Below are 144,179 nucleotides of genomic sequence, written 5' to 3'. Positions count from 1 at the left end.
TAAAAGCAAGAAAATTACCACAACCAACTACTGAATCACTCTTAACCAAATAGACTGCAAAATACATTAAAAAAAATCCTACTCCAGAAGACAAAGAGGAGGTCACATCAAGGTGATAGGTGGGGCAATTATGCAATATAAGCAACCCCATACCTGCCAGGTGGGGAGCAAACAGACTGGAATGTAATAGTATCACAGAGAATCACCTGTGGGAGTAAGAGTTCAGAGCCCTACATCAAGTTCCCATGCCTGGGGACCTGGCATTGGAAGAAGGAGTCCCCAGGGTATTTAGCATTGAAGGCCAGTGGGCTTACATGCAGGAGATCCACAGGACTGGGGGAAATGATGACCCCATCCTTGAAAGGCACACACAGGGTTTAATGAGCACTGGGTCCCGGGGCAAAGCAGAGATTCCATAGGAATCTGGGCCATACTTCACTGAAGTTCTTGGAGGATCTCCTGGGAAAACAGGGGGTGACTATGACTCATTATGGGGAAGAACACTGGAGGGAAAATTCTCTGGAATAATCATCAGTGTGTGTTCCTCTAGAGGTGGCCATTTTGGAAAAATATGGCCCCACCCATCATATCCGAAAAGCCTGAGGCCATACAATAATCCAGGTGGGAACACAGCTCCACCCATCAGCAAACAGGCTGACTAAAGCCCTTCCCCCCAGACACACAGTTGCCTCAAATCTCACCCAGAAAAAACCCCACCCACCAGAGGGATGAGAATCAGCTCCCCCTACCAGTAGGCAGGCACCAGTCCCTCCCATCAGCAAGCTTATATCAAGCCCCTGTACCAACTTTAGTCACCAAGGGGCGAGGCAGACATCACAAGCAAGTGAGACTACTAACTCTATTGTCTGCAAAAAGGACACATACCAAAAGTCTACACAAATTGAAAAGGCAGAGAATTAAGACTGAGATAAGGGAGAAAGAAGAAACCATAGAAAAAAAGCTAACTAATCTGGAGATTATCAAGCTACATGAAAAAGACTTTATACTGATGATAATGAAGATGATTCAAGACTTTGGAAATGAACTTGAGGCAAAGAATGAGAAATTACAAGAAACACTGAACAAACAAATATAAGATTTAAGGATTGGGCAAGAAGAGATGAAAAATACATTAATGGAAATAAAACATTCATTAGAAGAAACAAAAGCAGAATACAGGAGGCAGAAGAACAAATGAGGTGGAACACAGACTAGCAGACATCACTGATATGTCAGAAAGATAGAAAAGAAATGAAGTCTAAGAGAACTCTTGAGATAATGTTTAACACACCAACATCCATATTATAGGGGTGCCAGAAGAAGAAGAGAGAGATAAAGGGACAGAAAAAATATTTGAAGTGATAATAGCTGAAAAAGTATCTAACATGGGGAAAGAAATCACTCATTCAAATCCAGGAAGCACAAGTACCATATAAAATAAACCCAAGGATGAACACCCCAAGACTGACTAAAATTAAAGACAAAGAGAAAATATTGCAAGAAGCTAGGGAAAAGAAACAAATTACATACAAGGAAACCCTGATATGGTAATTGGCAAACTCTTCAGCAGAAACTCTACAGGCCAGAAGGGAGTGGCATGAAATATTTAAAGTGATGACAGGAAAATACCTTTAACCAAGATTATTTTACCCAACAAGGCTCTCATTCAGACTTGATGGAGAAATAAAAATCTTTACAGATAAACAAAAACTAAGAGAATTCAGCACCATTAAACCAGCTTTACCACAAATACTAAAGGAACTTCACTAATTGGAAAAGAAAAGGCCACAACTAGAAACGAAAATACTACAAATGACAAGGCTCACCAGAAAAGGTATACATATAGTAAAGGTAAGAAATCATCTACACACAAATATGTTACAAAAATCAGAAACTGTGAGAAGAGAGTACAAATGCAGGACACTGGAGATGCGCTTGCAATTAGGAAACCAACAACTTAAAACAATCTTATATATAGAGTCCTACATCAAAATTTCAGGGTAACTGCAAACCAAAATCTACAATAGATACATACACAAAAAAGAAAAAACAACTCAAATACAGCACTAAAGATAGTCATCAAACCACAAGAGAAAAAGGGAAGAAAAAAGACCAACAAAAACAAATCCAAGACAGTTAATAAAATGGCAATGAGAACATACATGTAAACAATTGCCTTAAATGTAAATGGACTAAATGTCCCAACCAAAAAACATAGACTGGCTGAATGGATGCAAAAATAAGACCCATATATATGCTGTCTTCAAGATACCCACTTCAGTTCTAGGGACACATACAAATTGAAAATGAGAGGATGGCAGAAAATATTCCATACATACAAACAGGAATCAAAAGAAAGCTGGAATAACAATACTTACATCAGAAAAAATTTACCTTAAAATAAAGAATATTATACAAAGAAGGATATTATGAAATGATCAAATGATCATTCCAAGAAGAAGATATAAAAAAATGATCATTCCAAGAAGAAGGTATAAAAATTGTAAATATATCATAAGATCACCTCAATATATAAGGCAACTGCGAATAACCTTAAAATGAGAAATTGACAATAACCCAATAATAGTGGGGAAATTTAACACCCCGCTTGCAGTTATGGACAGATCATCCAGACAGAAAATCAACAAGGAAACACTGGCCCTAAATGATGCATTATACCAGATGGAATTAATAGACATTTATAAAACATTCCACCCAAAACAGCAGAATATACATTCTTCTCATGTGCACATGGAACATTCTCTAGGATTGATCACATTCTGGGCCACAAATCAAGCTTCAGTATCTAAGAAAACTGAAATCATATCAAGCATCTTTTCCAAGGACAGCACTATAGGATTGGCAATGAACAAAAAAAAAAAAAACTACAAAAAAACACAAACACATGGTTACTAAACAAGATGCTACTAAGCAACCAATGGATCACTGAAGAAATCAAAGAGGAAACTTAAAAAATACCTAGAAGCAAACAAAAACAAACACAAAAAAAATCCAAAACCTATGGGAAGCAGCAAGAGCAGTTGTAAGAAGGAAGTTTATAGCAATACAAGTCTACCCCAGGAAACAAGAAAAAGCTCAAATAAACAACTTAACTTTACATCTAAAGCAACTAGAGAGAGAAGAACAGACAAGACTTAAAGTTAGCAGAAGGAAAGAAATCATAAAGATCAGAGCAGAAATAAATTAAATAGAAACAAAGAAAACCATAGAAAATATAAATGAAACTAAATCCTGGTTCTTTGAAAAGATCAACAAAATTGATAAACTCTTAGCCAGACTCATCAAGAAAAAAAGAGAGAGAGGACTCAAATCAATAAAATTAGAAATGAAAAAGGAGAAGTTACAACAGATATCACAGAAATACAAAGGATAATAGACTACTACAAGCAACTATATTGCAATAAAATGGACAACCTAGAGGAAATTGACAAATTCTTAGAAAAGTACGATCTTCCAAGACTAAACAAAGACAAAATAGAAAAGATGCATGGACCAATCACAAGCACTGAAATTGAAACTGTGATTTAAAAACTTCCAACAAACAAAAGTCTGGGACTAGATGGCTTCACAGGCAAATTCTATCCAACATTTAGAGAAGAGCTAATACGTATGTTTCTGAAACTATTCCAAAAAATTGCAGAGGAAGGAACACTCTCAAAGTCATTTTATGAGGCCACCATCACGCCGATACCAAAACCAAACAAAGATACCACAAAATAAAAGAAAATTACAGGCCAATAACACTGATGCAAAAATCCTTAACAAAATACTAGCAAACTGAATCCAATGACACATTACTAGGATTGTGCATCATGATCAAGGGGAACTTATTCCAGTGATGCAAGGATTCTTCAATACCCACAAATCAATCAGGTGATACTCCACCCTAACAAGCTTAAGAATAAAAACCATATGACCCTTTCAAGAAATGCAGAAAAAGATTTTGACAAAATCCAACATGCATTTCTGATTAAAAAAAACCTTCAGAAAGTGGTCATAGAGGGAAGATACCTCAACATAATGAAGGCCATATCATTATGGCCACAGCTAACATCATTCTCAATAGTGAAAAGTTGAAAGAATTTCCACTGAGTTCAGGAACACGACAAGGATGTCCACTCTCACCACTACTGTTCAACATAGTTTTGGAAGTCCTAGCCATGGAAATCAGAGACGTAAAATAAATAAAATGTATTCAAATTAGAAAAGAAGAAGTAAAACTATCATTGTTTGCAGATGACATGATATTATATCTAGAAAACCCTAAAGATGCTACCAGAAAACTGTTAGATCTCATCAATGAATTTGGCAGAGTTGCAGGATACAAAATTAATATACAGAAATCAACTGTATTTCTATTAATAATAACAAAAATCAGAAAGAGAAATTAGGGATACAATCCCATTTACCATCACATCAAAAAGAATGAAATACTTGGGAATAAACCTACCTAAAGAGACAATAGACCTGTACTCTGACAAGTATAAGACACTGATGAAAAGAATCAAAGATGACACAAACAGATGGAAAAATATAGCATGCTCTTGGATTGGAAGAAATAATATTACTGAAATGACTATACTACACAATGCAATTCCTATCAAATTACCAAGGACATTTTTCACAGAACAGGAACAAATTTTTTTTGTCTTTTTAGGTCCACACCCATGACATATGGAGGTTCCCAGGCTAGGGGTCAAATGGGAGCTGTAGTTGCTGGCCTATGCCACAGCCACAGTGACAGATCCGAGCCATGTCTGCTAGCTACACCACAGCTCCTGGCAATGCCGGATCCTTAATCCACTGAGCAAAGCCAGGGATTGAACCCACAACCTCATGGTTCCTACTCTGATTCATTTCTGCTGCGCCATGATGGGAACTCTGAACAAAATATTTTAAAATTTTTATGGAAGCACAGAAGACCCAGAACAACCAAATCTATCCTGAGAAAGGAAAATGAAGTGGAAGAATCAGGCTCCTTGACTTCAGACTATACCACAAAGATACAGTCATCAAAACCATATAGTACTGACACAAAAACAGAAAAATAGTTCAGGGGAACAGGATAGAGAGCCCAGAATTAATCCCACTCACCTACAATAAATGAATCTATGACAAAGGAGGCAAGAATATATAATGGAGAAAAGACAGTCCCTTCAATAAACAGTGCTGGGAAAGCTGGAAGCTACATGTAAAAGAATGAAAGTAGAACACTTCTTAACACTGTACACAAAAATAAACTCAAAATGGACTAAAGACCTAAATATAAGACTGGATACTATAAAACTCCTAGAGGAAAACATTGGCTGAACACTCTCCAACATAAACAATAGCAATATTTTCTCAGATCCACCACCTAAGAGTAATGACAATAAAAACAAAAATAAACAAATGGGACCTAATTTAACTTAAAGTTTCTGCACAGCAAAGGAAATCCTAAACAAAATGAAAAGACAGCCCAGAGAATTAGAGAAAAATGAAGTGACTGACAAGCAATTAATCTCCAAAATGTATTAACATTTCCTGCAGCTCAATTCTAAAAAAACAGAAACAAATCATCAAAAAATGGACAGAAGATCTAAACAATTTTCCAAAGTATACATACAGATGGCCAAAAACACATGAAGAAAATGTTCAGCATCACTAATTATTAGAGAAATGCACATCAAAACTACTATGAGGTACCACATTACACCAGCCAGAATGGCCATCATCGAAAAGTCTATAAACACTAAATGCTGGAGAGGGTGTGGAGAAAAGGCACCTTATTACACTGTTAGTGGGAATGTAAATTGGTGCAACCACTGTGGGAAACAGTATGGAGATTCCTCAGAAAACTAAAAATAAAATTACCATTTGACCCAGCAATCCTACTCCTGAGCATCTATGACTCAAAAAGATACATGTACTCCAATGTTCATTGCAGCAGTACATACCATAGCCAAGGCATGGAAACAACCTAAATGCCCATTGACAGAGGAGAGGATAAAGAAGATGTGGTACATATTCATAATGGAATATCACTCAACTATTAAAAGGAACAAAATACCAGCATTTTTAGCAACATGGATGGACCTAGAAATTATCATGCTAAGTGAGGTTAGTTAGACAGTGAGACACCAATATCATATGCTATCACTTACATGTGGCATCTAAAAAAAAAAGATACAGAGTTCCCATCATGGCTCAGTGATTAACAATCTGACTAGGAACCATGAGGTTGCAGGTTCGATCCCTGGCCTTCCTCAGTGGGCTAAGGATCAGGCGTTGCTGTGTGCTGTGGTGTAGGTTGCAGACGCACCTTGGATCCCACGTTGCTGTGGCTGTGGTGTAGGCCGGTGGCTACAGCTCTGATTCGACCCCTAGCCTTGGGAGCGGCCTTAGAAATGGCAAAAAAAAAAAAAAAAAAAGATACAACGAACTTCTTTGCAGAAGAGATACTGACTCAAGGACTTTGGAATACTGTTTTCCAAAGGAGACAGTTTGGGGGGTTGGGTAATGGGCTTGGGTTTGGGGATGAAAATGCTACAAAATTGGGTTGCGATGATCATTGTACAACTATCAAATGTAACACAACTCATTGAGCTAAAAAAAAATAAAAGCCCATTAATCTGAGAGACAACTCAAGTGATCGTTCACACTTGGTTGGTTTATAGTCTTTTGCATGTGTAAACAATGTTGCCAAATGGAAAGTTGCCTAAATTTATATTCTAACAAGTTTTATTGATGCAAAGGAGTAAGTGATGGTTCCTAATTCCTCTCCACAGGGTTTGGGCTTTTGAACTTTCAAAACTACTGTAGCAAACGTATTTTAACACTAGATTATATAGGATAATATTTTAGGCTTTCTTATAAACTAGATCTCTGTCCTCTTAACTATCATTCCTTTTTTTTTTTTTTTTGAATGATTTAAGTATCCTCCAAGTGTTTAAAGGAGATTTTTCCCCTTTGTCTGTGAACTATTACTTCATGTATTTGGCTCATTTATCTATTTTTGTTTTATTTTGATTTTCTGATAATTAAATAGTGGTTATTAATAAAGGCAAATAGTACTTACCTGATCTATCATGTTTTGTCATCTTTATCAATACATTTTATCTTTACTTTTATAGCAAGTTTGTTTGTACTCATTAGAATTATTTCTGTGTGTTTTTGTCAGTTTTTGTGTTCTGTATTTCCTGAAGTTTCCTCTGCTATCCCAATACCAGTGTTTTTTAAAAGTCCAATTTGTGTGCTATTCTTATTATATGATACATTTTCATTTCTCTTAGAGTTTGTCAAATTTGTGTGCTATTCATATTATATGATACATTTTCATTTCTCTTAGAGTTTGTCAAATTTGTGTGCTATTCATATTATATGATACATTTTCATTTCTCTTAGAGTTTTTTTTTTCAGTGTTGTGTTTTATGGCATCAGAAGATTTTTCTATTTGTGACTGATACTATTTTTTCCACTGTTTTAGGACACTTTCCCAGCATAGCTACTCTTGGATGAGCACCTGCAGGGGCTCAGCCCTGGTTGGGCTCTCACTCCCTTGCTGTGCTTTGTCACATCTTGCCCCCATGTGAAGACTCTCTCACCACTCGCTCCTCACTTGCTTTTCACCCTCTCTGCCACATGGCTCCAAATACTCTGTAATTACCTTCATATTCATTCTCTGTTAGCACATTACTGTAGAAGTTCCCTCTCTTGGAACTATTTTCTCTTCTAATGATAAACACTTTGAAATCACTTTTTACTAAATAACAGGGAAAAAATCCTACTTCTTGACATGAGGAAGTGGCTGGAAGCCAAAAAGGTTCTTAAACAATCTCAATGTTGTAAATAATTGTCTTTTCCAAAATTGAAGCCCAGGAGACACAGACTATGCTCCTGGCATCTTTCCCACTCTCTCATTTGGGAAATTCAAGTATTTCATTTTATTCCACATAAAGTTTGGTACTATTCCCACCTAAAATTTCATTCATCCTGGAAATGAAATGAGGAAAGATAATATGATGCTGAGTTGGAAAGAAGAGTATTTCCTCTATTAATATTAACAATGATTCCAAAATTAATTTTTAATCTAGGTATAATAATCCAACAGCTGGCTCTCGGATTTCATTTGTGCCCATATAGAAACCAATAATACAATAAAATATAAGCTTTATAAATTAAAATAGTATTTGTCATCAGGACATATACAACTACTACATGTGCAGAACCCTGAGTACTCATTAAGGAATCTATTATAGATGTGTGTGTGTGTGTGTGTGTGTGTGTACATATATATATATATATATGTGTGTGTGTGTGTGTGTGTGTGTGTATTCTTTCTCTCATACCATCTTCCATCAAGTTCCATGCCAAGAGATTGGATATAACTTCCTGTGATGTGCAGTAGAACCTCACAGATCTTAATGTGGGTGCCCCCTTTCACATTTCACCTGGGCATCTCTTGGCTCACCACTTGCTCCAGCCTGTTTTCAACTCTCTGTCCTGGTGGGATTGGATACTGTCCACCAAGTTTAGTATAGCTTTTATGTAATGAGTGCAGCCCTCCCTGAATGGATTGAATGGAATTATTATCACCTGCTAGTTGTATGAATTCATGCAATTTATACATTCTTCCAGGATGACAGTTCTCCCAGCTAAAAGTGAGCCAACTACTGTTCCAACATTCTGACTGTCCTGTGACTTAAATAATTTAGTGTACATAAAACGACTTCTCCCAGCTCTGGCATTTATATGAAGTCAATATATGTGTTAGTTACTATTATTACAATGAAATAAACTAAGTTTTATTTTTCTAGATTTTAATCAAATACCACACAACATGAAATACTGCTCTGAAATTAGCTTTTCTTTGTATCATGTGATTACTTTGGGAATGGAGTGTGATTTAAAGCAATGGTTAAGGGAGTTCCCATCGTGGCTCAGTGGTTAAAGAAACTGACTGGTATCCATGAGGATATGGGTTCCAATCCCTGGCCTTGCTCAGTGGGTTAAGGATCTGGCATTGCTTCAAGCTGGGGCATAGGTCGCAGACATGGCTTGGATCCTATGTTGCTATAGCTATAATGATTGTGGCATAGGCAAGTGGCTACAGCTCCAATTCAACCCCTAGCCTGGGAATTTCCATATGCAATGGGTGCAGCCCTAAAAAAAGACAAAGACATAAATAAATGAATTAATAAATAAATTAATAAAGCAATGGTTAAGTATATGAAAATCCCAAACAAATCAACTTTCAAGTTGCAAATTCTCCATGAATGTTCTGACAGTATTGGTTGTTGTAATATTATCTTTACTCTGTGTAATCCAACACTTATGCTATGCATCACCATTCAGGTGTTAGTGTTGCAATTTGCCTGGTTGATTTTTTTTCACCTTTATTGGACATTAAGTTATCTGAGAGGTAAAGACTGTGACTGTTTTCCTTCCTGGGATCAAAATTACAGTACTCTTAGTACAGTGCTGCGTATTTGATGCTGCAATGAACTAAAGCAGTAGACAGTATTTAAGTGAAATCAGACATTTTATGTTTTCAGTTAAAATCATCATTTGGCACTCTTTGTTTTATTTAATTGTTCCCATTCATCTCTCACTCTGCCTAGAGCATGTCCTCTTCAGTCTCTCCGTGGAACAGAATGCAAAGCACATTTTATATCCTGGACATGAACATGTTCTGAGCAACATGAACCCACTGAGCAAGGCCAATCCCTGGCCTTGCTCAGTGGGTTAAGGATCTGGCATTGTAGACCACCCAAAATTGACACACATCCAATTCACTTTATTGTGAGCATTCCTTTTAGAGCCAATGTTCTATGAAACTGAGATCCTACAATTCCCTGAATATGTTTTCCTTATATTCTCCTCTATAGTAGATTCCTTAGTGGGTATTCAGGGTTCTGCACATGTAGTAGTTGTGTATGTCCTGATGACAAACACTATTTTAATCTATAGAGCTTATATTTTATTGTATTATTGATTTCTACATGGGCACAAGTGAAATCCTAGAGATAGCTGTTGGATTATTATACCTAGATTAAAAATTAATTTTGGAATCATTGTTAATATTAATAGAGGAAATACTCTTCTTTCCAACTCAGCATCATATTATCTTTCCTCAATTGTGGGGAGCCAAGAAGATACAAGGAGCCGAGGAAGGGAGCTTGCCTGAATGGTGAAATTCTGAGGGCATGCTCCTAATCAGAATAAGGGGCCTGCCAGAACTGTGCAGTTCTGAGGGCAAGCTCCTAATCAGGAAAAAGGACCTGTCTGAACGCTGCAATTCCGAGGGCAGGTTCCTAATCAGAATAAGGGGCCTGCCTGAACAGTGCAATTCTGAGGGCAAGCTCCTAATCAGGAAAAGGGGCCTGTGTGAACGGTACAATTTCGAGGGAAGGTTCCTGAACAAGGGGATGCCTGCCTGCACGGTGCAATTCTGAGAACAGGCCCCAGAAGACAATAAGGCTTGCCCACTGACATAGGTGGAAAACTAAATTTCCCAGAAAATAATTTCCATTTTGTGTTGCTGAGTGGGGATTGTTCCATGGATGACTTAGTCTTTTCTGTTATTCACTTGTTATTCAGTTTTCCTCAGTTTTTCCTGATTATTTACTTATTTTTATTTCCCATTCTTATTTTCCTGTGGTGATTTGTGATTTAGCAAAATTACAACAATAATATAATAAAAATCTCACCCTGAAGGACTTTTCCCTATTCATATCCAAACTAATTAAAACATAGTGTTTATCTACTAACCAGTTATACAGTAAACTTTAGAGTTAGGATTTTAATGAGGTTCATAGAAGTTAGACATATATTATTCTTGATCAAAAGAAACCCAGCTGTGAGTTTTTTCCTTGATTTTAGAAACTTTTAGCAGTAGCTAGCTAAGTTGATTTGTATTTTCTCACACTGTCTCTCTGACAAGGACACTTTGAAGAGAGACACTAGTCTGAAGACAGGAATTTTTTTGTCTGTAACTTCTTCAGCTTATGGGAATTGGCTGGCCATGAGATGGTTTGTGCTGGGTCTCCTCTTTCCCACATGATATAATGCACCTGTTTGTCCTTTATGAATTCTACTCATTAAATTTAGTTAAGTTGAAGATTTTAAAATGTGATGTATCACTACTAACCATGTGATCAAAAAAAAAAAAAAAACCTAATAGCTAACCAATGTACTTTTAACACTATGATGCAATCTGTAGTGAAAAACTGTCTATATAATCAATCACTTAACCAATAAAATTTGAGCAGTCCAGCGCCCTGAAAGAAGGGACAAAGAGGCTGTCTCCATTGCAATAGCTGACGCTCATCCCTCTCCTTCAGGAAAAGTGTATACTCCCTGGCAGCTGGAGCTGGCCTCCGGCACTCAATTCATTTCCAGGATGAATGAAATTTTAGATGTTTAACACCCTGATACACAGTCTGAGAAATAAGACTGTCTTAATGGCTTTGAGAAAATTGTTACCTAAATGTTTAATATCTCCACTCTGATTTGAACACATTTTCAGTTTTCCTATTTAATTCTGATATTGTATAATCATAAATTATTGTTTAGTTTATTTCCCTAACTTATTATAGACTCATTATCTCTATTCCTTCCTGAACTTATCATTTTATGCTGGAGTTTAAGATATTCAAGGTTATACCCACAGAGCTGTCCTGTCAATAAGAAACAACATATTCATGCAACCTAATATTCAGTCCTCAGATTTACTGGAAAGTTTATGAAAAATATAGTATATTTTATCTACGAATGGGTTTCATATACTTTTTTCCCCTAATACCATAATGAAGGCTTTTGACAACCACTTATGTAACTATCGTTTACTTTTTTTTTCTCTTCACAATGGTATTAATAGCAAATGTATTAAGCCTTTAGAGAACATTTATTAAATGTCTATGCGCTGATATTTTTAGACATTTGAACTTTCATCAAATTCAACTGGACTCTTTGTGATTTAGGGAACACCTAAGGAATAATTAAAATGAGAAAATCCCTATAATGATAATTAAAAGTTTTAAATGTAAGAACATATTTTGTACTCTATGCTTCTCTCTGCATGGCAGTCTGAATTTCTCTTTGTAGACATGCTTTGCATATATATGACTGAATCATGACTAGGGATATCTTGATTTTTTTTTGCCTTATCCTTTACTGATGAAACCTATATAAATGCATCTTTGCATTTCAGAGGTCTGATGAGATTGAACTATTTTTCCCCTATAAGGATTCACCAATTCTCTAAGATGTCTTGAGGTTTTCAACATTTTTGGGTGGAGTATATAATTGAAATTAAAAGAGAAATGCATAGATATTTAGAGCATTATTTTGCCAAGTCTTCCTGGTTGAAAACAATGATGCCTGAGAAGAGAGAATAATTACACTAAATAGTTACTACCCCAAAACAAAAGTATTATATTTCTTCAGATATTTCCCATTGATTATGAACAATCCATTGGATCCATTTTTTCAGTCAAACTGGATTGGAAAATGATGCAAACTCTAACATTTCCTTCCTTTTATTTTAGATATGTTTTTAAATCTTTACCTCTAACATGTGTGTTTAAAAATATTTTTCACATAACCAAAACTTCTCCACCAGCTAGTTTTCTTGTTGAAGAGGGTATCATGACATCAGCAAAGATGTTTAAAAATATAGCCCTAAATCAAGGCAGTTGTTTCAGGAGAGAGAATATTCAGATGACAATTGTGGCTAAAACATAGTATCCCTCTAGCAGAATAATGGAAGAAAGGTATGAAAGTTGGTCTTTTAACCATTTTGAAGTTCCTTGTTTCAGTTTTTTAGTGCCCATAACAAATTACATCCAAAGTTTGTAGCTGAGAACAATTTTACATTGTTGTATGATATACATTGTGAGCGATGGAAGCAGCCACCAGCTGTATGACTTCTCAGTTACACGTAGCATTTTCTGCGTTCACTAAGAGTCATTCGGATTGTCACTGGTCTGATTGGTAATGTCTACAATAGTTTTGTATTACTTTACGATGTGCTTACAGTGATGGATTTCAGAGAAGAAAATTACAGTTCTTATATAACTAACACACTCATGGAAAATGTTAAATAATTAGATAAACAAAGTAATAAAATAGTTTAGCATAAAATTATAAAAATAAATCATATAGAATTAAGTGATTTGTATTGCACTGGTAATGTTAGAACTTTCTTTTGGGTAAAGAGAAGTTAAAGAACATTTCATTCCAGAATGTCACTAAATTACTTTCATTTAGCTCATGGATAGGATTCTCTCATAGAATATAGGATCTTACCTATTATCAAGTAAGGAGTGATCATTAAATGCAAACCATTCAGAAAGGATTAAAAGAGGAAAGGAAGGGTCCCTATATTCAATATTCCATATAGTGGATAGCACATATAGGTGACAATAAGAAGAGACATGTATTATAACGTGGGGTGATAAAAATAATTTAGTGAAAAAAAGTTGAAATATATCTTTCTGCAATTAGGACCAAGAAAAGGATGCTCTTTCACAGTTTCATGCAACATTTCACTGTTGATACTAGAGAAAAATGATATACCTTAGACTTGGAACGTCAATTTAATGTAATTTTTTATTTTTATTTTATTTATTTATTTATTTTTATATTTTTTGCTTTCTAGGACTGCACCCACAGCATATGGAGGTTCCCAGGCTAGGGGCCAAATTGAAGGTACAGTGGCTGGCCTACACCAGACCCACAGCAATGCCAGATCCGAGCCACATCTGTGACCTACACCACAGCTCACAGCAATGCTGGATCCTTAACCCACTGAGCGAGGCCAGGGATTGAACCCACAATCTCATGGTTCCTAGTTGGATTTATTTCCACTATGCCATGACAGAAACTCCTAATGTAATTTTTGATAGAGGATATATAATGTATAGAGAGAAAAGATTTCAAAATCTATGATACAATTATTTGAATTAATAATGAATTCAACATGAATGCTGGATACAGAGTCAATACATAAAATTATTTTACATGTAAAAGTAGCAAAAATAAGGTTGAGATTAAAATGACTTTGTAAATTAGATCAGATATATCAAATACTTGAGAGTAATGAATAAAAAACCTGTAGGAAGTCTATTCAATCAACTATAAAACAGTTTGAAGGAAATTTAGGATAAGGGTAGGTGGATTGCTATAACATGTTCATATATTTGAAACTTCAGTATTAAAATTAATTGATTTTTCCCAATACAAATCACAAGTTTAACATGGAATAAAGTCCCACCTGTGTGTATGTGAGGGAGGATCTTTTTGTGTGTAACTTAACAAGGTGATGGTAATATTGTTGTGGAAAATACAACGGTCAATAATAACTAAAGTGTTCTTTTGTTTTTCTGACTATGGAAGTTCCTAGGCCAGGGATCAAACCCATACCATAGCAGTAAACTGAGCCATGGCAGGGATAATGCTGGTTCTTAACCTGCTAAGCTACAAGGGAATTCCTAAAACACTTGACAAGAGCAAATGAAAGAACTTTCTCTCCCAGAATCAAGACATTCTATTTTGATGCAGAAATCCGTTTTTGTCGTCGTTATTGTTGTCTTTTTAGGGCTACCCCTGGGGCATATGTAAGTTCCCAGGCTAGGGGGCTAATTGGAGCTATAGCTACTGACCTCTACACCACAGCTCTGGCAATGCCAGATCCTTAACCACTGAGTGAGGCCAGGGATCAAACTCACATCCTCACAGATACTAGTCAGGTTTGTTATGGCTGAGCCATGATGACAACTCTGATTTTTTTTTAATTGCAGTGTAGTTGATTTACAATATTATATCAGCAATTTTACAGATTATACTCAGAAGTTATTTCAAGATAAGGGATATAAGTTCCTGTGCTATGCAAAATACCCTTATTGCTTATCTATTTTATATGTAGTAGTTTGCATTCTTTAAAATTCAAGAAAATTAAAATAACCACTGGAACATAATAGAGATCCCTACACTTGCCCAACATAAATTGGTACACCTTATTAGAAAATGTGGCACTGCATAATTGTGGAGAAAAGATGATCTTCAATAACTAACACTATGAAAAGTAGATGCAAATATGCCAAGAAAATGAAATGTTACCCTTACCTCATGTCATTTATGAAAAAAAATTATTTTTAGTTTGTAAACCTAAGAAATGAAACATGGTAAATCTTTTAAAGGATGATATAGATTTTCTTCAAAATATTGTTCGGAAAATATTTTTAAATTAAAAACATAGCACAAAGATCCATAATTTTTTTTGTCTTTTTGCAATTTCTTGGGCCGCTCCCATGGCATATGGAGGTTCCCAGGCTAGGGGATTAATCGGAGCTGTAGCCGCCAGCCTACACCAGGGCCACAGCAATGTGGGATCTGAGCTGAGTCTGCAACCTACACCACAGCTCACGGCAATGCCGGATCCTTAACCCACTGAGCAAGGCCAGGGATCGAACCTATAACCTCATGGTTCCTAGTCTGATTTGTTAACCACTGAGCCACAAAGGGAACTCTAAAAGGTCCATAATTTGAACTGTATTGAGTAACACATGATCTTCACGCATTAAGTCATTCAGCACAGAAGTGCTCCAAATTAAAAACAAAATTCAAAAAAAAAATGTACAAGTGAGTTGAACAAGGACTTTATAAAAAAATAATGATGGGAATTACTGTTGTGGCTCAGTGGGTTAAGGACCCAGTGTTACCTCTGTGAGGATGCAGGTTCAATCCCTGACCTTTCTCAGTGGGTTCAGGATACTGCATTGCCATAAGCTGCAGCATAGGTGACAGATGCTTCTTGGATCCAGTGCTGCTGTGGCTATGGCTTAGGCTCCAGCTGCAGCTACAATTCCACCCCTAGCCCAGGACCTTCCATATGCTGTCAATGCAGCTGTAAAATATAAAGAAAAAAATTGCAACAGCTAAAAACAACAGAGAATAACTCATCTGTAACTAAAAAAATGCAAATGATGTTCATGAAAAATGACATCCATGACTTTAAAAAAAACTGAGTCATGATACACCCATCAAAATGACAAAACTTGAATAGACTGATCTTAGAGTATATAAAAGATGGACCCCTGGATCTCTCATTGAACATTCTTAATACTCCAATTAGAAATTAGCCTTCCTTCACCCAGAGAATCTTATTCACAGGTATGTATTTGGCAGAATTGCATGCACCTCTGTGCCAGGGGACACCTACCAAAATGTTCCTGTATGCATCATACAGGATGGCAAACCTTTATCAAATCTAAATGGAAAAATAGTTGTGTTAATTTCGCATATAGGAAAAGAGGAGAATGATCAAAAAAAAAAAAAACACCATTATATGCAAGATAAAAGAGACATATGGTTGAGCATAATGGGCCCTAACCATACTTCATATTTCTTTTAGATCAAGTTAGAAGACAATGTATTTGGATACCTATTGATTTCAGGACTCTTACTGGAAAGAAAAATGGATAGGACCTCTGAATGTCTACTTTCTAATGATTCGCATGGCTGTCCATTCATAAGTGTTTTCTGTAGAGCTGAGTATTTGAATCAAACAAACGTGTGACTGGGAAATACGAAAAGAAATATATCAAAATGTTCACACGTGAGAGAATTTTTCTTGTTTTATTTTCCCCTCTATTTTCTAAATTTTCTTTAATGAATACATCATGTCTATAATGCAAACCTAATGTTCTTTACTCTTCTGAGGTCATGCTTCTGAAATCAAATCAGTCATATCAATCACCCTTTTCCTTGAAACAGGCAATCATTTGATCACACGCACACACACACAAAAAACCATGATCAAACCCTGATGAATTGTTTTGGACATATGAACAAAACCTTATATAAATGAAATACTTAAAAATAATCTGCATAGGAGTTCCCATTGTGGTGCAGTGGTTAATGAATCCAACTAGGAACCACGAGGTTGCGGGTTCGATCCCTGCCCTTGCTCAATGGGTTAAGGATCTGGCTTTGCCATGAGCTGTGGTGAAGGTCACAGATGTGGCTCAGATCCCGAGTTGCTATGGCTCTGGTGTAGGCCAGTGGCTACAGCTCCGATTCGACCCCTAGCCTGGGAACCTCCATATGCCATGGGAGCGGCCCTAGAAAAGGCAAAAAGACAGAATAATAATAGTAATAATCTGCATATAATTTTCAATATTTAAAACTGATAAAGAAATAACTTCCATTTCTAGTTGTGATGTTCAGGGTCACAGTCAGTCCATCTCCATGCCAAAACTATTAGACAAATTAGAATAAATTACAGAACTCCTATTTTGGAGGTGTCATGACGTGGAAGAAAAAAACATAGGTGACAATATCAAGTATATATTCATTCAAGCCACAAGTGATCATTCACACTGGGATATAAACAAGGCTGCCAAGTGCAAAACTACATAAACTGGTACATATGCAAGTTTTATGGGTTCAAGAAGTAAGTGATGGTGCCCAATTACTCTCCAAAGGATGTGGGCACTTGAATTCTCACAAGGGTACATAGTGTGTTTTCCCAAGAGACTGCAATGCCTTCCTAATAACCTTTATCTCTGTACTCTTTAAAGTTTCATTCCTTTACAATACAAAAAAAAAAAGCTTTTAAAAAAGAACTTATTTACAAAACAGAAACAGATTCACAGATTACAAAATCAAATTTATGGTTACCAAAGGGGAAACATGGGGAGGGGGATAAAAGGCATTGGAGATTAACATATACACACACTATTTATATACAAAATATACAATTAACAAGGACCTACTGTAGAGCACAGGGAGACTACTCAATATTTTGTAATACCTATATGGGGAAATTGAAAAAGAATAGATACATTGTATGTATAAGTGAATCACTTGGTTGTACACCTGAAATGAACACAATATTGTAAGTCAACTATACTCCAATATATTTTTTAAATTCATTCCTTTTACTTGAAAGTAACTGAGGATTCCCCCACGTATAATGGATGATTTTTCTTCCTTTTCTGTGAGCACTTATTCATCTGTTTGGCCCATTTTTCTATTTTTTTTTAAATTCTGATTTAACCAATATTCAATAGTAGTTATTCATAAAGGCAAATAGAACTTTGTTAGATATTAAATTTTTGTCACCTTTATAAATATATTTTATATTACTTTGGTGCAAGTTTGTTCCTCCCAAATAGAATTACTAATTTTTACGTAGGTTTTTTTTTTTCAAATTTTGTGTCCTGCTTTCTAATCTTAAGCCAAGGCTAGATAAATTTTCTTTGCTTCGAATTTACAAAAATTTATACTTTGAACTCTTTTATTATTAAATTTTGTAAAATATGTAAACATGTGTCATTAAACATGTTTCCATCATAGTCTGAGGTATTAATAAAAATCTATTTTCTTCTCAAAGGTTTCCCAGCTTTGTCAGTAAAGTTTTTTAATGTCCATATTTTGCCAATTTTGTATGCTATTTTTATTGTAGATAAATTTTCATTTGTATTAGAATAATTTTACTTGATATTTTATGTTATGGCATTAGAAGATTTTCTACTCGAGCATAATACCACACTCTGCTGATACAAGGTTTTAGGACATCTTCCCGGCATAGCTGCTTCTTTGATGAGCATTTCCTTTGCTGTGCTCTGTCACCTCCCGTCCCCATGTGAAGCCTCTCTCACCTCCTACTCCTCACTTAGCTTCCACAATCTCTACCACGTGGCTCCAGATAGTTTACAATTAACTTTCCTAGTCACTCTGTTTTATCACATTTCTAGAAGGGTTATGTATACTGGTGATGTTTTCTTTTTTTCTTTTTTTTTTGGTCTTTTTATCTTTTGAGGGCCACTCCCACAGCATATGGAGGTTCCCAAGCTAGGGGTCAAATGTGAGCTGTAGCTGCCAGCCTATGCCACAGTCACAGCAATGCCAGATCCTTAACCCACTGAGGGAAGCCATGGATCGAACCTGAAACCTCATGGTTCCTAGTCAGATTTGTTTCCGCTGTGCCATGACAGGAACTCCATATTTTCTCTTTGTAATCATAAACCTTTAGAGTCAGTATTTACTAAATAATAGAAAGGAAATCCTATTTTTGATAGGAGGAACTGGGCCCAAGCCAAGATTCTTAAATAATCTAAATGTTGGAAATAATTGTCTTTACTAGAATTGAAGCCTGGAAGACATGGACTGTTTTCCTGACAGTCTTCTACTACCTGAGCTGGGAAATTCAATTATTTTATTTTGTGCCACATGAAGTTTTTGGTATTATTTCCACTTCAAACCGCATTCACACTTGGAAATTAAATTGAAGAAAGATGATAAAATGCTGCATTAAAAAGAAGAATCTTTCTCTGTTAATGTTTACATTGATTCCAAATTTAATTTTTAAACTAGGTATAATAATCCAACAGCTACTTTTCATGGTGCTTTGGTGTCCATGAAGAAATCAATAAAATATAAGCGTTATAAGTTAAAATAATTGTTTTTATCAGAACTTATAACTACTACATGTGCAGAGCATTGAATATTGATTATGAAATCTGTTATAGAGACAATATAAGAAAAACATGTTCAGGAATTTGTGATAGGATCTCAGTTGATAGACTAGAGCCTGTAGAAGGAGTGTTTATAATAGAGCATGAACTGAATGTGCCTCGGTTTTAAATGGTCTCCAATTATGCTGCTCAGCACCCTATTCATGTCCAAGAAATAAAATTTACTGTGAACCCTATTCCATGGAGAGGCTGAAGAGGAAGTGGTCTGGGCAGAGGGAGAGCTCTTGGGGAAAAATGAAATATAACAAAATATAAAGCACTAAAGATGATTTTAATTGGAAATGGTAAGTGTCTGGTCAAAGAGACCTCATGGGGTAGAGAAAGTATTTATTAAGGAGCCATTTATTTTTGGAAAGAACAGAATATTTAAGTGAAATGTCTTTGATTAAACATGTGGTTTCAGTCAAAGTAATATAAATATTTAAACCCTCGAAAATAATCATCTCAGTGAAAATGGTAAATATGAACTATTTTAAACTCATAAGCCTTAGTTCATTATTTTTAATTTAAAAATAAATATTTACCATGTAATAGCAAAAGTGTCACCTTAAAATATATTCTACATGTTTCTTATTCAGTTAAACATAACTTATATTTAAATAATTATCTTAATGAAAAATACTAAATTGTTTTGAAAACGAATACCTCAGATAATTTTATAAATATGAGAAATAAGTTAGATAAAATTGATTTTAAGATAAGACTTGGTAACAAGTATTTTTTAACAAATTTTATACTTCATGATATTTTAAAAAGAGATTTACATCAAACCAGTTAATCATTTACAATTTGGGGGGAATCCAAGGAACATTTATTTTAAAGGAAAACATACATTTTAATTTAAAATGTATAAAATAATGTTTTAATCTCAAAATTATTTTTAATCATATATAACTTGCTAATTAATCCTAAATATACAGGCATAACTAAGGTAGGTAGAGAAGCTTAGTTAATATGACCAATATTAAACCGATTTAAAATCTTATCACATATTCCCTTAAACACTGTATTTTTCCAGGGAATAGAGACATGGGTTTAAACACAACAACATTAGAATATTGTTTTATTTTACTTGATTAAAAAAACATATAAACATTTACAAGAAAAGAGAATAATATACTTTTGTGGGTTCACAGAAAGTAATTATTTGCTTTTTCTATTTTGTTTCCTAATGAGCATAATATACATAAATCTTGTGTTTTATATTATCTGTTGATAAATTAAGTATGAAAAGTTGGACTCATCTGATTAGAAATTATATTTTATTTATCACTGGAAGTGGTTATATTCAGGTAAGAAGAGTGAGATTACTGAAATTAAATTCTACTGATCTTCAAAGTGATACATAAAATTGCTTATTTTTTGTTCTCACCTGTATTAATTATTTTCTCCCTTTTATGAGCAATGATTTCATTTATTTTTTTTTAATTTTTTTGTTTCTTTTAGGGCTTCACTGGGGCATATGAAAATTCCCTGTCTGGGGGTCGAATTGGAGCTGCAGGTATACAGCACAACCACAGCAATGCAAGATCCAAGCTGCTTCTGCAACCTACACCTCAGGTCATGGCAACCAGGATCCTGAGCTCACTGAATGAGGCCAGGGATTGAACCCCCATTCTCATGGCTGCTAGTTGGGTTTATTACCACTGAGCCACAGCAGGAACTACAAATATTTCATTTAAATAATGTCTACTGCTTTAGTTCATTTCAGTATCTAATACTGAGCACCATATTAAGTGTACTGTAATTTTCTTGGATCTGTATTGGATCCAAGTAGAAAAATGGTAACAGCCCTTTCCACGCACGTAATTTAGTGTCTCTTAAAGAAAAGGCGAATGAAAGGAATTGATGAAATTGCAATACTAAGATCTAAATAGTGATGCATACTATAGATGTTAGATTCTGCAAAGTAAAGATGATAGCACAAAAAAACTATACTGACAGAAAATTCATGGAGAATTTACAGCTTGAAAGGTGAATTGCTTAGGGATTTTATAATATTTGATAACTGCTTTAAATCTTACTCCATTCCCATAATCTTCATGCGATACAAAAAAGTTAATTTTAGGTAATGCTTTCAGGTTGTGTAGAAGGCTGAGTAAAATTCAGAAAATAAAATCTTAGTTTTTATTTATAATAACTAGCACACATAGATCTTTATAAATGCCAGAGCTTCTTCAAGGTGTTGTACATGAATTAATTGTCTGAAGTCTCATAACTATCCTGAATGTTGGAACAGAAGCTGGGTCACTTAGCTGAGAGCACTGTGGTCCTGGGAGATTGTATAACCTGCATGAGCCCACAGAATTAGCAGGCAGTGAGGAAATAATGCAATTTGGTCATCTGGGAAAAGTGCACTCCTTACTGGTAATGCTGTATCCATGCTAAATTTGGTGGACACTGTCCAATCCCACCAGGACAGAGAACTGAAAGTGTCTGGGGCAAGTGGTGAGCCAAGAGATGCTTAGGTGAAATATGGATGAGGGCACCCACATTAAGATCTGTGCAAGTGTGGGATGAGCCCTGAGCAGGACTGAGAACCTGGGAAGCTTTGCTTTTTAAGATCCTGGTTCTCTTGCTCTAGATCTGACCCAGATGAAAGGTGAGACTGCAAAAAAGTGATTATCAACAGGTGGCCTGATGATTTGTGTTAAATACAGGTTTGCTAGTTATGGGCTATAACAAACAAAAACATAATATAATAATCATAATAATTATACTATATGTCCTAAGTAATAAATAATCAATCTATTTAAATTTGAAAGGTCATAATTTTATCAGCATTATCTCATTTGATTTTCACAAATGAGGAAGCAAAATGTAGAAAAATTTTAAAACTACTTAATATCACCTGAATAAAAAATCAAGGATATGGGATTTAAAACTAAAAAAATTAAAAGGCACTAGTTTGCAATCACAAAGCTATGTAAAATTGGTCAAATTATTCACTTTTAGTGAGTCTCAATATCCTTGTCTCTAAAGAAAGGTGAGTTTAGGGAATTTTATTTTATTTTTCTGAAGTCAGCTCTGTCAGAAGATAATCTAAATAAATTGGTGGAATTTCTTCTTTTGGCCTTAGCTGATGTTCAGCCATTTCCAGTGGTTGCTATTTGGATTGTTTTTCATCATCTATATCATTATCTTCATTGGCAATAGCACCATATTTCTAATAACAAAATGACCCTGACCTCTAGAAAGCCACATTTTTTTCCTTGTCAATTTTTCTATCTTAGAAATCCGCTATATATGAATTACGTTCCACACAGTGCTCATGACACTTGGAGGTCGAATAATTTTTTTTTAGTTTAGTCATGTAAATCTTTGAACCTCAGTTTCTTTATCTACAATATAATGTGAGGACATTCACACAATTCAAGATTATTTTAAAATAAGAAAATATTATTAACACAATAGTTGTTAAAATGCTTAGTTAAAATCGTCTTTGCTTTGCCAAATATTATTGAATGCTAAAATATGTTAATCACCTGTCTTGCTTAAATACTCATATTGTCCAAGTATATTCCAATATATGGGAAAGTTGAGGCTCTGTACATCCAACTACCTACAGTAACAATATATTTGATCCCATACACTCCAGCTAAAATATATATTCTCTGCTTTTGGTATTTTAAACAAATGCCTATTAGCCATAAATAATTCATAATTTCAGTTTTGATTTCCTTCTGTAAAATATTAAAATTTAGTAATAATAAAATTTCCGTTAGTAAAATAATAAAATTTAGTAATAATAAAATTTCCTTTAGTAAAATAATAAAATTTAGTCAAAAATAATTCATCTCACATAGCAAGAAACTGGATAATAGATTTACTAGGCAGAGTTTCAGAAATCACATCAGTGCAATTCTTTCAAATATGTCATGGTTAATTGAACAGTCAAATAGGTTAGAAAAACATTTTTCAAGCATCTGCTGCATGTTTGGATAAAAGGTAATAACAGGTCTTGCATTATAATGCCTAATGACAGTGATGTTTATTTTGACAGATAAACGCAAACAGAATGGTTTCAAATAAAGTGTATGCACATATAGTAAGAGTTACAGCTGCACCATAAGAAAGGGAAGAAATGCCATGTACACTAAAACCATCCATGGAAGAGTTGAGAAATTATCAAAAACTACCATTTCAAAATTTGGCGGTGCTCAACCACTGAAAAAATGTGATACAAATGTTTCTGCCTCAGAACACCATGTGCTAACATGAATAGTAAAATGGACTAATTTTTCTGTGTCCCAAAAAGAAGAAAAATAAAAATGTAGCATTCTCAAACATCACTTTCATCTGATGTCGAGCCTAGTGTTAGATATTAAATATGTATATACATTTAGAATTTAACATGTGTTCTCCACTGGATCTCAATTGTGGTCTTTGAGATCAGGATATAAAATGCAGTGAAATAGTTGAAGATAGAGTCATATGTGCAGATTCCCCAAAATCCTCTAAGTTTTTAGAATTAGAAAAAAGATCTACAAAGGTTAAGGTCTAATTGCACTGCTTTCACAGATGGACCACCAAAAAGACCTCGTGGATGTAAATCTCACTTCAATAATGGAATTTGTTCTTCTTGGGTTCTCTGATATTCCCAATCTCCAAATGTTTCTTTTTGTGACATTTTTCTTTGTTTATGTGATAACTCTGCTGGGAAATGGCATCATCATTGTCATAATCGGGACTGACAAAGCTCTCCAGACACCTATGTATTTTTTCCTCAGTAATTTTTCCTTCTTGGAAATCTGTTATGTATCGGTCACTCTCCCCAGAATGCTCGTAAACCTTTGGACTCAGAAAAGACACATTTCTCTGTTTGCCTGTGCCACACAAATGAGTTTTGTTTTCACGTTTGGAAACATAGAGTGCCTCCTTCTTACAGTGATGGCCTATGACCACTATGTGGCCATTTGTGACCCTTTGCACTATCCTCTAGTCATGAACCACAAGGCCTGTGTCCAGCTGGTGGCTGCCTGCTGGATCACTAGTGCTCTGATTGAGATAGGGCAGACATGCCAGATTTTCTCTCTGCCCTTTTGTAGATCCAACAAAATCAACCACTTCTTCTGTGACATCCCCCCAATATTCAAGCTGGCCTGTGGAGACACTTTTCTGAATGAGATGCTGCTCTTCACAATTGCTGTGGTGTTTATTATGATCCCTTTTCTGTTGATACTTGGGTCCTACAGTCAGATCGCCTCCACCATCCTGAAGTTGCCATCAGCAAAAGGAAAAGCAAAGGCCTTCTCCACTTGCTCTTCACATGTCATGGTTGTGACTTTATTCTTTGGAACTGCAGTCATTGCATACTTACAACCTAAATCCAAAAATTCATCCAGAATGGACAAGTTTCTCTCTCTTTTCTACACTCTTGTCACCCCAATGTTTAACCCCCTGATATACAGTCTGAGAAATAAGGATGTCTTGATGACCTTGAGGAAATTGGTACCTTAATGTTTATTTCATTGCCTGCTTGATTTCAACTCAATTTTTGTTTTCTTATTTCATTCTGCTATTGTATAATCACAAAATAATGTTCAGTTTTCTTTTCACGCTTTACTATGATTTATTATCTTTACTTATTCCTGAGCTTAATGTTTTGTGATGAATTTTATGATATCAGGATTTTATCCACAGGGTGTCTTGCTGATAAGAAACTATGTATTTGGAAATCTTGTATTCAGTTCACAAATTTATTGGTAATTGGAATCTTTTTTATGAGAAAATTTATATTTTTACATAGGAATTGATGTCATATACCTCTTCCTATACCACAATGAATTCTAATACTTCCCTTCTTATATAACTGTCATTCACTTTTTTCTTTTAATGATTTTTAGATAATAAAATGATAAGCCTTTGGAGAACATTTGTTAAATATCTATGTGCTTATAATTTTAGACATTTTTACCTTTCAAAAAACTCAATTTATTTCTTTATGATTTATAGCACATCTAAGTAAAGATTAAAAATAGAAAGTCTGCATAAGAATCCTTAAAATGTGGTGGTGTGATAATACAATTCTTACCCTCCACTTATCTCTGAATTCGTCTTTGTAGACTTACTTTGTCTGCTTGGCTAAATAATGCTTCCGGCATCTCAATAATTTGTTACTTTAATTTTTACTAATGCAAAAAATATGAAAGCATGTTTGCATCTAGTGATATATTATGTATGGGATTGAACTATTTTGCCCCCATATAGATTCACCCATTGTCCAAGTTTTCATGATTTATTTTTTATTCTTCTGGTAGAGTATATAATTGAAATTATATAGAATCATTAAAGAACAAAAACAAAAAAGTTACCATTAAAAAATAAGAGTCCCTGTATTTCTTTAGATGTTTCCAGTTGATATACAGGCAATCCTTTGGACCCATTTTCAGTCAAACTGGTTTGGAAATGATGCAATCTGCGTAAGGTTTTTTATTTTAATTTTTCTTTAAAATCTGTCTTTCCTTTAAAGTAATATGCGTTTAAATGATTTATTTTTTTCACAAAGCCATAATTTATCCACCATTTAGTTCTTTTGTTCAAGTAGGTGTCATGGCATCAAGAAAGGTGTCTAAAAAACACATGCAAAAATTAAGGTAATCATTCGAAAGGAGATAATGTTCAGATGACAGTGACAGATGACAATTGTGTTAATAACATATTACCCATCTTGAAGAAGAATAGAAGTAAAGTTTCAAAAGTTGGCTTTGTAACAATTTGGAAGTGTCCTATTTCAGTTTTCTAGCACTACTTAACAAATTACCTCCAAAGTTTGTGGCTTAGAACAATACCATTTCATTGTATCTCATAGATATCCAGGAATTGAGGCAGGGATCAGCTGCATGGTTATTTTGTCCAATGTAGCATTGAATGTGGTCACTAAGGAGTATTCATAAGGTAACAGGTTTGGTTTTAATGTCTAAAATAGCATCGGCCTACTATATCATGTGGTTATAATGATGCATTACAGAGAATAAAAAACCTGGTTCTTATATAATTTGCATATTCATGGAGAATAAACCATTGAATAACTAGATAAATTAATAAACTTTATTGCTAAAATTTAATTTAGCATAAAATTATAAAATGTCATCTACAGTACTGTGATTCACAGTAAATTTGCAATATTAAAATGGTGTTCAACCTAGTTTGGGGAGTAACAGATTAAAGAACATTTTCCATCAAGAGTGATACTGAAGTATCTTTCTTTATCACACCTATAGGGTTGATAAATATAATTAAGTTAAAAATTTTGAAAGGTCTTTCTGCAATTTGGACCAAGAAAGTGATTTTCTCTGTTATAGTATTTATTCAACATTTTACTAGAGATTAGCCTACACAGAGAAAAAAATATAAAGATGATCAATGGAAAAGTAGATATTAACCTAATTATTGGAAGATGTTACTAATGTACATGTGGAAAATATTATTGGACTAATAAATGAATTCTGGATGCAGAGCCAACAAACAAAATCAATTTATTTCCATATAAAAGAAGCAAAAATAAGAGGACATTAAGAATATTATTTAAGGAGTTCCCATCATGGTTCAGTGATTAACAAATCCAACCAGGATCCATGAGGTTGTGGGTTCAGTCCATGACCTTGCTCAGTGGGTTAAGGATCCATTGTGGCCATGAGCTCTGGTGTAGGTCACAGACACGGCTTGGATCTGGTGTCGCTGTGGCTGTGGTGTAGGCAGGCAGCTAAAACTCCGATTAAACCCCTAGCCTGGGAACCTCCATATGCCAAGGGTTTGGCCCTAGAAAAGGCAGAAAGACAAAACAATAAAAAAGAAAGAATACTATTTAAATAGGAATATATCAAAATCTTAAAAGTAATGATAATTTAAAAAAACTGCAGGAATTCCACAGTGAATCAGAAAATAATCTGAGAGAAATTTAAGATAAAGAAGTAAATGGATCCTATAACACGTTCATGTACTAGAAAACTCAATATTGAAAAGCTGTCAGTTTTCCCCAATACAAATCAACTCAGTTAAATAGAAATTCAATAGCATAGAATAAAATTCCATCAGTGTGTGGAAGGGTGAGGTGGAGGGTGGGAAAGTGTATATTTGTAATTTAGGCTGATTCCAAAACTATCGTGAAAACAAATACAGTAATTACAGCCAAGGCACACTTGAAGAACAGTAAATTGACAGAACCTACTTTATTGGACAACATTCCTTAGTATAATAGTGTGGAATTCAAACATTGAGATATAACTCAACAATTGACAAGCACAGGAGTGATATATAGTAGAGAGCACAACACATACCCAACACATGCACACACTTGCATATGTAAAAGGGAATGCTGCCAAAAAAAATGTAGAAAAGGTGATCCTTTCACAAACTGTACTAATTTAATTAGAATCAAGTGGGTATTTAAATAAAAGAGAGAACTTGACCTATAATCATATCATTTCTGAAAAAAAAAGGATTACAGAATTCCAGAATTCCACTTTGTAAATCTGATATGAATACAACATATGTAAGCTTTAGATAATAAGATATGTTATCTTCATGACATTGGTATGAAAAAATATTGCACAGATTATTAACCGTAAGGAGAAACAGTGATTGCTCAAATTGCATTAATTAGGTCATGTTCATCATAAAGGAAATCATTCAGAGTGAAAATTTTCAACAGAAAGGAGTTAGATGCATCATTAATAAGTGTTCCAGATCAAAACTCAGAAAACTCAGATGGAAAGTTGACAAGAAACTACAGAATTATAATCCAAATGGCCAGAAAACAAAAGAAAATAACTCATTAGTAGCCAGGAAAATTTAAATAATAACCAAATGAAATTCATCATGTATCTATCTGCACAATAAAAATTCAAATGGACTAACTATAGAAAGTATGTGAAACGTGAAGCTGTAGGAACACTCCTATGAGGCTGGCACATGAATTGGTGTCCAAATTAAAAAACAACGTACATTCATCACAAAAATGTTGCTCCTAGATATGCATCCAGCAGGATTGCATTCACCTGTGTGTTAGGGGATACTATCAAGAATGTTTATCTTAGTGTTATTCAGAATACTAACTACTTGTCCTACTAGTATGGAAAAATGATTCTGATTATTTTATACTAAGGAAAAGCAGAGAGTGATCAAATGGAACAAAACACAATTACAAAAAACATGAATGAAACATATTGTTGAGCATAAGCTGTCATTAATATTATTTATGCCTCTTTAGAAAACCTTAAAAGACATTATTTAAGGATACCTGCTCATTTAATGACTTATTGGCAAGATGAATGTATGGGGGCATCTGTAACCTCCATATTTTTCCATAGCTGACTTGTGTAGTGGTTACAAAGGTGTTTGCTTCATAATGTTATATGTATCTGACAATTCATACATTTTTTTGTAGGGCATAGGATTTAAATAAAACAAAAATATGCCTAGAATAAATGGAAGAAAATACAAAAAGTGTTTGCACATGAGAGATAGTTTTATTTTAGTTTTCTATATATACCTACTTTTTAATGAACACATCATGCTTATAATGAAAATAAATCTAATACTCTTTTAGATTTTTAATGTGATGCTTCCATTTCATGCTACCAGTTAAATAAATTTTCCTTTTCCTTAAAATAAATACTCACCAACTGAAAAAACATGATCCAGCACTGGTGATGCTATTCTATAATTTTAGATAAATAAATGAATCAGTCTTAAATGGAAATACTTGAAAAGAAGCCATGTATAATTTCCAACATTCAAAACAAATAATGAAATAAGTTCTATTTCTGATTGTGATCGCAGCAAACCACTCTTCCTAATGAAACTGCTAGATACATTTGGATAAATTATAAAACTCTTATTTGGAGGGCATCATATAGCTTTAGAAGAAAAAAGAATAGATGACAATATCAAAATGTCTCATTAATCAGACAGAGATAGCTCATGGGATCATTTATGCTTGGTTGGCTTACAGTCTTTTGCAAGTAAAATCAATGCTGACAAATGCAAAATTTATAAATTTTATAAACTCAGGGGTACAAATTTTATTGATTCAGGGGTATTGCTCAATGCCCCTTCCTTGCCACTTGGCCTGTGGATTTGCACTCTCCCTGTCAGTGTGCAAATGTGTTTTCCCAGGAGACTACAAAGAGATTGTCAGATATATTAACAACTGAGCTTATACGGTTTAAATTTTATTCTTTTTTCATGAGTGAGTTAAGTAACTTCCCATATGTTTAAAAGATTATTTCCTTCCCTTTTCATCTGTTTGTTCCATTTTTCTAATTTTCTTTTTCTTTCTCCCTTCCTTCCTTGCTTGCTTGCTTGCTTGCTTGTTTTTAGCACATGGAAGGCTAGGGGTTGAATCAGAGCTGCAGCTGCCATCCTACACCACAGCAACAGCAATGCCAGATCCAAGCTGTGTCTGCAAACTACACCACAGTTCACAGCAACCCCAGATCCTTAACACACTGAGCAAGGCGAGATTGAACCTGCGTCCTCATGGATTCTAGTCATCTTCGTTCCCCTGAGCCATGATGGGAACTTCCTATTTTTCTGATTTTGTTTGGACCCTTCCTTGATATATTAAAACAAGTTATTCATAATGAAAAATAGCAAAATATCTGTTTTACAACTTCATCAGTGCTAGTTTATCTTTGGTTTGTATTTTTTTCCATGAGGTAGAATTGCTAACTTTCATGTAGTCATTTTCTTCTTTTTTTGCCTTTTTTACTTTTTAATTAAAGTATCACTGATTTACAATGCTGTACCAATTTTTGTTGTACAGCAAAGTGACCCAGTCAAAAATATATATTGTAGTCAATTTTTTTTTCAATTCTTGTGTCTTGCATTTTAATTTTGAGCCAAAGTTAAACTTCCCTCGCTTCACCAACAAATGTTCAAATTATACAATATTCAGTTTAGAATGCTTTTCATTATTTCACTTTGTACTATATTTAAGTCTGGGCATCATTTAAAGTTTTCCTATTATAGTATGAAGTAAAATATTAATAAAAAAATCTATAATTTTCCTCAAAGTCTACCATGCTGTGCCAGTAACACTAATTTAAGTTTCTAATTTGCAGGTTTGTTATGCCATCTTGGTATTGGATGATGAATTCTCATTTCCATTTGAATGCTTTTTACCTGAATTTTCTTCTCTTAACCCCAAGGTAAAAATTCTAGGGAGCAAGGATATCATAATGACACTGAAAATTGTTATATAAATAATTTACTTTATTAAAAATGGAGTTATGTTTACAGAGATTGATTTCTGATATTTTGGTATTGAAATTTCAGCAGACAGTCAGTTGTTATCAATTATGCATCTAGTGTGTACAATGATAATTATTTTCAAATTAAATATTACTCATATTTTTAAGAAACATCTATCTCCCTTTATATGTTATCAATATATAGATATTAATATGTGTCAGTAAACAGTAAAACATTCTATATGTAGTTCTTTAACTTCACTGTGCAATGTCTGTTCTCAGTAAAATCTTTGACAAGGGATGACATCATTAATTGTAAAATAGACTCTACTATTTTTCATGTTGGAAGCTGTATCATTCCTTTCCACGTAGTTGTGACTACCATTTTTAAAAAAATCATTTTGTGAAAGGTTTTATTTTATTTTATTTTGGTTTATTGTATTTGGAGGGCTGCACCCATAGCTGTGGCATGTGGAGGTTCCCAAGCTCAGAATTGAATCAGAGTTATAGCTGCCAGCCTACACCACAGCCACAGCAACATGGGATCCAAGCCACATCTGTGATAACTAAGCAATGCCAGATCATTAACCCGCTGAGTGGGGCCAAGGATTGAACATGCATCCTCATGGATAATAGTTAGGTTCATTACCACTGAGCCACGATGGGAACTCTATGTTGCAAGAGGTTTTAAAGAAAAAGCATGCATTCACTTTTGGCCTAGAGATAACTCTCTGGAGAAAACATTTCTTAGAGAAAGAGCATCTTTCAGTGGTATACTAATACACTAGTGAATGTTAGGCACAATTTATGTATATTTTTAATTAAATGTTTCCATAATACTAAAATCATAGGGCATAATTAATCTAATATTACTATTAAAGCATTTGCATATAATCAGAAGAGCATGGAGAAAAGTTACAAGACAATTTGCAAGATTTAAAAATATAATACATACAATTTCTTCCTGGAGACTTTTAGAAGGGATTGGTAAATTTGTCATTTTATAACTGTCATATCTATAAATAATTGTATAATTTAAAATTAACAACTGCTATTAATATGTGTCATGTAACTACATCACATATACATATTGATTATATATACTCATTTATATAATTATAATATATATTTTAATATATTATATTTAAAGCTAAGCATCTGGTATAAAAACTAGGGATATCAAACACAAACCTGTGCTCCACACACATGCACATACACAGGTTGAAAATCATGAATGTGAATATAATCAATGATGTCATTGTGGATATCTCAGAGTAAATTTTTCCATTTTCTTTTTTCTTGTTTAACAGAAATTTTGCTGTTGAATACTATGAGACTGTGTTTTCTTTCTTCTTTGTTTTTCTTTTTAAGTCTGTACCCATGGCATACAGAAGTTTCCAGGCTAAAGGTCAAATTGGAGCTGTAGCTGCCAGCCTAGCAACAGCCACAGCAATGGGGAGCCCAGCCATTTCTGTGAACTACACCACAGCTCATGGCAATGCAGGGTGCTTGAGCCAGTGAGCGAGGCCAGGGATCGAACCTGCATCCTCATGAATATTAGCTGGGTTCATTACCACACCAGGAACTCCAGAAAATTACAAATATAAATATAATCAATGATGCCATTGTGGAGAGCTCAGAGTAAAATTTTCCATTTGTTCTTTATTTAAAAGAAATTTTACTGTTGAATACTATGAACCTGTGTTTTCTGGGTAATCAAAAAAAAAAAGCAAACAATAAATCTGTATTTATTGTGGTTAAGGAAAATAATGAAAGTTGCTTGTGCTGTTTCCCTGTTCACAGTGACTAAAGAACTTTTTCATTTTTGATATTGCATGCTTATCTAATAGATACTTCTTATATGCAAGCAACAGATCTCTAAGGAACCATAATATATCACCAGCTCTTTTTTTTTTTTTTTGGCTTTTTGCCATTTCTGGGCCGCTCCCACAGCATATGCAGGTTCCCAGGCTAGGGGTCTAATCGGAGCTGTAGCTGCCAGCCTACACCAGAACCACAGCAGTGTGGGATCCGAGCCGTGTCTGGGACCTACACCACAGCTCACCGCAATGCAGGATTAACCCACTGAGCAAGGACAGGGATCGAACCTGCAACCTCATTGTTCCTACCTAGTTGGATTCGTTAACCACTGTGCAACGATGGGAACTCCTGTCACCAGCTCTTATGGTTAAAAAAGAATGTGCTGGAGAGACAAATGGCAGAAGAGTAGGAGGACACGCTCGCCCTCTCCCACAAACACAACAACAACAAAAAAACACAACTACAGGATAAATGACTCTCACAGAACAGCAGCCAATCTCTGGCAGAAGAACCCAAACTCCAATAACGGCAAGAATTCCGTGATATTACTAGGTAAAACAAGAGAAAAGAGGAGAGGGAGAGAAGGTGAATCCGAGCTGGACAGGCACTCCTGAAAGGGAACTGCGGAGGAGAAAGGGATCCTGCACCCTGGAAAGTCACCTACTCGGGGGAAAGATCAAACGAACTGGAGGAATCTCCAGATGCAGAGAAGAGTGTAGCAGTAAGTCAGAGTTCTGAAAAGCAGATCGAGAACCAAACGGATCATCTGAACTGTGGGCACAGTCACCAAAAATTGAGACGCCTGGGTGGGGGCTGGGCTCTGAGACCTCGGTTCTGGAGGTTAGTCCTTGGAAAAGGCCTGGGAAGGGGGGCGGGGGCGTGGTGGAGCAGAGACTGCTTGGGAGGTCTAGAAAACAGTCTGTCAAGTTTGACGGGGCAGAGACTGCCTGGGAGACCAGAAAGCAAAGCTGTCACAGGGGAAGGGAGCAATACTCTAGGGACAGGGAAGCAGAAATCCACATAAGGGGGAACCTGGGAGAAGAGCCTGGTCTGTGCCCGTGCTGGGGAGGGGAGAGAAGAAGGGGTGGGTCCCCATAGAATACCCCCCACACCACAGCAAGCTTACTGGCCCCCTCGCTATCAGAAAGCTGTGCTTCCCAGTGCATCCCCTCCCCCCATCCCTGCCACCCCCTACACACTCTCCAGACCTGGGGCTGCCTGCCATCTGGGAGGGCTGGCCTCAAAAATTGCCAGAAGCCTACCACTGCAGGAGCTGTCCCTGCACTGGCCTGCTTGCCCTTTGGAGGGGCTACACCCCCGCAGAGCAGCACAAAACACCGCCAGCCCCCAAGAAAAGGCCTGCAGCCCAGAAAAGCTAGAACAAGCTTGGCCAGGCCATGAAAAGATTTGCCTAATTCGCGGACAGTCTTTCTGCATTGGGCTGCCTTGGGGAAGAGCCACTTGCGTTTGCAACAGCCCAGTTAGACAACCCAGCTCTAAGGGTTGCTGCACTCTTGCGGCACAGATGCACAGGACTGCCAGCTCCATGCAGTACCTCTTGCAGCCCAGAAAAGTTACAACAAGCCTGGCTGGGCCCTGAAAAGATCTGCCTAATTCTCAGACAGTCCTTCTGAGTCAGGCTGCCTTGGGGAAGAGCCTCTTGGGTTCACAGCAGCCCAGCTAGCTGCCCCAGCTAGCTGCCCCAGCTAGCTGCCCCAGCTCTTGGGGGGTGCCGCACTCTCATGGAACAGGTGCAAAGGACTGTCAGCTCCAGGCACGTCCCCCGAAACCCCAGAAAAGCTACAACAAGCCTGGCCGGGCTGTGAAAAGATCTGCCTAATTCTCAGACAGTCTTTCCAAGTTGGCCTGACCTGGGAAAGAGACTCTTGGGTTCACAGCAGCCCACCTAGCCGCCCCAGCTCTCAGGGAGTGCCACACTCTCACAGAACAGCTGCACAGGAATGCCAGATCCTGGCAGGACCCACTGCAGCCCAGAAAAGCTACAACAAGCCTGGCTGGGAGATGAAAAGTTCTGCCTGATTCTCGGACAGTCCTTCTGAGTCAAGCTGCCCTGGGGAAGAGCCTCTTGGGTTAGCAGTGGCCCAGATACGTACTCCAGCCCTCAGGGGGAGGGCACACCTGAGGAACACATGCCCAGCATGCCAACCCCCTGAAAGAATCCCACAGCCTATAAAAACCACAGAAAGCTCTGCCTGACTGAGTGAAATCTGCTATCATCATGGTGTGGACCTCCCAGTCCTGTCTGCCCTCAGGAAGTCCTCCTTTGCTTCAAAGAGACACTGTTAGTCCCATCAACACTCCAGAAAAGCCACACTGCCTCAAAAAGATTGACCAACAACGCCAGCCCTCAGGAAACATTCCATGGCAGTAACAAGGCAAACACTGCCTGGTCACAGAGAGTACAACTCCACCAGGAAAAAGAAAACAACAAACAAGATGAAGAAGCTGAGAAGCCACACCCACTCAAACCAACAGGAGAACTGACCTAAAACAGTCAACAATGAAACAGATCTCTGCAGTCTGACAGAACTGGAGTTTAAAAGAGAAAGAGTGAAAATACTGAAGGAATTAAGAGAAGATATGAGCAGTAATGCAGACGCCCTCAGAAAGGAACTAGAAAATATAAGGTAGACCAAAGAAAAACTAGAAAATTCATTTGCAGAGATACAAACAGAACTGCCAGCAGCAAGAACCAGAATGAATAATGCAGAAGAACGAATCAGTGATACAGAAGATGGAATAATGGAAATCACCCAATCAGGTCAGCAGATAGAAAACCAAATCAAAAAACAGGAAAGCAATATAAGAGACCTACGGGATAATATAAAGCAGGCCAATCTACATATAATTGGAATTCCAGAAGAAGTAGAAAAAGATAAGGGAATGGAAAATATATTTGAAGAAATTATCACTGGAAAGTTCCCAAATCTAAAGGATCCTGAGTTCAAGATACAGGAAGCACAGAGGGACCCAAACAAATTGAATCCAAATAGACCCACACCAAAACACATTATATAAAAATGGCAAAAGTTAGTGATAAAGAGAGGATCCTAAAGGCAGCAAGAGAAAAGCAGAATGTTACCTAAAAGGGAACCCCCAGAAGGTTATCAGCAGATTTCTCTACAGAAACACTACAGGACAAGAGGGAATGGCAAGATATAATTAAACTGCTAAAAGGAAAAAAATATGCAACCTAGAATACTCTATCCAGCAAGAATATTATTTAAAATAGAGGGGGAACTATTTTTTTTCCAACAAAAAAAAACCTAAAAGAATACAGCAAAACAAAACCCAGGCTAAAAGAAATACTGAAAGGGCTTCTCTAAACCAAAAAGAAATGAAGGAAGGAAAGGGAAGAAAAAGAAAAAAAAAAGAAGAGGAAGAAATAGGATTGAGGAAACCACAATCAGAGAGCAGTCACTCAAATAAGCCAGCATACAGATTTAATCATTAAAATGTTTCAAACAAAATAAAATTAAAAATAAAAAAGAGTCATCAAAATCATAAAATGTGGGCAAGGGATGTTAGGAAATAAGTACACTCTTTTTGTTTGCTTGTTAGTATGTTTCTCTTCTTAATTCTAAGATAGTAACGAAGTGTTTCAACCTATAGGACCGTCAGGCTAAACACACAATTATAGGAAGGGGTTAGCATACTTAAAAAACAGGGCAAACATAAGCCAAAACCAAACAATGTATTCACAAAAAATGAAAAAAAAAATTCAAGCAGATAATAAAGGGAGAACATCCAACCAAAAAAAAAAAAAAAAAAAAAAAAAAAAGAAAGGAAGAATGGAGAACCATAGAATCAACTGGACACAAAGTTCAAAATAACAATAAATAATCATCTATCAATTATCACCTTAAATATCAATGGATTGAATGCCCCAATCAAAAGACACAGAGAGGCTGAGTGGATAAAAAGGCAAAAACCGTCAATATGCTGCCTTCAAGAATCTCACCTTAGGACAAAGGATACATATAGATTGAAAGTGAAAGGGTGGGGAAAAGTATTTCATGCCAATAAACATGACAGAAAATCAGGAGTTGCAACACTCATATCAGACAAAATAGACTTTAAATAAAAGACATAAAGAATGACAAAGAAGGACACTATTTAATGATGAAGGGATCCATCCAAGGAGAGGATGTTACTATCATCAACACATATGCCCCAAATACAGGAGCACCCAGATACATACAACATATATTAACAGACATAAAAGGAGATATTGATGAGAATACAATCATAGTAGGAGACCTTAATACCCCCTCACATCAATGGACAGATCCTCTAGACAAAAAACCAATAAAGCAACAGATATCCTAAAGGAAGCAATAGAAAAGTTACACTTAATTAATATCTTCAGGACACTACATCGAAAAAAATCAGAATACATATTCTTCTCAAGAGCACATAGAACATTCTCAAGAATCAACCACATATTGGGACACAAAAGTAACCTCAACAAATTTAGGAGCATAGAAGTTATCTCAAGTATCTTCTCTGACCACAATGCCATGAAATTAGAAATCAACCATGGGAAAAGCAAAGAGAAAAAACCTACTACATGGAGACTAAACAACATGCTACTAAAAAACCAATGGGTCAATGAGGAAATCAAGAAGGAAATTAAAAAATACCTTGAAACAAATGATAAGACACAACCTCTCAAAATCTATGGGATGCTGCAAAAGCAGTGCTCAGAGGGAAATTTATAGCAATACAGGCCTTTCTCAAAGAGGAAGAAAGATCCCAAATTGACAACGTAACCCTCCGCCTAAACGAATTAGAAAAAAAAAAGAACAAAAAAGACCTAAAGTCAGCAGAAGGGAGGAAATTATAAAGATCAATGAATAAATCAATAAAATAGAGATTCAAAAAACAATAGAGAAAATTGATAAAACCAAGAGCTAGTTCTTTGAAAAGGTGAACAAAATTGACAAACTGCTGGCCAGACTCACTAAGAAGCAGAGAGAAAGAACTCAAATTACCAAAATTAGAAATGAAAATGGAGAAATCACAACGGATACAGCAGAAATACAAAAACCATAAGAGAATACGATGAACAACTATACGGCAACAAGTTTGACAATGTGGAAGAAATGGACAATTTTCTAGAATCTTACACCCTGCCAAAACTGAATCAAGAAGAAACAGACCAACTGAACAGACCCATCACTAGAAATGAAATTGAAGAGGTCATAAAATCACTCCCTACAAATAAAAGTCCAGGACCAGATGGTTTCACAGGCGAATTCAATCAAACATATAAAGAGGAACTGGTGCCCATCCTCCTTAAACTCTTTCAAAAGTTTGAAGAAGAAGGAGTACTCCCAAAGACATTCTATGAGGCCACCATCACCCTCATTCCAAAACCAGACAGAGATACCACCAAAAAAGAAAACTATCGCCCAATATCATTGATGAATATAGATGCAACAATTCTCAACAAAATCTTAGCCAACCGAATCCAACAACATATCAAAAAAATCATACACCATGACCAGGTAGGGTTCATCCCAGGTTCACAAGGATGGTTCAACACACACAAATCAATCAGCATCATACACCACATTAACAAAAGAAAAGTCAAAAATCATATGATCATCTCAATAGACACAGAAAAAGCATTTGACAAAGTCCAACATCCATTCATGATCAAGACCCTCGCCAAACTGGGTATAGAGGGAACATTCCTGAATACAGTCAAAGCCATTTATGACAAACCCACAGCAAATATAATACTCAATGGAGAAAAACTGAAAGCCTTCTCACTCAAATCTGGAACAAGACAGGGATGCCCACTCTCACCACTGCTCTTCAACATCGTTTTGGAAGTCCTAGCCACAGCAATTAGACAAACCAAAGAAATCAAAGGCATCCATATAGGAAGAGAAGAGATCAAACTGTTACTGTATGCAGATGACATGATACTATACCTAGAAAACCCTAAGGACTCAACCCCAAAACTCCTTGAACTGATTAATAAATTCAGCAAAGTAGCAGGATATAAGATTAACATTCAGAAGTCAGTTGCATTTCTGTATACCAGCAATGAAACATTAGAAAAGGAATACAAAAATATGATACCTTTTAAAATTGCACCTCACAAAATCAAATACCTCGGAATACACATGACCAAAGAGGTAAAAGACCTATATGCTGAGCAGTATAAAACTTTAATCAAAGAAATCAAAGAAGATGGAAATAATTGGAAAGATATTCCATGTTCCTGGATTGGAAAAATCAATATTGTAAAAATGGCCAAACTACCCAAAGCAATCCACAGATTCAATGCAATCCCTGTCAAATTACCCAGGACATTTTTCACAGAACTAGAACAAACAGTCCAAACATTTATATGGAACAACAAAAGACCCAGCATCGCCAAAGCAATCCTGAGAAACAAATCCAAGCAGGAGGCATAAATCGCCCAGACTTCAAGAAATACTACAAAGCCACAGTCATCAAAACAGTGTGGTACTGGTATCAAAACAGACAGACAGACCAATGGAACAGAATAGAAAACCCAGAAATAAACCCTGAAACCTATGGTCAATTAATCTTTGACAAGGGAGGCAAGAACATAAAATGGGAAAAAGAAAGTCTATTTAGCAAGCATTGCTGGGAAACCTGGACAGCTGCATGCTAAGCAATGAAACTAGAACACTCCCTCACACCATGCACAAAATAACTCCAAATGGCTGAAAGACTTAAATATATACGACAGGACACCATCAAACTCCTAGAAGAAAACATAGGCAAAACACTCTGACATCAACATCATGAACATTTTCTCAGGTCAGTCTCCCAAAGCAATAGAAATTAGAGCAAAAATAAACCCATGGGACCTCATCAAACTGAAAAGCTTTTGCACAGCAAAGGAAACCAAAAAGACAACTTTCAGAATGGGAGAAAATAGTTTCAAATGATGCGACTGACAAGGGCTTAATCTCTAGAATGTATAAGCAACATATACAACCCAACAGCAAAAAAAGTCAATCCATCAATTGAAAAATGGGCAAAAGACCTGAATAGACATTTCTCCAAGGAAGATATACAAATGGCCAGCACGCATGAGAAAATGCTCAACATCTGATCATAAGAGAAATGCAAATCAAAACAACGATGACATACCTCCTCTCACCAGTCAGAATGGCCATCATTAATAAATCCACAAATAACAAGTGCTGAAGGGGCTGTGGAGAAAAGGGAACCCTCCTGCACTGTTGGTGGGAATGTAAACTGGTATAGACACTATGGAGAACAGTTTGAAGATACCTTAGAATTCTATACATAGAACTTCCACATGACCCTGCAATCCCACTCTTGGGCATCTATCCGGACAAAACTCTACTTAAAAGAGACACATGCACCTGCAATTTCATTGCAGCACTATTCACAATAGCCAGGACATGGAAACAACCCAAATGTCCATCGATAGATGATTGGATTCGGAGGAGGTGGTATATATACACAATGGAATACTACTCAGCCATAAAAAAACAACATAATGCCATTTGCAGCAACATGGATGGAACTAGTGAATCTTATACTGAGTGAAATGAGTCAGGAAGACAAAGACAAATACTATATGATATCACTTATAACTAGAATCTAATATCCAGCAAAAATGAACATCTCCACAGAAAAGAAAATCATGGACTTAGAGAATAGACTTGTGGCTGTCTGATGGGGGGGAGTGGGAGGGATCGGGAGCTTGGGGTTATCAGAGACAACTTAGAATAGATTTACAAGGAGATCCTGCTGAATAGCATTGAGGACTATCTCTGGATACTCATGTTGCAACAGAACAAAGGGTGGGGAAAATTTGTAAATGTAATGTATACATGTAAGGATAACTTGATCCCCTTGCTGTACAGTGGGAAAATAATATAAAAAAAAGAAAAGAAAACCACTCACTGCATTTAAATTTTATTTTTTCCATTAAAATAATTTATGCTCATATTAAAAAAAAAGAATGTGCTAATTCATTGCTCAGAGATTTCTCAGAGATTTGCTCACAATCACAGGAATACCCCTAATTTCAATGCAGTAGAGAAGTGCATGACGACTTTCTACTTGGAAAAAAGAGAGTAAGAATGTGTATTATCCACCCTGATGACAAAATGAGTAGATAATATATTCTAGCCAAGAGCAAAGCAAAGAATGAATGAATTTCCAATAATTTTAGTTAATAACCCCATCAGAAATGTCTTTTCAAAGTAATAGAAAAAATAGAAATGATTGGATAGCAACGATGAATAGACAAAAGTAATATACCAACAAGGATGGTTGCATAAAATTTTTCTGCCGATATTATTGAACACAGGCCAGCCATCTGTGTGAGATGCAGAGAAAATTGCAGTGGGACAGAATCGTGAGGGAATATTTTAAGCCAGCGATTTTGAGGCTGGTTTTTAAGCATAGCACTAGGGAATGGGCTAGTTCCTATAAATGGAGTGCTGGCAAAATAAAAACCTGAAACATGGGGTTCTATGATCTGATTGGAGGAGGAGTGTAGAAAAGCTGAGAGTTAAGTTCTTAGTGAAAACAATAAATCTTGGACTTGTTACTCGGTGCTGGAAAATTAGAGACAAGGAAGGAATCTGTACCAATGACTAGCCATTGTTCTACAGTGTCTAGAAAACACTGGCAACACTGCTACCTGCAGTAACTTGGAAGACATTAAATGTGCCTAATCAATTTGTGAATCTGGCTAAAGAAATTTCCAGGAGAAATTTTGAAGTGCCAATTCAATCATTTTAGATGGCTACTATTAGGAATGAAAACAAAACAGATCATCTAAATACAGAACTGTTCAGTTTGCCAGCAGAATTTAGAGAAATCTTAGAAAAAAACAGGACCCACTGGTTTATAAATAAAATTGTTTCATATTCCAATTTTTAGGAAAAAGTATTAAAATGAATTTGATTCTGAGATAGTAACTCTGAAATTTTGAAGACAGTGCTATCTCAGACAAAGAGACAACCTAACAATTCTAAATGTATTGTCCTACAGCTGCCTGATAAATTAAGATATAGAGAATTATATATTGAAATGGCATACAAGTGGCTATTAGAAGATCTCCTAAACGCAAATATGAATCAGAGCAACCCATAAAGAAAAAGGTGTATTTATGGATGCACCATGAGTATGAACTGAAAGGGACTGAGATCTTTCAAAATGAAAACAGATTTATTTGAAACCTGATTTTTTTCTTAAAAGGAAGGAAATAAAATGCATACACACAGAAACATAATAACTGTAATGAGCAGCACACACAAAAAAATACTACATATGTCACAAAGCAGGAAAAATGTGATCCATAAAAATGGAACAATTTAATCAATAGAAATAAACCACCAATAAAAAGGAGTAATGGTATTAGTACCCAGGGGCATAAATTAAATATTTACAACTATGAACAATTTCTTAAAGGGAAATATGTTCAATAAAGAAAAGTGAGAAAAAACATATTTTGGAGATGAAATAACTAAAATTAAATAAAAAATAAATTAAAAATAAAATAAATTTTTAGAAAGTATTCATAAAAATAAGTAAAATAATAAAAATAAAAATAAATTAAAGTTATCTAAGAAATCTAAAATTAAAATTTTCTGTGAAATTAATATCTCATTATTCACTGAAGGAGAAAATTTTAGAGAAATTAAAAACAGAAATAGTGTTAATACAGATTTAATAACAAAAACAGAACTTCAGAAACATTTAGTTCAGTGTCTTAAGATTTATTGTACATATTATTGGAATCTCAGAATGGTAGACTTGAAAAGCATTTAAACCATAACAGAAAAAAATTAAAAATAAAAGTTGGAACTATAAACCCCCAAATTAAATAATGTCAATAAAGTGTAAGAAGCATAAACATTCAGGAGTGCGAATAACATAATGAAGTTACAAAAAAAAGTGATAAAAAGGTAAAAGTAGGCAGAGGAAAAATTATATCATGACACTGGTAAAGATTTGATTAATGCAGATTTCAATTCAGAAATTAGAACAGAGAGAATGGATGACATTTTTAAGGATCTGGCCAAAAACATTGTCAATCTAAAATGATTTGTCTAACGAGATAATTTTGCAAAAGAGAAAGTGAAATTTAAAGAAAAAAATTTTATACAACTTAAAGGGAAAATATAGCACCAGCTAATTTGCAAACAAAAAATATTAAAGGAAGGTCTCTGACTGGGACAAAATAATACAGATTAAAATTTGGATCACCAAAAAGAGTGAAAAGATATCAAAATGGAAAATAAGACTGCTGATATTAATAGCATTTTTCATATTTTAAATGACATTTAAATTATAAATAGTGGTTGCAAACCAACAACAACAAAAAAAACCCAGTATCATGGTATTTATAAATTAATAAGAATAAAATGTCAATAATTCAAAACAAAAGATAGGATTGTGGAATTGGAGTATTTTCTTGGCTTGATGCTCTCCACATGCATTTCTGTTTTATTGACATACAGTAAACATTCCCTGACCTTCTCCTAGTGAAATCAGGTCACCATGAATTGACATGTAGATATATGTGATATGCCTATTATACATAAAGGCTCTTAAGAATATCTTTGCTTCCTTATTTTCTGTCTGTCTTTCCTTCTCAGTTTTCTGCATGCTGAAGATCCAAGAGGATGCTACCAAGAGAACTTGGCAATGGGGACTCTTAGATGAAAGCAGTCAGAGTTTCTTCATCACTGACAGCAAAAATTGTACTGTGATATGTTCACAAGATGCTTCTTTATTTTTGTTAACTGCTAATACATTTGATGCCTTGTCTCAGTTTTTAGCTTTGTTTTAAAGGGATGGTGATATTTAATGGAATAATGAAATATCCAATTTGTTATCCTAATTATAGAATCAGGATTAGATCAATAAAATCCAATAGACAATGGATGTTCAATTTGTCCCAGCCTGTAAGTAGCTGACAACATTATGTGAGGTGAATCCCTGAGTGCAGTTCTCATTTTTAAATCAACAAAGGACACCTACATGGATACCAAATCAGTCCTAATAAAGAGTTCAGAGGGTCGACGTGTGAGAGGCATGCTGTAAAGAGTGAAGGGACTGCTTAAAGTACAAAAAAAAAAAGCCAGTTTTAGAAACACTAATAGTGTTTCAAATTGTCAAACATCTCAAAATAGGAAGAAATGAATATGATGATAAATAGAAGTGGATATTGGACTTTTAACTTTGTACCTGATACATTACCTCCATACTTTCCCGGAAGTTGCTAAAATGGGAAAGGGCTTTTGACAGAAAAGCCTCTTTTATTTTCCTTAAATAATCTTGTTTAATTTTTGTTTTGGTTATTCATATATGTTTATTTTCCTTGAAAATGAATGATGAAAACATGTTTTTTTTTCTTTTAAAATGATTATTTTTAAGATGTCTTGATTTTGAATCAGCTAGATACCTTCGCTAATGCCTGAGTAGACATCCTACAGATAAACAGAACTATCTAAATTTTTGTCAGCAGATAAAACGTGCTCTAATTTCCACAAAAGTTAATCTAAGAACAAAAAGCTCCATTTCTGAAAAGGGATCTCACAACCCACTATAGTGAAGAGACCAAGCATATTACGTTCATGTGATAAAATATGAGCCACATTTTTCTAAAGGTATGAAAATTCTAGGGGTAAATTATTGGAGTAAAAACAGCAAAGGCAAGTCCACCCTGATTATTAAAGGTCTGAAATACAATAAATAGAATTTTTTTAAACTTTTTCCAGAAAATACTACCAGATGAGAAAGTGGTATTTTTCCACTAAGTTTCTACCCCTACAGAGGGGGAGGTTTTTGCCCAGAGAAGGATGGTTCATCTGCAGAGAAAATAGTTTTAAAAAATAAATTCAGGTGATTGCCAAAAAATAAATTCAGGTGATTGCCAAATTCAGGTGATTGCCAAAGTCTTGTAGAAATTAAGTTGATACACCAGAGAAGATATTTGTTCCCCAGGGTGAGCCAAACTACTTCCTATTTAAGAGCAGCTGATGTTCAAAACTCGCCTGAATATTGTAGAATGACAGTGACTTCCTGATTCAAAGCAGGGTAAAATTTACAGGTTGAAAAAACACCCATGGAGTTCCCATTGTGGATGAGTGGTTAACAAATCCAACTAGGAACCATGAGGTTGTGAGTTCGATCCCTGGCCTTGCTCAGTGGGTTAAGGGTCCAGCATTGCTGTGAGCTGTGGTGTAGGTCGTAGATGTGGCTTGGATGCCAGCTTGCTGTGTCTCTGGCGTAGGCCGGTGGCTTCAGCTCTGATTAGACCCCTAGCCTGGGAACCCCCATATGCCAATGGGTTGGCCCTAAAAGGACAAAAAGACAATAAATAAATATATAAAATAAAATAAAAATTAAAAAACTCCCACACTCGCGTAGACTGCTTCATGCAAATCCATGAAGGTAAGCTGTAATTTTGCTTTTATACTGTTTTATTTAAGAATAGTTCTAAATCTGAGGTTCAAGATACATAGAAAAATACAGGAAATTATGAAATTCTGTGATCTTTATCTGAAAACAAGTTAATGGCTTATGCTAACTAATATGATTCTTAACCTTCTTAATAGTCAAATAAAATTAGATGTATGTCAAATTATAGTAATAATGACATTTATAATTAAAATATTCACTTAAGGTAATTTTGAAAACTAGTGTTAATGGAAATAGGGAAATATGGTAGAATATTTGTGGTTCTGTTTTATTTGTCAAAGTATTAAGACAAAGACAATAGTTCATGGGATGAAAGGTGGAAATGGGTATAGCAGATTTAATGAAATGGGGAAATATATATTGGCTTGGGGAAGTTAGAGAATAAATGTCAGTAAAGTGTAAGGAGGATTGTCAGTAAGTGTTGACTGCCTGCTATTGAATGACATGAACATGAAGTGAAGTAAGACAGCGTGTGTGTTTGTGTGCATTTTAGTGTCACTCATATACTTTGACCATTTTTATGTCCAGAGTAAACAGTAATAGTATTTAATTCAAGTTTCATTTCTTAGATAAAATTGCAAAGGAAAAATAGAGGAAAGGAGTTGTATTTTGCTGCAATATCTATGACAACAGATCATAGAATCTCACATAAGTAAAGAGAAAAATATTTTAATATTTATAATAAATGGATAATATATATGAATTGAGTTAAAGGTTAATTCTTATTTGTCATACACTGTATGGTGGGTGTAAATAGGGAAAACTATTGGATAGTTTGATGGGACTAAGTCCTTCCATATTTAGCAAAACTAATGGGAAAGACACAAAAAAGAGAACAATAATATTACACACATTTATCCCCTCATTAACAAAAGATTGCTTTAAGAAAATTGATTCTCATTGGAATGTAAATGGAAGGACTTAGAACATTTTGAATAAGAATTAAACAAATGCTTTAAGGGAAAAGCTTTGAATTGAAAGAAGAGGGAATAAGTCAACTGATACAGAAAAGAAAATGATGGCTCCAAGGAAAAACAATAGAAAAAAAACCTGTATCATAATTCCACTTTTAATAGAGGTGAAATTAATGCCTCTTAATAGACATTAAGTACTAATGCACACTTATTATTTCTGGTATTATTACATCCAAGTGTAAAATATATGATTTTATTTCTTAGATTGATATTAACCACACATCAGTTCATTTCTAAGGTTTCAAATCTCTTCTCTTAGAAACAGAGCAAGGCAACAGTGACAATACTTTAAGAGACTTTATAAATAGACTCATACATTTAATCCAATTAATAGAACAGGAAAAGCATTAATTAATTAGCCATCTTGAATTTACCATATTTGCAGATGGGGAACAAATTAAAACCAGAAAACTCACACATCACTACAATAATGGAATTTGTTCTCTTGGATTTTTCCGATATTCCCAATCTCCAGTGGATCCTTTTGGGGATATTTTCAGTCATCTACCTGACCATTCTGATGTGCAATAGCGTCATAATACTGATAACAAGAATTGACTCCACTCTCCATATCCCCATGTATTTTTTTCTCAACAATTTTTCCTTTTTAGAAATCTGTTATGTAACAGTAACTATCCCAAGGATGCTCATGGACATTTTGACCCAGAAAGGACACATTTCTTTCATTGCTTGTGCTACACAAATGTGTTTTGTCCTCAGGTTTGGAGGCTCAGAGTGTCTGCTTCTGACCGTGATGGCCTATGACTGCTATGTGGCCATTTGTAACCCTCTTCACTACTGTCTTGTCATGAATCATAAGGTCTGTGTCCAGCTGGTCACTGCTTCCTGGCTCAGTGTGGTTCCTGTCATAATTGGGCAAACATGGCAGATTTTCTCTCTGCCCTTTTGTGGGTCCAATACAATTAATCATTTCTTCTGTGACCTCCCCCCAATATTCAAGCTTGCTTGTGGGGACACATTTGTGAATGAGATAGCAGTCTATGCAGTCGCTGTGGTGTTTATCATGGTTCCATTTCTGTTGATCGGTGTCTCCTATGGCCACATTAGCTCCAACATTCTGAAACTGTCATCAGCCAGAGGAAGGGCTAAAGCCTTCTCCACCTGCTCCTCCCACCTGACCGTTGTGGTTTTATTCTATGGAACAGCAAGCATCACTTATTTGCAACCCAAACCAAATCAAGCCGAAGGGACTGGGAAACTGATTTCTCTTTTCTACACTGTTTTGATCCCAACCTTGAATCCCATTATATATACTCTGAGGAACAAAGACATCATGGTGGCACTGAGAAAACTACTAACTAAGTTATTAACCTGATTTAAAGACTCAACATTACAGAAGGGGATTGCTTATCTTTGTCATGTAAATACATCAGAAAGATTTATTTTTGTGTTTCTATGTTCCTAAAAAATGATAGTTAATATCATCACTGCAACCTTGCATTATGTTAAAGGATTTTGTTTCATAGTATTGAGCTTCTGGGTAATCAAAGCACAAATTTTATCTCCATGGCAACCATCTAATCTGAAGACCCATCTTTCCTCTCACTGGGAACCATTGAGTTAAGAGATTGCCTGAGCATTATCATTAACTCAGAGCATCATATAACCAAGGGTTAGGATTATGCTCTGTGAGAACTTTTCTTTATCTTTCCCTTCACTTCAGATATATTTTCTGCCTTTCTCTGTACCTATCATTGGATTTAATCAATGAGGAAAAAAAAAACAGCAGCAGCCAAAGATGGGGGGAGCAGGGGAATCAATGTTGTCTTGCATTTTTTTTCTTTGTTTCGGTGTCTTGCAATTGTCCATGTACCTTAAAGACTACAAATTTTTGTATTCCTTCCTTTATTATGCCAACCCTGATTGTTCTCTCCTAACATCATTTTCTTCCTCTTGTAGCTTCAAGTTTTGCTTTGGTAATGTCTATTTAGTATTAGAAATTTTTGAAATTTTCACTATAAACTATCCATGTCAATGTGTGTTAGGTTCATGATGGCCCCTCTAAATATGTGTCCATTTAGAACCTACAAATGTGAATTTTTGTAGCTGTAATTAAGCTAAGGAGTGTGAAATAAGCTTATCCTAGTTTAAGGTGGGCATTAAATCCTATGACCAGTGTTCTTGGTTCTTATAAGGGTCAGAAAGAGAGATAAAGTTAAGAAAAGAGATACAGAGATGCAGAGAACATCACATGAAGATGGAGGCAGTGAATGGGAGTGATGCAACCATGAAGCAAAGCCTTCTCCACATGCTCTTCCCACCTGACCAGGATTTCTTCTCTTTGGAGAGAAATCCTGCTAGCACTGTGATTTTGGGCTCTGGCTTCCAGAAATATGAGGCGAATTTTTGTTGTTTTAAGCCACTCAATTTCTGATCATTTGTTAGAGTAGATCGAGGAAAGTAATACACCACGTAAACAGTGTTTCATTAAAGTGTTTTTCTTTAGGAGTTCCCACTGTAGTGCAATGCGTTAAGAATCCGACTGCAGCTGCCAGAGTTGCTGTGAATGCTTGGGTGGTCCCCAGCCCAGCACAGTGGGTTACATTATCCTGTGGTTCTCATTCAGTCCCTGGCCTGAGAACTTCCATATACTGAGGGTATGGCCAAAAAAAAGAAGAAAAAGTGTTGAACTCTGAATCCTCTGGAATAAATTATGTGTCTTTTTGAAGGCAGTGTTTTGTTTTTAATTTAAAATATTTATTCTTTTATTAAAAAACACTATCAATAAAACCTAATCTTGTAAAAATAATATTTGCCCAAGAATGACTATTACCTATGTTTCTTCAAAAGTGTTTGTTAAAGGTTTTTTTATTTTTTTATTTTTTGAGTAGTGCAAATGACAAGGTAAGCAAAAGGAAGGGGTTCTCGGCTGAAACATATTTGAAACTGGAGCACATCAACCACGTAACACTTCATAGCCTCGACTGCAATGTCTTAAAGCCACTTCACTGAAGAAATCCTAAGCTTTCCTGGCATGTGAGAAAAAAATGTAAAGATTGGTATAACAGGAGTTCATTTGTGCCATACATTAGATTCCAGATAAAAGTGAGCTGTAGCATAGGTCACAGAGCTGGCTCAGAGCATATGTTGCCCTGGCTGTGATGTAGGCCGGCAGTTCCAGCTCTGATTTGACCCCTAGCCTGGGAACTTCCATATGCCACAGGTGTGGACCTAAAAAAGAGAAAAAGGAAAAGAGAAAAAGAAACTAATTTTTAAGTAGGTCTCATATTTGCTCTTGATTAGAGACTGTTTACTGAAAAAATATAGTATATTTTATCCAGTCATTAAATACTGGACAAGATTTTGGGGGACACGTCCAAGAATGTCCACTTTTGCATTACTCATGTCAAAATCTTTATCAAATTGGATTGGAATATGTTTGAAATAATTTCATATGGAGAAAAACCAAATATTGACAGAAATTAATCAAAATGCCATTACATATAAGATGGAGAATATTTTTGAGTGAACAAGCCATAATGATAGCATACAGAACATTTCCATTAAGATAAAAAAGCAGAATTTAGAATACTCATTAAGTATGCATTTTTTCTATGTTTCTATTTCCAAATTTTTTAAATGAACGTGTTTAAAATGAAAAGAAAAACATAATATCCTTTATTATATTTATGTCACACTTCTATTTTTTCCTGAAACTAAATCAGAAATACGAATTGTGTTTTACCTAAAAAATCATCATCATCATCAATAGAAATATGATTCAAGATTGGTGATAGTGGAGTTCCCATCACGACTCAGTGGTTAACGAATCTAAGAACCATGAGGTTGCGGGTTGGATCCCTGGCCTTGCTCAATGGGTTAAGGATCTGACGTTGCTGTGAGCTGCGGTGTAGGTTGCATATGCAGCTGGAATCCCATGCTGCTGTGGGCGTGGCGTAGGCCAGCAGCTATAGCTCTGATTGGACCCCTAGACTGGGAACCTCCATATGCTGTGGGTGTGGCCCTGGAAAAGGCATAAAGAAAAAAAAAAAGATTGGTGATAGTATTGTATTGTTTTGGACAAATGAATCAATATTTCTATAAATGGACTTACCAAAAACTGTCACATATAATTCTCCAACATTTAAAACAAATGAAGACATGACATCCTTCTCTGGTTAACATGCACTGTTAGACTTTTTGTTGCTAGCACTATAATTAATTTGATAATTTTCATAAATTTGGTAAATTATAAACCTCATATTTTGAAGGCACCATAGCTCTGGGATAAGAAACAATAGAAAACAATATCAAAATTGTCTCATTAAGTTAGACAACCCATGTGATTATTCACACTTAAGTGTCCCACAATCTTTTGCAAGCACAAATTTGTTGCAATATCATGCTATTGCATATCTTTGTATCTCTGCATGCTTTATTGATTAGTTCAAGAAGTAAACACAAATGTGATATTGGTCAATAGTGCCTGCTTCCTCTCCACATACACAATGCATAGGAAAATGTCTCAGATATTTTAAAGACTAAATCATTGTTCAGATTACAATGTAATTAGTTTTTTTTCATAAATTAAGTTGTGTATCTGTCCCTTTCTTAAAAGGATAATTTATATCTCCTTTTTGTGAACTGTTACTTCAGCTTTTTCGTCTTTTATTCTATTTTGAATTTTTTCTCCATATTCAAAAATGAGCCAAGAGCATGTTATTTCAGATCCGAGGTATAATTATTTTTTCCATTATATCAATTCTATTTTAATTTATTTATGGGATTTCTTTTAATTATCCAGAATCATTTATTTGAACACAGGTATTTTTGTTTCAATTTTTGCGTCCTGCATTCTAAAGTATAAGTCAAACTGTGCTTACTCCAAAATGATTCCAAAACTATAAAAACTTTTTCTTAGAATGCTTTCATCACCTCACCCTCTAAAATATTTAAATCTGTGTGTCATTTTGGGTTTTTCCTATATAGCATAAGGTATTAAGAAAAGATTACTGTTTTTTCCTGCCCAGTCGTCCCAATAGCCTTTATTTTAAATGTCTGTATTTTACCAATTTGGTAGGTTATCTTTATTAAATGAAAAATTCTCACTTGTATTTGAGCCTTTTCTGGAATTTCTATTCTACTCCATCAGAAGATTTCTCTATTTATGCATAATACTGCACTGTCCCAATTATGGGGTTTTAGGACTCCAATTCAACATAGCTGAACAGCTTGGATGAGCATCTTCAGCAGCTCAGTCCTGGCCGGGCTCCCACACTCTTGCTTTGCTCTGTCTGTCACCTTTGGTCCACATGTGAAACTTTTCCCACCACTCACTCCTCTCTCAGATTATGGGAATAATCTCTGCCAGGTAGTTCCTGATGCTTTGTAATTAACTTTCCAAATACTCCCTGTTATCACATTACTATATGTGTCTTGCAAATATTGTCTCCTCATAATCATAGACTCTTATAAATTACAACTTACTGAATAATAGAAAGTAACCTCCCAAGTTTTTTTGTCGTGAAAAATTGGCTCTAAGCCAAGGTATTTAAACAATCTAAATGTTGAAAAAAATTCTCCTCCCCACGTTTGAAGCCGACAACTCACAGACTATTGGTTTGGTATCTTCCCCAGTATCTTAGCTGGACGTATTCCAGATCCTCATTTGATCATATGTAAAGCTCAAAAGCATTCACACCTTAAAAATATAAAATAAATTTAGGAAAGGATGGTGACAGGCTGCAAAAGGAAGGAAATTTTTTCTCCTATTCTGATTAATCTTGGGTTAAATTTTTAATTTTGAGCTACATTTCATACATTCGATGGCTAAATTTTGGGTTGCTGAAGTCAATGCCATGCTAGTTGTGTAGAGAAAAATATTTGCCATCAGAACATGTATCACAACAAATACACAGGCCAACCTTCTAACTAGGAATCAAGGAACCTATCAAACAGTTGGATCCATGTGACATATTCATAATCAATAAGGTAACAATTGGATATGGGTCAATTTTGAATGGTCCCAAATAATGTTAATCAACACCCTATTTGTATCTAGGAAATAGAATGCACTGTACCCCCTATTCCATGGAGAGGCTGAAGAAAAAGTAGTATGGGTAGAGTGAGAGCAATCTGGGGAAAATACTATACAGCAAATCAGAGTATACCAAAGTGATGGTTCTAATTAGAAATTTAAATGTATCAGGTGGAAGAGATCCCTGGGGTAGAGATAACTATTTTTACTTTGAAAGTACTTTATGTTTAGAAAGAACAGGGTATTTTAAAGGTGGATTGAAGAGCCTTGAGATACAAGTAATTTCACCTGCAGTAATTTAAATATTTAAATGCTCTCTAGTGAGAAAAATCAGCAACATCTCAAGAAAGGTAAAAAATTGCTTTATACTGAAATTAAGCTTTACTTCATATTTTAAAATGTAAAAATAATATTTAACACCTGGTAGAAAATGTGTACTTTTTAAAACACAACTCCTGTATATTTCTTATTCTATGAAATAAAATTTACAACAAAATAATGGCAATAAATAACAGTATTACATCATTTTGAATACTGAAAATTGTAAAGATTGTAGTATTTTTTTCTAGGTGTAGATAATATTACCAGAAGCTTAATTTCAACCCAATATATTGTAACTAATTAATGTTACATTTATGTATTCAGCTTAATATTGTAATAGGATATCTGAAGTAAAGCAATCCATAAAATAGGATTATAATCTTTGGGGAATCCAACAAACAACTATTTTAAAGAACAAAAAAGATATATTTGAGGACTAATAATAAAAATTATTTTAAGTCAATATTTATTTTAAGTTAATTTCAAGGATTTAGTTGCTAATTTATATCTCATATACAAACATGTTTGAAGTCTGCTTTATTTCACTCTTAAGAAATACATACATAAATCTTGCCTTTTCATGTTATACAAGATTTCATCACCAAAATGTTGGATTTGTACAATCAGAAATTATATTTTATTCAGCACTAGAATAATTATATTTAGGAAATAAGGAGGAAATCATTTGTTATTTTTTTTCATTTATAAAAGTGATACATAGAGATTTCCTATTGTGGCAGAGCAGAAAAAAATCTAATTAGTATCCATGAGAATGAGGGTTCGTTCCCTGGCCTTGATCAGTGGGTTAAGGATCTGGCATTGCTGTGAGCTGTGGTGTAGGTCACAGACGCCACTCAGATCCAGCATTGCTATGGCTATGGCATAGGCCAGCAGCTGTAGCTCCTATTTGACCCCTAGCCTGGGAACTTCCATGAACCAAAGGTTCATCCCTAAAAAAAGCAAAAAACAAATAAATTAACAACAAAAATAAAATACAAGTGATACATAAAGATTGGTATGTTATTCTTATTGTATATAAAATCTCCTTTTCCTCCTTTTTAAGAATGATGACTTAATTTAAAAGTGTCTATTGCTTTACTTAGTTCAGAATCAAATACTAAACACTGTATTATTAGTTGTATAAGCATTTTCTAAGATCTAAATTGATCCCAAGTTGGAAAATAATCACAGTCCTTACCTTTCAGATCATGTAGTGTTAGCAAAATAAAAGGCATACAAAAGGGATTAGCCAAATTGTAACAATATGTACACTCTTGGTATTATGTTTACAGATGAGAAATGATGATTTTAGTAACAAAAAGCTTGGCATAGAATTCACATTTTAAGAGCCTGGAATTTTTCTAACACTCTGATGATTGCTTTAAAATCTCATTCATTTAACCATGTGACAAGAATTTTTTTTCATTTTGACTAAGTAGAGAATAAAATTTAGATTGCTAAAATTTATTTATTTTCTTAGAGTACCGTTGATTTACAGTGTTGTGCCAATTTCTGCTATATAGCATAGTGACCCAGTCATACATAAACAATGACGCAGTCATACAAAAACTTAGTTTTTTATAACAACAATAATAGCTAGCTTTTCAATAGACTTTTATATATGCCAGGACTTCTCAAGTTGTTTCATATGTATTGATTGCATTAATAGTTATAACAACCCTAAGTGTTGGTATAGTTGCTAGCTAAGTTGTGAATGGAGAAAAGTGTGACACAAGGAGATTAAGTAATATGCAGGAGGTCACACAGCTAGCATATGGTGAAGCCATAATTCAATTCTGATCATCCAGATAGAACTATATTGTTTGTCCAGGACACTATACTTACACTATGTTGGTGGGCAAAGTCCAAATGCACAAGATGGAGAAATGACAGGCAGAGCTTGGACCAATCTTGAGTCAAGAGATGCTTGGGGTGCAATATCTAAGGATAAACTGACATTTAAGATGTCTCAATGCAGAGTCAGCTCTGGAAATGAGTGAGTGCCTCAAATATTGTACACAAGGACTATACTCATTTTTTCCTACTCCTGACTCTGATGAAAGGAAAAAAATGAAAAAAAAAAAATTACCAACAAGTAACTCAATAACTCTATTAAACACAATTTTGCTAGTAAATTTGTTGTATTTAAGAACATATTTCAGGAGTTCCCATGGTGGCTCAATGGTTAACAAATCTGACTAGGAACCACAAGGTTGTGGGTTCAATCCCTGGCCTTGCTCAGCGGGTTAAGAATCCGGTGTTGCCATGAGCTGTGGTGTAGGTTGCAATGCGGCTCAGATCCTGCGTTGCTATGGCTCTGGCGTAGGCTGATGGCTACAGCTCAGATTGGACCCCTAGCTTGGGAACCTCCATACGCCACAGGAGCAGCCCTAGAAAAGGCAAAAGGACAAAAAAAAAAAAAAAAAAAAAAGAACATATTTCACAATAATCATTATAGAACTGTAACTAATAAGTAATCATATTAAAATTAATAGTTAATTTTTTACCAATAGTATGTCATTTGATTATCATAAATAAGGAATAAAACCTTAGAAAGTGTAAACAATTGCTTAATATCACAGATAATAAATCATGAAGTTAGGATTCAAAGTCAAGTCCAATTAGAAAAAAAAAAGCCACTGACTTTCAATCACAAAACCAACCTGCAAATGATCAAGTTATCCTTCATTACAAATTTTTGATATTTTTAGCTCTAAGAAAAATGAGTTTAGAAACTGCTACCTGGCATATTTATGAGGAACCACAAAGAAAACAACAGCACATAGGGTAAAACATAAAGGCAATATATTTTCTCCCTCTGCCCACACACATACACACAGGTAATGAACACACTCCAAGCTACCCATTTTCCTAGGGTTACTCTCTTGATCTCCCCAACCCTGCACCAATAGCATGTGGAAGCTCCTGGGCCAGAGATCAAAGCCGTGCCATGGGAGTGATAGTGCTGGATCCTTAACCTGCTGAAACACAAGAGAACTTTTCTATTGATTATTTCTCTCTGTATCTTTGTTCCTAAGTAATGTTTCCAAGGTAAAACTCTCTTATACCTTCCACTTATTATTCTACCATAAGATATGTTTTATTCTCCTTTGTGCTGTGAAAGAAAATATTCTCACTTTCTCTCTCTCTCTCTCTGTCTACTGCCTAATCATATGAATCATATACAAGGGCATATGTGCTTAAGATAAAGTGATAGGAAGGGGATAAATGGTGAAATATGCAGTTGAAAATGTATGGGGAAGATAATTTCTGATATAGTCCTAGTAAAAATTACAGAGGAAATCACAGAGAAGTACAATAAGACCATCAGGAAACATGCATAATTACAAGTGAGATAATATGGCAACTCTCTGGATCTATATTTGACTATTGACTATCACCAATTTTTCCAGTGTCTGTGCTGAGCTGAGAATAAGTTGGTTTATTCTGGGCTGTATTCAGAAAGAATGACCTTAAAGGACATTTTAGGGGAATTTTTACAGTGATAATCTATAGGATATAAGTACAGAAAACAGAAAAAAATATAGTAACATACATATATAGTGACATTATTAAATTAGAAACACTGACAGTGAATAGGAAAACCAATTTCCATTAGAGAACGGTCACTAATTCATGAAGTTAAAATTAACAGCACATACTAAATGTATCCTTTCCACAGATGAACCACCAAGAAAAACCACCCGAAGAAAATCTAACTAAATTGATGGAATTCGTTCTCTTGGGCTTTACGGATGTTCCCCATCTTCAGTGGTTTCTTTTTGGGTTGTTTTTAGTCATCTATATCATTATCCTGATAAGTAATGGCATCATATTTTTAATAACAAAACTGGATCCTGCTCTCCAGACACCCATGTACTATTTCATCAGCAATTTTTCCTTTTTGGAAATCTGTTATGCTTCAGTTACTCTCCCTAGAATGCTCATTAATCTTTGGACCCAGAAAAGAACAATTTCTTTCATTGCCTGTGCTACACAAATGTGCTGTGTTCTTGTGCTGGCAGCCACAGAATGTTTCCTTCTGGCTGTGATGGCCTATGACCGCTATGTAGCCATTTGTAACCCTCTGCATTATCCTCTAATCATGAAACACAAAATGTGTATCCAGCTGGTGGCTGGCTCCTGGATCAGTGGAATTCCAGTCCAGATAGGGCAGACGTTTCAGATTTTCTCTTTGCCCTTTTGTGGTTCTAACCTCATCAACCACTTCTTCTGTGACATCCCCCCAATACTCAAGCTGGCCTGTGGGGACACCTTTGTAAATGAAATGATGGTCTCCACAGTTGCTGTGTTGTTTGTCACAGTTCCATTTCTCTTGATCCTTGTCTCCTATGGCAAACTCATCTCCACCATCCTCAAATTGTCATCAGCCACAAGTCGCACCAGAGCCTTTTCCACCTGCTCATCTCATCTTATGGTTGTTGTGTTGTTCTTTGGATCAGGCATGATTACCTATTTAAGACCCAGGACCAGCCACTCAGCAGGAACTGACAAAGTGCTTTCTCTCTTCTACACTATTGTGACTCCTATGATTAACCCCATGATATACAGTCTAAGGAACAAGGATGTCGTAAGGGCACTGAGAAAACTGCTATGTAAATAATTTATCTTATTAAAACTAAGTTTTATTTACAGAAATTGATTCTTTATATATTGGTATTGGAATTTTAACATGTTTAACTCTGTTTATACAATCATTTTTTTCCAAATTAAAATTACTTGTAATGTTTAATGTCTCACATAATACATTTATGTACCTGACAGTGAATAACAAATCATTCCCCTGGTTATTCTATAAGTTTACTGTGCAGTGTCCTCTCTCAGTAAGAAATTTAACAATGATTTATGCAATAGTCAATTGTCATATACAATAATCAATCCCTTTTTGGAAACTCTGTCATTTATTTCCATAGAATCGTAACAGCCATTTTAAGAAGCAGGTTGGCAATGAACATTAAATAAAAATATTTTGATTTAGTAACGACTATACAAGTAGTCAATTCTAAGAGAAAAATATCTTTCATTGGGAATGTAGCATTTTAAATAATTTTAGCATATAAATAACAGAACATATTAAGCATGATTTATGTTTATATCAGATAAATATTTCCACATAGTAACAGTTTGTTAAAATTAATATTACTATTAAAATATTTGCATATAATTATAAGAGAAATCCACAAGGATAGTTTTAAGAATATTTTCTTTTTTTTAATTTTCCCACTGTGCAGCAAGGGGATCAAGTTATCCTTACATGTATACATTACATTTTTTCCCCACCCTTTGTTCTGTTGCAACATGAGTATCTAGAGATAGTTCTCAATGCTACTCAGCAGGATCTCCTTGTAAATCTATTCTAAGTTGTCTCCTGATCCCTCCCACTACCTCCCTCTCCCATCAGGCAGCCACAAGTCTGTTTTCCACGTCCATGATTTTCTTTTCTGTGGAGATGTTCATTTGTGCTGGATATTAGATTCCAATTATAAGTGATATCATATGGTATTTGTCTTTGTCTTTCTGGCTCATTTTACTCAGTATGAGATTCTCTAGTTCCATCCATGTTGCTTTAACAATATTTTCTTAGAGATAGCACTTGCAATGCAAAATTCAGGGAGAAAAAAATAAACTTGAATTAAATATATCTGCTATAAACACAAATATGCTTAAACTTGCATACCACATACATGCACACATTGAAAGTAATTAATGTAAATACAATAATCAATGTTAATTGCATATATATCAAAGTAAAATTACTTATTATTGTCTTCTTATTTTTTATTAATATTTGTAGTTTATTACAATAAGTCTGTGTTTCATACAAACATGAAAAATAATAAATCTGTATCCACTGATTATTAGAAAAATTGTTATGATCAGTTGCTTATATTAGTTCTCTATTTATACTGAGGTAGTTGAACCTTATCTGTATTTATGCTTATCAAATGAACTATTTGTATGTAAAAAAAGAATGTGGTGATTCTTGTATCTGCTTTTAAAGTTTTTGTTCATAAGTGAAAAAAATCAGTTCTATTCATATATAGTTTCTATCAGAAACTATAAAAATATAATGGAGATGATTGGAGACAGGAAATAAATAGAAGAAAGAGAAACATAATAACTAAAAAAATTCTAGGAAATTTTTCAATTAGAAATTAGATAACTCCTGACACTATTACATGTGGAATGAAATGTGACAGATATTCAAGTTCTATCATTTTCACTGTCTCTCCTACCTAACAACAGAAAGACAAAAAAAAAAAAAAAAAAAAAAAAAAAGGCTGAGAGAGAGGAGTTAACTAACAAGGGGAAAATATTTAAATATATTAATAACTTTAAAAGATATGAACTGATCCAATAAATTTTAAGGAAAGGCAGATAAGGTATCTGTTCTTGGAGCAGTGTAATTACTATTTTTTGCAAGATAAGGAACTTCCATACCCCTCAAATCTGTGAGCACTATCAAAATTTGTTTTCTCACTTATATAGAAAACTTAAAAACAAAAACCTAAATATTCACCCATTCAGTGATAAAAGTAAACCAAAAATGCATGCCAAAAATTCTTTAAACATGACAAATATTTTTAGCTATACACGGGCTTTTTAAATTATAAATATCTTTATTTTCATGACAAAATTTTATTATTTGAATTGTATCATTCTTATAACAATCCATTTACAGTCCTAAAAAGGTATCTTCTTATTAACACAAACACAAACATTTATTTACATAAGACTCATGCTTGAGTGTGGTTTGTGTGTATGTGTATATGGGTTCCTCGGGAGAAAAATATTTGTTTTCTGGACTGAAGTCAGTTGTTAAGGGAGGAGCAGAGGTACATGTAGAATCTTTACAGTTTGATCTTGGGAGGGAAAACATCTGAATATATTAATAGTTTGAATTTGCATTAATAGCTATGGTTTCTTATATATTAAAGAATATGCAGGGCATAATGATAGACCATCTACTATCTCTCTTTTTTAAATATACTATATGGTATGTATTAATGCATATTATATACACTGCAGTTTTTGCTTGAAACAGTAAAGTGCTATTGGTAACTCTTATGTTGACAAATTGTTCCTTCAGCAGAGACATGCAAATTAAATTTAACTTCACTAAGTCAGATAATTAGTTCAGAGCATTTACAGAGAAATAGAATTGTTATTTCTATTTCAAGGAGATTAAACCCAAAAGCCTCTGGCTATGTCTCATTGTAATGGCCCTTCCCCCACACTGACCATCTGGGTCACTCCCTCCTAGAGAAGGAATGTCACCCATTCCTCAGGCCTCCTCTTTCTGACATGTTCCCCATGCAAAGAAGGTATTGCCCAAGACCAATCAGATCAAATATGCCCCATACAAAAATCAAACAACACCTAGCCTTACTCATGCATGGTGTAGGGGGCTGGGATAGGAGAAATTGGGTCTCCACTTGGGTTTGCATTGTGGGATATAAAGACAAGTGCAGAGTGAGTCTGGCACTCTTTTTTAACCTATATGCACATGAGTTCTCGCTCTCTCTCTCTGAAGATGTACTTTTGCTTTAATAAATTTGTAAAACATCTGCTGTTCCAAGCTTTACTGTGGTGAGATGGGGACTGAGGAAACTGTGACTCTATCAACATAATAAAATTAGAAGACAAAGGGAAGGTTGTCATGTGGACTAACAGTAGAATAAGAAAGAAAGAAATTATAAAATACAGTTTTCTGAAATATGAAACTGAAAATTCAAAGGAGGAGAATTGCTAAATTTTGCTGTAATAAGCCATATGCCTTTTATGTGTAAGGCAGATGATTGTGTGCGTGTGTGTGTGTGTGAGTGTGTGTGTACATGTGTGTATGTGCATGAGCATCAACACATTGTAGATGTTAATTTCTAGACAGTGTCATGCAACCGATTTATATTTCTGATGATTATAGTCATATACATACAGTGGTATATATTGTGTTCCTCGAGGATCATTATTCTATGACAGCCAAGATATTTGTCAAAGCAGTGTGTTTGCTAATTAATCAATAGGCCACCACATACATTTGATTTCCATTTCAGAACTATATACAAAGATTAGAAAACTGTTTCATAGTCTATAACAAAAGGAAAAGAGACTTCTGTGTATCTTTGCACTTTCTCTTTTAATGAGATCATATTTATAATTGAAATTAAACTAAGATAACATTTAATGAATTATCTCCTTTCTTTCTGTATGATAAGGAATGATAATAGATGACAATGGAAAATATATTACAAAAAATCAAAATTAGTTAATTAGTGAGAAAACAATTCTAGAGCATGAGTTTTTTTTTTATTGATTTTTATTTTTTCCATTATAACTGGTTTACTGTGTTCTGTCAATATTCTACTATACAGCAAAGTGACCCAGTCACATATACATGTATACATTCTTTTATTTCACATTATCATGCTCCATCATAAGTGACTAGACATAGTTCCTAGTGCTAGACCCCAGGATCTCATTGCTTATTCATTCCAAAGGCAATAGTTTGCATCTATCAACCCCAAATTCCCTGTCCATCCTACTCCCTCCCCCTCGCCCTTGGCAACCACAAGCCTGTTCTCCATGTCCATGAGTTTCTTTTCTGTGGAAAGTTTCGTCTGTGTCATATATTAGATTCCAAATAAGTGATGTCATGTGGTATTTGTCTTTCTCTTTCTGATTTACTTCACCTAATATGAAAGTCTCTAGTTCCATCCATGTTGCTGCAAATGGCATTATTTTGGTTTTTTACGGCTGAGAAATATTCCATTGTCAGTGGACAGTTAGGTTGTTTCCATGTCTTGGCTATTGTGAATAGTGCTTCAATGAACATGCAGGTGCATGTTTCAAGGAAAGTTTTGTCCAGATATATGCCCAAGAGTAGGATTGCTGGGTCATATGGTAGTTTCACGTATAATTTTCTAAGGTACTTCCATACTGTTTTCCATAGTGCTTGTACCAATTTACATTTCCACTAACAGTGCAGGGGGGTTCCCTTTTCTCCATACCCTATCCAGTATTTGTTATTTGCGCACTTATTAATGATGGCCATTCTGACTGGTGGTGTGAGGTGGCACCTCACAGTAGTTCTGATTTGCATTTCTCCAATCATCAGTGATGTGGAGCATTTTTTTCATGTGCTTATTGGCCACCTGTGTATCTTCCTTGGAGAAATGTCTATTCAGGTCTTTTGTCCATTTTTCCATTGGGTTGTTGGTTTTTTTTGCTGTTGGGTTGTATAAGTTGTTTGTATATTTTAGAGAGCCTGAGGTTTTGAAAATTGATTGTCTGGAAACAAGAAAAAAATAAAAAAGAAAAGAAAACAGCGTGATCTAAGAGTTGCTATATAGATAAATTTTGTTCCATGTCTACAAACAAAAATAGATGCTGAAAGCCCAGGAGCCCAACTAGTTTCTATATACACACCTTGAGAAGTCAAAACAGAATAAACTCTGCACAGAGGTTTAAAAAGGCAGGGAAATTTGTAAGCTGTTATAGAATGATTTGCATTGGAATTGTTAGGTTATTGCTAAAATAATGTTCATGTTTAAATATGTAGCCATTATCCTCTCAAAAACTAGATTTCATCAAATGTCTCCTTTTCCAATATACTTGAATTTTCAACAATACTCCTTAGGTCCACAATCGTCATTATATATTAATAATATTGCTATGAGATAATAGTATCTGGCTTTATTACCATTTTATTGACAGAGAAATTGATACAAAGAATAGTTGAGTTAGTCAAGAATGCAGGGTTGAGAATAAATCAGAAATAAAAATCTGTTATCTATTATCTTGGCTCCTGAACTTGTTCTGTTTTCATTATACTGTGTCATATGCTCATCTAAGAGGAGAAAAAAATTACATTCAAACAAAGAGCTTAATTATCTTCAATACTATCATCATCACGACCATGGAGAATGTGTTCAATCCTTGATACAAGAAAATCCATGAAGCAGATTATAACATTTACACTCATATATATGTATAAAAACAAAATGACACTGGGCACTGTGATAACTGATGGAAGGTTAAAATGCAAGCCCTTGAAATGAAAATTCAAACTTATTAACCAAATATTACAATTAGAGTGTAACCCCTTATAAAAAGAAACTTATCAGAAGGGACAAATACCTGCAAGAGGAGTTGAACCTTAAAAGTGACACAGTTATTCAATGATACAGTCCTCAAGTACTTATAAATATTTTTAGAAATAAGAAATTATACGTGACATCAAATCCCCCAAGTCTTTTTACATATTAGGATGTTCATGATTGATTATTTCTTCTCTGTCCTCTCTGGTAAAAAGAGTCTTATTTCATATAAATAAAACCAGGATGTGGAGTTCCCTTGTGGCACAGTGGGTTAAGGACCTGGTGTTAGCCCTGCAGTGGCTCAGGCAACTGCTATGGCATGGGTTCAGTCTTTGGCCTAGGAACTTGCATATGCTGGGTGAGGCTAAAAACAAAACAAAACAAAAAGTCAGTATAAAATGGGCGAGATTAATTACAGTTACACTAATTTTATTATAATTTGCAGACAGGTCTTAGTGGACATTTTCTATGTGTGTATATTACTATTTTAGAGGTTTAGTAACTGTGAATCTTTGTTTTAGCTTTTCTTTCTGCCTTTCTATGTTTCAAATGTTTTCTTTTTCAATGGTGTGAGAACACTCAAAGCCTTTATTTTTTTTCCACTGCAACTTTGAAAAATCTAGTGAGCTGTAGCAAAGAAGTTGGAATTGCCTTTCAGCAACTGGTGAATATAGTTAAAGGAGTATGACAGAGCCAGATAAGATCTCTGATAGTCAGTTGCCATGGACTCTGGAAAGAAGGAGGAAACAAAGAGCCAGACATTCAGCTCCCTCTAGAGATACATGGAAACATTTTCTTAATTTGTACTAAGAAAGAGGGTGCAATTAAAGGTTTTTACTCTGTTTGTAAATTTTGTTTCATAATTAAACATATGATATAGGATTTAGTCTTGCGTCCACTCCCTCAACACATCTAGAGTAAACATACCATGAAAATAATGTGTGTCATAAAGAGAGATGAAATTGCCAGCATATTTTTAGTAGCTGAAAATTGTAAAGAAAAACCCTATTTCTTCTACTCATTTTAAAACACAATTCTAACAGTTTAAATTATCTAAAAGTGTTGTAGGTGGGTAAATTTATAATGTTTTGTAAAAAAGTGGATTTATTCTAGAGAATAGAGCATTTGCAAATTAAATAATTTGCTTATTAAAATGCAGTCACAAGTGACTTTAGGCAGGGAATGAAAATACATAATAATTGTAAGTGATATTATAATAATTGTGAATGATTACACTATCAGTAAACATAGGAAGAGTGAAATTAAATCATAGTTCTGTGATAGCTATGAGCCATATTTATTTAAAAGTGAACTTCAAGATCCTCACACTAAATTCTTAAGTAATAATTTCTTCAAAGCTGCAATTACATCCTTATTTCTAAGCCTGTAGATTAAGGGGTTAAAGAGTGGAGTCACAGTAGTGTAGAAAACGGAGAGCATTTTGCCAGTTCCTGCAGAATGATTTGATTTGGGCCATAACTAGGTGATAGTAACAGAGCCAAAGAACAAAAGCACAACTATCAGATGAGAAGAACAGGTGGAGAAGGCTTTGGACCGACCTGTGGCTTAGGGCAACTTTAAGATGGTAGAAACTATTTGGACATAAGAGCCCAGTATCAGTAGAAAAGGAATCATGGCAAATAGTACAGTAACTACATAAACACATATCTCATTAAGCGCAGTGTCCCAACAGGCCTGCTGGATCAATGGGGGGATGTCACAGAAAAAGTGGCGGATTTGGTTGGAATCACAGAAAGGCAGTGAGAACACCTGACATGTCTGCCTTATCTGGACCGGAATTCCACTGAACCAGGCAGCAACAGCCAACTGGACGCATAATGCATAATGCAGAGGGTTGCAAATGGACACATAGCGGTCATAGGCCATCACTGCCAGAAGGAATGCCTCTGTGGCACCCTGAACAAGGAAGAAGCACATTTGGGTGGCATAGCTTAGTAAAGAAATGCTTCTCTCTTGAGTCCAAAGGTTCATTAGAATCCTGGGGAGAGTGACAGACACATAACAGATTTCCAGAGAGGAAAAATTTGCCAGGAAGAAATACATGGGTGTTTGGAGAACAGAGTCCATCCTTGTGATTATTATGATAAGACCATTTCCTGTTAAGATGAATATATAGACAAGAAAGAAAAGTCCAAATAGAAGCCCCTGGAGGTTTGGAAGTTCAGAAAATCCCAGAACAAACACCATGACAGAAGAGAAATTGCCTTCTGATATTTGGTCCCTAAGCATCTGTAAAAATAAAGAATTCAGCCCACAAAGTCATTTTATCTGCCTGAACTGCAGTTTGCTCAACTATGAAATATGTCTGTACACTATGCTTTCATAAGTCACAAAGTCATTAAGAATGAGTCCTATCAAAACAACTAAATTGACATTAAATGTTAGTTTTTCTAAAAAGTTCATTATCTCTCAAAACATAATCCATCAGTGGGAGTCCCCATCGTGGCTCAGTGGTAACGAACCCGGCTAGCATCCATGAGGGTTCGGGTTCAATCACTGGCCTCACTCAGGGGGTTAAGGATCCAGTGTTGTGTGAGCTGGGGTGTAGCTATCAGACATGGCTGGGATCCTGAGTTGCAGTGGCTGTGGCATAGGCCAGATCTGATTCAGCCCCCAGCCTGGGAAATTCCATATGTTGCAGGTGTGGCCCTAGAAAGAAAAAAAAAATTCCATCGGAAAACATTCCTATCAGGAATTAAATCTGCTGAGAGATGGCTGTGTTTTCTTGTTCCCACAATTAAATTGATGTTTTGTTATTTAGCTTTGTGATAGGAATATCAAAATCTAATTTGAATTAAGTTAATGAAAATAAATTAAAAATAAAAGTAATGACATTAATTATACAAAGAGGTTTGACAAAATTTGTTTGTAATATCCTTTTCCATCAATTCTTTTTTCTATTGTTATTACTTTTAAAATAATTTTATTTAATCATATTTTGATTTAAGCAGTCTCAAATTATTTTTAGATATACCATAGAGTTATAATATAAAAAATAAGCTGGAAAAGGTGATTAGGGGATGATTGTGATTTTTTTGCATTCTAAGAATTCTTTTTTTTTTTTTTTTTTTTTGCTTTTTAGAGCCACACCTGCAGCGTTTCAAGGTTCTCAGGCTAGGGGTTGAATTGGAGTTGCAGCTTCTAGCCTATACCACAGCCACTGCAACTCAGGATCCCAGCCACATTTTCAACCTACACAACAGCTCACAGCAATGCTTGATCTTAACCAACTGAGTGAGACCAGGAATCAAACCTGCAACCTTGTGGATTCTAGTTGGATAAGTTAACAGAGCCACATAGGGAACTCCTGTATGCTAACAATTCTTATAGTCAGTTTCTTTCAATTGAAAGAAGTCATAAATTACTCAGTTACAAAGATATTTATCAGATCTCAAAAACTGCTTTTGCATTGTAGTTTTAATTCTTGGGATCTATAGCCATGCTTTTGGTTCAAAACATGGTAATGGAGGAAAAGAAATATCAAAGGGTTTTTGAGTCCAAGCAGAAGGCTGTCCTTCCAACTCCTGTTTGCCTATTTCCAACCTTTTCCACTAAAGTGGTCTATAAATGGCACATGGGTCCCAGGTCCTTTATCAGGTTCTCCTAGGCCATCCAAGTCTTTCGTGAAGTCTGTTGTCTCAAAACACATTTTCTCTCTAAGAAACACATTGTACAAATATTTCTGTGATACCAACAGCACACAGTTGCACTCTGTAAGAGTTTGATTCACAAAGTGCAGAGACCTTGTGGTCTCTGCAGCTATCCTACTTACGGTGCTGAATAAAAGGACTTGCACATATTCCACCATCTAAGGGTTGTATTAGAGCATGCAGCTTCTTGAAGATAGCCTTGTATGGAGGAAGACATTACTTGAAATAAGCTTGAAAACTATCAACAAAGTTGGTAAAAACAGGAAACTAATGAGTACCTGCAGTGATTCACCACTACATTAGATATATTTCACAGATACTGTCTTATTTAATCTTCACGATCGTGCTGTGAGGCAATTCTGTCACCATTTTACTTAGGAGTAAATTTTAACTTATGTTTGTTATATTAATCAGCCAAGGTCACAGCCAGGAAATGGTGTTGTTGAGATTTAATGGCAGTCTTTTAAAACTCAAAAATCTAAGTTACTTTTACTATAACAGGTAATAATACCAAGGGACCCCAGAATGTAATGTTTGTATGGTATATCCTCCCAGGTTATAATGTATGTAATAACCCAGTAAGTATTTGATTTATGAATTAGTAACAATTTTCATTATAAATTAGTTGTATTGGATAGTTCATTAATAATTGTGGAGAATATGCTGTTCTCATTCTTGTGCTTTGCGTTCACATCAGCTTCTCCCCTCACACTGAAGTCCTGTATTTTTTTTTTGTCTTTTTTTTTTTTTTTTGCTGAACTCATAGTATGTGGAAGTTCCTGGCCCAGGAATTGAACCCATGCCACAGCAGTGACCCAAGCCACAGCAGTGACAATCCTAGATCTTTAACCCACCAGAGCGCAGGAGAACTCTGAAGTCCTGTGTTAATTTGACTCCTATTCTAACAGCTGAGTGTTTTTGAAAAGCAAAGTAGAACAAAGCAAACAAGTAATTGAAAAACAAATTAGAAATTAATAATCTACAATTGAGTCAATAATTACTCCCACAGTATTTGAGGCAAGTTCTGAACAAGAAGTAATCCTAAGTATTTTTTGATTTTTTTAAAGCTGAACTCATGGCACATGGAAGTTACCAGGATAGGTGTCAAATCAGAGTTACAGCTCTCATCCACAGCCACAGCAATGGCAGGATCCAAGCTGTCTGTGACCTATATCACAGCTCATGGCAACAGATCTCTGACCCACTGAGCAAGGCCAGGGATTGAACCAGTTCCTCATAGATACTAGTCAGACTCCCTTCCACTGGGCCACATGGGAACTCCCAGTTTTATAATTTCCATATGTATTGTGAATATTAAATAGTAATTGCATGATAAAGCCTTTCAAAATGTAGGAAATAGGATTATTAAGCAATTTATATCCAATTTCTAATTTCCTCTTTAATATTACAGTAGCATAAAATATTTCCTTAATATAAAAATATTGAGCATATTCCCTTTGAATCTGGGAATTTTTTTTAAGTTTCTTCCAAGAGTACCATTCATGAATAGCTTTATTACAATTTCAAAAGATAGTATAAATTGGTCTATAAAACTGACAGATGTCATATATTAGAAACTCTGTTGAGTTCATATTTTATCCCTAAACATTTTAATAACCCAGAATATTTGAGAGAACTAAGGCACAAAGAAAAAGTGCACAACAGTTTCTGACTACAAATCCTATTCTAATTCCACTGTATACTTCAGACTCCAATTAACAGTTTCTACTTGTGTTAATGATTTTATATTTAATTTCCAAAAAATAGTTTTAATGAAATTAATATGTTCTACAACAAGGAGAATATTATTCACCATATCAAGCACCAAGGCTACTGACATTTTATTTTCACAAATGATATTTAAACAATATGAGAATCAGGGTATGGATGAAATTTAAGCAACAGAAAGAAGAAAGAGAGAGAGAGAGCAGGTTAGGTCAGGAGGCAGGAGGGAGGGAAGAAGAAAGGAAACAAGGGAAGAAGTGAGAGAAAAGCCACAACCTACGAGTTTTAGTAATTTAGTATTTTTAGTATTTTCGTACTAAAATATTCACCTCGGAGTTTCCACAGTGGCTCAGCAGTAACAAACCTGACTAGTATCCATGAGGTTGCTTTTTTGATCTCTGACCTTGCTCAGTGGGTTAAGGATCCCACGTTGCTGTGGCTGTGGTGTAGGTCAGCAGCTGCACCTCCAATTCCACACCTAGGCAGTGAACTTCCATGTACTGCACCTGCAGCCCTAAAAAAAGAAGCAAAAATAAACAAAAAAATAAATATTAACCTTAGTGATTAGTAAAATATGGTTGCCCATTTTTTAAATACACTAAATTCATGCCTAACATTGGAGATGAGATTTGTGCTATAATTTGATCTCATATATGTATCCTTTCATTGTACCTAGAGGAGAACAAAGTGGTATTTCACTATTCCAAAATTTATACTACTCACAATCTTCTTTTCCAGAAATCATTCAAGGTGACCAGTAAACAAGGACTTGATTCTTTTGTTCTTTTAATTGAGGCTTTTTTTTTTTTTTTTTTTTTTTTTTTTTTTTTTTTTTTAATCTGCAGTTGAGTTCTTTACTCAGGGATACAGGACAATTTCCGTTGTACTTAACTAATGACCTCAGGGATCCAAATTCCCTTGGGTAAGGATGAAGACAGTTATATGTGTCATCAGATTTTGTAGTATGTCTTTAATCAGAAAAGTATTAGACCAATGAATTTTTGAAATACCTTAAAATTTTATATTCCTTTTAAGATAGGGTTTTTTTGGAAATAATTCATTTCATTGATGGTCATGTGCAAATAATGTGAGAAAAAAGAATGTATAAATGTATGTGTAACTGGGCCACCATGCTGTACAGCAGAAAAAAAATGATGTATTAAGAAATAAAAAATTTTTAAAAATAAAATAAAATAAAGCCATTGAAAATAAAATCAATTACTGCCTTCTTCAGTAAGTTTTCTTATATTAGATTTTTTTCAACACTGCCTCAATAATTTTAATAATGTTTGTTACAACCTAACAATATATTTCAAAATTCTTTTAATTGAAAGGCCAGTCGAGTGAAAATCCCCCTCGTCCGGACTCGGAAGAGGCGACACCCCAAATCACTCAGGAGAAGCGGTCTTGATGCAAACAGCAAGAGGATTTTTATTCCGAGCGCGCTGGGGCCCACAGTCGTACGCCACGCAGGGGTAGAGGACTGCGGCCCCGAGTGTGGAATCGGGACAGCTTTTATGGGGTTCACAACAAAGCCCGCGCTTTTACAAACTAATCATTTTAAAATATCACAAACCAGTCAATTCAAAACTTCGAGAGCCCGCGCTTTGTGGACCAATTAATTTTAAGTTGTTCTGGAGTTACGTGTTTGTGCCTGTCCCTGGGTGGGGGAGACATATTGTCACCAAGATATATTTATCAGGATTTTCAACATTTTGTGGCGCACCCGATCTTACTGGGGTCGGTTAGGCGATTAACTTCTCCTCTTTTTATCTTATGCAAGCAGCTTTACAGAAGCCAAACAAGCAGTTAGGAACCCTTTTCCCTGTTATCTCAAGCAGTTTCAAGAAGTTTCATGCATAGAGGCACATACTCAGGGGCCTGTTTTTCCCCTTCCACATAGTTTTGTACAGAACAGAAAGCAAGCCCTAAAACAGCAAAAAGTATGATCTTTTACCTATAGGGAACAGGGTCTGGAATTCGAGGGCATTTAGAGCTTCTTATTAACTTCCTGGGTTCTGGGAGGGTCAGGTTGCATTTTCATCCTTTCATAATCATTTACCTTATCTTCTAACAGAAAAATGTGAATGTTGCCTGAAATAGAGTTTAACTTATCAAGTTTAATATATTATTCTGTTAATATACTGTAAATATTTGGACTTACTGAACTTTGATATTTAAGATGTAATTTTCTATGAAAACCAATTTAAAATGTAAATCACACTTTTGATGAAAAAATTCATGCTCACCTTCACAGACTGGAATTAAATTATTTCTTTCATCAATAGAGTGTTTTATATATTGTTTTATTAAAATTCAGTTTTAAACTTTTTGATGTTAGGAGTTGAAAATACCTTTCTAAAACTTTTTTTTTTCCTTCAAAACAAATAGTGCCCCTTAAATATTTTTTTTTCTATCTTGTGGGAATTTGTACTCTTCCATATCACTTTTTAATTGAACTATCTCATTATATTTGTCATTCAGATATTTGGAAAGCAGCCGAAAACATCTCTGGCCACAACATTCCTATGCAGAGATGTCTTATTCTGTGTTATCTCAGTCACTTGGTTTTTCTTGTGCTTTGTGCTTTGTGTTTTTTGCTCTTTGTTTCTTGTTTTTGCAAACTCAAACAATCAAATGCCTTTAACTAGTTACATATTACTAAGCTTTTAATTAGCGCTTTTATTAGACTTTAATTTCAGGCATTCTCTTGACGTTTACAATTTAGATACTCACCTGACCTTTATAATGGTTCCTAATCTCTTACTTGCATATAAAAGACTTTTGTGCAGAAATTCAAAATGCACCATAAGTGGAAGAATTTATAAAATCAGAGTATTTGTGAAAGTAATTCAGGGAAGTGTGAATTGACTAAAGATGACTAAAGAGATGAAAAATTGATGTTTCTAAGGAAGAAATAAATATCATGTAAAATTTCAGACATATAAAAGTAGACAGAAAAATATGGTTAAATCCCTTGAAATAGTAAAAATATATAGACAACTTTTTTTTTAGCTAATATCATCACCATGTCTTTACTCACTGGATCAATATTAAGTTAATTTTTGTGTAAGGTTTAGGTCTATATTGAGGTTCAGTTTTTTTGGGGTTTTTTTTGGTTTGTTTTGCATGTCCAATTTATCAACACTGTTTTTAGAGACAATATATTTTATCATTTGAATGGTTTTGAAACTTTGTCAAAACTCAGTCATGTTTGTGTGGGGTGATTTTTAAATTAAGTTCCATTGGTCTACTGCTCCACCACTATATTGTCTTTATTATTCTAGACAATAGAATATGCAATCTGCATGTGTGTGTGTGTGTGTGTGTGTGTGTGTGTGTGTGTTCTGTTACAAAATTCAGTGTAAAACTACACCAGGTCAATTGAAGCAGAAGTACTAATGGCCCAGACACTTCAGGAATGAGGTTTTGTATCATGCCACCAAAGACATGGCCATGACTAGCTGAAGAGCTTTCTGGGGGCAAAGGAATATGGACTAGATGTTGGAAGAAGGGAGTTATCAAAACTAGTTACAAGTAATGGGAAGTTGCAGAAACAGGGACTGTAATCTGTAATTGTTATGAGTACTTCTTCTTCATTTTATTATGAATATATCAAAATATCAAGAACCAGAATGAACGTTACCCCAGAGTTTGTATCTTCTTTTGGCAAAAGGATAAGCATTCTTTTGGTTGTATGTAGAATACTTGTATCATGCTAAGTGGATTTATTTCTTTGTTATTGTCTTTATTTGGAGATCAGTCGGGCTACGGAGCTTTGTATGGTTGTCAAGTTGACAAAGGATAGACTCTGACAGCTAGTTTTATGGTAACATGTCCAGACTATAGTACCCAGCTAGTCAATCAAACAATAATCTAGGTATTCTTTTCATATATTCTGTAAAAGTGATTAATACCTAACACTAATACATTTTAAGTAAAGGAGATCACCTTGTATAACGTAGGCCTCAACCAATCAGTTGGAAGCTCTTAAAAGCAAAATCAAGGTTTCTCTGAGGAAGAAATTCTGACTCAAGGTAGCTTCTTCCTGAGAGTTTCAAAATCATCAGTGATAAAAGAAACAACAACCTGATTAGAAAATGTACCAGAGACTTGAAAAGATATTTTACTTAAAGGAATACACAGAAGGCAAATAATTTCATAAAAGATGCTCACCAGCATTAGTTATTATTAAAATACAAATTAAAACCTAAATGAGCTTATCCTACACATACATATTCAGTGGCTAGAATTAAAATAAAATAAATCACAAAATAATATAACTCAAAATTGGTAAATGAAGAAATAACCTTTTATTAGTGAGAGCTTTCAAAGCATTAATATGTTTCTTATTTTTCATTTTTTAATTTTTTTTTGTCTTTTTTTAGAGTCAAACCTGTGGCATTTGGAGGTTTCCAAGTTAGGGGTCGAATCGAGCTACAGCTGCTGGTCCACCACAACCACAGCAACACCAGATCTGAGCCATATCTGTGACCTATACCACAGCTCATGGCAATGTCAGATCCTTAACATACTGAGTGAGGCCAGGGATTGTACCTGCATCCTCATGGATACTAGTCAGATGCATTTCGGCTGAGCCATGACAGGAACTATAGCATGGACATATTTCTAATGTGGGTTTCTCCATGCCTCTATCCATTCTTCTTTATACAAGTATAAATCTATTCCAGCTTCCTATAATTAAGTCTAATATTTTCCTCCATTATATTTTGTGAGTGTGTGTCTCTGTGTGTTTGTTTGTAGGGGGTGTTACAGAAAAATTATTCTATCACTGCGTGCTCACTAAGCTGAGAGGAGCTCTAATTAAGCTGAGGACACCAGTGGCTGGAAACTCAATAAAGGAACTACTTGGAATTTTAGGTTGTGACTATGGAGGGGAATTGAGGATAGAAATAGGCAGTCTCGTCTCACTTGGCAGTGCAGTGAGAAATATTCCCAACCTCTATTCCAGCTTGGTGTGATCTTGTAACTAAAGTTGAGTTTAGGGACTGAAATCATGCATGCTGTGTTTAGTTTGCATATCTAAAAACGAAGAAGTGGAGTTCTCCTCATGGCTCAGTGGTTAATGAATCTGACTAGGAACCATGAGGTTGTGGGTTTGATCCCTGGCCTCACTCAGTGGGTTAAGGATCAGGCATTGCCATGAGCTGTGGTGTAGGTTGCAGATGTGGCTAGAATCCTGCATTGCTGCGGCTCTGGCCTAGGCTGGCAGCTACAGCTCCTATTAGACACCCACCCTGGGAACCTCCATATGCCTCAGGAGTGGCTCTAGAAAAGGCAAAAGGACAAAAATAATAAATAAATAAATAATAAAAATAAATATAAAGGAAGAAGTGAGTGCTTCCCTTTATTCCCACTCCCTTTCTGTAATCCAGGAGGTGAAGAGGCCTGCTGGGCTAGTGTGAATGTGGAGATGGAAGATTCATGTATAAAAAGACATAACTGCCTCTCAACAGCCCTAGATTTCCTACGTCTGAATTTACGACGACAGAGAATCAAAGTTCTATTTAACCTAAGACATTGTACAATTGCATCTTCTTTAGAACATCTTAGTTTACGCTGTAGGTAATAAGTAATTATGCATTTCTGATTTTACAAGGCTTGCATTTCTTAATAAACAAAAAATCCAGTAAGAGAGGTAGATAACTTAGAGAAGGAGTGGTATGGAAAGATAGGGTTTTTTGTTGTACCAACTCCTCGAGTGGCAGGCAGAAAGATTTAGTTCAATTAGGAAGGGGCCTGGGGAACAAGCTAATCCCCAGAGTAAAGAATAGTTCCTATTTAAAGAATACTTTGTTATGACAATAGAACATATTATAGACACTGGTTAAACTCTGTTTCAAATGAATATGAATTTCCTAATTGTCCGCCAAAATCTCATTTTCCCTCTGTCTTTTAACTCAATCCATAAAGGTAAGAATTCTATTTAACTTCAATCAAAACAGGTAAGCATGAATCACTTTTTGTCCAATAAAGACTTTAGTTTTAAACATATCAATATATATTTAGCATCTACAAAATAATGTATTTTGGAGAATTTACAAGAGAACTTCTTTGATGTAATTGTTGTTTAATTTCAAACCCTGATTCAGACAGCTTTTGACAGTATTATTCTCATCATTATATTATCAAATGAAAAATTACAAATTTCTTTGTAATATAACTGGCTAGTATACCAAAGGTTATAGCTCTCTTCATCATCAGCATCATCTTAGGTGTTAATATTTATTAAGTAATTGCCTGTGATAAGCAGGTATTTAAGTAGTTTACATATATTAAATCTGGGGATATCTCATAAAATTTAATTGCATATAACTAAAGAGTAAGACAGTGGATGGACCTTATTAAAATGGGTTTGCATCCTTCTCCTGCCTAAGGACTCATTAGTTTGTTAAAATTAAGATCAATGGTAAATGAATCTGAAAATACTAAGATAATAGCATATTTTCATTTTTATCTTTGGAGATGTCTCCTAAAGAAAAAAGGCTTCTGAACTGCATTCACTAATTTTAGATTATTTCTTATTTTCAATTTGATTTTATGAACTTGCTCTAAGTAGTATTAAATGTATTGTGATATAGATGGTATACCAAAAAAAAAATAATTATTAAAGTTGAAAGACCAGAAAAATAAACACAAATTATTTTAGTAAAAACAAAGGTGACTACATTTACCTGAATTTAGTATTTTTCTTTCTGAGTATTATAAATAGAAGCAAAAAATGTTTCCAAAGGTTAGAAGCCAGCAAATGTGTAGCAGGATTTGAGGAACTCTTTGCACCTGAGTTTGAATTTAGAAGGTAAGTACATATAGACAGGATTTGAAAAATTATTTCTTAATTTGCAAATGGTTTTACATTGATAATTCCATTTAATAGTCATAAAATATTGTTCCGTTTGACAAATAATAAGTTGAGGTTAAAATTGTTTTCAGTAAATGTGGACACTATATTCATGGCTGCAAGTTTTATTGTTCTTTGTTTCTCTGGCTGTTTTTTGTACCTGAGTTTCAGTATGCTTTCAAATGCACTACCTTACTTGAAGAGTAATGAATCATTTAGAGAAAGGATCAAAGATGAGAGGACACCTTATATGAAGAGTAGATACAGTAAGAAGAATAAAGCAGATGACAGTCTCTGAAGACAATGGTGAGCCCATCCAGTGTAGATGCATGCTGTCTGCTGGTCTGAAAAGATTGCTGATTCATTCAACATACAATTTTAAGTGTCTAAGTACTACACTTTATATTGAATTAGATAAGTGAATAAAACATGAGTAAAGGTGGCAGGATGAGATACACACACACACTCACAAAAAAAAAAACAAACAAAAGGTATGGTCGTGTAGATTCAGACACATGAAATCATTTCTTAGTAGTATCACCTATCAGCCATTAGGTTCTGAATGTTTTAAAGAAACAGTTATAGCATTTTGACATTTCCTACAATCACATTTTCTTGGGGAGAAATGCATATAATGGGCAAGGATAAAATACTTTTTGTACCTTAATATGGAATCTGGAATAGTGTAGATGGAAATTACTCTTTTTTTTTTTTTTGACTTTTTGTGTTTTTACGACTGCACCTGCAGCATATAGAGGTTCCCAGGTTAGGAGTCTAATCCGAGCTGTAGCCACCAGCATACACCACAGCCACAGCAACAACAGATCCGAGCCACTTATGCAACCCACACCACAGCCCAGGGCAATGCCGGATCCTTAACCCACTGAGCGAGGCCAGGGATCAAACCCACAACCCCATGGTCCCTAGTCAGATGCAATTCTGTTGCGCCACGATGGGAACTCCAAGAAATTATTATTTAACTTTCCCTTTCTAACTCACAGAAAATCCTGGGATTCCCAAGTTTTAGATGAACTGCTGCTTCTGCCCCATTTGTGTCTACATTTTTGTAGCTGAAATGTTGACCATTGTCCTCCCTTAATGCTTATAGAATATGGATATAGGTGTCTCTTTGTTGCAAGGACTTAGTCTCTATGGACTTTCAAATCAGTTAACACGTACCATGAAAGTTATATACATCATATGGCAAACAAGGAAGCAATTTTCTACTTCTGCCAGAGAGAGTGAAAAGAGTATAATTTCTAACCCCCATTTCCCCCCTCCACACACACACACACACACACACACACACATGCTTGAATATACCAGAAGGAGGAGGTCAGTCTGAATGCTGGGTAGGAACTATCGCTTACACCTAGGGCACCATTCCAAAGAAGCAATCAAGTTGACTCACTTTTAATTTATTCAAGCAGTTAATAAATAAATTTTTGTGAAACAAACATGCTCCACATAGACTAAAAAATGTACACAACATAAAGAAAGTTATAATCTACATGGAGCATAAAGATGAGTGATCTGGACCTAACATATTCACATGCCTGAACCAGCAGACATTTGTGTTCAAAACAGAGGAAAAAAGGAAGAAGAAAAATGAAAGAGTAGATTAAATGGATATAGCAGAATAGTAGAAAATGTTGAGGAAGTGAGTGATTTGGGAAGTTTTTCGGAGATGAGTTGTGGCTGCTTTCTCTTTCGTACCAGAAGGGTGGAGGTGTGAGCATTCTAGTTAGAACTGCTTTCTTGAAGAAAAATGCTTGGTGTTCCTGCCTCTTACCTGATGAGAGTTCCTGGACAGGAAGACCACCTTAGAGTTTCTATCCTCTTGACTGAAAAAATTGAATAAAAATGACTATTTAATTTAAAGACCTTATATTGAAAAATTCAGTTAAAAATTGAAAAATAATCCAAAATACTGAGTGGTCAGGTCATTAATTTTGTTTATAATAAAATAGATTAAATAGAAAATCATAGCTAAACAGGACATTAAAATAACACAGGAAAACCATCACATTAAAAAATTATCTTGCCTGGCTTACAAAATATTTACTTGCACAATAAAATTAATTTTGAATTGATAATAATGTAAAACAGAATTGAGAGGTGAGAAGAAAAACATGTCAGCTGGAAGAAGGAAATCACTGATACAACTGAACATAAATTCTGATTTTGCATTTTTGAGTGTTCAGATAACTGGCAAAATTACAAACATCTGCAGAAGCAAAGAAATATGATAATCTGTAACATAAAATGGAGGCTAAAGATTTATTTCTTAACAATATGTTTACTAGTAATGAAAAAAAATGTGTTTCACACTTAATAGATCTCTTATCAGTTACAGTTTTGCTTTTATAGGAAACTGGAGAAACTGAAAAGAGTATCATCCTGTTTTACGTAAGAAAATAAGAGCTAAAGAGAGTGGAATAACAGTGCAGCAGATTAAATCATTCCCACAGATGAAATAGGAAGAGATGGAAGAAGAAGCCAAAGTGTCCACGGTGATGCAGTTTGTACTCCTGGGATTTTCTGACCTTCCAAACCTCCAAGGGTTACGCTTCAGGGTGTTCTCCATCATTTACATCATGATCTTAATCGGAAATAGTCTCATAATAACTAGGCTCGATACTGCACTCCAGACACCCATGTATTTTTTCCTGGCAAACTTTTCCTCTTTGGAAATCTGCTATGTGTCTGTCATTCTCCCTAGGATTCTGGTCAACCTTTGCACTCAGGATAGAAGCATTTCTATGCTGGGCTGTGCCACTCAAATGTGCTTCTTCCTTATGCTGGCAGCCACTGAAAGTTTCCTCCTGGCTGTGATGGCATATGCCTGCTACATGGCCATGTGTAACCCTCTGCACTATCCTCTGGTCGTGAACCACAGGATGTGCATCTGACAGGCCATGGGCTCCTGGATCTGTGGAATCCCAGTGCAGATAGGGCAGACGTGCCAGATCTTCTCTCTGCACTTCTGTCATTCAAACCAAATTAACCACTTTTTCTGTGACTTGCCTCCCATTCTGAACCTAACCTGTGGAGATACTTCTCTGCATGAGCTGTCTGTGTATGCAGCAGTTCTGCTGATTGGTGTCATCTCTTTTATGTTGATACTTGCCTATTATAGCAAAATTATTTCCACTATTCTGAGGCTGCCAACATCCAAAGGTTGGGCCAAAGCCTTCTCCACCTATTCTTCTCACCTGCTGCTTGTACTCTTACTTTTTTGGATCAGCTCCCATTACCTACTTAAGGCCCCAATCCAGTCATTCTCCAAGAATTGACAAACCCCTCTCTGTTTTATACCATTGTGACTCCTATGTTTAAGCCCTTGATATACAGTCTTAGGAACAAGGATGTGATTGCAGCACTCAGAAAATTATTACTTAAAAAATAATTTACAACTAGAATCTAATATCCAGCACAAATGAACATCTCCATAGAAAAGAAAATCATGGACTTGGAAAACAGACTTGTGGCTGCCTGATGGGATGGGGAGGGAGCTTGGGCTTATCAGACACAGCTTAGAATAGATTTACAAGATCTTGCTGAGTAGCATTGAGAACTATGTCTAGATACTCATGTTGCAACAGAACAAAGGGTGGGGGAAAAATGTAATGTATACATGTAAGGATAACTTGATCCCCTTGCTGTACAGTGGGAAAATAAAATAAAAAAAAAAATTTGATGAGTTTATTTACAGACATTTTAACTGTTTGCCACACAGTATCAGAGAAGCATGTTATATTTTACACTCTCTTTTTTAAGAAGCTCATCAATATAAACATTAGTTTTAAGGTATTTTAAGGTACTTAGAAAAAATTTTTTGACATTTTTTAGGCCCACATGGCATATGGAAGTTCCCAGGCCAGGAGTCAGATCAGAGCTGAAGCTGCCGGCCTGTACATCAGCCAGACCTGAGCTGCAGCTGTGACCTACACCACAGCTCATGGCAAAGCTGGATTCTTAACCCAGTTAGCAAGTCAGGAATTGAACACACCTCCTCATGGATACTAGTCAGGTTCCTAAGCCACAACAGAAAATCCTTAAAATACTTTTAAATGCTAATCCACAATTTACTGTACTTAAATATTTATTAGGCCAAGAATCTTTAATACTCTAGGCCTAAATAATAATCTTGTCTTATGCATAAAAGCCAAATGTGCATCACATTTTTCATTAAAAAACCATAATTCAATGTTATTATTTTGAATTAAATTATACTGAAAGTACACAAGATTATTTACACAAATTGCTGCCTATATCTTCACAGTTGTATTTGTTTTGCATTCTTTGATGCTGTAACATGGAAACTGGCCAAAAGCAGTTAAGTAATGAATGTTGGAAGGAAGGATTGAATGTGTGAATGGGCCAATAAATATTGCTACCCCCTCCACATTACAAATAACATCATGTAAAAACTGAACTTCATGTGAATCATATGTCATAGTTACTTAGCTCCAATTAGTGTTCCCCTTGTGATTCAGAAATGAATCTGACTAGTAACCATTAGGTTGCAGGTTCGATCCCTGGCCTAGTTAAGGATCTGGTGTTGCTGTGAGCTGTGGCGTAGATAACAGATGTGGCTCGAACCTGGGATTACTGTGGCTGTGGCGGCGTAGGCCAGCAGCTACAGCCTAAAGCTCCAATTGGACCCTTAGCCTCGGAACCTAAATATGCCGTGGGTGTGGCCCTAGAAAGACAAAAAGAAAAAAAATATACATATACATCACCCACATTCCAGTTCTTATATGTCAACAGAGACATGCACACAAGCAAACATGTAACACACAATAGACACATACAGGAGATAGATAAGCCAATATATTTCAGAAGCATTTATTACCACATATTGCATCTCCATTTCATAATATGAAAGTGCTTTTAAAATCCAAAGAGATGTAAATGTCTGTGTTATATAAGGTTGTTTTAACTTCTTTTAAGCATTGTCCTACAATAAGTCAAAAGATTCATACTTTGGCACCAGACAATTCCCAAAAATAGGTGACAAAACAATAATACAGGTCAAGAGACCTGGCCAATATTACTTATTTTATGTTCCACCAAATACTGAAAACAAAATAAACCAAAACCAGAAACATAATTATTTTCATTATTTTTAGTCAATCATATGTTCATTGTTTCTGGAACATATATGAATACTCTTAAGGCAATCATGATCCTGAGACACCAAAATTTGTAATCATTTTTGTATCCACGTGAAAATCTTCATACATAGAAGACGCTTAGCCCCATAATGTACAGCTCATAACCTGCTAACACCTGTGTCTCTTCCATATAATTTTGAAGAGGAGAAGAGTTAAAGTCATCTAAATTTAATCCCTGAGGTAAGTCAAGTAAAGCGAGAGAAGAGTTACAGAAAATAACATATCTCATGAGTGACATGATTAGATTAGGTCAAATTTCTCAACTTTATTTCTCAGATAATTTTTGCAATTGGGGAAGAGAGTGAAATACCTGTTTACATAGTGGATGCATGACTGACAATTTTCTGAGTATAAAGACACTTATAGAAAGAAATCATATCCTGTCTTATGATGTTTGCAGATGTACAGAAATGTTACATTTGCATGTGTCATTTTCTTGATCATTTTTCTCAGAAGTATAGACAAGAAAAGAGAAGAATGGATAGAGGGCATTGCTCCTCCTTGACTGAATTCATTTTCTTGGAAATTTCTAATAACCTGGAGAACAAAGGGACCCTATTTACCACATTTTGACTTGTTTACCTGATTAATCTTCTGGCAAAACTTGGAATGATCACGTTAATTCAAATGGACCCCCAGCTGCACATGCCCATGTACTTTTTCCTCAGCCACCTCTCCTTCTGTGACCTCTGCTATTCCACAGCAATTGGGCCCAAGATGCTGGTGGACCTACTTGCCAAGAACAAGGCAATCCCCTTCTATGGCTGTGCTCTGCAATTCATGGTCTTCTGCATCTTTGCAGATGCTTAGTGTCTTCTGCTGGCAGTGATGGCCTATGATCAGTACAAGGCCATCAGCAACGCTTTGCCCTACACAGTCAGCATGTCCAGCAGAGTGTGCTCCCTGTTCATGGCTGGGGTTTACATGGTGGGAATGGCAGATGCTTTGATACACATGACACTAGCATTCCAGTTATGCTTCTGTGGGTCTAATGAGATTAATCATTTATTCTGTGATTTACCTCCACTTTTTCTCCTTTCCTGCTCTGATAAACAGGTTAATGAGTTGGCATAGTTCACTGTTTTTGGCTTCATTGAATTGAGTACCATTTTAGGAGTCCTTGTTTCTTATGGTTATATTATTCTGTCTGTGTTGAAGATCCACTCAGCTGAGGGCAAGGTCAAAGCTTTCTCCACCTGTATTTCCCACCTTATTGCTGTGGCAATTTTCCAGGGAACTATGCTCTTCATGTATTTCAGGCCGAGTTCTTCATACTCTCTAGATCAAGACAAAATGACCTCATTGTTTTACACTCTTGTGATTCCCATGTTAAACCCTGTGATTTACAGCTTAAGGAACAAGGATGTGAAAGAGGCCCTGGAAAAGCTGAAGCTTAAAAGGTGGTTTTAAAAGTGTATCTCTCTCTCTCTCTCTCTCTCTCTCTCACACACACACACACACACACACACACACATACACACAGAAACAGATACTGTGGGGTTTGCATTTGTACAATTATTTTGCATGATGCAATAGAGAAATGTTGCATCAAATACTTCGTATTCAGAAAATGATTATTTGTTATAAACCCCCAATTTTAGAAATATTACAGTTCTCAAATAAAGCTTCCCTCATTATGTATCAAGAACTTAGGAATTCCCATTGTGGCTCAATGTAAACAAATGTGACTAGTAACCATGAGGATGCAGGTTCAATCCCTGGCCTTGCTTGGTGGGTTAAGACCAGTGTTGCCATGAGCTGTGGTATAGTTACAGACACAGCTCAGAGCCTGCATTGCTGTGGAGGTGGCACAGGCCAGTAGGTGTAGCTGTGATTCATCACCTAGCCTGGGAACTTGCACATGTCATGGGTGCAACCCTAAAAAAAATTATAAATGGCACTTCCTTTTTTGTAGAAAATTTTCAGGAGTTTTCTAGTTTTGTCAATTTTATTGATCCATTCTTTCATTTAAACAGTAGTTCAGGAGTTCCCATCCTAGCGCAGTGGAAACAAATCCCACTAAGAACCATGAGGTTGCAGGTTTGATCCCTGGCCTTGCTCAGTGGGTTAAGGATCTGGCATTTCTGTGAGCTGTGGTGTAGTTTGCAGATGTGGCTTTGATCCTGTGTTGCTGTGGCTCTGGTTTAGGCTGGCAACAGCTCCAATTAGACCCTAGCATATTCTGGGAACCTCCATATGCCATGAGTGTGGCCTTAAAAAAAAAGGACAGAAAAGACAAAAAATAAAAAATAAACAGTAATTCAATTACCAGGAAATTTATTGTGTGTTTACTGAGAGATATTTGAACATTTAGGTCCTTTATAGGCTATGGCACGCACTGAAATTTCTATACTAATGAACATAAGTGAGTACTAATAACAAGCATGAATTAACTAAACAGCTAAACAATACGTAAAAGGTTCCAAATCACCATAAAATTAAAAAAAAACGAGGGTTTTAAATCCAGAACAAAATTTAAAAGTAGTATATCTTTGGATGGATGTATTCAGTCTTTATCTGACAATTATTCCAGTTGGGAGATAAAAAGATAGTAGGCAGAGGATATGATAACTAGACAGGTGTTGAGGTGGGCAAGCCTGTGTCTTCTTCATGTAAAGAAGTCATGGCTGCCAGAACATGGATTCAAACTGAAGGCATTATACTAAGTGGAATGAGTCAAACAGAGAAAGATAAATACGGTATGCCCTACTTATATGTTGAATCTAAAAAGTTTGAACTCACAGAAATAGAAAGTAGACTGGCAGTTTCCAGGGTCTGGAAGTTGGAGAAAATGGGAGCTATTTCTCAAAGTACACATATTTTCTGTAATTTGATGAATACATTCTGGGGATCTAATATATAGGGTGATTCTAGTTAACAATACGGCATTATAAAATCGCTAGGAGATTAGATCTTAACTGTCCTCATCATACACACACTCAAAACGATAACTATGGGAATTAATCTATTGTAAAACTAACCTTATTGTCATAGTCATTTCACGATGTATGCATATATTGATTCTTCATATATCGAATCTTGTATACCTTAAACATGCTATTTGTTAATTTTATGTGACTGAAATTGAGGAATAAAAGAAAAGAAGGTTATAAGGACCAATGGAAAAAAAATTTGGTAAGTTACATAATGGTGCTATTATTATCAATTATCGATTCTTCTGCCACTTCCCCAATGATAATTCCCTTCCCTTCTTTCTTCTTCTCAGCACTGGTTGAATGTCTCTCTTTTCTGTTTTGTGGTGCATGGTCATCTACTTAAAGCATGATTTTATTTCACCCTGTTTGTGAGCATTCTTTGCTACAGACTGAGCATTCCATTCCTGTTATTTAAAACACTCCGTGTTGTCTGGACCACAATACGAAAGTAAGCAAATCCATAATAAACTAAAACATCAGGGAGTTCTCATTGTGGCTCAGCTGGGGAGTTCCTGTCCTGGAGCAGCAGAAATGAATCTGACTAGGGAACTTGAGGTTGCGGTTTTGATCCATGGCCTCACTCAGTGGGTTAAGGATCTGGCATTTCTGTGAGCTGTGGTGTAGGTCGCAGATGTGGCTTGGATCTGGCATTGCTGTGGCTCTGGTATAGGCCAGCAGCAACAGCTCTGATTAGACCCCTAGCCTGGGAACCTCCATATGCCATGGGTGTGGCCCTAAAAGGGCAAAAGACATAAATAAAATAAAATAAATAAAATAAAATAACAGATAAAATTTTTTGAGTGTCTATTATATCTCATCAGCAAACTTAATAGAGGGATGGTATTTTATACACACATACACACACACAGAAGTGTAGATAATGAGCATTGTAAGCATCCAATTATCAGATATTTTGGAAGGTACGTAAAATTGAGTGGATACTAAAATAATATATATATATTAATTATACTAGGAGTAAGAGCTTTAAATTCTTGGTCTCTTGAGTATTTAATTTGGTTTTATTCATGTTTCCTGAAGGTTAGAATCCTGAATCTGCTTATTCAAAACATGTAGATGTGGCCATATATTTGAAAAACCACATAAGACTGAAAGATATTCTCTTCTTTTTCTTTTTACCACCAAAGCTGTGGTACATGGAAGTTCCCAGTCCAAGGCTGGAATCAGAGCTGCAATTGGGGCTTATGCGGCACAGCCAGGGAACACAGATCCGAGCCGCATCTGCAATCTACATTACATCTCACAGAAAGGCTGGATCCTTAACCCACTGAGCAACGCCACGGATTGAACCCACATCCTCACATAGATAATGTCAGGTCTTTAACTCACTGAGCCACAAAGGAAACTCCTGAAAGACATTCTTTTTTTTCTATTTTTTAAAGTTTTATTGAAGTTCAGTTGATTTACCATGTTGTGATAATTTCTACTGTTAAACAGGTACACACGTCTATTGTCTTTCAGATTATTTTTCCAGATAGATTTTCACACAGAATATTGAGAAGAGTTCTCCCTGCTATACCTCAGGTCCCTGTTGGCCAATCATTCCATATACCTCAGCGTGAAAATGCCAATACCAAACCCCCAGTCCCTCTATCCCCTACCACCTGTCCCTTTGGTAACCATAATTTTCTGAAAGACATTCTTAATTATCCACTAAAATTTTAAGTGCTAAAAGCCACTTACACTTTTAGGTTTTCTCACTGCCACTTAAATATTTCCTGATTTGAAAATATTTTAGCATGGAAGTGAATCATAAAAAGTTCCTCTGTTATTCTGGGTGGTGTTTATAAAATGCTATAATATGCTGGGACTAGATCTCACAATGGATAAAAGCCTACCAAGTATTCCTGTTTTAGGTAAAAGCCTTAAAATTCTACCTCTAGTATATTTAATCAATTCACCCAAAAATCTTTTGGAATTACTGTTTATGAGCTATTATCTGGCAGAAAAAACATTATCTGAAATACAATTACCGTCCAAACAAAACAGAGTTTCGTAAATTGCCATGAATTTAAAGGTTATATACATGTCATTAAATTAAATCGATTCCATCCATATGACAAATTTATTACAGCACCTCAAGACTGATTTTATCCCAAATGTCCCATTTTATTAGATCTTATTGTGTGAAATAAAAACTAAAAATATAATCCCATTAAATGGAAGACCAAAATGGAATTGACTGCTTTAGTTAATAGTAGGCTATTTCTCCCAGACTTTGTGAGGTTAAATAACAAATTGTGAGAATATTTTTAAAGAAATTCAAAACTCAAATAGAAGTTTAAGCAAGAATGTGTAATTACTCTTCTATCTTGGGATTTCACAAAATAAGAAATCTGTGCTAAAGATTTTGATGTATTCTAGCCTGTCTATTTCAATCCTCATCACTGTAATTCCCATCCTGGTACCTCTACATCACATCTTTCTCATACATCCACCAATGACTGATGGAAAATATCATTGTCCAAATGCAATATTATCAATGACAATGGGTAGAAAGCTAATACTCCAATCAAGTTGTTGTATCTTGACCTCTTCATCTTTGCCACTGAAATACTTAAGTACAAAAGTGGCATAACAATGGTAGATAAGGTATATATCAAAGACAGAGAACAGAGAGATAAATATGTCATAGGCTGTATAACTACATTTGTGAAAAATGGAGCAGTAATAATATTCAATAACCCAATAAGTATGAAGTTCTGTGTCAAGGACAGAGGCCACAGCTTTTAATCTCCCTGAACATTTCTTTTTCTAGAACCATGTTAATACCAGGTAGCATTGCCACACTAAATTTAATATGTCATGATTCCTTTCCATCCTTTGGATTCTCCTGTGTAAAATAGGGACTTACATGAGATTACCTCCAGGGTATTTTATAGCTGAAACAACCCGTCTCTATAAAATATGACTCTACTTCTATGTAAATCCTTCCAATATTGGGAAGTACTAAAGTTTCAAAAATGTACAAAGAGTTACTCCCTCTTCTAATGAAGGATGGTACTATGATGCAAATCAAAACTATGATGGGATATTACTTCACACCAGTTATAATGTCCATCACCAAAAGTCTATAAATGATACATTCTGGAGGGGGCATGGGGAAAAGCAAAACCTCCTACCCTGCCGGTGGGAATGAAGGTTGGTACAACCACTATGGAGAACAATATGGAAGTTCCTTAAAAAACTAAATATATAACTACCAATCCCATTCCTGGACATATATCCAAAGAAAATTGTAATTTGAAAGATAGATGTACCCCAATGTTCACTGCAGCACCATTTACAGTAGCCAAGACATGGAAGGATTGGATAAAGAAGATGTGGTTCATATACACAATGGAATATTACTTGGCCATAAAAAGACTGATGTAATACCATTTGCAACAACATGGACTGACCTAGAGATTATCCTATTTAGTGAGGAAAGTCAGAGAAATACAAACACCATATGATATCACTAATATGTGGAGTATAATAAAAAAGATACAAAATAACTTATTCACAAGATAGAAACAGACTCAGAGATTGCAAAACCAAATTTACGGTCACCAAACGGAAACACTGAGGGAGGGATTGGATGGAGAGGTTGGGATTGCTGTATGCACAATATGAGATACAAAAATGATTGATAACAAGCACCTACTGTATGGGCCAGAGAAATTGATTCAATACTCTGGGATGGCCTGTGTGGGGAAAGAGTCTGAAAGGGAATGGATATATATGTATGTATGCGGCTGATTCACTTTACTGTACACCTGGAACTAACACTTCATTATGGGTCACCTATACTCCAATAAAATTTATTAAAAGAAATGAATTACACTCTGCTTCTAGGCTATTTTAACCGGTAATAGTGTTGACATGAAGCCGTCTAAGTCATATGAGTTTCAGAAGCCCAAATACTTTTAAAATGACCATTTTATGTGACCTGATATTCAAAGGAGAATCTCAGGAGTTCAGTGGAAACGAATCCAACTAGTATCCATAAGGATTTGGGTTTGATCCCTGGCCCTGCTCAGTGGATTAAGGATCTATCATTGCTGTGAGCTGTGGTGTAAGTCACAGATGCATCTCAGATCCTAAGACAGTGGCGTAGGTAGGCAGCTGTAGCTCCGATTCAACCCCTAGCCTAGGAAATTCTATATGCCATTGGTGCAGCCATAAGAAGCAAAAAGAAAAACAAAAAAACAAAACAAAAAAAAACAAGAATCTCATAGGGTCCTCTTAGAAATGAATATCGAACTGTATTAGCCCTCCAGTAAGTAAAACTTAAATAAAAAATTACCAGTCAGTAAAAGTAGTATTATGACTCATCCAAAGCATGGCAATATGTAAATATTTGGTTATTACCTGTTGGTGTGGATATGAAACAACCATGGTTGTTGCCCATTAACATTGGAATGAAAATCAGCCCCACCCGTTATAAATCTGTAAGCTCTCTCTAATATAGTTGGACACAGAAATGTCCTGTGACTCAAAAATGCCATTCTCTGAATTATACCCAAGATAAACGAATAAATATAACCACTAAAGACATTCAAGAAATATTCTCCTTTGCATTATTTCCAGCAATATAGAACTGTAAACAACTCAAAAAATGTTAACACTTTAGGTCAAGACTTGACAAGCTTTTCCTCAAAGTGTCAAATAGTGTATATTTTAGGATTTTGGGTTCATAAACTCTTACCACAGCTACTCAGGGTTTCCCTGTGCCACAAAAGCAACCATGAATAACATATAAGTAAATAGTGTGTCCAGCACCAATAAGACTTTAAAGGTCAGTTATACTGACCCCTACTCTAGATAAGATAAATAACTTTATGGTAAGTTAGTACCTAAGAAAAATACGGAACAATGAGGATGAACTAACTTCCACGACATAGAAAAGTATAGAAAGATTTCACAAAAATAATGTTGAGTGGAAGAAGTCAGAAGTAAAAGTTTAAAATGCTGTGTGATTTTTCTACTATATACCTCAAAGAATATCCAAACAAAGTATCATATCGGACATCACTTCTGGACAGGGGTGGAGTAAATTTCTGAGATGCTAGTAATGATTTTCCTTTAGACTTATTCTGGGAGCAGGAATCTTTCATTCTGGAATATTGACTTGCAGTATACTTTTACAGATGAAAGTTTTCTGTATGTGAATTACACTTAAAAAAGGGATTCTAAAAATAAATATGTTCATTATCAAATTGCATGCAACTTTTAATTTTTACTTTTTTAATCCAACAGCTTCTTGTACAAAATGAGTGTTGATTATACATTTGTGAAAATGCTGAGATGCATAATTTCATAAAGTTTAAGGAATTCTATTGCTATATGTTGGAGAGGATTAGGGGAAGATATAAAAGGAAGATTCTGGTTTTTTCCTTAATTTTGCAAAGAACTGATAAGATAACAGCAAGGAACTTATTTTAAGAAAAAATATGAACATGCTGATTTAGAAAAACCATCCCCCATGCAACTTTGCACATGTGAATTGTGTCAGTAGAAAAACCCCAAAATATGAGAGAGAACAAATGGCGAAGGAGTAGGGGGACATGCTCGCCCTCTCCCACAAACACAACAAAAAAAGCACATCTACAGAATAAATGACTCGCACAGAACAGCAACCAATCACTGGCAGAGGAACCTAAACTCCAATAATGTCAAGAAGTTCATGACATTACTGTGCAGAACGGGAGAAAGGAGGAGAGTGAGAGAAGGTGAATCCGAGCGGGACGGGCGCTCCTGAAAGGGAACTGCGGAGGAGAAAGGGATCCCGCACCCTGGAAAGTCACCTACATGGGGGAAAGATCAAACGAACCGGAGGAATCTCCAGATGCAGAGAAGAGTGTAGCAGTAAGTTGGAGTACGGAAAAGCCAATCAAAAAATGAACGGACCATCTGAACTACAGGCACAGTCACCAAAAATTGAGGTGCCTGGGTGGGGGCTGAGCACCGAGACCTCGTCTCCAGAGGTTAGTCCCCAGGAAAGAGATAGGGGACGCCTGGATGGGGGCTGGGCACCGAGACCTCAGCTCCGAAGGTTACTCCCCGAGAAAGGGCTGGGGGGGTGGGGCAGAGCGGAAACTGCTTGGGAGGTCTAGAAACCATTTGACGGGGCAGAGACTGCCTGGGAGATTAGAAAACAAAGCTATCACAGAGGAAGGGAGCAATACTCTAGGGGCAGGGAAGTGGAAAGCCGCATCAGAGGGAACCTGGGAGAAGAGCCTGGACTGCGCCCATGCTGGGGAGATAAGAAGGGGTGGGTCCCCATAGAATACCCCCCACGCCACAACAAGCTTACAGGCCCGCTAGCTAGCTGAAAGCTGTGCTTCCCAGTGCATTCCCTCCCCCCACCCCCACCACCCCCTACACTCTCGCCAAACCTGGGGCTGCCTGCCATCCAGGAGGGCTGGCCTCAACAATTGCTTGAAGCCTACCACCGCAGGGGCTCTCCCTGCACAGGCCTGCTTGCCCTTTGGAGGGGCTATATTTCTGCAGAGCAGCATCAAACACCACCAGCCCCCGAGAAAAGGCCTGCAGCCCAGAAAAGCTAGAACAAGCCTAGCCAGGCCATGAAGAGATCTGCCTAATTCTTGGATGGTTTTTCTGAGTCAGGCTGCCCCAGGGAGGAGCTTCTTGGGTTTCCAACAGCCCTGCTACCCACCCAAGCCCCCAGGGGTTGCCCGACTCCCACAGAATAGCTGCTCATCACCACCAGCCCCCTGGAGGACCCCCTGGAGCCCAGAGAAGCTGCAACAAGCTTGGCCAGACTGTGAAAAGATCCGCCTACATTCTCAGGCTGTCCTTCTGAGTTGGGCTGCCCTAGGGAAGAGCCTCTTAGGTTCTCAGTGACCCAGATAGCTGCTCCAGCCCCCAGGGGGTGCTGCACTCCTGAGGCACAGCTGCCCAACACCGCCAACCCCCTGCAAGAACCCCACAGCCTAAAAACACCAGAGCAAGCTCTGCATGACCAAGTGAAATCTGCTACCATCGTGGTGTGGACCTCCCAGTCCTGTCTGCCCTCAGGAAGTCCTCCTTTGCTTCAAAGAGACACTGTTAGCCCCATCAACACTCCAGAAAAGCCACACTGCCTCAAAAAGATTGACCAACAATGCCAGCCCTCAGGAAATATTCCACGGCAATGACAAGGCAAACACTGCCCGATCACGGAGAGTACAACTCCCTCAGGAGAAAGAAGACAACAAGCAAGATGAAGAAGCTGAGAAACCACCCCCAGTCAAACCAACAGGAGAACTCACCTAAAACAGTCAACAATGAAACAGATCTCTGCAGTCTGACAGACTTGGAGTTCAAAAGAGAAAGAGTGAAAATACTGAAGGAATTAAGAGAAGATATGAACAGTAATGTACATACCCTCAGAAAGGTACTAGAAAATATAAGGAGGAGCCAAGAAAAACTAGAACATTCATTGGCAGAGATGCAAACTGAACAAAGGGCAGTAAAAACCAGAATGAATAATGCAGAAGAACGAATCAGTGATATGGAAGATAGAATAATGGAAATCACTCAATCCGGTCAACAGACAGAAAACCGAATCAAAAAACTGTAAAGCAATATAAGAGACCTATGGGATAATATAAAGTGGGCCAATCTACGCATAATAGGAATTCCTGAAGGAGTAGAAAAAGATAAGGGGATGGAAAATATATTTGAAGAAAATATCGATGGAAACTTCCCAAATCTAAAGGATCCTGAGTTCAAGATACAAGAAGCACAGAGGGCCCCAAAAAAACTGATCCCAAATAGACCCACACCAAGACACATCATAATAAAAATGGCAAAAGTTAGTGATAAAGAGAGGATCCTAAAGGCAGCAAGAGAAAAAAAGAATGTTACCTACAAGGGAACCCCCGTAAGAATATCAGCTGATTTCTCTACAGAAACACTACTGGCCAGGAGGGAATGGCAAGAGCTATTTAAAGTGCTCAAAGGAAAAAATATGCAACCTAGAATACTCTATCCAGCAAGAATATCATTTAAAAGAGAAGGGGAAATGAAATTTTTTCTCATGAAACAAAAACTTAAAGAATACAGCAACACAAAACCCAGGTTAAAGGAAATATTGAAAGGGCTTCTCTAAACCAAAAAGAAAGGAAGGAAAGGGAAGAAAAGAGAAAAGAAAAAAAAAATGAAGAGGAAGAACTAGGACTGACGAAACCGCAATCAGAGAGCAGTCACTCAAATAAGCCAGCATACAGATTTAATCATGAACATGTTTCAAACAAAATAAAATTGAAAAAAAAAACAAAAAAGAGTCACGAAAACCATAAAATGTGGGCAAGGGATGTTAGGAAGTAAATAACCCTCTTAGTTTGTTTGTTTGTATGTCTCTCTTCTTAATTTTAATATAGTAATGAAGTGTTTGAACTTACAGGACTATCAGGCTAAAACACACAATTATGGGAAGGGGTTAGCATACTTAAAAATCAGGGCAACCACAAGCCAAAAGCAAATATTGCATTTGCAAAAAATGAAAAAAAAAAGGAAAGAAAGGAAAAATGGAGAACCATAGAATCAACTGGAACACGAGGTTCAAATGGCAATAAATAATCATCTATCAATTAGCACCTTAAATGTCAATGGACTGAATGCCCCAATCAAAAGACACAGACTGGCTGAGTGGATAAAAAGGCAAAACCCTTCAATTTCCTGCCTACAAGAAACTCACCTTAGGACAAAAGATACATATAGATTGAAAGTGAAAAGGTGGGAGAAAATATTTCACGCCAATAGACAAGACAGAAAAGCAGGAGTCGCAATGCTCATATCAGACAAAATAGACTTTAAAACAAAAGACATAAAGAAAGACAAGGAAGGACACTACTTAATGATTAAGGGATCCATCCAAGGAGAGGATGTGACTATCGTCATTATATATGCCCCAAATACAGGAGCACCCAGATACATACAACATATATTAACAGACATAAAGGGAGATATTGATGAGAATACAATCATAGTAGGAGACCTTAATACCCCCCCTCACATCAATGGACAGATCCTCTAGACAGAAAACCAATAAAGCAACAGAGATCCTAAAGGAAACAATAGAATAGTTACACTTAATTGATATCTTCAGGACACTACATCCAAAAAAAGCAGAATACACATTCTTCTCAACTGCTCATGGAACATTCTCAAGAATCGACCACATATTGGGACACAACGCTAACTTCACTAAATTTAGGAGCATAGAAATTTTCTCAAGTATCTTCTCTGACCACAATGCCATGAAATTAGAAATCAACCATGGGAAAAGCAAAGAGAAAAAACCTACTACATGGAGACTAAACAACAAGCTACTAAAAAACCAATGGGTCAATGAGGAAATCAAGAAGAAATTAAAAACTACCTTGAATCAAATGATAATGAAGACACAACCTCTCAAAATCTATGGGATGCTGCAAAAGCAGTGCTCAGAGGGAAATTTATAGCAATACAGGCCTTTCTCAAAAAAGAAGAAAGATCCCAAATGGACAACTTAACACTCCACCTAAATGAATTAGAAAAAGAAGAACAAAAAAGACCTAAAGTCAGCAGAAGGAAGGAAATTATAAAGATCAAAGAAGAAATCAATAAAATAGAGACTCAAAAAACAATAGAGAAAATTAATAAAACCAAGAGCTGGTTCTGTGAAAAGGTGAACAAAATTGACAAACCCCTGGCCAGACTCACTAAAAAGAGGAGAGAAAGAACCCAAATAACCAAAATTAGAAATGAAAAAGGAGAAATCACATCGGATACAGCAGAAATACAAAAAACCGTAAGAGAATACTATGAACAACTATACGGCAACAAGTTTGACAATCTGGAAGAAATGGACAATTTTCTAGAATCTTACAGCCTGCCAAAACTGAATCAAGTAGAAACAGACCAACGGAACAGACCCATCACTAGAAATGAAATTGAAGAGGTCATAAAATCACTCCCTACAAATAAAAGTCCAGGACCAGATGGATTCACAGGCGAATTCTATCAAACATGTAAAGAGGAATTGGTGCCCATCCTCCTTAAAACTCTTTCAAAAGGTTGAAGAAGAAGGAGTACTCCCAAAGACATTCTATGAGGCCACCATCACCCTCATTCCAAAACCAGACAGAGATACCACCAAAAAAGAAAACTATCGCCCAATATCATTGATGAATATAGATGCAACAATTCTCAACAAAGTCTTAGCCAACTGCAACCAACAACATACCAAAAAATCATACACCATGACCAGGTTGGGTTCATCCCAGGTTCACAAGGATGGTTCAACACACACAAATCAATCAGCATCATACACCACATTAACAAAAGAAAAGTCAAAAATCATATGATCATCTCAATAGACACAGAAAAAGCATTTGACAAAGTCCAACATCCATTCATGATCAAGACCCTCGCAAAACTGGGTATAGAGGGAACATTCCTGAATACAATCAAAGCCATTTATGACAAACCCACAGCAAATATAACACTCAATGGGGAAAAACTGAAAGCCTTCTCACTCCAATCTGGAACAAGACAGGGATGCCCACTCTCACCACTGCTCTTCAACATCGTTTTGGAAGTCTTAGCCACCGCAATTAGACAAACCAAAGAAATCAAAGGCATCCATATAGGAAGAGAAGAGATCAAACTGTCACTGTATGCAGATGACATGATACTATACCTAGAAAACCCTAAGGACTCAACCCCAAAACTCCTTGAACTGATTCATAAATTCAGCAAAGTAGCAGGATATAAGATTAACATTCAGAAGTCAGTTGCGTTTCTGTATACCAGCAATGAAACATTAGAAAAGGAATACAAAAATACGATACCTTTTAAAATTGCACCTCACAAAATCAAATACCTTGGAATACACCTGACCAAGGAGGTAAAGGACCTATATGCCGAGAACTATAAAACTTTAATCAAAGAAATCAAAGAAGATGTAAAGAAATGGAAAGATATTCCATATTCCTGGATTGGGAAAATCAATATTGTGAAAATGGCCATACTACCCAAAGCAATCTACAGATTCAATGCAATCCCTAGCAAATTACCCAGGACATTTTTCACAGAACTAGAACAAACAATCCAAACATTTATATGGAACAACAAAAGACCCAGAATCGCCAAAGCAATCCTGAGAAACAAAAACCAAGCAGGAGGCATAACTCTCCCAGACTTCAAGAAATACTACAAAGCCACAGTCATCAAAACAGTGTGGTACTGGTACCAAAACAGACAGACAGACCAATGGAAAAGAATAGAGAATCCCGAAATAAACCTTGACACCTATGGTCAATTAATCTTTGACAAGGGAGGCAAGAACATCAAATGGGAAAAAGAAAGTCTATTCAGCAAGCATTGCTGGGAAACCTGGACAGCTGCATGCAAAGCAATGAAACGAGAACACACCCTCACACCATGCACAAAAATAAACTCCAAATGGCTGAAAGACTTAAATATGCGACAGGACACCATCAAACTCCTAGAAGAAAACATAGGCAAAACACTCTCTGACATCAACATCGTGAACATTTTCTCAGGGCAGTCTCCCAAAGCAATAGAAATTAGAGCAAAAATAAACCCATGGGACCTCATCAAACTGAAAAGCTTTTGCACAGCAAAGGAAACCCAAAAGAAAACACAAAGACAACTTACAAAATGGGAGAAAACAGTTCAAATAATGCAACCATCAAGGGCTAAATCTCTAGAATATATAAATAACTTATACAACCCAACAGCAAAAAAACCAATCCATCAATGGAAAAATGGGAAAAAGACCTGAATAGACATTTCTCCAAAGAAGATATACAGATGGCCAACTAACACATGAAAAAATGCTCAACATCGCTGATTATAAGAGAAATGCAAATCAAAACTACCATGAGAGACCACCTCACACCAGTCAGAATGGCCATCATTAATAAATCCACAAATAACAAGTGCTGGAGGGGCTGTGGAGAAAAGGCAACCCTCCTGCACTGTTGGTGGGAATGTCAACTGGTACAGCCACTATGGAGAACAGTTTGGAGATACCTTAGAAATCTATCCATAGAACTTCCATATGACCCTGCAATCCCACTCTTGGGCATCTATCCGGACAAAACTCTGCTTAAAAGAGACACGTGCACCCGCATGTTCATTGCAGCCCTATTCACAATAGCCAGGACATGGAAACAACCCAAATGTCCATCGACAGATGATTGGATTCGGAAGGTGTTGTATATATACACAATGGAGTACTACTCAGACATAAAAAAGAATGACATAATGCCATTTGCAGCAACATGGATGAAACTAGAGAATCTCATCCTGAGTGAAATGAGCCAGAAAGGACAAAGACAAATACCATATGATATCACTTATAACTGGAATCTAATATCCAGCACAAATGAACATCTCCTCAGAAAAGAAAATCATGGACTTGGAGAAAAGACTTCTGGCTGCCTGATGGGAGTGGGGTGAGTGGGTGAGATCAGGAGCTTGGGCTTATCAGACACAACCTAGAATAGATTTACAAGGAGATCCTGCTGAATAGCATTGAGAACTTTGTCTAGATACTCATGTTGCAACAGAAGAAAGAGTGGGGAAAAATGTAATTGTAATGTGTATATGTAAGGATAACTTGATCCCCTTACTGTACAGTGGGAAAATAAGAAATAAATAAAAAAAATACTTCTCTGAATTTTATTTTTTCATTTTGGAATAGTCTACAACATTTAAGCCTCAAGAGTCATATCTGTGGTATTTTGTGTTTTCTAAACTGCATGGTAAAAATCTTTGAAAGGTAGTGCTTTCTAAATATTCATTGTTAAGTGTTTCTGTCTATTAAAGTAGAGAATGATGTACAAAAATAGTAATACTCTATTTTGGGGTTTTTCTTTTCTTTTCTTTTCTTTTTTTTTTTTTGACTCTAGGCACGGTGTTATAGAGCAGATCTACACACTTACTCATGTTGCTTAAGTGAAACGTTACACCCTCTGAAGAGCGTTTTATTTTTTTATTTTTTTATTTTTTTTTTATTTTCCCACTTCACAGCAAGGGGGTCAGGTTATCCTTACATGTATACATTACAATTACCATCTGGTCCTGGACTTTTATTTGTAGGGAGTGATTTTATGACCTCTTCAATTTCATTTCTAGTGATGGGTCTGTTCCGTTGGTCTGTTTCTACTTGATTCAGTTTTGGCAGGCTGTAAGATTCTAGAAAATTGTCCATTTCTTCCAGATTGTCAAACTTGTTGCCGTATAGTTGTTCATAGTATTCTCTTACGGTTTTTTGTATTTCTGCTGTATCCGATGTGATTTCTCCTTTTTCATTTCTAATTTTGGTTATTTGGGTTCTTTCTCTCCTCTTTTTAGTGAGTCTGGCCAGGGGTTTGTCAATTTTGTTCACCTTTTCACAGAACCAGCTCTTGGTTTTATTAATTTTCTCTATTGTTTTTTGAGTCTCTATTTTATTGATTTCTTCTTTGATCTTTATAATTTCCTTCCTTCTGCTGACTTTAGGTCTTTTTTGTTCTTCTTTTTCTAATTCATTTAGGTGGAGTGTTAAGTTGTCCATTTGGGATCTTTCTTCTTTTTTGAGAAAGGCCTGTATTGCTATAAATTTCCCTCTGAGCACTGCTTTTGCAGCATCCCATAGATTTTGAGAGGTTGTGTCTTCATTATCATTTGATTCAAGGTAGTTTTTAATTTCTTCTTGATTTCCTCATTGACCCATTGGTTTTTTAGTAGCTTGTTGTTTAGTCTCCATGTAGTAGGTTTTTTCTCTTTGCTTTTCCCATGGTTGATTTCTAATTTCATGGCATTGTGGTCAGAGAAGATACTTGAGAAAATTTCTATGCTCCTAAATTTAGTGAAGTTAGCGTTGTGTCCCAATATGTGGTCGATTCTTGAGAATGTTCCATGAGCAGTTGAGAAGAATGTGTATTCTGCTTTTTTTGGATGTAGTGTCCTGAAGATATCAATTAAGTGTAACTATTCTATTGTTTCCTTTAGGATCTCTGTTGCTTTATTGGTTTTCTGTCTAGAGGATCTGTCCATTGATGTGAGGGGGGTATTAAGGTCTCCTACTATGATTGTATTCTCATCAATATCTCCCTTTATGTCTGTTAATATATGTTGTATGTATCTGGGTGCTCCTGTATTTGGGGCATATATAATGACGATAGTCACATCCTCTCCTTGGATGGATCCCTTAATCATTAAGTAGTGTCCTTCTTTGTCTTTCTTTATGTCTTTTGTTTTAAAGTCTATTTTGTCTGATATGAGCATTGCGACTCCTGCTTTTCTGTCTTGTCTATTGGCGTGAAATATTTTCTCCCACCTTTTCACTTTCAATCTATATGTATCTTTTGTCCTAAGGTGAGTTTCTTGTAGGCAGGAAATTGAAGGGTTTTGCCTTTTTATCCACTCAGCCAGACTGTGTCTTTTGATAGGGGCATTCAGTCCATTGACATTTAAGGTGCTAATTGATAGATGATTATTTATTGCCATTTGAACCTCGTGTTCCAGTTGATTCTATGGTTCTCCATTTTTCCTTTCTTTTTTCTTTTTTTTTTTTTTTTTTGGTTGGATAGTCTCTTGTTATTATCTGCTTGAATGTATTTTTTTTTCATTTTTTGCAAATGCAATATTTGGTTTTCGCTTGTGGTTGCCCTGTTTTTAATTATCCTAACCCCTTCCCATAATTGTGTGTTTTAGCCTGATAGTCCTGTAAGTTCAAATACATCATCACTATCTTAAAATTAAGAAGAGAAACATACAAACAAACAAACAAAAAAGGGTTATTTACTTCCTAACATCCCTTGCCCACATTTTATGGTTTTAATGACTCTTTTTTATGTTTTTCTTTTTAATTTTATTTTGTTTGAAGCATGTTTTATTGAGAGAATGAGAAGCATTCACAAAGACAATTATAGTCCTCGAGTACATGGTTGGTGGATGGGAGTGAGAAAATGTGTGATGATGAAAGCAGCTTTGAAAGGTAGAATTGACAGGAAACTGTCAATTATTCATATTGAAGCATAAAAACAAATTGCCTCTAATGAAAGAACAGGTCAACATATTATATATATGTGTTATATCCATAAAGTTAAATATGATCCTTCTCTGTAATGAAAGAAAATCTAACACATTCTACAACTTGGATGGACTTTAAAAACCATTTACTGAAGAATCATGACCATAAAAAGACATTGATTGAATGACTCAGTTTATAGGAGATGACTGAAGAGGAAACCACATAGAATCAGAAAGTAGAATAGTGGTTGCCATGGCTAGGGTATGGGAGAAGAGGGGTGACAGGCAATAGTTATGGGCTTCTTATTGCAGTGATCAAAGTGTACATGAAGTAGACATTGGGGTGAAATATATTAAAACCAAATAACTCTATACATTAGGAGTTTGACTTTTATGGTATATGCTATATATACCATATAAAAATGATGATATATACCAATAAAATACCAATAAAAATGATGATCCAAAATATACCATATAACATATACCAATAAAAATGATGATCCAAAGTGTTGTAATTTTCATAAATGAGGTCGTGAAGAAGAATGTTTCCAAAACACAGTGAACAATCCAATGGATTTAGAAAAGATTAAGCAGGGATCTGTTTGATTTTCATTAGATTTCCTCTGACTAGAGAAGGAGGATATTGCTGGAGAGTAACTGTGAAATAAACCATAAAAACTGTTTTCAATTTTCTTCCTACCATAGATCAATTTAGTGACAGCAGTGAAGGCTAAAAGATCAGCCTGTCCTAATTTGTTTTTTAATTCAGAGGGGAATATACAGAAGGGGAAGTATAATTAATGAAGTGTTTGCATAACAACAAAGCCTAAGAGCAGTAGTACCTTCAGAGATTTGAGTCCCAGTGTGCTTGGTAAAATAAACTGCCGTCTACCTATTGTTCAGGTAGGCAAGCCCTCCTTACCTAGAGTGGGTTTCAAGGTCTTAATTTAAGTGTGAGAATAAAAGCTTACCTTTCTGAAAAAAAATAGATTTGTGGATAGAGCATTTTATGCCTGATTACTCATTGAAAATTTTATTTAATGGCTAGAAGTGATATATCCTTTTCAGAAGAGTAAGAATCTTTCAGAACTTGTTAATATCCACAATATAACTTTTTTATTCATTTTATCTTGCTTTTGGTTCATGGGAGAGATTCTATTTGTTATTGGGGAAATGTATGTATTAGGTTAAGGTATATTTTGTTTTATTGGAAAACTAGTGTCGATACAACATTAAAATAAAAATGTGAAAATTCATCTTCAGGTGTACCATTTGCATTTATTCTTAGGCCTAAGGAAAATCTCCACTACTTACTTTCTATTCTCTTATACATTAAATGTATGTATGTACACGTGTAAATACATGATACAGGTATAAATACACACAATCACAATGGAAAGAAAACTATGCGTCTTACAAGCATTTATTGCTGCTTACTTCATTTCTATTTTATAATATAAAGGACTATTTAAAATCTAAAATGATGAAAACATGTGTGGTAAATTCTGTTGTTTCAGTTTCTCTTAGCTCTTTTCTTCCATTAGTCAAGGGACTTGTCTTTTGATAATAAGAGCTCTCCACAAAGAGGTAATGATTATTGTGGAAAATATAAATAATAAACTTATAGAAAATAGGTCAGTAATATGATAATACTTATTTCGTATCTCACCAAATACTAAATACAACATACTAATACCAGGAAAGTATATGATTTTTTTATTTAGCGCTGAACATTGATATGCTCACTGTTTCTAGAATTAGACAAAGATTTTTAAACCAATCATGTTTTTCAGAAACAAAAATTGTGAACATTTTTTGTATCCATGTGAATATTTTCATGCATAGAAAAATGCTTAGTCCTATAACTTACCAGCCTGGTATCTCTATCACTGGTGTCTCTTTCATACAATTTTGAAGAGGAGAAGAGTGTTAAATTCACCCAAATTTATTCCCTGAGGTAAGGCAAGTAAAGACAGTGAAGAGTTGTATAAAATAAGCTATCTATTTTTTTCCTTTTTTTTTTTTTTTTTGCTTTTTAGGGCCTGGCCCATGGCATATGGAAGTTCCCAGGCTAGGGGTCAAATTGGAGCTATAGCTGCTGGCTTACAGGTTTCCATCACAGCCCCAGCCATGTGGGATCTGAGCCACATGTGACATACACCACAGCTCAGGACAGCACTGGATACTTAACCAACTGAGCAAGGACAGGGATCGAACCTGCATCATCGTGGATCCTACTTGGGATTGTTAACCACTGAGCCATGAAGGGGACTCCCAGAAAGTAATATATCTCATGAATGACATCTAGATTCAGATCAATGTTCCTCAACTTTATTTCTCAGATAATTTTTGCTATTGGGGAATAGAATAATACATCTTTAAATAGGGGATACTATTTAAATACTGGTTAATATTATGAGTAGAAAAAGGCACTCAAAGGAAGAAATCATGTTCTCTTTTACAATATTTTGCCAATGTACAGGAATGTTACACATGCATGTGTCATTTTTTTGGTCATTTTCTCAGAAGTATAGACAAGAAAAGAGAAGAATGGATAGAGGGCATTGCTCCTCCTTGACTGAATTCATTTTCTTGGAAATTTCTAATAACCTGGAGAACAAAGGGACCCTATTTACCACATTTTGACTTGTTTACCTGATTAATCTTCTGGCAAAACTTGGAATGATCACGTTAATTCAAATGGACCCCCAGCTGCACATGCCCATGTACTTTTTCCTCAGCCACCTCTCCTTCTGTGACCTCTGCTATTCCACAGCAATTGGGCCCAAGATGCTGGTGGACCTACTTGCCAAGAACAAGGCAATCCCCTTCTATGGCTGTGCTCTGCAATTCATGGTCTTCTGCGTCTTTGCAGATGCTGAGTGTCTTCTGCTGGCAGTGATGGCCTATGATCAGTACAAGGTCATTAGCAACCCCTTGCTAGATACAGTCTGTATAGAGTCTCTATAGCTTTATAGAGCTCTGTAGAGTCAGAATGTCTAACATGTCCCTGCACATGGCTGGGGTTTATATGGTGGGAATGGCAGATGCTTTGATACACATGACACTAGCATTCCACTTATGCTTCTATGGGTCTCATGATATTAACCATTTCTTCTGTGACATTCCCCCTCTCCTACTGCTGTCTTGTTCAGATACGCAGGTCAACAAGTTAATAATATTCACCATTTTTGGCTTCATTGAATTGAGTACCTTTTCAGGAGTCCTTGTTTCTTATGATTATATAATTCTGTCTGTCTTGAAGATCCATTCAGCTGAGGGAAAGTCAAAGCTTTTTCCACCTGTACTTCCCACCTCACTGTCATGGCAATTTTCCAGGGAACTATGCTCTTCATGTATGTTAGGCCAAGTCCTTCATACTCTCTAGATCAAGACAAAATGACCTCATTGTTTTACACCCTTGTGATTCCCATGTTAAAACCTGTGATTTACAGCTTAAGGAACAAGGATGTGAAAGAGGCCTTGGAAAAACTGAAACGCAAAAATTGGTTTTAAATATTTATACTACACACACATAGACATCGTATTTGTAAAATTAATTTTCATGATTCCAGAAAAGCAATCATGTCTCAAATACTTTATTGATAAAACGGGTATTTATTTTAAAGCCCAATCTTAATAAATGTTTCAATACCCCAAATATATCATACTTCATTATGTGTTTAGAATTTATATATATTACTTCCTCTTTGTAGAGGCAACCTTTCCTATATTGCCAATTTTTTGGTTCATGCTTTCATTCAAACCATAATTTGATATATTTAAATTTATTGTATGTTTACTAAGTGAACTTAGAACATTTAGTTTCTTTGAATTAAGCTTTTAATACAAAGTACATTAGGTAGTATCCATACCAATGAATCTTATAAGCTATTTGAAGTAACTGACATTAAGTACCAAATAACTCATTCTAATCTCAATATCATCATGAAGTAAATACAATGGATATTAAATCCAAGGAAAGTTTCCAAATCTAGTGTAAAAAGAGGCTTAACTGAATTTTCATTCTCAAATATAAAAAAGACTCATGTTGGGGTAGGAAAATATAGCAGGCAGAGAGTATGATAATTAGAGAGGTCTGGAGATGGAAAAGCCTCCACTCTAGAGGTAGACCTTTTAGAAGTAATGAAGTTTTGAGGAAGGAAAAAAGTTAATTCTACCCTCCTATGTTCTGTTGGCTGATCTAAAATTATATTTATGTGAGATAGATTAACAAGAGAAGAAAATGCAAATTTAATTATGTACATGAGGAGAGCATTGTCCTACAATGCTCCCTTGTGCTTTTCAAGGGAACCTTGTAGGATGCTATAACCTATCAGTAGGTATCATACCAGAAAAAAAAAAAACACATGAATAATACATATTTTTATAATAGCCTTTAAGGGTTTCCAATACACCATATATTCTTAATTAACCAATACTCTTCTGAAACTGTCACTTATGAGCAGTAGCATGGGAAAAAACTGTTTGGAAAATATAAATCCAATAAAAGTAGAGTATCAGCGGATTACTGTTTAAAATTAGAGAATGTTGATATGTAATCTGATTAACCCACTTCCCTCCCTTATGATAGCTATATCTTACAACATCTAAATAGTGATTTTACCTGCATAATGATTGTTTTATATGATCTAGTGCATATTCATTACCGAAAAAGAATTTTAAACTCTATAAATGAATTTCCAAAAATAGCATTGATTCAATAAACTGTAGGCTTTCCTCTCCCTGAATTTTAAGCCAGAGGGACGGTAAAAAATTTCAGAAGGTGAAATACTTATAAATAGAACACTTTTTAGTGGTCTGTTATTACAACTCAGAATTTCATTGTCACTTTGAAGGGTATATCCACATTTATTAATGTTCTGGGAAAAATATGAATATCTAAATGTAGGATTATGACAACTGCAATTGAAATGTCAAGTATTGGTGAGGATGTGAATCATTCGTATACTTTGAGAACAGAAATGCGAATTGCACCGTACTTTGTAAAACCTTATGCTTATGTCTGCTAGACCTGGACATATAAGTATTCTATGTTCTAAACACAGCAAAGCAATGCAAAATGAGTGAACATATTAACTCAAACACATGCATGGAAATATTCATCATGGAATTATTTTCAGTAGTATAAAATAGTACTGGAGTTGACAATTTTTTTAAGTGTTAGCTATTGTACATTTTAGGGTTTTTAAGCCTTAAAGTTGTTATCATAACCACTTATGATTGCCATGTCTTATTCTAGAGCATAAATACATAAATGGTATGCCCCAACTCCAATAAAACTTTACATACAAGTTTCCTGAGAGCATACACTAAGAAATGGTGTTTCCCACATCCAATGAAACTGCATGCACCATATTTTCCTGACATTTGCCCTAGATTAGATAAACTACTTCATGGTAAACCTGCATGTTGGAAAACTACACAGCAGTGAAGATGAATTAGATATTTCCACATGAAACAACGTGGAGAAATCTAACAAACATAATACTGAGTACAATGAGCAAGACAAAAAAGGGGAAAAAAAACCTACAATTTTACTGCTATACACATCACGAAATTACCAACTAACTTATGTTGGACATCAACTTGAAATGGGTCTATGAGATGATTTCGGAGATGTTAGTCATGATCATTTTTTGTCCTAGTTGTAATTGAAGGGACCCTTTTCATTTCTGAAGGGTAACTTTTCCCTTATTTGCAGGGTAATTTTTCTTTTTCTTTTTTTGTAATTTTTTTGTCTTTTTGGGGCCACACCCACAGCATATGGAAGTTTGCAGGCTAGGGGTCGAATGGGGCTGTAGCCACTGGCTCAAGCCACAGCCACAGCAATGCCAGACCCAAGCTGCATCTGTGACCTACACCATAGCTCATGGCCATGCCAGATCCTTAATCTACTGAGTGAGGCCAGGGGTCAAACTTGCTTTCTCACGGATGCCCATCAGATTTGTTTCCACTGAGCCATGAAGGGAAATCCTATGGGGTACTTTTTCGAATGAAAATTTTCTGTATATGTATTATGCTCTAAATAGATTTTTCAAAACCAAAGTGTTTTCTCAGATTGTAAGCAACCACAAGATTTTATGTTTCAATCTAGTAGTTTCTTGTTCACAGTGTATTCATAAAATTCTCATATTATTAAAATTCTCATATTATTGCTTGTAGAACAACTGTGTCTTTGTCCACACACAGGCCATTCTAACGTTTCCTCTGGAAGCAAAGAAATTCATGTACTTTGGAAACAATATTGTGAAATAAAACCTGTGTCAGTGTTTCATGGATAGACAATTATTTTATGAAAAATGTGACCTTGAAGTTCCTGTCGTGGCTCAGTGGTTAACAAATATGATTAGGAACCATGAGGCTGTGGGTTCGATCCCTGGCCTTGCTCAATGGGTTAAGGATCCAGCATTGCCGTGAGCTGTGGTACAGGTCACAGACATGGCTTGGATCTGGCGTTGCTATGGCTCCAGCGTAGGCCAGCGGCTACAGCTCCAATTATACCCCTGGCCTGAGAACCTCCATATGCCACAGGAGTAGCCCTAGAAAAGGCAAAAAGACAAAAAAAAAAGGTGATCTTCTGGTAGACAGTTGCTTATGCACTATGCTTTTAGTGCCACTAGAGTTACCCAGAAACCTTTAGATATACATGAATTCTTTTTTTGTTGTTGTTTTGTTTGTTTGTTTGTTTTTGCTACATTTGTAGCATGCACAAGTTCCCAGGCCAGGAATCAAACCTGTGCCACAGCAAAAACAATTCCAGATCCTTAACCTGGTGAGCCACCAGGGAACTCTGAAGATGAATTCTTTTAACTTACTTCAATTTGATGTATAAAATTTCCTAATATATTTTTCCAACTCTTAAAAAACTCCATTCTTAGATGAGAAATTCTTCAGTAGCTAAATTGGGTTATTTAATTTGTAATAATAGTGTAGCTCCAGAAAGTCAGGTAAACCACTGAGGAGGAGAAAATGGAAAGCAAGTGGATCTATATAGTCTGAAGATCAGCCTTATTTAAGAAGCTAAGTTTAGGTCTTGGTTGAACAAAATGTAACAAGAGGGAAAAACTTGAGAGAATAACTAATTTGAAAAGAATCTGAAGAAAGGAACAAAGAAAATTTCACATCCTCAAAATGGGTGCCAGGAAAATAAAGAGTGGTAATAAGTAATGTGAGTAACACAAATGCATCCCTTTCTTGGATTTTAATGAGTAGACAATTACTAGCAAGCAGTTATATGGTTTGTCCTTTGGCTCAACAGTGTCCCCCACAAGAATACACTTAATATTTTAGCACTGGGGCTCATCACACGAAGGATGACAATTGAATTTAAAATCCATCAAAATTAGTCACTAAGAATCTTTCTTCCCAAATTTTAAAAATTATCACTGATTTTTTGCCTGATAAGTGATCTGGCTTTACAGAAAGCAAGGAAGGAGCATAGCAGCAAATAAGCATAAGAAACTTATAATAACCCCAAATTCCCAATCCATACTGCTCCCTCCCCCTCCACCTCGGCAACCACAAGTGATTTTCTTTTCTGTGGAAAGTTTCATTTTTGCCATGTATTAGGTTCCAAATATGTGATATCATATGGTATTTGTCTTTCTCTTTCTGACTTACTTCACTTGGTATGAGAGTTTCTAGTATGATAATGTGAGAAAAAAAGAATCTATACATGTATGTGTAACTGGGTAACCATGCTACACAGCGGAAAATTGACAGAACACTGTAAACTAGGTATAATGAAAAAAAATTAAAATCATTATATGTAAAAAAGAAACTTATAATAAAACAAACACATGAAAATAAATTTTGTTTCCCTGTTAACTTCCAAGTGAGATTTCTAAATAAACAAGAAAGCATCTGGAGTTCTCAAGTGTAACCCTGACATATCCTGTTAATAGCAATTTAGAATAAATTAGATAGTATATTAAACATGTGATATTGTGCAGTAATAAAAGTGACAATATATGAAAACTCCTAATACTATTCTAAAATTGTTTTTTGTCCCTTGAGTCCATTTGAAAGGATTTCCATAAAGATACATTGGATATGGTGAGTTTGATTAGCACACAATCACTCATTTGCTTATGATATATATAGTTAAATAGGCATTTCTGTATATAAATTTCCCTCTTTCCACTAAAATAATATTTAAAAACGCAAAGATGTATTTACAATTGTATAAAAACCAGAATGTGGATGAAATAAATGGGTATACATTAATGTAAAGGTGTACAATGCCTCTGTTCAGAATATTTTGTATGTAAATATATTTATTGAGGTCTCATTTTTTTAGAAATCAGGTAATATGTACAAGGAAACATGGTTATCTCTATACAGTGTGATTTGTGTTGAATTTTTCTATTTTTATATAGAATAGTGAATTGTCACAATAAGTTTAATGGATGTGCATGTGTGTGTGTGTGTGTTTGTGTATGTGTTGTACATTTTTGTGTTTGCATTGTCTATTGTGGAATTAAAACAGGGCACCTTTTGGGGGGATTGGTAAAGCATAAATAACAAAAGTTTGTTGAGTGTAATCCATAAACATTTTAACCAGGTGAAATGATTGGACTTTGAAGAGAACAGGAAAAAAAGCATAGTGGGAAAAGTCTATATTTCTACTTTGATAACCCTACTTATATGAAATATTCAACAATAAACCATATGGTTATATTTTTCACTCCTTTCTTTTTCTTTTTCTGTTTTTGCATTCTAGGGCTGCACCAGCAGCATGTGGGATTTGCTAGAGGTTGAATCAGAACTGCAGCTCCAGTGTACACCACAGCAACAGCAATATGGGATCTGAGTCATGTCTGCAACCTACACCACAGCTCCCAGCAACACTGGAGCCTTAACCCCTTGAATGAGGCCAAGGATCAAACCTGTGGCGAGTTCATTACCGCTGAACCATGATTGGAAATCTTTTTTTTTCCCCTGAGAATCAAATATTGAAAAACCCAGGTAACAGACACAGACATATTCTAAGTTACTCCAGAGACAACACTGAATGGGCATATAGAGCCACAGCCAAGACAAACCACAAGTTTAGTCACAGGTACTAAAATTTCTGGGTGGGAAACTTTTTAAAAAAATTTTAAAGTTGATTTGCAGCATTCTGTCAATTTCTGCTGTAGAGCAAAGTGACCCAGTTACACAAATACATACATTATTTTTCTCATATTATCCCCCATTTGTTCCATCACAAGTGATTGGATATAGTTCCCTGTGCCATTGCCTATCCACTCCAAATGCAGTAGTTTGCATCTACCAACCCCCTACTCCCAGTCCATCCCACTCCCTCCCTCTCCCCCTTGGCAACCACAAGTCTGCTCTCCATGTTCACGAGTTTGTTTCTTTTCTGTAAATGATTCATTTGTGCCATATACTAGATTCCTGATATAAGGAATATCATATGGTATTTTTCTTTCTCTTTTTGACTTACTTCACTTAGTATGAGAATCTCTATTTCCATCCATGTTGCTGCAAATAACATTATTTTGTTCTTCTTATGGATGAGTAGTATTCCACTGTGTATATACCACATTTTAATCCATTCATATGTCAATGGACATTTAGATTTTTTTCCCTGGATGGGATCTTCTTATTAGTTTTTTCTTCCTAGTTATTTTCTTCTTTTCACCAAAATAGAAAATATCACCTCTAGTAAACAAAGTTGCATCATATATTATGGAGAAAGTATTTATTAATCACATATTTTTACACAGAGTGAATTAGGGGAGAATTTAGTGATGTAAGTGCTAAGTGCTATTGAATGAAAATTATATACCCTCTAGTAGATTCAAAAAGAAACAACATAATATTGGCTATTTTCTATTCAAGTAAACTTTTCGTCAGTTAAAAGCAGATACATGTTGGGAGTTCCTTCTTTTTTACTGTGGGTAAGTATCAGACTGCAGCTTCTCAGAGGCACAGGTTTGATCCCTGGCCTGGTACAGTGGGTTAAAGGATCTAGTGTTGCCATAGTTGCTGTGTAGGTCGCAGGCGCAGCTTGGATTCAATTCCTGGCCTCAGAACTTCCATATGCCATGGGCGCAGCCATTTAAAAAAAAAAAAATAGAAGTGGAGTTCCTGTTGTGGCACAATACCACAACAGGAAAAGACTCCAACCAGGAACCATGAGGTTGGGGGTTTGATCCCTGGGTGCTGCTCAGTGGGTTAAGGATCTGGCATTGCTACAAACTGTGGTGTAGTTCACAGGTGAGGCTTGGATCTGATGTTGCCATGGCTGTGGTGTAGGTTGGTGGCTACAGCTCCAATTCGACCCCTAGCGCATGAACCTCCATATGCCATGGGTGTGACCCTAAAAAGCATGAAAAAGGATAACCTGACCCCCTTGCTGTACAGTGGGAAAATAAAAAAAAAAGCATAAAAAATGCTATTTTTTATAATAAAGGCATGAACTCAAAATAAAGGTTTTTTAGTGTTACTATGAATGCTACCAATTTTAAAAGTAATCACTATTAAATTATAGTCATAAGTGGCATTTGATGTTAATTCAAGAGAATGTATATAAATGTGTGTGTCTCTATATATGTATAGACATTTCCTGACGAGTACGTGTGTGTGCTATAGGAATGACTATAAACATTACCCCCGCCAATTATTAAGCAGAATTAAAGGAATACTAAAGGAATGTAACAGCTGCATACATACACCACATACCAAGACCTACCACCCTGCCTCCTCCACTTCATTTCAATATGTGTCCATGCACATAGAAAAACACACTCACACGAATGTAAATAGGATACACACACATATACACATACATTAATATTGTTTCTGGAAAGCAAAGGACAGGGCTTGCTGACATTTTTCTTCCAATGGCAAATGATAAAATTGCCAAACTATACAAATCAGTGTTATAGGAGTAATATTTTATGCAGCCCTTCTTCAAGCTGTTAGTTTACTACTTGAGTGTAATGAACCTAAACTGTTCTTGTTGGAGTTCTCTTGTTGTGCAGCACATTAAGGGTTCAGCATTGTCATTGCTGGGGCACAGGTTTGATCCATGGCCTGAGAATTTCCACATGCCATGGTGCAGCCAAAAAAAAAAAAAAAAAAAAAGACTGTTAAGGGAACATGTCATTAATACATCATCAATTCTTATTTATATAAATAATTGGTTTTGACTCACTAAATACAGAGGAAATTTTAAGATGAATTAGTCATTAATACTTGTGAGTCAATCACTGTTCCAAAAGTGAAGAAATAGCACAGATATAAAACAAGAAGGCTTTTCCCATTTTTCATCTCTAAAGATTATTAGGAGAATTCAGGTATTTTCTCAAATCACACCTGTATTCACTATGAATAAAATTTAAGAATTGAATTTAGATACTGATTTTTTAAATCTGTTGGCATTTTATGCATTGCTTTTGACTTTTCTTCATAGACTTTTAGTATTGGAAATTAGCATACAGTGAACCAGATGGTGGAAGCTTCAGAGATTTAAGTCCCAAATGCTACCTAGTAAAATAAAATGCCACTTGTTTACTTTTTGCCATTAGTACCAAGTAGAGAAAGAAATGTTCACCTCAGGTATGTTCCTGATTATCCAGATTTAAAAATATAAGAGAAAACATTTACATTAAAAATGAGAGGCTTATAAATTAATCATTGTGTCCTTGCCTTTTCAGTTTAATAAACTCATCAATTTCGTGGTCAAAAAATAATATTTTCTTTGCAGAACTGGAAGAATCTATCTCAATTTATTAGTATCCATAAAATGATTGTTTTAATTTTACTGTAGGTACACAGGAAAGCCTTTACTCTTTTATCATTGGAACAATATATACATGAGCTTGAGATTTTTAAAAATATTTTATAAAAAAATTAGTTACCATATTATAAAGAGTAATATTTGCAAATTTAACTCCATGTAAACCACATGCCATATATATTCAAGTTAAAAAAATTACTGACATTCTTTTTTTCTTTTTTTAATTAAAGTATAGTTGATTTATGTTATGTTAATGTCTGCTGTACAGCAAAGTGACTCAGTCATACATATATATACAAATTATTTTCTTGTGTTATCTTCCATCATGGTCTATCCCAAGAGAATGGATATAGTTCCCTGTGCTGTACAGCAGGACCTCATTGCTTATCCGTTCCAAATGCAATACTTTATATCTACTAACCCCAAACTCCCAGTCCATCACACTCCTCTCCTCCCCCTGGGAAACCACAAGTCTGTTCTCTATGTCTGTGAGTCTGTTTCTGTTTCGTAGAAGGTTCATTTGTGCCATATTTTAGATCCCTCATATGTTATATCTATCACTGACATTCCTATTCTTCTCTTAACAGAGATATACATACATGCAAAAACAACAGACACAAACTCACACACACACACATCTGTATATCGGACACACTTATTTTCCTTCATACTATTTTCATTTTTTTTACAATATGAAAATCTTTGAAATTAAAGATATGCAAGTGTGTGTGTTAAATTCTGCTGTATGCACTTTTTTTAAATCATTTTTCTTTGATGGATCCCGAAATTCATCTTTTGGCACCTGACAACTCCATAGAGAGATAACGAGTATAGTGGCAAAGCAATAATATATTTCTAGAATAAAGTTCAAAAATACTTCATGTCTCACCAAATTCTGAAGATAACTTAGAGCAGGACTAGTAACATAATCATCTTTATTATTATTAGTCATTTATATGCACTGGTTCCTAGAATTAACAGAAAAACTTATTTTATTTTATTTTATTTTTTATCTTTTTGCCATTTCATGGGCTGCTCCCATGTCATATGGAGGTTCCCAGGCTAGGGGTCTAATCACAGCTGCAGCCACCGGCCTACACCAGAGCCACAGCAACTTGGGATCCAAGCCATGCCTGCAACCTATACCACAGCTCAAGGCAACGCCAGATCCTTAACCCACTGAGCAAGGCCAGAGATCAAACCCACAACCTCATGGTTCCTAGATGGAATCATTAACCACTGAGCCATGACAGGAATGCCCAGAAAAGCATTTTAAACCAATGTTCATTAGAGCTGTTTTTTGAGAAACATAACAATGTCAACCTTTTTTGGTCTCCATGTTAGTTCTTTCAAACATAGAAAATGCTCAGTCCTATATTTTACAGCCTTATATTTCTAACACTGGTGTCTTGTTCTCGGTATTTTGAAAGTAGAATGAGACTTGCATTCATTCAACTATACCTCTAGAGATAAGAAATCTAGAAAAAAGTTCATAGAAAATTATATACACCATGATGGCATGCAGGTTTAGATAAAAGTTTTTTTTTTCAATGCCTATCATAGTTTTTTGTTTGTTTTTACTAAGTAGATTATAATGCTTCTTCTATGAAAGAGTGGGTACATGCTGGATAATTTTCTGAGCATAAAAAAGACAATTGCAGATAGAAATTGTGTTCTGCTTTACAGATATTTTGCAGATGTCTGGACATTTGTCTATCCTTTTCTTGATCATTTTATCAAAAATTTAGATAAAAAAAGAAAAAATAATGGAAAAAGAAAATTGCTTCTCTGTGACTAGTACTCTGGGGATGAAAGTCACCCTGTTTACCATGTTTCTACTTGTTTATCTCATTAACCTTCTGGCAAACCTTGGAATGATCATTTTAATAAGAATGGATCCCCAGCTGCACACACCCATGTACTTTTTCCTCAGTCACCTCTCTTTCGGTGACCTCTGCTATTCTATAGCAATTGGATCCAAGATGCTTTTCAACGTTTTGGCCAATAACAAGTCAATTCCCTTCTTTGGCTGTGCTCTGCAATTCCTAATCTCCTGCACCTTTGCAGATTCTGAGTGTCTACTGCTGGCAGTGATGGCATATGATCGGTACAACACCATCAGCAACCTCTTGCTCTACACAGTCAGCATGTGCAGCAGAGTGTGCTCCCTGCTCATGGCTGGGGCTTACATGGTGGGAATGGCAGACGCTTTGATACACACAACACTAGCATTCCACTTATGCTTCTGTGCATCAAATGAGATTAACCATTTCTTCTGTGATATTCCTCCTCTCCTATTGCTGTCTTGCTCAGGTACACAAATCAATGAGTTAGCAATATTCACTATTTATGGCTTCATTGAACTGAGTTCCATTTCAGGAGTCCTTGTCTCTTATTGTTATATTTTCTTATCAGTTTTGAAGATCCACTCTGCTGAGGGGAGGTTAAAAGCTTTCTCCACCTGCACCTCCCACCTCACTGAAGCTGCAATTTTCCAAGGAACCCTGCTCTTCATGTATTTAAGACCAAGTTCTTCCTACTCTCTTGATCAAGACAAAATAACCTCATTGTTTTACACTCTTGTGATTTCCATGTTAAATCCTCTGATTTACAGCCTAAGGAACAAGGATGTGAAAAAAAACCCTAGAAAAATTGAAAACTAATCTGAAAAATTTAAAAAAAAATGGCTTTAAAGATATTATGCATCTGCACACACATATAATGATTACTGTTTTTATAAAATCGTACGGTGTCGTACATGAGAAACATAATTTTCTCAAATTATTAAATAATGAGTATTTATACTAGAGTCATGCAATAAGAAAATGTTGGAGTTTCCCAAACTTGTCGTGCTTTACTATGGGCTTTGAATTTATCTATGAAACCCCCTCTTTGTTCATACATTCCTGACTCCTCTAATTACTGATATTCTCATTTGTATTTTTGTTCATCAAACATTATTTCAAATAGATTTATTGAGTGTTTGCTAAGTTCATATTTTTTCTTTTAAGTACTTTCCATTTCATGAAGAATCCAGTAGCCTGTATAAAACTAAATACTATAATCTAGAGGAATAAGCAAATATGAATTATCTAAGGACACAAATAATTCATAAGCAGGTTTAAAATTTTCATTAAGTAAAAAAAGACATAGGTTAAAAATCCATAAACAAATGTCAAAATCGAGTGGGCAGGAAGAAGGCTTTGTTGGATAGAGATATTTATTCTCAGTTCTAAAAATACTTAATTTGTGGAAGGAAAGATTTCCAGGCAGTTTGTCCAAAAGTTATAGATGTCTTGAGGTACATAGTTGTATCCTTTATAGAATTAAAAAATCCAATATGGATAGATGACAAAGAGCAATTAAAGTGCCTGGTAAATTACATCATTTACTATAATGATTAACTAACAACTCTTTCCACTTCTCAGCTCTGATTAAATGTTCCTTTTTATAGTTCACAGCCATATTCTTTAATCATGTGTTTAATATCACCCTTTTATTAAATCATTGCCTACAATATGCGACTGTCAACAATCTTTGCTGAAAGACTATCCCATCCTTCTTACCCAAAACACTTACACAGCATCTATGACACAAACTGGAAAGAGAAAGAAAGAGAGAAAGAGAGAGAGAAAAAAGAGAAAGAAAGAATGCCAAGAGAGGTTAATTTTTATTAAACACATATTCATATGAGGCAAAAGAAAAGAAATCACTGAGGCTCTTGTATGTATCTTAAAAATACATTTTTTTGGTCTTTTTGCCTCTTCTAGGGCTGCTCTCATGGCATATGTAGATTCCCAGGGTAGGGGTCTAATCAGTACTGTAGCTGCTGGCTTACACCAGAGCCACAGCAATGTGGGATCTGAGCCACATCTGCAACCTACACCACAGCTCACGACAACCCTGGATACTTAACCCACTGAGCAAGGTCAGGGATCAAACCTGCAACCTCATAGTTCCTAGTTGGATTTGTTAACCACTCAGCCAATATAGGAACTCCACATTTTATATCTTATATCTAAATGCATAAAGTGGTTGGGAATGCTAAAAGTAGCAGAAACTTATAAAGTATTTTTTGAAAAATAATTAAACCTAATAGGTTTTTTCTGGGCATTTAGAAGATATTTAAAAACTTGGAGTTCCCATCATGGCTCAGCAGTTGGTGAACCCGACTAGCATCCATGAAGACACGGGTTCAATCCCTGGCCTGGCTCAGTGGGTTAAGGTTCTGGCATTGCTGTGAGCTGTAGTGTAGGTCACAGATGCAGCTTGGATCCTTCGTTGCTGTGGCTCTGGTGCAGACAGGTGGGTGCAGTTCAGATAGGACCCCTAGCCTCCGTATGCCACAGGCGTGGCCCTAAAATGCCAAAAAAAAAAAAAAAAAAAAAAAAAAAAAGAGAGAGAGAGAAGATAATTGATATCTATGCTCTAGTTTGCTGGTGATAAATCACTGGAAGTAGCTTGTTTAGTAAACAGGGACAAGGACATGCATTTGAAGGCCAGTATAAGAATCAAGGGTGCTTTTGAGTGTTTGCTACAATAAAACAAGCCAAAAGACATTCAATACCTAAGACTATCTAGGTCCCCTTATAAAATTCCTTTGAATAAAAACATGGTATATTGCCAGTAAAACCAAGAAAGATAGTGAGACTCCAGGGTACTATTCTTTCTGGGATTCTGAGACCTGGCAGGAGATGTATAAAAGCAGAAAAAAGTGGAGGATGCTTTTTTAATTATATTATTTTGTTGATTAACCCATTTGAAGTTTATTCTCTTTTGAAATTTTATTTATCATCTAGGTGCTATATTGAACAGCAGCATGGCAGGAATAAGACATTTAGACTAAAATTCAAGCAAAGATGGGTGTCAGTCTCAGAGGTATAAAGAAATCATCTAGTGACACATTATTCTCTGGGGTAATATATAGTACAATGTAATATAATATTATATAATGTAACATAAATATACTGGGAATTTTTGTGTATAAAATTGTCTAGGGATAACAATATATAATAATAAAATTGTGATGTTTCTATAATTTAATGATGAAATGACTTTGCTTTTGGAAAATATTTTTGATGTGTAATGTGCATAAAGAGAATACTTATATCATAACTATGGTTTTTTTTGAATATACATTTTCAAAAAAATTACCCCTGTAGTCAGGACCCAGATCAAGATGTAAACATTTCCAGAATCAACAAAGTCTTTCTATATGCTCCCTCATAAACTGCTGGTCTCTTACCACCAAGAGTGTGTATTTCTTGACTTTTGTTTTGGTAAATTAATTTTGTGCTTTTTTGAACCATACATAAGTGGATGCCTACAGTATGTATCATTTCACTCAACTGCATACTTGTGCAATCCATCTCTTGTCACGTGCAGTTGCAGCACACTCATTCTCAGGGTTGTATAGTAATTCTTTATGTAATTATGTCATTATTTATCCACTTTAATGTTAATAGAGAGTATAGTATTTTTTTCCTCTTTTGTATTACCATGAATCCTAGTAATGCTAATTCTTGCACATGTCATTTGTTAGAGAAACACATTCATTTATCTTGTGCATAAGACCAGAGTTTGAAAATGTATGTATACACATGTGTGTATAAAATTTAGATTTAGGGAGTTCCTATTGTGGTGGCTTAGTGGTTAATGATCCCGTATAGTATCCATGAGGATGGGGGTTCAATACCTGGCCTGGCTCAGTGGATTAAGTATCTGGCGTTGCCCTAAGCTATGGTATAAGTGGCAGACATGTCTTGGACCTGGCATTGCTATAGCAATGGCATAGGCTAGACCTGGCATTGCTATAGCAATGGCATAGGCTAGACCTGGCATTGATGTGGTTGTGGTGTAGCTACAGATCTGATTTGACCCCTAGCCTGGGAACCTCCATATGCCATGGGTATGACCCTAAAAAGACAAAATCCCCTCCCAAAAAATTTAGATTTAGTAAACATCATCAAATTGGTTTCCACTGATATATGCAAATCCATATTTCAGCTTACATATTTCCAGTGAGTGAGTGTTCTGGCTTTCCACATCCTAACCATTTAATATTGTCTGTCATTTTTGTTTTCCCCTTTATGTAAAGGACATGATTTCTCTGATGACTGAAAAATTTAGATATCCATTTTTGTGAAAAGTTTCTTACAACCAAAGTGCAGAACAGAAGGACAGTTAAATGAGTCCATGTTGCTGGTGTTATGGCTGCTGAAACCTCTGCTATTTTTCTGCCATCATTACCACTTCCATTTCTGGTGAAATTGATCTAATATAGTTCTTTAATATAAATATATTTCCACTCATCTGTTATTTTTTTATCTCTCCAAAGATATAAATAACTTTGTGCATTATTCATTGATAGAATCAAATCAGTATAGGATTATACAGTTCAAACCTCTCTTCAGACAGAGTAGAAATATGCACAACCTAAAAGCTGAGAGTTAATTTAAGTTTTATTTGGGGAAAAATGAGGACTATAAGCCTTGGTGGCAGGAGAGCAGCAGCTTAGGAGGGAGCATATATATAGAAGACTGTTGATTCTGAAAAAAAAATTTTTTGGTCTTTTTGACTTTTCTAGGGCCACTCCCATGGCATATGGAGTGGTCTAATCAGAGCTGTAGCCAACAGCCTATGTCACGGCCACTGCAACACAGGATCCTGAGCCCACTGAGTGAGGCCAGGGATCGAACCTGCAACCTCATGGTTCCCAGTCGGATTCATTAACCACTGAGACATGACAGAAACTCCTGATTCTGAAAAATTTTTACTTTGTCTTCTGACTACAGGGGTATTTTTTTGGAAAATGTATATCAATATAGGTATTATTAATTCTTGACATGCATTACACATCAGAAATATTTTCAAAAAAAATCTGTTCATTATTAGATTATAAGAAATTTCAGAATTTTATGTTTATACATTGTTATCCTTAGAACATTTTTATACACAAAAAAGTCTAGTCTACTTTTATATTTTAAATATATCTAATGTATTTATAGTGCCACATTTATAGATTAGTAAATAATTATCTCTTTTTATTAAAAATACAGAGTTGAATTATATAAGCCATGAGCACACCTAATGTTTTTTTTTCCAGCAACAAGGAGGCTTAATGAACCTGGTTTTCCTTGGTACGATTATCATGACTGAACTTCCACATATTGGCCCATGACTCAGGGCCACACAATTATTTTCTAAAGGCAGGTGCTTTTAATAAACAGTTGTCTATAAAGTTTTACATATAGAGTCACAGTGACACAGGGCAAGTCATGTAGATACAGATTTTTTTTCTCACTTGCTTGTCTCTGATGTATTAAATTCCAGCCACATGATTTTCTTCCATGATGTAAGAAAGCCATCTTCAATTAAATGTAAAACCCATTAGGAAGTTAATTATCCAATTTTTAATAATAATGTAGTCACTATAGTTCATTCCCTCATGGTGGAGAGAAGTTATACTAAATGGTCTGCAGGGGCAGTGGTGTTTAGGAAACTAAATTACTTCCTCTCTCAACAGAGTGAAACCCAAAGAGATTTGTCACCCCAGGAGACAGAGAAGCACTGATGGGAAAAGGAGTTTGAAAAGGAATCATAATAAAGAAAGCAAGGACAAACTCCATCCTTCAAATACGTAACCAGAGAAGCTGATATTGGTGGTAAAGTTCTTAGGTAAACACAAAAGCATTAGCCGGTTCAATTTAATACGTGGAAAATTACTGCAATCACTTAGTTTGGGCTTTGGCCTCAAAATATCTCCTATAATATTAAATTAAGTATATTTGTATAGACATCATCACTCAAACAATTGCAATAAAGCAAAATTAATATATTACTAAGGCACCATTTAGCACATATCAAAGAATATCTTATTTTAATGATTTTAGCCTACATTTGGTTCTAACATTATAGGATCCCCCCAAAAATTTAGGCTTCTATCTAGTTCCCAGGGAAGGTTCAGAATAAACAAACCTCTTGTAATATTTGTAAATATGCATTGGCTTATACTTATCACTTTGTAAATTACTTTGCACACACACACAAATCTTGCATTTTCCTGCTTCATGGTAAAGAACTAAGTTAATTACAATAATGCAGAACAACCAGTAGTAAAACATTATTTTCGGTTACATTCAGCAGTAGATTTTAATGAATACATAAAAAAATGTGCTTGTTGGCATCCTGAAATGACTCATCTATTACAAATTATCACTCAGAACACAGCCAATAAGGAGAGAATTGCCTAAGGCTGCAGTGTTGCACAACTTCAGGAGCAACATCTTATTTATTCTCCTTGCTCCCTGGAATTGTGCAGTACAGTATTTATTTGATACATTTATGCATTGGAATACAATTACTATCATATTTTTAGCTACCATCTGCATCCCTCACATAATTATTGTTTATTTTTAGTGGTGAGAACATTTAAGATCTAGCCTCTTAGCAACTTAAAAGTATATAACGCAGTATTGTAACATTAAACGAAATGCTGTGTGTTAGATCTCCAGAACTAGTTCATTGCACAAATTTGTAACCAACATCTCCTCAATTCCTTCACCTCCAGCTCCTGATCATCACCATTCTCTACTATGTTTTTATGTATACAAAGTAGCTATTTTGGAAACAAATAGACCTTGGCTATTTTTTGGAAAGGGTTATCCCAAGACATTTTTAAAATAGAAGATTGTCCTTGTTCATATGAATTATACTAGTAGATACAAACTTCAAATTCTGTTTATTTATAATTTTGTTGAATATCTACCAGCCTATATCACCAGAGACAGAGAACATTCACCAGCTCGACAACAGGAAAATGTTTAATAACACACATTTACTAAGTCATTACTTATGAAAATCTTATGCTAAGGATGGCAGGAAAGTACAAAGACACATATAGGCAGACCTCAGAAATATTAAGGATTCAGTATCAGACTACCACAATATGGTGAATACTGCAATAAAGGGAGTTTTACAATTTTTTTTGGTTCTCAATGCATATGAAATTTAGATTTACACTACACTGTAGTTTTATGCAATACCATTGTGTATGCAATAGCATCGTGTTGAAAAAAAATGAACAATTTAAAGTAATTAAAAATTACTTTATAGGTTCTCCTGTTGTGGGTCAATGGTAATGACCCCAACTCATATCCATGAGGACATGGTTTGATCCCTGGCCTCATTCAGTGGGTTAAGGATCTGGCATTGTTGTGAGCTGTGGTGTAGGTCAAAGATGCAGCTTAGATCTGGTGCTGCTGTGGCTGTGGAATAGGCCAGCACTGCAGCTCTGATTAGACTCCTAGCCTGGGAACCTCCATATGTTGTGGGTATGGTCCTAAAAAAACAAAACAAACAAGAACCCACATTTTATAGCTTAAAAATTGCTAACCATCATCTGAGTCTTTAGCATTCCCTATTGTGGCTCAGTGGGTTAAAAACCTGACAGTGTCCCTGAGGATGCAAGTTCTACCCCTGGCCTCAGTGGGTTAATGATCCCCAGGCATAGGTGTAGATACAGCTCTAATCCCATATTGATGTGGCTGTGGCATAAGCTGGCAGCTGCAGCTCCAGTTCAACCCCTAGAATGGGAAATTACACATGCTGCAATTGCAGCCCTGAAAAAAAAAATATGTGATACAGAGACATGAAGTGAGTAAATTCTATTGGAAAAAACAGCACTGAGATTTGCTTGATGCAGGGTTAAAACAAACCTTCAATTTGCAAAAAACAAAACTATCTGCAAGTCACAATAAAGTGAGGCACAATAAAATGAGGTATGCCCGTATACAAATAAAGTATAGAATTCAATAAAGAGTGTACTATGTGTGATGGAAGTTAGACAATTGAAAGAGAGCAGCATATGATATTCCAAAATATAGCATTTTGCATATTAATTACTTTCAATTAAAGTTATTTAAAAAGAAGCCAATGGAAAAAGGACATGCTGACCCTCCTTTGTACTACAGAAAGCAGGAAATAAATCTTCCCCTCAGAGTTCCTGTTGTAGCTCAGGGGCTAAGAACCCAGCTATTATCCATAAAGATGCAGGTTTGATCCCTGGCTTCGCTCTGTGAGTTAACGATCTGGCAATGCCATGAGCTATGGTATAGGTCGCAGACATGGCTCGGATCCTAAGTTGCTGTGCCTATAGTGTAGCCAGGCAGCTACAGCTCCCATTTGACCCGTATGCCTCAAGTGTAGCCCTAAAAATTAGATTTTAAAAAAAATTCTCCACTCTGTGCCAGGAAGGTAAAAGATATTCACATCACCAGAAACAGAGAACTTAGGACCAAGAAGTCTGTATAACCAAACCTTGTTAGTTCTTTACTAATTACTGCCCAGGGTCTAAACCTCTTTGTCCTATCAATTCTTCACAAATGTATTGTTTTCTTGTCTAAAAGGCATAAAAATTGCCTGCTTTGGTCACTTTTCATCTCATTCTTTTAATGGGATCTCCATACATAGAAAACTAATTTTTTTTCTTGTTACTCTGTTTTAATAGCAATTTAATTATTTGGCTAGTCAAAGAACTTAGAAGTGAAGAAGGGAAAAGTTTTCTGCAGCTATGCAATCAAAAAATCATTGAAATAGGGTGATTGGTATGTACTTGGGGAAAAGGGTTCATACAAAGACTAATGATTAAAAGCAATAAGTAAGACTGTCATAACTCTAAATGGGAAGTGAGGGAGATATTTCAGAAATGGAAAAAACTGGATCAAAAATGAAAATGAGATGGAAATCATTAGTAGAGAACCTATGTCAATTTCATTAGTCATCTGTTTTCACTGGAGGAGAGTGTGGGTGTATGGTAGCCATTGTGCACATAATTAAATTTTGGTAAATTTATGACATTGATCAATTTGGTGAAAAGAATGAAGAATTATAAACTCAGCCTTTTCCAAAGTTAATGCACCATTCTCAAGGGGAACTAGAGGAACAGAAATGTAATGAATTATGTTCCCATAACACAGAAGTATCCAGTCTGAGGCTTAGAGGTAATTCCCAACAATCACTAGATAGAAATAAAATGCAGTCTTCCTGTTGTGAATGTATCAGAGAGAAAAGACAGAAAGACTTGCTCATTCCAGGTAGGTTTTTAAATGGTTAAATTTAAAGAATATGGGATGGGGGGGGCGTGCTTACTTTTATGGAAAAGTGAGAAATCAAACATTGAGGATTTGTAACCTAATCGCTTTTTACCCGCTTACTCAGTTAAATAAACACTGTAACATAATAACTAAATAAGAATATTATCTTGTTAGACCTATGTGAGTTTGACAAACCTCACAAGTGTGAGCATGAACTGGTGTGCATTTGTTTTCTAAATTATGGAAATAAAGCAAAATGCCAGTAGAGAGATTTTTGAGCTGAAAATAAGGAATGCTCATTGACAGAACTCACTTTAGTATTGTTAAATAAGTATACTTGGGCAGGAAGGTAGAGAGGGACTAGAAAAACTGTAAAAACAGTAAAATTTTTAAGAAATTATTTTCTTCTCTCTCAATCACCTGGCTTGTAAGAAATAACAGGTGTTAAACCATACTGTTATATTTGTCACTTATTCCCCAGAGACCAAGTGTTCAACACTCAACGAGGGATCAAACATAGTGTTATATAATCTAAGTCAGACAGGAGACAACACTGAACCTTCCTACAGACAGAACTGCAGGCCACACACTCCATAGTTCTGATTCGGGTACTAATAATTTTTGTTTACTGTTTCTTAGGTTTATATTTTAGATTTTTTTAGTTATTCTGTCCTTTTCAACTGAAAGCATGTTATAAAACCAAAGAAGTGTATGAAATATTATACAAACTTTTATTGTAATTACATTGTGTATTTAATTAAAACATGTCTATAGAGAGAGAGCAGAGAATACCAATGAAAAAGCAAGAATGTGGTGGTCAAACATCTTATATTGTTTTCAATGTGTCACCTGTCCTTTCATATTTTTTTGAATTTTTTATTTTTAAAAGAAACCATTTTTAAAAATGATCTGTCTACATGGGCAGATATTTAAATAAGTTTAAGCCAAGGGTTTAGAGACCTGCACGTTGATGACCAGATTGTTCTCCAGATCCTCTTTTTCAGTTCTTTATCTACCTTTAACTCCAAATCATAGATAGTCTCCAAGAACAGAGAAGGGGATTTATGATGTTACATATAAGATAATTGGTTGAGTAGCATGTAACAATGGGGCAAAAATTTCAAGGAACACCAACTCATTTAAACCAGAGGGAGGCAGATTTCAAAAATACAGGCAATAGTATCAAAGGAGACAATTAAACAATAGTATAACTTATTATACTTTCTAAAGAATGGAGGTGGCAGCACAGTTCAGATACGAATCTCTCTGATGTAGGGGATTGTGAACGTTTGAGTCTTCTTATCAAGCCTCTTATATGTCTGATCTGTTGGTGACTACATCATGTGGATTGCAGTCTGTTATGGCAGGAGGACTCACAGGAAACCACATTGTCTTTCTTGCCTCTGTGCCACCTGACCTACCAGTAGCCCTACAATTAAAGCTCCAATATTCTTCATAATTTCCCTTGAGCAACAAGTGCCAGGAGGACTGTGGTGAGCCCTGGGGTATTCCTATCTGAGTTCCCCAAAACAGAGCTCACAGAATCACTCTACCTTCTTTGGTTCCCTACCTCCTCCAGTGGATCCTGAATCCCCCAAATATTTCTTTCCTTTGTTCGTGGATCCTGGACGGAACCTGAAGGATGAATGGAGAAGTAGGGACATGTTGTACCCAGGAACTTGCTATAGCTCTGCCTACTTGAATGGTAGGCAATAAGGAAATAAAAAGGACTATATATCAGATACTTGTACCTCTCATACTATGCTCCTCTATTACAGGATCAAACAGTATTTTTACAGTATTAAAAAAAAAAGAACAACAATCTTGTTGGAAGATGTGGGTTATCTGGAGCAACTAATTGAAGAACTACTCCCTTGATTCTGAAGACATCAATTCCTTAATATGAGAGAGAAGTAGCAAAAATGATCCTAAATACTACGATGTTGGTGTGAAACTAGCATGATTTAATTTAAATAAAACTGGGCCACAAGCAGTATAACACTACTGAATGTAAGTGATATTATTATTATCATTTATTGATTTATATTAAATTGGATATATTTTAAGGAGTCAGTTTACCTCATGCAGTCCTAGCATTATATCTTTCTCTAATTATTGAAATAGAGAAAAGACTAGTAGGTGAACAGTTAAGATAGTAAGATGATGTTACCCTCCACTTCCGTTTCCTCTTTCACAACCAGGGATTTCCAGGTCTGAGCGATGGCAGCTGAGAACTGCACCATGTTTACTGAGTTCACGTTCCTGGGACTTTCAAGCAGACAGGATGTGCAGCAGGGGCTCTTAGTGCTCTTCCTGCTGGTTTATGGCATAACTGTGGTGGCCAATCTAGGGATGATCCTGCCGATCCAGATGGACCCCAGACTCCACACACCCATGTACTATTTCTTGAGAAATCTGTCCTTCTGTGATGTCTGCTACTCCTCCTCTGTCTCTCCCAAGATGCTGGCTGATTTCTTATCTGAGCAAAAGAGGATTCCATACAATTTATGTGCTGTCCAGATGTACCTTTTTGGGACCTTTGCAGATGTGGAATGCCTTATGTTGGCATTTGCAATCCACTCCTTTATACAATGGCCATGTCCAAGAGAGTCTGTACCAAGCTAGTGGTCATTGTATACGTAGAAGGTTTGGAGGATTCAGCAATCCACACCTGTTGTACATTTCGATTATCCTTTTGCAATACCAATATCATTGAGCACTTTTCCTGTGACTTCCCACCCTTGCTAGCCCTCAGCACCTCAGATACAACCATCAGTGAGATAATGTTGCTCATCTCCAGTTGTTGTGTTGTGGGCTGTAGTATCATCACTGTCCTGCTCTCCTACAGCTACATCCTAACCACCATCCTTAGAATGAACTCAGCCAAGGGGAGATGCAAAGCCTTCTCTAATTGTGCCTCCCACTTAACCGCTGTGGTTGTGTTTCATGGCACACTCCTGTTCATGTATTTCAGACCCAGCTCCAGTTACTCCATGGACATGGACAAAATAGTCTCTGTCTTCTACACAGTGGTCATCCCCATGTTAAACCCACTGGTCTACAGCTTCAGGAATAAGGAAGTGAATGTTGCCCCAAAGAAAACAATCAGTACTAAATTATGTGCTGGATAATACAGGGTATTCATCCAAATCTATTTAAAGATTCTGAGAGCGGAAGCTCAAGTCCCTTGATATAGATTCCTGTAGTCTCACCTGTACAACCCTCTGGATATTGCCCCTTACTTACCTTTGTGCCTAAGTTGATTGTAGGGAGCAGGCATTATTGACCTTCATCTTCTCTCCAAACTAAGGAAAAGTCATCTTGGAGTCACTTTACTTTTTTGCAGAGATAGTCTTTTTATACCTCTCTTTCCTGTTCTTGAGTTGCTCTAGTATGAGATATTTTGGGCAAGTAATATTTCCACCCAAGCTAATTTAAGTTATCTTCCTTAAGCCTTCAAACTTTTTTGTTGTTTTACTTTTCTTTAAAGTTTTATTGAGGTATAGTTAAATTACAGTGTTGTGATCATTTCTGCTGTACAACAATGTGATTCAGTTATACATACATGCTACATGCACATCCATTCCTTTTCAGATTCTTTTCTCATACAGGTTATTACAGAATATCAGGTCCCTGTTGGTCAATCGTTCCACATACCACAGTGTGCACATGCCAAACCCAAACCCCCAGTCCATCCCTCCCTGACACCTGTCCCCTTTGGTAACCACAGGCTTGTTTTCAAAACCGGTGAGTGTTTATGTTCTGCAAATAATTTCATTTGTATTCTGTTTTTAGATTCCACATAGAAATTATATTATATGTTGTTTAAACTTGCTCAGGCAAAAGAGGGTTAGTGGGTCCAATCAGATTTGTTTTTATCTTTTTATGTACTTACATCATCCTATATATATTCCAACACTGAGAAGTAAATAATTGTTACATAAATAAATAAGAAATTTCCCTCTCTATACTAAATATTCCATTAAAGCACAGACCTTACTGTCTTAGTCACCATTATTTCTGCTTTTTTCTTCACAATGCTTGGCTTCTGGATACTGATAATTAATATTTATTGAATAAATGAAAGAGTATAGCCTGAAAAAGTAATGCAAATTTGAACATTTGTAAATTTCCCAAACAAACAAACAAAAAACCCAACAAGACCCTCTTTTAATTTCATTCTAGCATGTTCTCTTTAGGTGAAATCCATCTGCATTTGTTTTCTTTTGCCTTAGGCAGAAATGAGACTCTAGGACAGGAATTATTTGCTGCAAAAATCTTCTCAGACTATTCCTCTTCTTTCTGCCTCAGGTATATCAGCAAATATTCCCCCATCCTCCAGCTCCCCAGGGGTTCATAGCATTACACCACTTAAAATTGAAAGAAATGGAATTCCCATTGTGAATCAGCAGTAACGAATCAGACTAGCATCTATGAGGATGCATGTTTGATCCCTAGCCTTGCTCAGTGGGGTAAGGATCTGGCATTAACACAAACTGTGGTGTAGGTCATAGACCTGGCTTGGATCCTGCATTGCTGTGGCTGTGGTGTAGGCCGGCAGCTATAGCTCTGATTTGACACCGAGCCTAGGAACTTCCATATGCCGTGGTTGTGCCCCCCCCAAAAAAATAAATAAATAAACTGAAATGCCCCATTGATATATAATTTAAATTGGAAATGATAAACAAAATTTTAACATTGGTCACTGCTATTGTGTTGTGCTGAGTGGTTGAATATTAGTGAATCCTGTAACCTCTTCCAAAAACTAAATTAATTTTGCATATTTGATTCACCCTGTGTTCAATGAACAATTAATCCAGTTGTGAAAACATACCACCAGTTCAACTTCTCAGAAGTGTTAATTTTATCTTAGGTTGTTGCCAAGAAAGGAACATGGAGGATCTATTTTTGGTTCCAAGAGGAGAGAGTAATGTCTTATGCAAGGTTTTTATGTAGGTCCTCTCCCCTAATTATGAATATTCCTTTCGTGTACAAAATGTGTCAATTGTTTTGTAATCAAAGCATCATAGGAAGGAAACAACATATGAGAGACATGAAATTTTCAGCAGGTCATTTGTCTTGCATTGTAGATTAAACAGAATTTTAGACCAAAATGTTTTACAATGTCTTCAATACTTTCTTTTATAATCATAGACAATTTATTTGTTGTTCATAGAATATATCCTATATCATGAACACACAATCACTGTCCAAACCTCTTTTTAACCCAATGTACTTTATTAAAAACCCCTCAAAATATTCATATCTATAAAAATGAAACCCGCTCTACTATTTTAAATAAGTTTCACTGGCCATCTGTCACATATACATGTAACAAAAAAAGATACTCCCTTTTTTCTGTTTCCTTTCAAGATTTTGATTTAAGAGACTTTACAAATCGTCAGGAAACCCATGTTGTTTGTTTTTGTTTTCCTTTTATATTCACTTTAAGAAAATGATAAAGACAGAAGAGAATTTAAGAAAATAACAGTTTGAACTCAGATACACCTGATTTCAAACCTGTATACTGCCATTCACTTGTCAGATCTGTGACCTTAATTAACTACCTCCCCATCAGGGACTAAGGCCCTGGTGCTGAAAGAAAAGATGGTATTGTTCACCACATCGAGTCATGAGATGGAGTTTCAGTTCACCCAGTCTTTCAGATTCCAATTGCACATCCAGGTTCAGGTCATGCTCATGTTTGGAGTTTTCTGCCTGGCAACCCCAGGACTTGCATTTCCCTGAATTCATTCCAGGTTGGAAATGAGTGGAGATTTCTTACAGTGACCCATGCTGGCCATACCACTCCCAACCCAGGCCAGATGCCTGCAACTACTCTAGTAATCTAATTCCCAGATCCCCCATGACCAAGAAATGAGTTTAAACAACCCAGAAATACCATGTTTTATGTTCTGTGTGGCTCTGTCCCAGGAGCTGTAGCTGAAAGGGCTCACTCACCGACAAAGGGAACACTATCTGTTGTGAGAACCAACGCACTTCTGGCACCATTTCCTGCTGTCTAGGGCAAAGCACGTGGCTCTCATCTCTCTCAGGCTCTCATTCCATTTGTCCCCACTGAAATCCCACATTATCCGAACCATATGTCACCACCCATTGTGTGGACAAAACCCTTCTTATAAAGTCAGTTTCCACTGCAGTGAGTGGAATGGACGTCTGGATTTAGAACCTGGCATCTGTAGCAAGACATGTTTCTACAATATTTTCTTAGCCTCTTTGCTTCTATTTTCTGTGCTGAAAACTCCATCTTGTCCTGCTGTACTGTACCCCATATTCCTGCTTGGAAAACAGTCGCAGTGCTGGTAAATGACTTAAGCTTAAGAAAAAAAGACCTAAAGGCATAAGTTATTCATAGGGTCAGCTGAATGAGGACATACTGCATTGGTCTAGGCAAGCCAGACTGTGCAGATGGGCATGCCATTTGCACAACGTGATATTTCCTCTAAAGAATAAGAGGAAGATGAGCCTCATGGCCCCAAGTGGTTTATGAGCGGTCATTAGCAGGATATGCATTAGCAAGGAGAACTGAGGTGCAAACCCAGGCACCCCGGGTTGCTGCAGATAGGCACATTGTCTGCAGAAGCACAATGATGATTCTCTAGAATGCGATGCATAGATAGCTAATGCCAAGCTTCCTCAATGCTGATAATTATTAAATGCCTAAAGGTCAGAATAAAACCTTAACCATCTACCAGCTATGAGACTTTTAAAATAATATGTATAAAAAAAACTATATCCTGTACCTCACTTGACATAATCCTAAAGAGCACAATAAAAGCAGTGTGGTTTCTTGAGGTGGTGCTCTTGGTCCCTGAGACCTTGAGTTCCCTGGTTCCCACCTTTAATTAAGATAAATGTCTCTATGTCTTGCTTTATGTTAACTTTTTTTCCTTAAGTTTCACAGCACCTGTTCTTCAGCCCTCACCAGCTGAACTGGTCTTGGCAGGCATCCATTTTTATTTTCAGAAGGCTTTCCTCTCTAGTTCATCCTCTCTTACTCTATTCAACTCACCTTAGGGTTTTCACTCTTTTTTTGACTAAAAAAAAAACCATTATTGAGGTATAATCGACACATCATGAAATTTATCCAGGGTGAGTGTATTATTTAATGATTTTTAGCAAATGCAGAGAATTGTGCAGTGAACACCATGGTCTAATTTGTATAGGGACATTTTTGAGAGTAAAAGTGGTCACCATCTGGATGCCCAGAAAGCAGTGTAAATGGAACCTGTTCAGGGAAGAGTGGGGCAGATCTTCCCGCCTGTGGACATGGTCCAGGTACATGTGAACCACTGTCACTTGCTTTAGGCTTTCCACCCATGTCTTCTTTACCGGTCATGACCCAGCTGCTGACCAAACTATCATCTCATCATTCATCTGCTTCAGTTCCCATTTCTGCCTCTCAGAGGGTATCTTCCAGAAATATTCATTGCTTACCCATCAAGAGATTTCAGACTAAATCTAATATTTTTTTTGTCTTTTTGCTATTATTTGGGCCACTCCCGAGACATACGGAGGTTCCCAGGCCAGGGGTCAAATCAGAGCTGTAGCCGCTGGCCAATGCCAGAGCCACAGCAACGTGGGATTCTTAACCCACTGAGCAAGGCCAGGGATCGAACCCACAACCTCATGGTTCCTAGTCGGATTCATTAACCAATGAACCGCGACAGGACTACCAGACTAAATCTATTTGTGAAAAAAAATTTATGAGCCAGGCATCAATGTAGTTGATATTCACAAACTGCTTTGTAAAAAGCCATCATACTTGACAATATCTTAAAATAGACATGTGTGTATACAGTACCCCTTCGAGAAATAAACCAAAAATACTGCAAGAGGAAGAAATAGTTTCTATTACAGATATATAATCTAAATAAAAAATAATCGATAATAAAAATTTGTGTATTTTATAAATCTCAGTATATACAATAGGGAAGCTACAGTGATAAATAGGCAAGTGTTCAAATAAAGAATAATTATTAATGGATAAATATAGTAGAGGATTACAACACGGACACACATAACTCCATGATAAGAAAATTCTAAGAGTTTTAAGAGGAACACAGAAGATTCTAGTGATGTTTAGAATATGAGTTAAGATCAGTAACTGAAGAGGGAAGTCAGAAAAAAAGGTCATGAATGTGTTACTATTTGAGGAAATCTTTTTATGATGAATACAGTTTACACAGCTCAGATGTGTGTGTATTTACTCAGAAATCACATTAACAAAGAGTTTCAGTGAATTGCTTTTAGTAACTTTCTTGTGATATATATATATCAACGGCTTTTCTAATATTGAGACTAGCTAATAACAAGATTCATAGGATAAGAAGAGAAAAGGAGTAAGAATAGGAAATATGGAATATAATATGAAGGATACATCTACCCGTGGAATACATATTTAAACATTCAAATTTATTTTATTTAACCTGTCCCCTCTTCAGGGACATTTAGATTGTTTTCAATAATTTTCTACTCCAAAGTATGATGCAACGGATAACTTTTGAAAGTGATGAACTTTTATAGGTTTATTCCTAGGAACAGAATTACTAGTTTAAATGGTCCATGCATATTTAATTTTTATATGCCAGATGAATTATGCTCCATAACGAATATTAGCAAACAATCTTCTATAAACACTACTAACTCGCACTTCCACCAACAATGAATGTGATAAAAATTTCAACTTGAAAATGATAAAGAATTAAGCATAATATAAGTGATGTGAGAAGGCCTGGCTCTAATGTTAGGCTCTGGTCCTATTTTATGGTTGAGTCCTCTTGGCCTATAGAATTGAGGAACTTCTATATCAAGCTGACTTTTCCATTGGTTAGAACCAATACTCAAGAAACAGTGTTGAACAGCTGTCAGGCTCAGTATCATCATTGCTTAATAACGCAATTTCCTGTTCATCATTTTCCTAAAGGCATTTTTTACATCTTTGTTCCTTAGATTGTAAATCAGGGGGTTCAATATAGGTATAATCAAGGTATAGAACACGGAGGTCACTTTGTCAATATCCAGGGACTGACCAGTACTGGAGCACAAATAAGTGAAAATCAGGGTACCGTTGTAGATAGTGACCACAGTCAAATGGGAAGCACAGGTGGAAGAATCATTTTCTTCTTCCCTGGGAAGAACCTGTTTTAAGAATAGCTGCTATGATGCAGACATAAGAGAGAAGAACTGTCAGAAGGCAGATAGCTTCCACCAAATTAGTGAAGACCACCAGAACAACATCATGTATATACATGTCAGAGCAGGACAGAGAGAAGAGTAGGGAGATATCACAAAAGAAATGGTTAATTTCTTTTGAGCAGAAAGACAGATAAAAGGTTTTAATGGTGTGAATAACCAAGTTCATGGTGCCTCTCAAAAAGGCTCCAATGGCAAGCTGGCAGCAAATCCTTTTGGACATAATAACCGAATAGAGCAGTGGCCTGCAGATGGCTACATACCGGTCATAAGCTATGGCAGCCAATAGGAAAGATTCCGTGTCAACCAAAGAGCAAAAAAAAATATAACTGTGCCACACAACCATTGTAAGAAATTGTCTTCTTATTGGAAAGCAAGTCAGCAAGTAACTTGGGGGCGATGACAGAATGGTAGCATGCATCTATGAAAGACAATATGCACAGAAAGAAGTACATAGGGGTGTGCAAGGGGCACTGACCTCCCACACAGAGTGACTTAGAAGGCCATGCACAGACCCAGACCCACACCATGGGTGTCGTGACATTCAGTTACCTCTCTATTCTGTCGCCTTTGTGGTTCCCACTTCATCAATGACATTTTCATTGCCAGGCACAGTCAATTACCATTATTTGCGTTGGCCGTGTTCTGTAAATTTACCTGAGTTAGCCAGTATTAAACCCTGGCTCCTAGGAGAAATAAAGGTTAGGTTGCTGTGAGCCTCTGGTCACGTTTTCATCCTAAGTTTCCCCATGAGCATAACAGAGTAAATGAACAAAAACATAGCAATAAGCGCATCCTGTAGTTCTGGATGGTCATTGAATCCCATGAGAAAGAACTTTATCTTCACGGTGCTATTCTCCATCTCTATTCTCTGCAGTGCTCCTGGACTTCTGAGGTTGTGACAGAGTAAAAATGGCAATGCAAATAATAACCTCAATGTTAACAAAAAAATTTTTAAATAGTTAAAATAATTAGAATAATAATTTTATGTATGTATGTATTTGTTTTTTGGACCACAACCACATCACATGGAAGTTCCCTGGCCAGGGATCGAACCTGTGCCACAGCAGTGACCCAAACCACTACAGTGGCAACCCTGGATCCTTAACCCATTAAACCACAAGGGAATGCCCTAGAATAGTAACTTTAAATCAGTGCGGGCATCCTGATAACACCTAGATATATACAGTGAGTACAGCATAATGCATAGTTTTTTTCATATATTGATAACTTATTACTTCTATTCCTTAAAGCCATTGTTTTTCTCATTAAATGACACACCATCAAACCAGTGGGTGAACTTTAAATCTGGGCTCCACTCTGACTTTCATTAGCTCTCTCATTTTCCATCAATACCAAGTAATTGCAGTTTATTACACTGCTATATAGCAAATTCAGAGTACTAGCCTCTACTCTCCTAGTTAAAATAAAATATTGCCATTCCAGGAGAAGCCTAATATTGATGAGTAGAAGTTCCATCTTTTTTACCTTGAGATGTGGCTTTGCCTCTGAGGAACAAAGGAACATACTAACAGTGCTTGAAATCCACTGATAAAATAAAAAGAGAAAAGATTCTAAATTAGCTACATAAGTAAGTGAATCCTAGTTCTGTCATCCAGCCCTTTTGAAACCTCGTGTTAAATGTTTTTGTAGTTGCTGTTGCTTTTGTTGGATAAATCTTGAGGACTTAAAACCTGTGTTACCCCAGGCATGTTTATGCTCAAAATATCAGTTTCTAAATAGAAAATCAGTGGCTGTGGAAGATAAGCACTTAAAATTCCATCAACCTTTAACATCCTAGGATTAAGGTAAGAACACTTACCAGATTATCTTTTTCATTTATCTTCTTACCACACTGTTAACATCAGTTCATGTTTCATGTGAAAAATCAATTTTGACACTTTGACACTAAAGAAATTGGCCCATTGGAATTTTTTATTATAATCCATTTGATCAGGCCTTCTGTGTTCTAAGAAGAAAGGTGTGCCTCCCATAGGAAGGTGGTAGTTCTCTAGGATGATGCAAGCCTTTTTATATTTTGCTTTGATGCTTTTGAGATTAGCTTTCTCATCTCATATCAAATCCCAGGCACCTATACTCTGATACCCAAATCCCAGTGGGACCATTTACCCGGGAAATTACAATTCTGCTGAGTTGATTAAACACAAAATGATGAAACATGTTTTTCTACATCTTAATAGTGTCTTGAGGAAAAAATATATTATGGTTTTCTAAATGGTTGATTATTACACATAAAATTGGATTACGATACTTGCTATCTAACTTGATTTAACCTGCTCAAATAATCTTATCAAACAGAGTTTTCTATGTAGTAGGATGTGGAATAAACTGGAAAGAAGCAAAAAACATGCACCTACCCAGGTGTTTAAAATGAGAAGATCCATAAAGTAAACATGAGAATAGAATGACTACAAAAAAAAAAAATTAAAGCACATGTAGGTAGAAAGTAAATTACAAATGAAGTCAATAATTTGAATATGTGCTACATGTGCATCATATACAAATGGAATTTTGGTCATCTAAGTCCAGAATCAATCTGAATGTCTTAATTCAATAAATACATTCAGTCTATGAATGTGTGTCAGATAGCGTTCTAGATACAAAACAGAGAAAAAGAGGATAAATTGAACTTGACACTTAGAATTTTGTCAAGTAAAGAATAGTGTATGAGACATGGTAGAGGAAAAAAATCAAAAACAAAAACTATAAGGGGTTTCAAGGAGATTGGCAAGTCCATGGCATGTTTTAAGACTTGAGATTTAGAAAGAAGATGTTGCCTAACGAAGAAATATAAATATATCTATATAGAAAAAAATATATATGTATCTTGACAAAGAGAGCTATGAGCAATTTTGAGCCTCTATTTGCCCATAGGAATAACTTCAGTAGAAAGTAATCTTCCAGTAATTCCAGAAAAATCCCACAGTTAAGTCCCTAGCTAACTAGTGTCCACTCAGAAACCAATCACTGGGTCTCTTGGTGACTGGCCATGAACACATCACAAATGTTGGAGTTCCCACTGTGGCTCAGTGGAAATGAACCTGACTAGAAACCATGAGGATGCAGATTCAATCCCTGGCCTTGCTTGGTAGGTTAAGGATCCAGCATTGCCGTGAGCTGTGGTATAGGCCGGCAGCTCCGATTCAATCCCTAAAGTGGGAACGTCCATGTGCCACAGGTATATTCCTAAAAAAAAAAAAAAAAAAAAAAAAAGAGGGAAAAAATACTTCAAAAAATGCTGTTGGATACAAAGACAAGGACCTACAAACAATAGGAGAGGCTGGGTCCCCACCAGGGGATGCTTTTGGTAAGAGAATGAGAAATGCATATTCATCCCTATAATTTGCAAGTGAAGAAGTAACCAGATTTTATGTGTAAAATAAAACCACTTAAAGAAATATAAAAGAAAATTTTATGTGATTGTTTTGTAGAAATGTAACTAAAATCCCTAAAATGCAAGCCCTAAAATCAAAGCTTTCTGGCAGTAAATGAAAATGACTATTCCGTGAAAGACAACCATGCTGTGAGGTGGGAGACACAGGTGGAAAAGGATTTGCATCTTCCCTCAGCAAAGCACACCCTCAGGATGGTGATGAGAATAAACACACAGGAGGTGAGGATGATCACAGTGGCGATGATCTTGCCAATCACTGGCCATGATTGAAAGTGGACTTGAGTTCATTAATCAAGACACCATGAGTTCATTACTTGAAATGTCACAGAAGGCAAGAATAAAGATGGCAGATAGATCCCAAAACAGGTGGCTAAATACCATCGATTGATAGGATGGGATCTCAAGAGCTAAATGCAAGTCAGTCAGAGAACATACAGTTCCATAAAAGTAAGCAGCCAGAAACCAGCACTGTACGGAGTTTTCAGGACATGAAGACTGTACAGCAGTGGGCCATGGATGGGCACAAAACAGTCATAAGGCCATCCGAGTTAACGAGGAAGACCTCAGTGACTACGCATGTGCAAAATAGTAGAATTTCACCATGAACCCAAGAAAGGGGATGGATTATTTCCTTGCTTGAGATACTAACATCTTTGGCACAATGATTGTTGAGTAGCAAAAATCTGCAAAAGACAAGTGTCTGAGGAAAAACTGCATGGGAGTGTGAAGTAGAGAGCTGACTGAATTGGTGCAGGCATGCCCAGGTTGGCCAAAACTGATTCCATACAGGAGAAGGAACAGCAAGGAGAGAAAAATTCTCTCCTCACTTGAATATGATTGTCCAGCAGCAATGAACTCTATCACAGGGGACAATTTTACCATATGTTATGTTTCGGAAATAAAATAATATATGTTGTGTTTATTCTGAGAAAAATAAGAGAGGAAACAAAGTGTTTATATTAACTTTAGAGAAATATCATGTTGGTATCAAACATGGTGTGTTTGAAATAAAATTGTCAAACAACTCAAAACCTTCAATGTCTCAGTGCATCCTGCTGATAAAAATTAAAGTATCAGCAGAAACCCATGTGATACCCAAACTTTTTCTAGCACAGTAAATTGAGCTGATGAATTAAACTAGATATTTTGATGGACATAGAAATAGATTCAGTGATATATTTTAAAGCCAGAAGGAGGTCAACTCTTTTTCCTTGAAAAATGTAATAAGCTCTTTAAAGTACTACTTCTTAATTATTAGTTTTGTATATAGCAGTGTGTCCAGAGAATCCCAATCTCCCTTCCTCCATCATTTCCCCTTTCATAGCCATACATTTGGTTTTGAAATATTTGATTGTTTCTGTTTTATGCATAAGTTCTTTTATATCATTTTATTAGATTTTTGTTAGGTTCTGCATATTAGTGATCTCAAATGATCTCCACACTCTCTCTAGCTTTTATTGTTTGTAGACTTTTTAATGATGGCCATTTTCACTGGTGTGAGGTGATATCTCCTTGTAGTTTTGATTTGTTTTTCTCTCTCTCTCTCTCTCATTAACTATGTGTGGTTTTTTTTAAGTTTTATTGAAGTGGAGTTGATTTACAAGGCTGTGATCATTTCTCTTGTACAATAAAGTACTCAGTTATACATATTTGCCAAGACCAGCTCAGAAGGTGAGGACTGAAGAAAAAGTTAACATAAAACAAGACATAGAGACATTTATCTTAATTAAATATGGGGACCAGGTCACTCAAGGTCTCAGGGACCAAAACGCAGCCTCAAGAAACTACGCTGTTTTTATTGTGCTCTTTAGGATTACATCAAGTGAGTAGGGGGCTGTAGGTGCAGAATATAGTTCTTTTATTATGTTAAAAGTCACATAGCTTGTAGCTGGTTAAGCTTTTATTCTGACCTTTAGGCATTTAACAATAATTAACTTTGAGGAAACCTGGCATTAGCTGTCTATGCATAGCATCTAGAGAATCATCACTGTGTGTGCCTATTTGCAGCAACCTGGCATGCCTAGGTTCGCACCTCCATCTCCTTGCTGATATACATCCCACTAAGAACCCCTCATAAACCCTCTGGGGCCATGAGGCTCCTCTTTCTCTTGATGCTCTTTCTCTTATTTTAACAGTCAGGCCTGCCCGGACCAAAGCTTTATGTCCTCATTCAGTTGACCACATGAATAACTTTTGTGTTTTGGTCTTTGTTCTTAAGCTTAAGTTATTTACCAGCACTGTGACTATTATTCAAGCAGGAATATGGGGTAAAGTAGAGCAGCATAAGATGGCGTTTTCAGCATAGAAAATAGAAACAGGCTAAGAAAAGATTGTAGAAATATGTCTCCCGACACATATCCACACATCCATTCGCTTTCAGATTCTTTCCCCTCATAGATTATCACGGAATATTGGGTAGAGTTCTTTGTGCTGCATATACCACTGGTCCCCATTGGCTAATCTTTCCATATAGAAAGTGTGCATATGTCAGTCCCAAAGCCCCAGTCCATCTCTCCCCACACCACTTATCCCCTTTGGTAACCATAAGTTTTTCAAAGTCTATGAGTCTGTTTCTGCTCTGCAAATAAGTTTACTTGTATCCTTTTTTTAGATTCCACATATGAGAGATAACATAAAATGTTTGTTTTTACTGTCTGACTAACTTCACTTAGTATGATAATTTCTAGGTCCATCCATGTTGCTTCAAATGTCATTATTTCTTTTTTTGTCTTTTTGTCTTTTTTGGGCTGCACTTGCAGCATATGGAGGGTCCCAGGCTAGGGGTCTAATCAGAGCTGGCCAGCCTACATGACAGCCACTGCAACGTGGGATCCCAGCTGTGTCTACGACCTACACCACAGCTCATAGCAACACCAGATCCTTAATCCACTGAGCAAGACCAGGGATTGAACTTGCGTCCTCATGGATATTAGTCAGGTTCATTAACTGCTGAGCCATGATGGGAACTCCATTATTATCTATTCTTCTGTTGATGGACATTTAGGTTGCTTCCATGTCTTGACTATAGAAAGTAGTGCTGCAATGAACACTGGGGTGCATGTGCATATATCTTTTCAATTTATGGTTTTCTCCAGATACATGCCCAAGGGTGGGATTGCTGGATCATATGGTAGGTATACTTTTAGTTTTTTTAAGGAATCGTCATACTATGCTCCATAGTGGTTGTACCAATTTACATCCCACCAACAGTGTAGGAGGGTTCCCTTTTTTCCATACTCTCTCCAGCATGTATTGTTTGTAGCTTTTTTTTTTTTTTTTTTGCTTTTTTTTAGGGCCACACTCATGGCACATGGAAGTTCCCAGGCTAGAGGTTGAATCAGAGATGTAGCCGCTGGCCTGCACCACAACCACAGAAACACCAGATCTGAGCTGCATCTGTGACCTACACCACAGCTCACAGCAACACTAGATCCTTAACCTGCTGAGTAAGGCCAGGATCAAACCTCCATCCTCATGGATGCTAGTCAGGTTCATTTCTGCTAAGCCGTGATGGGAACTTGCTATTTTTTGTAGACCTTTTCATAATGGCAATTCTTACTGGTATGAGGTGATATCTCATTGTAGTTTTGATTTGTATTTATCTAGTAATTAGTGATATTGAGATTTTTTTATGTTCTTTATGGCCATCTGTCTTCTTTGCAGAAATGTCTATTTAGATCTTCTGATCATTTTTTTTTGATTGGGTTGTTAAATTATGCTTTATAGCAGTTGTAAGAGTTACCAAAGAGATAATTTGAAATCTAAAGATAAATAATAAAAGAATATAAAATTTTCCATCAGTATTTATTGTTAGTGCCTGTAGTGTCAAAATATCAAATTATTCTCTTTATTTTGTCACCCATTAATTTTTAAGCAAAAGCCAGGAGACTTAAACAGTATGTATTTCCTTTTTCACAGAATAAATGGTAAAGGGATTGTGCCTCTGAATTTGCTAAAAATTAATAATACTTTGCCAAGATAGAGAAGAAACATGAAGTTTATCCTCTGAAAATGGATTATTTATCATTGATTCCCATCAAAATCAATATCACATTTCTATGACATCACTCTTCTACTTGAGCTAAATACCAAGTAAGTGACAATGTGTAGTAGATCGTTTATTTGTGAATATGTAAAACAATATAAATTGTCATTACATATCCAACGTTAACCAGAAAAAATCTCAATAATTCATCAATGTAAGTTTGAAACTATAAAACCATTTCAAATGGCTTCATTGAACTGTTGTAAAATTCTTGTCTAATTTTCACTTTACCCTCACAAAAATAGCAAGAAATTCTTCTCTCAATATTTTTATCACAGAATTTTGAATTTTACTCAGACTCAAAGAATACAGATGAAAGGTTGGATGTGTTAGTAATTCAAGCAAAATTAATGATAGAAGATAAAATCCCTCTTGCCAGGGTGGGTTAAGGATCCAGCATCGTCACTGCAGCAGCCTGGGAACAGAGATCATTGCTGTGGGCAGTTTTGATCCCCAGCCTGGGAACTTCCACATGCTGCAGGTATGGCCAAAAACAAACAAAGAAAAAAAGGATGATGATAGGAGAGTTGAAAGAAATGATATATACAATGTTAAATTTTTTTCAAATTACTTACCTGTGTCCATGAGGGTGTCTTATAATAAATATTAGAATGGTTAGAGGAAAAATTAATCCTCCCTAATATACACAACCATCTAGGATGGATTATTTCTATGTTCAGATAATACTTAAAAGTTAGAGTTAATTTAAATCAACATTCAAGTCCAAGAAAAGCTCTCAATTTTTACAACACAGCTACTCAGTTATTTTATGGAGACTGCCTAGAGAGTCCTGATAAAGAGACCTGAGATACAGCCTTGGTTGAACTGCCATATGAAGTAACAATCTATTTATGCTAATGAGGAGGTGAGACAGGAAGCTTAAAACATAGAACATGAATAAATTGTCTTTGTTGTTATTCCCAATATTCTGAGATGCAAGCTAATATCCCTAAGCCTCTTGTAGATCCTTTCATACTCTACCCTGAAACTCTTCCAAAATAAACTGTAAAATTTAAAAAAGAAAAAGTACACTCGAGAAATAACTGTTATTACCTCAACTGCATTTCAAATCCCACATTCAAGTTTAGAGAAACTTGGCCAATACTATCCAGAGCAAAAGACAAAGTGACCATCCCCAGTGGTAGAATGTGGATATAATTTATCCCCTGGTATGATGTGGTGAGAAAATCTTCACCTCTGTGACATTCTTTCCTCCAAACCCATAACCCAAGTTAATTTGAGAAAATCATTAAGCAAACCCATATTTGGAAACATTCTGTAGGATACTTAGGCAGTGCTCCTTAGAATTGTCAAAGCCAAGAAAAACAAGAAAACAGTGTAAAATCATCTCAGATCAGAGGCAATTTGTGAGATTGATGACAATACTATGTGGTTCCCTTGATGGGATCCCAGAAAAGAAAGAGCACATTAATGAAAAATATCATGGAATCCGAATAAAATTTATATTTTAGTGATTATAATGTACCAATATTTCTCTTTAAAAACAATATTTCATTGTGGTAAGAACATGGCCATGATACTATCCTCTTAAGAGATTGTCTGTGTACATTAGAGTATTCTTGATGATACATGTGATTTTTTGTTGGTTTTTTTTTGTTTGTTTGTTTTTGGCTGCCCCAAGGCATCTGGAGCACCCAGTCCAGGGATCAGATCCAAGCTGCAGCCTCTAACTAAGCCACAGCAATACTGTATCCACGTCCCAGCCCTCCTATGCCACTGCTGATCTTGTTGCACCACAGCCAGATCTCCTGATTTTTATGTACAGTACAGCACTAGAAGTTATTCAACGTGCTTAACTGAAACTTTATGCCCCTAGATTTGTGACTTCCCCCTTCCCCCTCCACTGACCTCTGTCTGGGATCATCCCATTCTATGATTCTATGAAATCTATTACATCGAACACATCATCTAGGTGGAATCATACAGTATTTGCCTTTCTGGGACTGGCTTATTTCACTTAGCATGATGACTTCAGTGTTTATCCATGCAGTCACAAATTTTATTTATTTTTATTTTTTATTTTTTTTTATTTTCCCACTGTACAGCAAGGGGGTCAGGTTATCCTTACATGTATACATTACAATTACAATTGTTCCCCCACCGTTTCTTCTGTTGCAACATGAGTATCTAGACAAAGTTCTCAATGCTATTCAGCAGGATCTCCTTGTAAATCTATTCTAAGTTGTGTCTGATAAGTTCAAACTGCCGATCCTTCCCACTCCCTCCCCCTCCCATCAGACCGCCACAAGTCTCTTCTCCAAGTCCATGATTTTCTTTTCTGAGGAGATGTTCATTTGTGCTGGATATTAGATTCCAGTTATAAGTGATATCATATGGTATTTGTCTTTGTCTTTCTGGCTCATTTCACTCAGTATGAGATTCTCTAGTTCCATCCATGTTGCTGCAAATGGCATGATGTCATTCTTTTTTATGGCTGAGTAGTATTCCATGGTGTATATATACCACTTCTTCAGAATCCAATCATCTGTCGATGGACATTTGGGTTGTTTCCATGTCCTGGCTATTGTGAATAGGGCTGCAATGAACATGCGGGTGCACGTGTCTCTTTTAAGCAGAGTTTTGTCCGGATAGATGCCCAAGAGTGGGATTGCAGGGTCATATGGAAGTTCTATGGATAGATTTCTAAGGTATCTCCAAACTGTTCTCCATAGTGGCTGTACCAGTTGACATTCCCACCAACAGTGCAGGAGGGTTGCCTTTTCTCCACAGCCCCTCCAGCACTTGTTATTTGTGGATTTATTAATGATGGCCATTCTGACTGGTGTGAGGTGGTCTCTCATGGTAGTTTTGATTTGCATTTCTCTTATAATCAGCGATGTTGAGCATTTTTTCATGTGTTAGTTGGCCATCTGTATATCTTCCTTGGAGAAATGTCTATTCAGGTCTTTTGCCCATTTTTCCATTGATGGATTGGTTTTTTTGCTGTTGAATTGTATAAGTTGTTTATATAGTCTAGAGATTAAGCCCTTGTCAGTTGCACCATTTGAAACTGTTTTCTCCCATTCTGTAAGTTGTCTTTGTGTTTTCATTTGGGTTTCTTCTGCTGTGCAAAAGCTTTTCAGTTTGATGAGGTCCCATGGGTTTATTTTTGCTCTAATTTCTATTGCTTTGGGAGACTGACCTGAGAAAATGTTCATGATGTTGATGTCAGAGAGTGTTTTGCCTATGTTTTCTTCTAGGAGTTTGATGGTGTCCTGTCGTATATATTTAAGTCTTTCAGCCATTTGGAGTTTATTTTTGTGCATGGTGTGAGGGTGTGTTCTCGTTTCATTGCTTTGCATGCAGCTGTCCAGTTTTCCCAGCAATGCTTGCTGAATAGACTTTCTTTTTCCCATTTGATGTTCTTGCCTCCCTTGTCAAAGATTAATTGACCATAGGTGTCAAGGTTTATTTCGGGATTCTCTATTCTGTTCCATTGGTCTGTCTGTCTGTTTTGGTACCAGTAGCACACTGTTTTGATGACTGTGGCTTTGTAGTATTTCTTGAAGTCTAGGCGAGTTATGCCTCCTGCTTGGTTTTTGTTTCTCAGGATTGCTTTGGCGATTCTGGGTCTTTTGTTGTTCCATATAAATGTTTGGATTGTTTGTTCTAGTTCTGTGAAAAATGTCCTGGGTAATTTGCTAGGGATTGCATTGAATCTGTAGATTGCTTTGGATAGTTTGGCCATTTTCACAATATTGATTTTCCCAATCCAGGAATATGGAATATCTTTCCATTTCTTTACATCTTCTTTGATTTCTTTGATTAAAGTTTTATAGTTCTCGGAATATAGGTCCTTTACCTCCTTGGTCAGGTGTATTCCAAGGTGTTTGATTTTGTGAGGTGCAATTTTAAAAGGTATCATATTTTTGTATTCCTTTTCTAATGTTTCATTGCTGGTATACAGAAACGCAACTGACTTCTGAATGTTAATCTTATATCCTGCTACTTTGCTGAATTTATTAATCAGTTCAAGGAGTTTTGGGGTTGAGTCCTTAGGGTTTTGTAGGTATAGTATCATGTCATCTGCATACAGTGACAGTTTGATCTCTTCTCTTCCTATATGGATGCCTTTTATTTCTTTTGTTTTTCTAACTCTTGTGGCCAGGACCTCCAAAACGATGTTGAAGAGCAGTGGTGAGAGTGGGCATCCCTGTCTTGTTCCAGATTGGAGTGAGAAGGCTTTCAGTTTTTCTCCATTGAGTATTATATTTGCTGTGGGTTTATCATAAATGGCTTTGATTATATTCAGGAATGTTCCCTCTATACCCACTTTGGCGAGGGTCTTGATCATGAATGGATGTTGGACTTTGTCAAATGCTTTTTCTGTGTCTATTGAGATGATCATATGATTTTTGACTTTTCTTTTGTTAATGTGGTGTATGATGCTGATTGATTTGTGTGTGTTGAACCATCCTTGTGAACCTGGGATGAACCCAACCTGGTCATGGTGTATAATTTTTTGATATGTTGTTGGTTGCAGTTGGCTAAGACTTTGTTGAGAATTGTTGCATCTGTATTCATCAATGATATTGGGCGATAGTTTTCTTTTTTGGTGGTATCTCTGGTTTTGGAATGAGGGTGATGGTGGCCTCATAGAATGTCTTTGGGAGTATTCCTTTTTCTTCAACCTTTTGAAAGAGTTTAAGGAGAATGGGCAGCAATTCACCTTTATATGTTTGATAGAATTCGCCTGTGAAGCCATCTGGTCCTGGACTTTTATTTGTAGGGAGTGATTTTATGACCTCTTCAATTTCATTTCTAGTGATGGTTCTGTTCAGTTGGTCTGTTTCTACTTGATTCAGTTTTGGCAGGGTGTAAGATTCTAGAAAATTGTCCATTTCTTCCAGATTGTCAAACTTGTTGCCGTATAGTTGTTCATAGTATTCTCTTACGGTTTTTTGTATTTCTGCAGTATCTGTTATGATTTCTCCTTTTTCATTTCTAATTTTGGTTATTTGGGTTCTTTCTCTCCTCTTTTTAGTGAGTCTGGCCAGGGGGTTGTCAATTTTGTTCACCTTTTCAGTCACAAATTTTAAATTTCCATCTTTTTAAAGGCTGAATTGTATTCTGTTGTATGTAGATGTTGAATTTGATTTATCCACTGATTTGTCCATAGAAATTTAGTGTGTTTTCACATCTTGGCTATTGTGACTAGTTCTGCTGTGAACATGGGTATGCCAATATCTCTTTGAAATCATACCTTCAATTATTTTGGATAAATCCCCAGCAGCAAGATTACTGCATCATATGGTTATTTATTTTTTGTTATAAAAACCCTTCATACTATTTTCCACAGCAGCTGCCCCTTTTGCTGTCCCTCCAACAGGCTACAAAAGTTCCCAAATTTCTCCTTATCATCATTCTCATGTCTTTTTTTTTTTTTTTTTTTTGATAATGGTCATCCCTATAGATGTGAGGTGATATCTCATTATGGTTTCGATTTGCATGTTCCCCTGACGATTCCTAACAATGAGTATTTTTCTTCTTATATATCACCCAATGGCCATCTGTATACCTCTTGAGAAGAAACATCTAAATTATATATATATATATATATATATATATATATATATATATATATGAAATTAATCCTTTATCAGACACATGAATTGCAACTATTTTCCCCATTCTGTAGCCTTTTCAATCTGTTTACTTTTTGCTTTTATCCACAGAAGGTTTTGAGAAAAGTACATGGCAATTGTGTAAGATATAACAGGTAATTCAAAATATTATGGTCATCAGTCCACCCCAGTTCACCTGGAACTGTCTGGGATTCAGTACTGTAAATCACACAAATGAAGAATTCCCTCAATCATATCCATTTATAACAATGATTTCTTTCTAAGATTAACATTTCTAATAAGATCATCTCTGTTTCTACAACCCTAGCCTCAGCTTGTTCTAGGTGTTTCAGCATTAAAGTTTAGTGGTCCCAGAAAACAGTGGGATCTCTTGATGGTTTCATGTGTTCAGATATTCTAAGATTTAAGAATCAACCAGAAGGTAATTATTTCAAGTCAGTTCCCACTATTAATAAAATTCTTTAGTGATCATTTTCAGAGTTCCTCAGCCTTGGCACTACTGATATTTCATGCTGGGTTATTCTTTCTATGGGGAGCTACCCTGTTCCTGGTACCATGTACAGCAGTATCTCTGGCCTCTGTCCAGGGAATGATAGTATCACCCTCACCCTTGACCATGCTTTGTGACAAATCAAAAATGTCTCCAGACATTGTCAAATGTCTCTTTGGGATGGCCAGGGAGGTGCATGATCCCCTGAGTTTGAGCACTGCTGCCTTATTTCTTGAATCTGACAGATTTTCATGTTCTTCTGTCTGACTTATGTGCAAATAAAATATCTAGTCCCTTATCCCAAACGATGTTATTATATAGATTAAACAATCTATATTATCTTTAAACCAAGAAAAAAAACGGGATCTACAATTTTTATCCCTATAATTTCTTCTCATTTTTTTCTTTTTGCTTCTGTGAATGAGCATCTTTTTCCCATGCTTTAAAATCATACTTAGAACTTACCCTATTGATTCTATTTCTCCAGAAGATTCATTTTTATTCAGTTTTTTAAAATGCCTGCCTATTATCCATTGTTCAATTCTTCTAAAATTTCCCAGAAGCATAGAGATATATATTTGGGAACAATCTGGGCCCTTCTCCTCCTCACCCCCAGATAACACTTGTTTAAGACACTGCTATGTAGATGTCAGCTAAGCCAGGTCTCCTCTACAAAT

General features: G+C 35.9%; 4 protein-coding genes and 6 pseudogenes across 5 annotated transcripts; 8 read left to right on the top strand and 2 right to left on the bottom strand.

The window, feature by feature from the left end:
• Window positions 1–24,062: 24,062 nt before the first annotated feature.
• LOC100512945 (olfactory receptor 10AG1-like) lies at window positions 24,063–25,001 on the top strand. The gene has a single exon (XM_003122305.4). It carries the CDS (start codon window positions 24,063–24,065, stop codon window positions 24,999–25,001), a length of 939 nt encoding a protein of 312 aa, XP_003122353.3.
• A 17,843-nt stretch (window positions 25,002–42,844) lies between these two features.
• On the top strand, window positions 42,845–47,350 carry LOC100512210 (olfactory receptor 10AG1-like). Of its 2 annotated transcripts, none has more exons than XM_085002627.1 (2): window positions 42,845–42,869; window positions 46,431–47,350. In XM_085002627.1, exons 1-2 carry the CDS (start codon window positions 42,845–42,847, stop codon window positions 47,348–47,350), a joined length of 945 nt encoding a protein of 314 aa, XP_084858753.1. The 2 variants fall into 2 exon arrangements, with proteins under 2 accessions (XP_084858753.1, XP_020937802.2); XM_021082143.2 differs by lacking the exon at window positions 42,845–42,869 and adding an exon at window positions 45,726–45,747 and having other exon boundaries at window positions 46,422–47,350.
• Window positions 47,351–55,997: 8,647 nt separating this feature from the next.
• On the top strand, window positions 55,998–56,957 carry LOC110258900 (olfactory receptor 10AG1-like). The gene has a single exon (XM_021082144.1). The coding sequence runs from the start codon at window positions 56,016–56,018 to the stop codon at window positions 56,955–56,957; it is 942 nt and encodes a 313-aa protein (XP_020937803.1). The 5' UTR covers window positions 55,998–56,015.
• Window positions 56,958–63,774: 6,817 nt separating this feature from the next.
• LOC100512582 (olfactory receptor 10AG1-like) lies at window positions 63,775–64,716 on the bottom strand (annotated as a pseudogene).
• Window positions 64,717–77,171: 12,455 nt separating this feature from the next.
• LOC100512392 (olfactory receptor 10AG1-like) lies at window positions 77,172–78,118 on the top strand (annotated as a pseudogene).
• A 2,245-nt stretch (window positions 78,119–80,363) lies between these two features.
• Window positions 80,364–81,299, top strand: LOC100510919 (olfactory receptor 5W2-like; annotated as a pseudogene).
• A 19,115-nt stretch (window positions 81,300–100,414) lies between these two features.
• LOC102161097 (olfactory receptor 5W2-like) lies at window positions 100,415–101,380 on the top strand (annotated as a pseudogene).
• Window positions 101,381–111,403: 10,023 nt separating this feature from the next.
• On the top strand, window positions 111,404–112,300 carry LOC110258886 (olfactory receptor 5W2-like). Its single transcript, XM_021082127.1, has one exon. The coding sequence runs from the start codon at window positions 111,404–111,406 to the stop codon at window positions 112,298–112,300; it is 897 nt and encodes a 298-aa protein (XP_020937786.1).
• A 10,650-nt stretch (window positions 112,301–122,950) lies between these two features.
• On the top strand, window positions 122,951–123,861 carry LOC110258885 (olfactory receptor-like protein OLF2; annotated as a pseudogene).
• Window positions 123,862–129,640: 5,779 nt separating this feature from the next.
• On the bottom strand, window positions 129,641–130,877 carry LOC146406193 (olfactory receptor 5I1-like; annotated as a pseudogene).
• Between the last annotated feature and the right edge of the window lie 13,302 nt (window positions 130,878–144,179).

Source organism: Sus scrofa, chromosome 1, assembly GCF_054392235.1.
Source record: "Sus scrofa isolate SSC_HxYL_T2T_F1_AM1 chromosome 1, Sscrofa_HxYL_maternal_Yorkshire_Landrace_v2.0, whole genome shotgun sequence".
In the NCBI taxonomy this organism is placed as follows: Eukaryota; Metazoa; Chordata; class Mammalia; order Artiodactyla; family Suidae; genus Sus; species Sus scrofa.
This window is presented reverse-complemented; position numbering and strand designations above follow the sequence as displayed.

Bases quoted from the DNA above. Each gene is read 5' to 3' on its own strand.
- LOC100512945 (XM_003122305.4), top strand. From the start codon at position 24,063: ATGGACCACCAAAAAGACCTCGTGGATGTAAATCTCACTTCAATAATG.
- LOC100512210 (XM_021082143.2), top strand. From the start codon at position 45,726: ATGGATAATATATATGAATTGA. The intron at 45,748-46,421 runs GTTAAAGGTTAA...AATTAAAACCAG, and splicing joins GGATAATATATATGAATTGA to AAAACTCACACATCACTACA.
- LOC110258900 (XM_021082144.1), top strand. From the start codon at position 56,016: ATGAACCACCAAGAAAAACCACCCGAAGAAAATCTAACTAAATTGATG.
- LOC110258886 (XM_021082127.1), top strand. From the start codon at position 111,404: ATGGAAAAAGAAAATTGCTTCTCTGTGACTAGTACTCTGGGGATGAAA.